The sequence below is a fragment of the Pongo abelii genome, chromosome 20 (genome assembly GCF_028885655.2).
Source record: "Pongo abelii isolate AG06213 chromosome 20, NHGRI_mPonAbe1-v2.0_pri, whole genome shotgun sequence".
Lineage (NCBI taxonomy): Eukaryota > Metazoa > Chordata > Mammalia > Primates > Hominidae > Pongo > Pongo abelii.
Window position 1 is genome coordinate 40869118 of NC_072005.2, and position 137586 is coordinate 41006703.

The 137586-nt window shown below is 50.8% G+C and overlaps 7 protein-coding genes, 2 long non-coding RNA genes, 1 other non-coding gene and 1 pseudogene across 20 annotated transcripts in view; 5 read left to right on the forward strand and 6 right to left on the reverse strand.

The window, feature by feature from the left end:
- FFAR2 (free fatty acid receptor 2) overlaps positions 1 to 1382 on the forward strand; it is a 3862-nt gene extending 2480 nt beyond the window's left edge. For both annotated transcript variants that reach the window (XM_054540137.2, XM_054540138.1), the window contains exon 2: positions 1 to 1382. This exon is cut by the window's left edge and continues 662 nt beyond it. In XM_054540137.2, the coding sequence (XP_054396112.1) occupies positions 1 to 332 (332 nt within the window). In that variant the 3' untranslated portion in view covers positions 333 to 1382.
- Positions 1383 to 37644: 36262 nt separating this feature from the next.
- Positions 37645 to 42211, reverse strand: KRTDAP (keratinocyte differentiation associated protein). 2 transcript variants are annotated; one of them, XM_002829065.3, is made up of 6 exons: positions 40690 to 42211; positions 39120 to 39158; positions 38980 to 39021; positions 38759 to 38803; positions 38033 to 38080; positions 37645 to 37787 (listed from the first exon to the last, which is right to left on the reverse strand). In XM_002829065.3, the coding sequence occupies exons 1-6, from the start codon at positions 40774 to 40776 to the stop codon at positions 37749 to 37751; spliced, it is 300 nt and encodes a 99-aa protein (XP_002829111.1). In that variant the 5' UTR covers positions 40777 to 42211; the 3' UTR covers positions 37645 to 37748. The 2 variants fall into 2 exon arrangements, with proteins under 2 accessions (XP_002829111.1, XP_054396115.1); XM_054540140.2 differs by lacking the exon at positions 40690 to 42211 and adding an exon at positions 39287 to 39601.
- A 5214-nt stretch (positions 42212 to 47425) lies between these two features.
- Positions 47426 to 63723, reverse strand: DMKN (dermokine). Of its 9 annotated transcripts, XM_054540141.1 has the most exons (20): positions 63114 to 63723; positions 62654 to 62854; positions 62485 to 62541; positions 61828 to 61878; positions 61443 to 61658; positions 60214 to 60282; positions 59957 to 60007; positions 58241 to 58276; positions 57487 to 57540; positions 56158 to 56217; positions 55971 to 56018; positions 55750 to 55797; positions 52877 to 52933; positions 52161 to 52208; positions 50562 to 50609; positions 50407 to 50448; positions 49990 to 50061; positions 48908 to 48931; positions 48750 to 48797; positions 47426 to 47562 (listed from the first exon to the last, which is right to left on the reverse strand). In XM_054540141.1, exons 1-19 carry the CDS (start codon positions 63537 to 63539, stop codon positions 48750 to 48752), a joined length of 1656 nt encoding a protein of 551 aa, XP_054396116.1. In that variant the 5' UTR covers positions 63540 to 63723; the 3' UTR covers positions 47426 to 47562. The 9 variants fall into 9 exon arrangements, with proteins under 9 accessions (XP_054396116.1, XP_054396117.1, XP_054396118.1 ...); XM_054540142.1 differs by lacking the exon at positions 50407 to 50448; XM_054540143.1 differs by lacking the exons at positions 50407 to 50448; positions 56158 to 56217; positions 57487 to 57540; positions 58241 to 58276.
- Positions 63724 to 73360: 9637 nt separating this feature from the next.
- On the reverse strand, positions 73361 to 80916 carry SBSN (suprabasin). Its single transcript, XM_063719455.1, has 4 exons — positions 76639 to 80916; positions 74863 to 74928; positions 74714 to 74758; positions 73361 to 73537 (listed from the first exon to the last, which is right to left on the reverse strand). Exons 1-4 carry the CDS (start codon positions 78382 to 78384, stop codon positions 73514 to 73516), a joined length of 1881 nt encoding a protein of 626 aa, XP_063575525.1. The 5' UTR covers positions 78385 to 80916; the 3' UTR covers positions 73361 to 73513.
- A 1535-nt stretch (positions 80917 to 82451) lies between these two features.
- GAPDHS (glyceraldehyde-3-phosphate dehydrogenase, spermatogenic) lies at positions 82452 to 95515 on the forward strand. Its single transcript, XM_024237551.2, has 11 exons — positions 82452 to 83755; positions 86997 to 87174; positions 88503 to 88599; positions 88773 to 88879; positions 92517 to 92607; positions 92688 to 92806; positions 93143 to 93224; positions 93541 to 93692; positions 93866 to 94028; positions 95108 to 95205; positions 95297 to 95515. Exons 1-11 carry the CDS (start codon positions 83689 to 83691, stop codon positions 95367 to 95369), a joined length of 1227 nt encoding a protein of 408 aa, XP_024093319.1. The 5' UTR covers positions 82452 to 83688; the 3' UTR covers positions 95370 to 95515.
- Positions 90918 to 92704, reverse strand: LOC134759364 (uncharacterized). Its single transcript, XR_008516513.2, has 2 exons — positions 91949 to 92704; positions 90918 to 91772 (listed from the first exon to the last, which is right to left on the reverse strand). It is a non-coding gene; the product is annotated as an uncharacterized LOC134759364 (long non-coding RNA).
- A 245-nt stretch (positions 95516 to 95760) lies between the features above and the next one.
- Positions 95761 to 97725, forward strand: TMEM147 (transmembrane protein 147). Its single transcript, XM_009232450.4, has 7 exons — positions 95761 to 96014; positions 96086 to 96155; positions 96725 to 96784; positions 96871 to 97007; positions 97144 to 97228; positions 97318 to 97439; positions 97523 to 97725. The coding sequence occupies exons 1-7, from the start codon at positions 95938 to 95940 to the stop codon at positions 97644 to 97646; spliced, it is 675 nt and encodes a 224-aa protein (XP_009230725.1). The 5' UTR covers positions 95761 to 95937; the 3' UTR covers positions 97647 to 97725.
- Positions 97726 to 100240: 2515 nt separating this feature from the next.
- On the reverse strand, positions 100241 to 113857 carry ATP4A (ATPase H+/K+ transporting subunit alpha). The gene is made up of 22 exons (XM_024237552.3): positions 113821 to 113857; positions 113587 to 113730; positions 113412 to 113471; positions 112638 to 112841; positions 111037 to 111150; positions 110578 to 110830; positions 110036 to 110304; positions 109224 to 109422; positions 108809 to 108918; positions 108594 to 108728; positions 107914 to 108106; positions 107172 to 107347; positions 105930 to 106066; positions 105694 to 105844; positions 105433 to 105601; positions 105189 to 105343; positions 103969 to 104092; positions 103246 to 103391; positions 101655 to 101788; positions 101219 to 101320; positions 101043 to 101134; positions 100241 to 100853 (listed from the first exon to the last, which is right to left on the reverse strand). The coding sequence occupies exons 1-22, from the start codon at positions 113830 to 113832 to the stop codon at positions 100825 to 100827; spliced, it is 3108 nt and encodes a 1035-aa protein (XP_024093320.2). The 5' UTR covers positions 113833 to 113857; the 3' UTR covers positions 100241 to 100824.
- On the forward strand, positions 108205 to 124736 carry LOC129051939 (uncharacterized). Its single transcript, XR_008516516.1, has 3 exons — positions 108205 to 108258; positions 123069 to 123192; positions 124414 to 124736. It is a non-coding gene; the product is annotated as an uncharacterized LOC129051939 (long non-coding RNA).
- Positions 124737 to 127648: 2912 nt separating this feature from the next.
- Positions 127649 to 131117, reverse strand: LOC129051821 (endogenous retrovirus group K member 25 Env polyprotein-like; annotated as a pseudogene).
- Positions 131118 to 131214: 97 nt separating this feature from the next.
- On the forward strand, positions 131215 to 131287 carry TRNAK-CUU (transfer RNA lysine (anticodon CUU)). Its single transcript has one exon. It is a non-coding gene; the product is annotated as a tRNA-Lys (tRNA).
- The last annotated feature ends 6299 nt before the right edge of the window (positions 131288 to 137586 follow it).

Here is a 137586-nt window from a genome sequence, read left to right on the forward strand (position 1 = left end):
TGGGGCTGGCTGTGGTGACGCTGCTCAATTTCCTGGTGTGCTTCGGACCTTACAACGTGTCCCACCTGGTGGGGTATCACCAGAGAAAAAGCCCCTGGTGGCGGCCAATAGCCGTGGTGTTCAGTTCACTCAACGCCAGTGTGGACCCCCTGCTCTTCTATTTCTCTTCTTCGGTGGTGCGCAGGGCATTTGGGAGAGGGCTGCAGGTGCTGCGGAATCAGGGCTCCTCCCTGTTGGGACGCAGAGGCAAAGGCACAGCAGAGGGGACAAATGAGGACAGGAGTGTGGGTCAAGGAGAGGGGATGCCAAGTTCGGACTTCACTACGGAGTAGCAGTTTCCCTGGACCTTCAGAGGTGGCCTGGGTTTCACAGGAGCTGGGAAGCCTGGGAGAGGCGGAGCAGGAAGGCTCCCATTCAGATTCAGAAATCCTTAGACCCAGCCCAGGACTGGGACTTTGAAAAAATGCCTTTCACCAGCTTGGTATCCCTTCCTGACTGAATTGTTCTACTCAAAGGAGCATAACTCAGAGATACAGGAAGAAGTGGTTAGGTATAGAAGCACCTGCCGGGTGTGGTGGCTCATGCCTGTAATCCCAGAACTTTGGGAGGCTGAGGCAGATGGATCACTTGAGGTCGGGAGATTGAGACCATCCTGGCCAACATGGGAAAACCCCGTCTCTACTAAAAATACAAAAAAATTAGCTGGGCATGGTGGCACGTGCCTATAATCCCAGCTACTCAGGAGGCTGAGGCAGGAGAATCACTTGAATCCAGGAGTTGGAGGTTGCAGTGAGCTGAGATCACGCCACTGCACTCTAGCCTAGTGACAGAGCGAGACTCCAACTAAAAAAAAAAAAAAAAAATCACCTTCAGGCTGGAGAAGAAGCGTAGCTAACACAAGTCCAGTCCTTGTGATGTGGTTGGTAGTTGGGGATGGCCAGGCCGAAGCAGAGAGTCCTAGAGAAATCTCGATAGAAGCTTCAAAGCAACACCTAGACACTGCTCTAGCAGTTGATCCTGGAGATAAACCAACGAGAGAGATGGAAGAGAAATACTAAATGAGGTCAAAGAAGACTCAGAAAGGTTCTGAGCCCGGAGATGAGCAGGCAGGCCTCAGGGCTTAGACCTTTAATGATAGGGGTTTCCCTGCATCGGTTTGACCTGTTGCCTTTTTGATGTGCTCTGTTTGTTTTCATGTGTTATCTTGTCTCCCCTGCTAAACTGGGAGCTGCCAGAGGTCTGGGTCTTATCTCCTTCCTCCATGGTACCCCACATGGGCCAGGATGTGGTCTGGTACCCAACAATCAGAGATTGGCACTCCCTCATACAGGGGAAAGCAACCTGGTCTAGCAAATTGAAAATAAAGATGATAAAACTCTGAAGTGAATGTCCACAATTTCTGTAACACTGCTGCAAGCACAGGGAGGGCAAAAATAGGAGACAGAACCAGATTCAGCAGCAAAGGGGAAAAGTGATGCATCCGAAACCACAGAAACATCTTAAGATAAAGAGGTGGTATGGGCAAAGGAAGTGAGGGCACTGACAGAATTGTCTTTCGAGGGATGAATAGAGAGTCCGGACTTAGAAAGGATGCGGGGTGATTCCGACTCACAGTCATCTGTCTGCCACAGGGCCTTAAAACATGTTACCCTCCTGCTCAGAAACCTGCAGAGCTTTCCTATCATCAAAATGTTTCCTTGGCCAGGTGCAGGGGCTCATGCCTGTAATCCCAGCACTTTGGGAGGCTGAGGTGGGAGGATAGCTTGAGCCCGGAAGTTGGAGACCCACCTGGGCAACACAGTGAGACCCTGTCTCTCAATTTTAAAAATTTAATTTAAAAAGATGCTTCTGGCTGGGCACAGTGGCTCACGCCTGTAATCCCAGCACTTTGGGAGGCCAAGGCGGGCGGATCACCTGAGGTCAGGAGTTCGAGACCAGCCTGGCTAACATGGTAAAACCCCATCTCTACTAAAAAGGCAAAAAAAATTAGCCAGGCATGGTGGTGCGTGCCTGTAATCCCAGCTACTCAGGAGGCTGAGGCAGGAGAATCGCTTGAACCCGGGAGGCAGAGGTTGCAGTGAGCCGAGATCACGCCACTGCACTCCAGCCTAGGCGACAGAGCGAGACTCTGTCTCCAAAAAAAACAAAAAAACAAAAAAAAGTGCTTCCCCCAAGGAACTCATACTGTACCATTCTTTTCCTTGCTTTGTCCTCTCGCTCCCCTTCCAGTTCTACCTGCCTAGCTCATTTTTCCACAATAAGGACTCCTAGACCATTCTCTCTAGTTAAATGACCTCCGGCCCCTAACCTAGTAGTTTGCAACTCAGGCTGTACATCAGAATTACATGTGGAGGTGTGAAAATAATACAGAAGGCCACCTCCAACCTACCAACAGAATCTCTGCAGGTGGGGCCCCAGCAAGTGAGCTTTTCAAAAAAGCACCCCAGGTGGCCAGCTGGGGTCAAGAATCACTGTCTTATCTCAGAAGCCGAATCTGTCCAAGAACTTGTTCTTCAAAAACCTTGCCTGCTTATTCATCCCCCCTCACCTCAATCCCACATTCTTCTACCTTTTTTTTTGTTGGTTTGTTTGTTTGTTTTTAGAGTTGGGGTCTCACTCTGTTGCCCAAGCTGGAGTGCAGTGGCACAATCATGGCTCACTGCAACCTCAAACTCCTGGGCTCAAGTCACCCTCCCGCCTCAGCCTCCTGAGTAGATGGGACTACAGGTGCACACCACCACACTCAGCTAATTATTTTATTTTATTTTGTGTAGAGATAGGGTGTTGCCCAGGCTGGTCTTGAACTCCTGGCCTCAAGTGATTCTCCTGCCTTGGCCTCCCAAAGTGTTGGGATTACAGATGTCAGCCACCATGCCTGGCCCTCCCCCATCTTCTGGTGCTTGCTTCTTCCTCACTTACAATCCACTCAATATTCACTTTCTCCAGAAAACCTTTCCTTATTAGTCCCACTGAACTGAAAGCTCATTTTCTATTTTCCTCCTTCAAAAGAAGACTGGACAGGTGCCATAAGAATCCTGAATTCAGTGTCCATTCCACTTACTAAATGGATGCCCTGAAGCAAGCCACCTCCTCCAGCCTCTATTTCTAAATCATAGTGATTAGGATATTAGATACCTCCCAAGATTATTCTGTGGATTAAAATAAGACTCTATGAATAAAATTGCTGAGAAATCATAAAACATTAAGTAGTTCTAAGATATAAATCCATGTACATAGATGTACCCTCACTTATTAGAAATATAATAAGTAAACATTAAAAATAATGGAAATAATGCTGGGCATGGTGGCTCATGCCTGTAATCCCAGCACTTTGGGAGGCCGAGATGGGCAGATCACTCGAGATCAGGAGTTCGAGATCAGCCTGGCCAACATGGTGAAATCTCGTCTCTACTAAAAATACAAAAAATTAGCCAGGCACGGTAGCAGGCACCTGTAATCCCAGCTACTCGAGAGGCTGAGGCACGGGAATTGCTTGAACCTGGAAGGCAGAGGTTGCAGTGAGCTGAGAACGTGCCACTGCACTCCAGCCTAGGCAACAGAGAGAGACTGTCTCAAAAAAAAAAAAAAAAAAAAATAGAAATAACACAGTAGGTAGTCAACTACGGATAGCATGGCAGTAATACGTTAAAAAAAATCTGGGATTCTCAGCTGACTGTACATGCACTATGAGTCTGTGATGTATTACAGCTGCCACAAAAGCTAATTTGATTGGATTACATGAAAAGAAATCATGTTGGCCAGGCACAGTCGTTCACGCCTGTAATCACAGCACTTTGGGGGGCCGAGATGGGCAGATCATGAGGTCAGGAGTTCGAGACCAGCCTGGCCAGCACGGTGAAACCCCATCTCTACTAAAAATACAAAAAATTAGCTGAGCATGGTTGTGGGTGCCTGTAATCCCAGCTATTTGGGAGGCTGAGGCAGGAGAATTGCTTGAACCCGGGAGGCGGAGGTTGCAGTGAGCCGAGATCGCGCCATTGCACTCCAGCCTGGGAGACAAGAGCAAAACTCTGTCTCAAAAATAAAAAGAAAAGAAATAATGTCTAGACAAGTTGATGATATTGAGGCAGAGCAGGTGTGCTAAGTGGGGCTTGGCCCATGAGGGTTCTTGGTTTTGCCCAGGAAAGAATTCAAGAACTAGCTGGTGGTGAAAGAAAACAGCTTTGTTGAAGCAGCCCTGTTACAGCTCCAGCCCTGTTGCAGCTCCGTGACTGCTCCTGCAGAGCAGGGCTACCCCACAGGCAGAGAGTAGCAGCTCAGGGCAGTTTTGCAGTCATATTTTTGCCTCCTTTTAATTGCACACAAATTAAGGGGCAGTTAACACAGAAATTTCTAAGGAAAGGGTAGTAACTTTTGGGTTGTCAGGTCATTGCCATGGAAAGGGGTGGTAACGCCCAGGTGTTGCCATGGCCACAGTAAACATGGCACTCTGGCGGGCATGCTTTATGAAAAGCTGCTTCACCATTTCCTTGTTTTAGCTAGTCCTCAATTTGGCCCAATGTCTGAACACCACCCCTGGGGTCAAGTCCCCTCCTCCTACCTCCATAACCCCTATTCCACTTAGGTCTAATCAGCAGCAGGTTCAGAACTGAGCAACACATTCTCTTGTATTTTTTTTTGAGCTGGAGTTTCACTCTGTCACCCAGGCTGGAGTGCAGTGGCACGATCTCAGCTCACTGCAACCTCCACTTCCCAGGTTCAAGCGATTCTCCTGCCTCAGCCTCCCAAGTAGCTGGGATTACAGGTGCACGCCACCACACCTGGCTAATTTTTGTATTTTTAATAGAGACGGGGTTTCGCTATGTTGTCCAGGCTGGTCTTGAACTCCTGACTTCAAGTGATCCACCTGCCTCGGCCTCCTAAAGTGCTGGGATTACAGGCGTGAGTCACCACATCCAGCCTGAGCAACACATTTTTAAGAAGGACACTAACTCAGCCAGGCGTGGTGGCTCACACCTGTAATCCCAGCACTTTGGGAGGCCGAGGCGGGTGGATCACCTGAGGTCAGGAGTTCGAGATCAGCTTGCCCAACATGGTGAAACCCCGTCTCTACTAAAAATACAAAAAATTAGCCGGGCGTGGTGGCAGGCGCCTGTAATCCCAGCTACTTGGGAGGCTGAGGCAGGAGAATCGCTTGAACCCGGGAGGCGGTTCAAGCCAAGATCGTGCCACTGCACTCCAGCCTGGGCGGCAACAAGAGCAAAACTCTGTTTCAAAAAAAAAAAGGACACTAACTCAATGAATCAAGCCCAGAAAAATTAACCAAAATGTTTTGGAGATTTAAGACTGTATAACAGTAGTAATAGCCATAATAATAGAGCAAATTAAATACCAGGCACTGTGCCAAGAAGGGGCCTGAGAGGGTTAAGGTCACTTTTCAAGGCCAATAGGTGGCAGTTTGAATCCAGGTCTTTCTGAGCCTAAAGTGCATGCTGTTTTCACTGACACATGAGAAGGAAGTAAGAGAACACTGGCTGGGACAAGATAAGATTTTTTTTTTTTTTTTTTTTGAGGCAGAGTCTCGCTCTGTTGCCCAGGCTGGAGTGCAGTGGTGCAATCTTGCCTCACTGCAACCTCCACTTCCCAGGTTCAAGCAATTCTCATGCCTCAGCCTCCCGAGTAGCTGGGATTACAGGCATCCACCACCATGCCTGGCTAGAAAATACATTCTATGAGCCACACAGGACAGAACAAAGACCACAGGTGGAAGAGACACAGAGATACCTTTCAAATAGTTATGGCCATTTCAATGGAACTGACTATCTCAGCAAAGAAGTCACTCCCCAATTTCCAGGAATATTCAAGAAGGTAGCAAACATCTATCCTAGGACACTGAGGAAACTCACACATATGAGGGCTGAACCAGTTTAATGACAACTTCCAACTCTACGATCCTAAGGTTCTTTTTTCTTTTCTTTTCTTTTTTTTTTTTTTTTTTCTGAGATGGAGTCTTGCTCTATCACTCAGGCTGGAGTGCAATGGCGGGAGTGCAATGGCGTGATCTCGGCTCACTGCAACCTCCACCTCCGAGGTTCAAGTGATTCTCCTGCCTCGGCCTCCTGAGTAGCTGGGACTACAGGTGTGCACCACCAAGCCCAGCTAATTTTTGTATTTTCAGTAGAGATGTGGCTCATGCCTGTAATCCCAGCACTTTGGGAGGCCGAGGCGGGCAGATTGTCTGAGGTCAGGAGTTTGAGACAAGCCTGGCCAACATGGTGATTCTCAGGTTCTTTAGGGGCACGACTTCTCTTACTAACCAGGAAAGTACAAAATGAAGTCATTTTCCTGGGCACAGTGGCTCATACCTGTAATCCCAGCACTTTGGGAGTCCAAGGCAGGCAGATCATGAGGTCAGGAGTTCAAGACCAGCCTGACCAACATAGTGAAACCCCATCTCTACTAAAAATACAAAAATTAGCCAGTTGTGGTGGCATGTGCCTGTAATCCCAGCTACTCAGGAGGCTGAGGCAGGAGAATCACTTGAACCCGGGAGTCAGAGGTTGCAGTGAGCCGAGATTGCACCACTGCACTCCAGCCTGAGTGACAGAGAGAGACTCCATCTAAAAAAAAAAAAAAAAAAAGTCAAAAAAAGTCATTTTGTTGTCATGGGGTTATAAGATCGATCACTGGACCTGGTCTAAGACTTTCAAAGTGAAGCTGTAGCTGCTCACTTAGAAGCATTTGACCTTCATCAAGTTACCTGACGTAGCAGCCCATTTCTTCATTGGGAAATAGGTCGATCATCTGTTCAACAAATATGTATTGATTACCAACTCCAGGCCAGATACTTTTCTAGGGTCTAGGGATACAGAGCGCACAAAAGACAAGTATCTTCCCTGTTGGGACTTCCATTCTGATAGGGGAAAATAGTTTAAAAACAGGTAAACAAATAGACGAGCAAGGTGATTTCAGAGTAGGGCAAATGGAAAGTAGTTACAAAGGAACTGAAACAAGCTCATGGGAGAAACTATAAGGGGAGGTTGAGGAGGTTTAGAAGATCATTCTACTCTATTGCTTCAAACCTTCACCTGGCTTCCAGAAGCTCTTAGAAGCTCATTCAAACTCCTTTTTGAGACCTAAAATACTTTGCATGGTCTTTTCAGGCAGCTGCTAGCCCGATGAAAACCCTGCGTGTTTGCATAGAAGTCTATGGTTTCTTAATTCTCATGCACATGGTCTCCTTGATCCTAACAAACATTCCCCTTCAGGCCCCTTCAGGTAGGCACAGCTGCCAGAATGCTCTTCTTAAAATGGAAATCAGATCATTCCACTCTCTTGCTTCAAATCCTCGAATGACTTCTAGAAGCTCTTAGAATACAAATTCCTTTCTGTGACCTAGAAGCCCCTGCTCAGCTCCTCAACCTCATCTTCTTTCACTCTGTCCCCATTCATAGTATTCCAGCCCAGAGGTTCTCAATGTGTGGCCTCTGAGCCAGCAGCTGCTGCATCACCTGGGAACAAGCCACTTGACACATCGGCCTGTTTCTTCATTCGGAAGCTGAATCTCCTCAGTTAGTGATGTTCAGCTGAGCCCTGAACAATGAAAGGGAGTTGACATACAAAGTCCCGCAGGAACATTCTGGAAACAGAAATTGCTGATGCAAAGGCTCTGAGGAGAGAGAAAACCTTAGCATCCCTCAAGGCCAGAGAGAAGGCCAGTGAAGGGCTCGAACAGGGGTTTTGAATGTAAGCAAATATTGGAACTACCTGAAGCGTTTGCTGAACCACAGATGACTGTCCTCACTCCCCCAGGACTTCAGAATCATTAGGGATATTGGTCAGGGTCCTCCAGAAAACAGAACTGACAGGACAGACAGATTAGATAGACAGATAAGTAGGTAGGTAGACAGATAATAGATTAGAGAGATAGAGAGAGAGAGAGAGAGACAGAGAGAGATAAAGATACACAGGTAGGTAGTAGGTAGACAGATAATAGATTAGATAGATAGATAGATAGATAGATAGATAGATAGATAGATAGATATGCACAGGTAGGTAGTAGGTAGACAGATAATAGACTAGATAGATAGATAGATAGATAGATAGATAGATAGATAGATAGATAGATAGCTATACACAGGTAGGTAGTAGGTAGACAGATAATAGATTAGATAGATAGATAGGTAGATAGATATACACAGGTAGGTAGTAGGTAGACAAATAATAGATTAGATAGATAGATAGATAGATAGATAGATAGATAGATAGATAGATAGATGAAGGATAGGAAGCCCTGATCTATTGCATTTGTAAATTTCTGTGGCACATACACTCCCATCAGGGATCATTGCTACCAATATGAAGATCTTGAACGTGGGTTTGGTAAGAGATGCTAATAATGGGCTCTTATTATGCTGTAATGAGCTCAGACATATCCCTGCATGCAACTCACAGTACGTATGCTCAAATGGCAGCCAGATCACATCCTCCTTGAGAAAACTTTCTCTTTCCCCACCAACGCTTCATGCAAGCCTCTTGCACAGTGCTTCCGATACAGTAAACACTAGTTAAATGTGGCTGGCTGGGCCTGCTCCAAAGCATCCGGGTGGCTGTATGATTGCACAGCTCCTCTGAACCCCCTGCCCCAAAGCAGGATGACAGATGGGTAAACAGACATATTAGTGCCTGGTTAATGAATAACACAGACGGCAGCCTAGTGCCGCTACCAGGAAACAGGGGTGGAGGGATCTGGCCTGGCCCAACCTGGGGGCCTGAGCAGCAGGAAAAGGGAACCTGGCATTATTTCACTTCCCCTTTCTGGAAAAGATGCTCCTGGGCCCCTTCCTCAGAACTTCTCATCAGCCCACACAACCAGAGCTCAGGTGCAGTGTGGCTTGGTGGTGAATACTATGGTTGGAAAAGGAGGGGTGGGGGCAGTGGGCATGGAGAGGGTCTGGAGGAAAAACACAGCCATGATTCCAGCCTCACTCCCTTAAATGTCCTGCCTCTCAGCGCTGGGTCTGTGCTAGTTCTTCTTTTCACCTTGCCCTGCCTCCTGTGGGTAAGTGCTTTTGCCCCACTTTTTTTTTTCCTTTTCATTATTTATCTCTAATCACAGGAAATGAGGACATTTCTCATCTACAAATTGCACAACCAATCAGGAAATTGGGCCAAAGATCTCTAAGCCTTCAGAAGCGGTCATCCAGTAACCCACTTGGCAAAATTTCAAAGGTCTGGGAAAGTAGATGCGAGGTCAAGCAGTGCGGGAGGGGAGCCGACTCTGCAAACGCTGGCCACAGCCAGCTGGCCACCAGCAGCTTACCCAAGGAGGGGTTGTCCAAGCTACATACTAACCCCGGTTCCCTCTCCCCAAACATTGTCCTCTGCCATCTGTCAGTCCGAGCTACGACCAGCCTCGAGAAAACAGAGTTAGGTAAGTAAACACACTGCTTCCAAATCTAGCTATTTTAAATAAAAAGCTCACCCATGTGGGCTGCAGTCGAGAATTTGTAAAGTGCCATGGCAAACATTACACCATTTGAGTTTCCACAGCGTAGCCTTCATTCATCCACCAACATTTATGGAGGCCTACCATGTGTCAGGCCCTGTTCTAGGTGCTAAGGATGCAGCAGTGAACAAAAAGGGTAAGATTCCTGCCCTCAAGCAGCTCCCATTCCTGGGCAGACAGGGAGAGCAAGACCCATAAGCAGGATCCTTTGCACTGGTGCTACGTGCTGTGAAGACGATAGAACCGAGTTGGGGTAGAACATGACTCCCAGGAAGGGAGTAGGTGGTTACTTTTGAACACACAGCTTGAGCTTGAGAAGGCCATGCAAAGGTGATATTTGAGCTGGGACTAGAATGGCAAGGAGGAATCTTGTATGCCAAGAACTGGGAGAATAATGTCCCAAGCAAAGGGCTCCAGCCTGTGCAAGGCCTGAACAGGCTGAATTTGTACCAGGAAAAGAAACGCCAGGGTGGCTGCAGCTTAGTGACAGCTGAAGAGCCAGCAAGTGTCAGATCCCAGGGAGTCTCAAAGGCTTTTAAGAAGCACAACAGGCCGAGCGCGGTGGCTCAGGCCTGTAATCCCAGCACTTTGGGAGGCTGAGGCGGGCGGATCACGAGGTCAGGAGTTCGAGACCAGCCTGACCAACAGGGTAAAACCCCGTTTCCACTAAAAATACAAAAAAATTAGCCAGGCATGGTGGCACACACCTATAATCCCAGCTACTCAGGGGCAGGAGAATCACTTGAACCTGGGAGGCGGAGATTGCAGTAAGACGAGATCGCACCACTGCACTCCAGTCTTGCAACAGAGAGAGACTCCATCTCAAAAAAAAAAAAAAAAAAAAAAAAAAGAAGCGCAACAGATATCCTCTCCCTACTTAACAAGAAAAGCTGAGGCTCAGCGATGCAAAGTGACACACACAAGTCCTCAGTGAGATGGTGTTCTGGCCCCTCCTCCACGATTCCCAACTCCCTCTCAAAACCACAGGCACACTTTCTCTCAATCTTTACTTCACTGAGGAAGAGAAAAGAGGGCAGGAATCGTGACTCATGCAGTGTGCAGTTGTTTGGTATAGAAAGTTGGGGAGAGCGATGGAGACTGACCTCCATCAAGGTTCTGAAAAAGGAAAGGCACTGCGGGTGGGGTAAGATGCCTGGTGCTGAGAGCAGAGTAGAGACCAGCAAGAAACCTGCCTTCTAGGAGGAGTCATGGCTGGGGAGAAGAAGGGGCCCGGGCTCCAAGAAAGTGAAGGGAGGCCAAGGAGTCACCAAGAGCCGTCCCATGCTGTCCCGGGTCCACTGGCCTGCAACAGAAATGAAGGTGTGAGGACAGAAGCATAGAGCTCAGGGGATGTGAGCAGGCCTCCAGCCTGGGTCCACTTCTCAACCCTGGCTGCACTCCAGAGCCACTGGAGGAGTTTCCAAAACTGCTGGTGCGTTTGGGCATTGTATTTTCTAAACCTCTCCAGTTGCTTGTGAAGTAGAGTGAGGGTTGAGAAACAGTGAATTTAGTCTTGGTCCTCTAGGGGACAAGCTGAGGGCTCTCCAGGAAGGGGCAGCAGGGTGTACTGAGTTTGAATCCTGTCCTAGCGCTGTGCAACTCAACTTTGCTGTGCTTTCGTTTTCTCACAAGATTTTTTTTTTTTTTTTTGAGACGGAGTCTCACTCTGTTGCCCAGGCTGGAGTAGAGTGGCATCATCTCTGCTCACTGCAACCTCCGCCTCCCCGGTTCAAGCAATTCTTGTGCCTAGCCCTCCCGAGTAGCTGGGATTACAGGCATGCGCCACCACTCCCAGCTAATTTTTATATTTTTAGTAGAGACGGGCTTTCACTATGTTGGCCAGGTTGGTATTGAACTCCTGACCTCAAGTGATCCACCCGCCTCAGCCTCCCAAAGTGCTGGGATTACAGGCGTGAGCCACTGAGCCTGGCCTCTCACAAGATTAAAAAAAAAAAAAAAAAAAAAAAAAAGGCCAGGTGCAGTGGCTCACGCCTGTAATCCTAACACCTTGGGAGGCCAAGATAGGAGGATCACTTGAGACCAGGTGTTTGAGACCAGCCTGGGCAACAGAGTAAGACCCCATCTCTAAATAAATAAATAAATAAATAAATAAATAAATAAATAAATTAGTTGATTTTTAAAAAGAAAAAGAAAAAAATGAAATTATTAAATAAAATAAATTAGCTGAGCATGGTGGCACACACCTGTGGTCCCAGCTACTTGGGAGGCTGAGGAGGGAGGACTGCTCGAACCCAGGAGGTGGAGGCTGCGGTGAGCCACTGTACTCCAGCCCGAATGACAGAGTGAGACCCTGACTCAAAAAATATATAAGTAAGAAATAAAAGAAGAAAAAAAATTGGGCTAACAGCACCTACATCATCATGTCATTACGAAGATGAAACGAATTTCATATTGTACCTCCAAAGCACTTATAAAAGTGTCTAGCACTGGAGATGCCAAATACATGTTTAACCATTGAAATGTTTTAAAAATGTAATTCCATTCTTCTGCTCGAAGGCCTCCAGATACTCCTCATGATCCTCAGAGTAAAATCCCATGCCTTCCCCAAGGCCAGCAAGGCCCCTGAAGCATCTGGCACTTGGCTCTCACCCAACCCAGCTCATCTCTACTCCCTTCCTCCAAGCCCTCCTCCAGCTCCCTTCACTCTTCCTTTTTTGTTACCGACAGCTCACTAAGCTCCTTCTCCTTGTAGTTCCCTTTTCATGGAACCCTCGTTCCCCAGGTACTCATCCAGCTGAATTTCCCCTCTTTGAGGCCGCCTGTGACTCAAATTTTATTTCCTCAAAGGACTTCCCCCTCCACCACTCCTAAGTGGCCTCCCTCTTGACACATTCACATAATCCCGAGTTGCTGACTTCGCTGGGTGTATCATTAGCTGATAGCATCTATTTTTGTCTACTTGTTATTTTTATCTGTTAGACTTGCACATCCCTTAATGCATCAAATGGTTGGCTGTGAAAAACAGCTTCCTTCCCCTTTCTCTCCACCACGGTCACTTACTGCTTCCTGGAGGCAGCTGCTGCTACCTCTTGTCAGCAAAATATTTATCCCTCCATGCCTTTAAGGGGCTTGCTTATTTTACTGTATTTCTTCATTTCTCAATATCAGGTTTCATCTGTTAAATTATTCTGTGGCAGATGAAGATTATGCTCTTATTCTTTTCCCAATGTGTACAACACCCTTCCCACCCTGTCTTCCCGATCTGCTCCCATTGTCACTATGTTAGAAAATATTCAGTGTTTGTATGATCGTGACTACATCAATGTTATTGACATTGGAGCTCTGTAGTAAATAACAGCTCCTTTTTTTTTTTTTTTTTTTTTCTTGAGACAGAATCTCACTCTGTCGCCCAGGCTGGAGTGCAGTGGCACGATCTCAGCTCACTGCAACTTCCGCCTCTCAGGTTCAAGCAATTCTCCCTGCCTAAGCCTCCCGAGTAGCTGGGATTACAGGTGTCCGCCACCTAGCCTGGCTAATTTTTTTTATTTTTAGTAGAGACGGAGTTTCACCATGTTAGTCTGGATGGTCTCGATCTCCTGACCTGGTGATCCGCCTGCCTCGGCCTCCCAAAGTGCTGGGATTACAGATGTGAGCCACCGCGCCCAGCCAGTTCCTTTTTCTATCCTGCACAACTTTCCTCCCAAATCCCCTGGAATTAATAATCACCTTATTTTTTCATGTGTTTAGTCTACATGTTTACCACGAATTCAACCCCAAACTCTTTGTCAATGTTCTTGTCTCCTCTCAAGAACTTCAGGGGTTTTAGGAGGATACAGATTTCATCTCCCTGAAGAAATGTGTCTTGGAACTTTCTGACCTGTTCCAGTCTGCCTGGGTGGTGGTTTATGCCAGATGTATAGCTCACTCTTGAAGCTCTTTTTGTTTTTTTCTTTTAGATGGAGTCTCGCTCTGTTGCCCAGGCTGGAGTGCAGTGGTGTGATCTTGGCTCACTGCAACCTCTGCCTCCTGGGTTCAAGCGATTCTCCTGCCTCAGCTTCCCGAGTAGCTGGGATTACAGGTGCGTGCGTGCCTTCATGCCCAGCTAATTTTTCTTGTATTTTTAGTAGAGACAGGGTTTCACCATGTTGGTCTTGAACTCCTGGCCCCATGTGATCCACCCACCTCGGGCTCCCAAAGTGCTGGGATTACAGGCATGAGCCACTGTGCCCAGCCAGCTCACACCTGAAGCTCTTAAGTGGCAAGCCTCTTTACTTCTCTGCTCTTGTCTTCCTCTTCCTTGGTTTACATCCTTAAGCAGCTTCTTTATTTACTGTTGGGAATAATGCTCCAAATCCTAAGGAAGTTGAACACTCAAACAAAGGATTCTTAGCCAAGCAATTTTACTTGTGCAGAGGGGTGCTTCTCCTTGGCCAGTTGCCATGAGAGCACACCTGAACAAAGGGGCACAAGAGCCTTTATTCCTAATGCAAGTCCTGCTCCTGTACCCTTTCCCCATTGGCCAGAGTCGGGCTGTACAATCTAAACTAGTCCCAGTTGGCTAAACATTTGAACTTTCTTTAGATAAGGTGGGCACGTAAGAGAGAGAAGGGAAAGGGGAAGGGGTGTCTGCAATGAGCTAGAGAGCTAGTCTTCTTTCCAAATAAGGAAAGGAATATGAGCCGGTACTAATAACGCCTGGTACTGTGGCGTGTCTGGGCATGGAACAAAGACAGAAAGGAAAAAAAAGGAGAAAAAGGAAAAAGGGGTGGGGGGATACTATGAATTAAAGAATAAAGGATTGATCAGGCTATTTGAAGAGAAACCTCATCATATCCCACATTTACTTATTTTATTATTTATTAATTTTTTTAGAGACAGAATCTCGCTCTGTTGCCCAGGCTGGAGTGTGGTGGTACAATCATGGCTCACTGCAGCCTCTATCTCCTGGGCCCAAACAATCCTCCTGCCCAATCCCCTCAAAGCACTGGGATTACAGGCGCCACCACACCTGGCTATTTTGTTTGTTTATAGAAAGGGGAGGGTATCACTATCCTGCCCAGGGCTGGTCTCAAACTCCGGGGCTCAAGTCATCCTTCTGCCTCAGCCTCCCAAACTGCTGGGATTACAGACGTGAGCCACCATGCCCAACCCTGACGCAGCTTCTTTAGAAAGTAAATGCTTTGAAATCCTGCATGTCAGAAATGTCTTTATCCCACTCTCATGTGTAGTTGGTATTGGGTTATGTATGGAATATTCTGGGTTGGCAATCATTCTTCTTCAGAACTTGAAAGGCATTGCCGCATTGCCTTCTAGCGTCCAGTCTGGCTGAAAATTCTCAAGACATCCTGACTCCTATCCTTTGTCCATGGCCTGTCTTTTTCTCTCTGGAAGCCTGCAGGATCCTTACCTTTCTCACAAGGTATCTAAAATTCCATCCATTGGGCATTCAATGGACTCTTTCAGTCTACAAAATAATTTCCTTCCACTTGGGAAGATTCTCTTGAAATACTTTGTGATGGTTTCTTTGCCTTCATTTTCTCTCTTCTCTCCTTCTGGAATCCCCGTTATCTGGGGGACACTGCGCCTCTTACACAGGCCCTCTAATTTTCCCTTTTTTCCCATTTTTTCTCTCCCCATTGCTTTGCTTTACTTTCTGTGAGATTTTCTTATCTTCCAGCCTTTCTATTTTTCATTTTTGCTATCACTTTTCATTTCCGAGCACTTTTTTATTCCTTCTTAGCATGCTGACCTTGTTTCATGATTGCAATGTCCACTCTCATTTCTCTGAGGAATCTTCATCTCCCTGCTCTAAGTTGCCTTTTTTGGTATCAGTTGCTATATTTTATGTTAGAAGTTGTCATCATATATGTGGTAATTCTTGGTTATCTGCTCACATTGAAGAGAAGGGAAGGGACTACTTTTTTTTAGATACATAAAAAGTATATAAAGGCACTATGACCTGATGTCTAAACCAGAAAAGAATGGTTGAGTGCCATGGCTCACACCTGTAATCTCAGCACTTTGGGAGGCCAAAGCTGGAGGATTGCTTGAGCCCAGGAGAGCCATACTAGTCTAGGCAACATAGTGAGACCCTGTATCTAAAAAAAAAAAAAAAATTTTTTTTTTTTTTTGAGAGGGAGTTTTGCTCTTGTTGCCCAGGCTGGAGTGCAATGGCACGATCTTGGCTCACCGCAACCTCCGCCTCCCGGGTTCAAGCGATCTCCTGCCTTAGCCTCCCAAGTAGCTGGGATTACAGGCATGCACCACCACGCTCAGCTAATTTTGTATTTTTACTAGAGATGGAGTTTCTCCATGTTGGTCAGGCTGGTCTCCAACTCCCAACCTCAGGTGACCTGCCTGCCTCGGCCTCCCAAAGTGCTGGGATTACAGGCGTGAGCCACTGTGCCTGGCCAAAAAAAAAATTTTAAATAGCCTGGCATGGTGGCATGGTGGTGCCTGCCTACTCGGCAGTCCCAGCTACTCAGGAGACTGAGGCAAGAGAATCACTTAGTCCAGGAGGTCAAGGCTGCAGTGAGGTATGATCACACCACTGCACTCCAGCTTGGGCAACAAAGCAAGATGCTGTCTCTAAGAATAATAAGACTTTCAGCCTATTTTCCTTATGTTAGCTTGTCCTTTGTCCCATTTCCGGAGGAATCTGTTGCCACCAGTTCATGAGCTTTATGTGGATTCTACAGTAGAAACTTCATTGAATCTTGGTTTTTCCCACTGTTGGCTTATGATCCAACTTTCACAGGTCTGCTAAGTCAGTCACCAGCTACCACTCATTCATCTGCTGTCCAGCTGGCAAAATTTTGGTGGTATTGTATCCTTTTATGTTCTCCCTGTACTTACGGGGACTCCTTTCTAAAAGATCTCTTTACTGTCATTACAGTGTGATTTCAGGAGGCAGCAAAGGGAGATTCATGGATTTCACCCACCGTTATTAGCCCCAAGTATTTCCTCTTTATTGTTATTGTTTGTTTGCCTGCTAATTGTCTGTCTTCTCTCTTGAATATAAGTTCCATGATAACTCATCTACTTTGGTTATTTTGCTTAGGTTTTTGTTTCTTTTTTTTTTTTTTTTTTTTTTGAGACATAGTTTCACTCTTGTCACCTAGGCTGCAGTGCAATGGCACGATCTCGGCTCACTGCAACCTCCGCCTCCTGGGTTCCAGCAATTCTCCTGCCTCGGCCTCCTGAGTAGCTGGGATTGCAGGGGCCCGCCACCACATCTGGGTAATTTTTGTATTTTTAGTAGAGACGGGGTTCGCCATGTTGGTCAGGCTGCTCTCAAACTCCTGACCTCAGGTGATTCGCTTGCTTTGGCTCCTAAAGTGCTGGGATTGCAGGCGTGAGCCACCACGCCCGGCATGTTTTTGTTTCTCTTTTGGAGATGAGGTCTTACTCTTTTGCCCAGGCAGGAGTGCAATGTCGCAATCACAGCTCACTGCAGCCGTGAACTCCTGGGCTTAAGTGATCCTCCTGCCTGCCTCAACCTCCCAAGTAGCTGGGTCTATCGGTGCATGCCATCGAGCCTGGGTTTTGTTTTGTTTTTTTTTTGGTAGAGACAGGGTCATGCTGTGTTGCTCAGGCTAGTCTCGAATCCCTGCCTGGCCTCAAGTAATCCTTCCATCTCAGCCTTGCAAAGTGCTGGGATTGTAGACCTGAGCCACTACGCCCAGCCCCATTTTGTACACCTATGCATCCCCAGCAGTCAGAACCGTGTTTGACACAGAGTCAGTGTTAAACAAATGAATGAACCAATTTGCTAGCAAAAGAAACGTACTACTCACCATCAGGGAGGTGGAAGCAGACTCAGGTCTCCTAACTTTCCAGGCAGTGTCCTTCCTACCACAGCATGGTGGGGGTATGGGTAATTTTGCTAATTAATCATATCAGACAGGTTTTAAAGTGCTTCACCTGGTACAAAATGGTTTCAGAAATCTTATCTCATTTGATCCTGACAACAGCCCATGGGCCAGATGGTAAAAGAATTATTATTGGCCCTAATACAGCAATGATCCCTAACAGGAACTATCCTGTACCAAAGAAATCACTGTCGCTGCTCCTGACCTCTCACCCATGTCCACTGTCATTTATCTGGGCCCTTCCATCACCTCCTCTGCAGATGGGACTGTTAAGGCTTGTCACCTCTCAAGGACTTGGTCCCCAAGAATCCAGGACTAGCTCCTTCATAAAGAGGGAAACGGGTACAGACAAGGGTAAGTCATATAAGGTCCTTGGAGCAAAGAAGACATCTGAGTTTTGTGATGTTACAGGAGCAGGAAAAAAGAAGAAAAGTGGAACTGTCAAATCAGTAGCATCTTAGAGAGGAGCTGGATGGAGAAGGAAGGAGAAGGGGCTTAGATCCTGGAAGGAGAGAGAATAAGTCCCAGAACTCAGAGCAGTATGTATACGGTGGGGAGAGAGGTGGGATGAAAATAACCATTTACCATAACCATAGACTCCCTTTTTTAAAAATGAAATGAAAAATGTCCTAGAATATAATCACAAAGCCAGTTAAAAAATATTCTAGACAGGCTGGGCGGGAGAGCTCATGCCTGTAATCCCAGCACTTTGGGAGGCGGAGCTGGGAGAACCGCCTGAGCTCAGAAGCTTGACATGGCAAAACCCCATCTCTACCAAAAAATACAAAATATTAGCCAGGTGTGGTGGCAAGCCTGTGGTCCCAGCTACTCCGGAGGCTAAGGTGAGAGGATCACTTGAGCCTGGGAGGCAGAGGTTGCAGTGAGCCAAGATTGTGCCACTGCACTCCAACCTGGGTGACAGAGTGACACCCCATCTCACCAAAAATAAAAATAAAAAATTCTGGACAGCAGGTTCTGTAAAGCCATAACATCAGTTCTTGGGATCTGCTAACTTAGTTTCTGGATAGCCAGAACTCTGCCCTAAGACCCCAGGGAAAAGTGAAAGTAGGATGCATGGCCCCTTCCAGGGAAGCAAGATGTGACTCAAAAGTCACACCAGGTCCCAAGGGTATAGGTCACAGAGATAAAGGCTGTAAAGCACCCCACACTTTCTCACTGTGCTACCTGCCATCCTCCTCAGATTCTGCCTGCCACCTCCTGGGCAGATAAGGCTACTACCTGCCTGCAAACCCTAGCAGGTCCAAGCTCCACTCAGGCTGCTGTACCTCTGTGATCCACAACCAGACACTGGGAATCGCCCAGAAGCAGAAACTTGGGGATGAGGAAGTTGGCAAGGGGGGGTCTTTTAACCCTGCACCAAATCAAGATGAGTCTTTGTTTTTTGTTTTTTGTTTTTTTGAGACAGAATCTTGCTCTGTCGCCCAGGCTGGAGTACAGTGGCACAATCTTGGCTCACTGCAACCTCTGCCTCCCAGGTTCAAGAGATTCTCCTGCCTCAGCCTACCAAGTAGCTAGGATTAGAGGTGCATGCCACCACACCCAGCTCATTTTTGTATTTTTAGTAGAGACAGGGTTTCACCAAGTTGGCCAGGCTGGTCTCAAACTCCTGAGCTCAAGTGATCCACCCTCCTCTGCCTCCCAAAGTGCTGGAATTACAGGTGTGAGCCACTGTGCCTGGCCTTCAATATGAGTCTTGGTACGGAAAGAGGTCTGAGACATCTTATGAAGCTACAATAGCAGTTGCAGAAGAGAATAAATAAAACAGTAATGTCTATAATCTTAAAATCAGTATAGTTACGTGTCACTTAACAATGGGGATATGTTCTGAGAAATACAGGCAATTTTGTCGTTATGCAAACATCATAGAGTGTACTTACACGCACCTAGATGGGATGGCCTACTGCACACCTAGGCTATAATGGTATGGCCTATTGCTCCTACGCTACAAACCATGGTACTGTACTGAATATTGCAGGCAACTGGAGCACAACAGTATTTCTGTATCTCAACATAGGAAAGGTAATGCATTGTGCTATGATGTTACAGCAGCTACAATGTCACTAGGTGATAGGAATTTTTCAGCTCCATTCTAATCATATGGGACAACCATTGTATGTACACGCAGTCTGTCAATGACCAGAATGTTGTTATGTGGTGCATGACTATATATATATAATAATAGCAGCTGAGTGTTTTTGAGACCTTCGTACATGTGAGCACAGAACTAACCTCTCTGCATGCACCGTTCAATGAATTCTTACCAAAGCACAGTGACATAGGTATTGCCATGACTTTTCTTTTTACAAAAAGGGAAATTGGCCAGGCACATGGCTCATGCCTGTAATCCCAACACTTGGGGAGGATCACTCGAGCCCAGGAGTTCAAGACCAGCTTGGGCAACATGGTGAAACCCCGTCTCTACAAAATATAAAAAAGATTAGCCAGGCATGGTGGCATGTACCTGTGGTCCCAGCTACTCAGAAGACTAAGGTGGGAGGATGGAGGTTACAGTGAGTTGAGATCGAGTCACCGCACTCCAGCCTGGGCAACAGAGTGAGACCTTGTCTCCAAAAAACAAAACAAACAAACAATAAAAGGAACGGAGACTTAGAGTGATTGTGGAATAACTTGTCCTATATCTCACAGCAAATAAGTGGCAGGGCAGGACTAGAACCTGGATCTGTATGACTCCGGAGTCTGAATTCTCAGCCTTTGCTGGGAAAGCATGGATGTGAACACATGCATGTGAGATTCTCAAAGGCTATTTGACAGTCAACAATGGTTACTTAGGAAATTGGGAGGAGGGAAGGTAGGTCAATTTTCTTTTTTTTTTTTTCATTAAAAAATTTGTTTTTTAGTGACAGAGTGAGACTGTCACTGAAAAACAGTCTGGAGTGCAGTGGCACAATCATACCTTACTGCAGCCTGGAACTCTTGACCTCAAGCAATTGTTTCGCCTCAGCCTCCCAAAAATGCTGGGATTACAGTCATGAGCCACTGCACCCAGCCTCATTTTCTGCTTTACATAATTCTGTACTGTTTACATTTTTCCCATGAGCATATATTATTTCATAATAAACACATAAAGCCTGGTTTTAAGTTGATTCTGCTGAGGACTAAGCTCTGATTTTTTATCCTGCCCAAATTCCTATCTATGGGTCCCAGAGAATCACGCCCTACTAACCATAAATTCTCATCAGATGGGTTTTATTTAACCCCATATATCGTGACTTACTTTCCAATCTTACTCTGGCATAACATTACTTGATAAAGAAGAAAGTCAAAATATTTTACTCCAAAATCATATTTTGAAATGGCCCTGCAAAGCTGTCCTTTGTGGGGAAAATTTATATCTGTAAAGAATCTCTATCAACATAGCTAGATCTTTTTCTTCCAGGCCCTCCCAATCCTGAAGAGATTAACTAAGAGTCTAGCACCTTTTAAAGATCTGAATAGGAAAACATTTGTCATCTATTGTCTTTAAGGGCAGCCACTGTAAGACTTCAAAAGAACCTTGGTCTCCACAATCTTTTAACCTGAACATATCCTTTCCATCAATCCCAGGTCTTTAGACAAACTCAACCAATTGTCAACCAGCAAATGTTTAAATTTACCTATAGCCTGGAAGCCTTGCCCCACTTTGAATTGTCCCAGCTTTCTGGACCAAACCAATTAATTTCTTAAACGTATTTGAGGCCAGGCACGGTGGCTCACGCCTGTAATCCCAGCACTTCGGGAGGCCCAGGCGGGCGGATCACGAGGTCAGGAGATTGAGACCATCCTGGCTAACATGGCAAAACCCCGTCTCTACTAAAAATACAAAAAAAAAAAAAAAATTAGCCAGGTATGGTGACGGGCGCCTGTAGTCCCAGCTATTCGGGAGGCTGGGGCAGGAGAATGGCGTGAACCTGGGAGGCGAGGCTTGCAGTGAGCCAAGATCGCGCCACTGCACTCCAGCCCGGGGAACAGAGCGAGACTCCGTCTCAAAAGAAAAAAAAATGTATTTGATTGATGTTTCATGCCTACCTAAAGTTATAAAACCAAGCTGCACCCTGACCACCTTGGGCAAATATTCTCACGACCTCCTGGGGGCTGTGTCACAGGCCATGGTCACTCATAATAAATCTCTTCAAAATACTTTACAGAGTTTGACTCTTTTCATCAACACTGCTCACCAAACATACACAGAGAAGAAAACTCATATTACTCTAGCATTTAGGCCCTGTTAACTGAGCAACTACTGTGAGCTGCACTGAGGGCTAAGCACTTCACATCCAAGACATCACTGAATCCTCACAACTGGGTCTGGAGGGAGGGTATTTTCATTAACTCCCTTCACAGAGGAGGACCCTGAGGCTCAGGAATGTGAGGTGACCTCCCTAAGGTCACATAACAACTTAGGAACTCACCTTAGGCCTGACTGGTTCCTGAGCCCACGCGTGTAGCTACATCAGTATGTTAGCGGCGCAGGAATGATGACAATGATAATAACAGCAGTTTACGTGCTTGCTATGTGGCAGCCCTGTGCATTTCATGTATAATCTCATCACATCTCCATGGCAATCCCCGTTTAACAGATGATGAAACTGAGCATCAGCAGAGAGAAGTCACTTGTTTGCCCAGGGTCATCCAGCAGAATTGAGACTAGAACCCAAACCACCGGCATCCATCCAGTGGCTCAGACCAAAATCTCAGTAGCCATCCTTGACTCCTCCTTCTTTTTCCTCCATATCTAATCCATTGGTTCTAGTTGGCTTCAGTTTTCAAAATACATGTTCACTTCTCACTATCTGACTACTGCAGGCCCCGTGGAAGCCACCGCCATCTCTCTTCCAGGCCAGTTTGAAGGACTTCCTACGGAACTACCTCCCTCCATTCCTGCCTCTTGCCCCCACCCCATCCACTCTCTACATTGCAGTCAGAGTGATCTTTTTCAGCTCTTTTGCTAAATATCTCTCCTGCAACCTTTCTTAGGGTTTTGGGAGACAATTAAGCCCTGCAGAAAATGGTTTGAGTGATTGTTTTCTTGATTTTCCCAAGGATGCTACTAGCTAATACCATTACTTACTACAGTAGGAGATAACTTAATTCATTACATGCAATGGATGCCTTAGAGTCTTAGGGCTTAAGTCTGCCGGGAACTGGGTGGAGACAGCTGCAAAAATTTCCTGTCACACTTCAAATACCAGTGACCATGGCCTACAAGGCCCCTGTGACCTGCCACCCACCACACCTTGACCTCTGCAGGTATATTTGCTACTACCCTTTCCCAATCACAAGACCTCTTCTCCCTACCTCAATCACAGAAGTCTCATTGCTGCCTTAGAGCTTTTGCAGGGGTTGTTCCCACGACCCTGAACCCTACCCAAGCCATCCAGAGCCTGCTCCTTTTGTCAATCATTCAGGGCTCAGTTCAAAGGCCACCAGCTCAGAGGGGCCCTCTCGGCCACCTTAATTAAATGCTGCCAATTCCTGCTGTTTTATTTCCTTTATGGCACTTATTTATCATGATCTGAAAGTACCTTTGCTTGTTCACTCAACTGTTGTGTGTCTCCCAAGTTAAGGCTGAGCTCCATGGGGCAGAAACCTTTTCACGGGGAAGCAATCTGTAAAAATATGTTTAGAGAATCCATCAGCTATCTATTATGAGCCAGTCACTGGCTTAGGAGCTTTGCAATGAATCCTTTTATCAACCCCAACATTGTCCAATAGATATACAATGTAAGCCAAGGCCAGGCACAGTGGCTCATGCCTGTAATCCCAGCAATTTGGGAGGCTGAGGCAAGAATGACCCTTGAGGTCACCAATTCGAGATCAGCCTGGACAACATAGCAAGACTCTGTCTCTACAAAAATTAAAAGGGGACGGGGGTGGTGGCTCACGCCTGTAATCCCAGCAATCTGGGAGGCCAAAGCAGGTGGATCACCTGAAGTCATGAGTTCGAGACCAGCCTGACCAACATGGTGAAGCCCCCATCTTTACTAAAAATACAAACATTAGCTGGGCGTGGTGGCTGGCACTTGTAATCCCAGCTACTCAGGAGGCTGAGACAGGAGAATCACTTGAACCCAGGAGGCAGAGGTTGCAGTGAGCAGAGATTGTACCATTGCACTCCAGCCTGGGTGACAAGAGCGAAACTCAGTCTCAAAAAAATTAAAAAAATTAAAATAACTTTAAAAAATTAAAAGAAAGAAATATAATGTAAGCTATTTTTTAAAAAATCCAAGCCTCTTGGATTCAAGCGATTCTCCTGCCTCAGCCTCCCAAGTAGCTCCAGGCGCCATTTGAAAATCTTTAATTGTCTAATAATCAAATTAAAAGAAGTAAAAAGAAACAGATGAAATTAATATATTTTATTTAAACCAACATGTTCAGAGGATTATCATCCCAACATGTAATTTGTTAATAAAGATATGAATAGATGACAGATGGATGGATTGGGGTGTGTATGTGTGCATGTGAGCTCCTCCTCTATACCTTTTCTGGGTTCTGAGAAGCTCAGTGGCTGCGTCGCTATTCGGGGACTCAAGGGCTTGCACTTCAAGACCCAGCCTCAACGCCCCAGACACTGCATCTCGGCTTTCCTGCCTTTTCTGTACCTGTCTGCATGTGATGCGCCCTTCAGGGCCTGCACACAGAGAAGGGAGGGCCATCCTCCCGCGAGGCCTCAAGGTGCCTATCAGTGCAGTGGCTCAAACAAAACAGGTGTGACAAAAGGCCAGGAATGCCTCCCAGGGGCTGAGGCACCTCAAGGAGCGTGTTAGAAGAAGTGGACGGTAAAAAGAGAGCGTCCGGGCCAGGAGCGGTGGCTCATGCCTGTAATCCCAACACTTTGGGAGGCCGAGGCGAGTGGATCACTTGAGGTCAGGAGTTCAAGACCAGCCTGACCAACATGGAAAAACCCTGTCTCTACTAAAAATACAAAATTAGCCGGGCGTGGTGGCGCATGCCTGTAATCCCAGCTACTCAGGAGGCTGAGGCAGGAGAATCACTTGAACCCGGGAGCTGAAATTGCACCATTGCGCTCCAGCCTGGGCAACAAGAGTGAAACTCCGTCTCAAAAAAAAAAAAAAAAAAAGAGCGTCCAGAATCAGGACGCATGTGCATATTAGTCCCGACTGGAAGTGCATGAGGACAGAAGGGAAGCAGAAGTTGGGGCTGAGGTGTTCCTGCTGAGAAGAGTGATGGACGCAAATTTTGAAGCTCGGGATCCTGCCCACACCGTGGAGCCAAGAGGACCAGAGGAGTCAGCATTGAACTGGAAATCAAGTTGGAACTGAAAATTGGCTTATCCACAAATAGTAAGAACTGTGAATTTGGGCCTCAAGGAGAGGAATTTTTATTCCTAGGCAGGGTCTTCTTGGGAAGGCAGCTGGACAAGGCTTCTCTGAAGTCTAGTAAGGTCTTGGGAGGTTTCATTGAGAAACTGAATACTGAGAATGAAATACTGAGAAATGAACAGATGCCAAAGCAAAATTTGTTCCAAAAATTGTGCTGTGTTGTAAATGTTTACATTGAATGAATAATACAAAAATACACTCAGGGCAGTACAGTTGTGCAGATGATCGGATTTATAAGAAATAACGAGGTGACCTGTTAATGAGAGACAATTTTTTCTTTTTTTGAGATGGCGTCTTGCTCTGTCGCCCACACTGGAGTGTAGTGGCACGATCTCGGCTCACTGCAACCTCCACCTCTTGGATTCAAGCGATTCTCCTATCTCAGCCTCTCGAGTAGCTCCAGGCACGTGCCACCGTGCCGAGCTAATTTTTGTGTTTTTAGTAGAGACAGGGTTTCCTCGTGTTGGCCAGGCTGGTCTCGAACTCCTGACCTCAGGTGATCCGCCCACCTCGGCCTCCCAAAGTGCTGGGATTACAGGTGTGAGCCACTGCACCCGGCCAATGAGACACAGTTTTTAAGTTGTACAGTGAATGACACTTCATGGTCCCAATCCAGTTAGCCTACCTCTGTGACTCTCTGAAAAATCTCGTTTCGAGATAACTTAAGGAGTGAAAATTGAAAGTCTTCCTAGTTTCTGCTCCTATTGGAGAGGGGTCCCGGATGTTCTGTTAGGAAGTAGTAAGCGGGATGACCCTGAGAATAAGCCACAAGAGGAATCTGTGATAATTGAACATCCTGAGAGATGTTCTCATCAGATCACCAGTGCTGGAGGGACATCCAGGCTCCATCCCTGATGCTACATTGGGAATGAGTCATGAGGGGTGCTCTGTATGGGGAGTGAGGTTTTTCATAATGTGGAAGGGTTTCTGGCTAGAACCACAAATAAAGCAAGATTAGGTTGAATAATCAGACTGGCAAGGCCTCTTGGAGGAGGTGTCATTGCCACAGAGACCTGGATGAAGTGTGGGAGCAAGGGAAGAAGGGAATGAGTCATGCAGGCAGAGGGAGCGTGGCCTTTTGAAGAGCCCTTGAGGAGGCTGGAATGGGGTGCGGAGAGCTGGAGCAAAGTGATCAAGATGGGAGGGGGAGGTAGGAGATGAGGCCCATAGTAAAATCTATGGGGTTTTATTATGAAGTAATGGGAAATCATGGGAGGGTAGAGAGTAGAGAGTAGAGAGAGAGCATGAACTGATTTAACATAAAAAGGGCTTTCGGGGAGGGGTGATAGAGGCTCAGTAGGAGGGTAAATACAAAAGCGGTCACTTGTTGTAGGGGGCGCTAAGGAGCATTACCTCAGGTCACCAGCCTGGGAAGGAGACTTAGGTGCAGGTGAGGGAAATGAGGCATCTTTCCATGGGAGAAGCCTGGGGATTTTTGTTTGTTTGGGTTGTCATTGATTTAGGGGAGGAGAACCCAGGAATGTTGTGGTCGGTTGGTCTGTTGGGTGTCAGAAAATGTAGTGGGAGGTCTTAATGGGATGATAGTCATCAAGGGCGGGGTGCTGTGTTCATTTCTCAGGAGCATCTGAGGCCATTTCACCCTGTGGAAGTTCTCGGGCCGCCTCCACAGTGCCACCATTGTTGGGGTTTGTAATGAAGTAAATCAGGCTCTCAAGAGGGACTGTGTTTAGGAGGTAACATGAACAGCACCCCGTCAGCCACCAGAATTCTCAACCTTGTCCCTCACAGCTGAATGGCTTTGGACAGATTGAAGTTAAGGTGTCTTTATTGTGGTTGCCTTAAAATATTATGTTAGGCTGGGCATGGTGGCTCACTAATATAATCCCAACATTTTGGAAGGCTGAGGCAGGAGGATGAGTTGAGCCCAGGAGTTCAGGACCAGCCTGGACAACATAGTGAGACCCCATCTCTACAAAAAATTTTAAAAATTAGCCAGGCGTGGTGGCATGCACTTGAAGTCCCAGCTACACAGAAGGCTGAGGCAGGAGGATTGCTTGAGCCCAGGAGGTCAAAGCTACAGTGAGCTATGTTTGTGTCACTGCACTGTGGCCTGAGTGACAGTGTGAGACTCAGTGTCAAAAATAAATAAAATAAAATAAAATATTATGCTATGAAGTATTTCAAACACACATAAAGGTATGAGAAACCATACTAACAAACTCCTGTGTACACATCCCTCAGTTGTTGTTTTTTTTTTTATTATTTGAGACGGAGTCTTGCTCTGTTGCCCAGGCTGGAGTGCAGTGGTGTAATCTCAGCTCACTGAAACCTCCGCCTCCCAGGTTCACGCCATTCTCCTGCATTAGCCTCCTGAGTAGCTGAGATTACAGGCACGTGCCACCACGCCCGGCTAATTTTTGTATTTTTAGTAGAGATAGGGTTTTACCATGTTGGTCAGGCTGGTCTTGAACTCCTGACCTCTTGATCTGCCCACCTCAGCCTCCCAAAGTGCTGGGATTTCAGGCGTGAGCCACCATGCTCGGCCTGCACTCTTATTTTATTGCTGGACAGCTACCATTCCACCATGTGGTCCACCCTATTTTACACATCCATTGTTTTTTGTCTGAGACAGTCTCGCTCTATCGCCCAGGCTGGAGTTCAGTAGCATGATCTCGGCTCTCAGCTCACTGCAACCTCCACCGGGTTCAAGCAATTCTCCTGCCTCAGCCTCCCAAGTAGCTGAGATTACAGGCAACTGCTACCATGCCCAGCTAATCTTTGTATTTTTAGTAGAGATAGTGTTTCACCATGTTGCCCAGGCTGGTCTTGAACTCCTGGCCTCAAGTGATCCACCCACCTTGGCCTCCCAAAGTGCTGGGATTACAGACGTGAGCTACCGCACCCAGCCTAGACATCCACTCTTTTATTCGTGGTTTCCAGCTTGGAGCTATTCCAAGCATTGCTTCTGTGAAAATCCTTACACCTGCCTCTTTGCATATATATGCAAGAATTTCTCTCTAGTGTATCCCTAGGATGGTCGTTGCTGGGGTGCACCATCCACAACTCTACTGCTATCTTGATTTTGGCATTCAGGAATCTGATGAGAAACTTCAGTGACAGAAAGTTAAACCCAACTATGGTTTGCCCCTTTGCATTTTATTTTCCTTTCTGTAAAGTGCACATGATAACAATGGCTCCTTCATGAAGTCATAAGAGTTAAATGAGACCATGAGTGTAAAGTGCTTAACGTGATATCATACACACTGTAGATGCTCAATACCTGGGAGCTTTTTTTTTTTTTTTTAGATGGAGTCTTGCTCTGTCGCCCAGGCAAGAGTGCAGTGGCATGATCTTGGCTCACTGCAAGCTCCACTTCCTGAGTTCAAGCGATTCTCCTGCCTCAGCCTCCTGAGTAGCTGGGATTACAGGCGCCTGCCACCATGCCTGGCTAATTTTTTGTATTTTTAGTAGACACAGGGTTTCACTATGTTGGCCAGGCTGCTCTCGGACACCTGACCTCGTGATCCACCTGCCTCAGCCTCCCAAAGTGCTGGGATTACAGGCGTGAGCCACCAGGCCCACCCCCGCCCCTCTCCCCTGGCATTTTTTTTTTTTTTTTTTTTTTTGTACCGGGGTCTGGTTCATGCTGGAGTGTAGTGTTGCCATCATAGCTCACTGTAGCCTTGAACTCCTTGGGCTAAGTGATCCTCTCACCTCAGCCTCCCAAGTAGCTGGGGCTACAAGCATGCACCACCAAGCCTGGCTAATTTTTTAATGATATTTTGGAGAAACAGGGGTCTCACTATCTTGCAGAGGCTGGTCTTGAACTCTTGGCCTCAAATGATCCACCTGCCTTGGCCTCCCAAAGCACTAGGATTATAGATGTGAACCACTGCACCCAGCCGACACAAGAAACTAAAATAGTTAAAAATTCTAGGGCTCTGAAGTCTAAGAGAACCTGAGTTGAAAGCCTGGCTCTGCTATTTCTTCTCTGGGTGCTCTTGGGAAAGTCACTTCATCTTTATGGGCCTCAGTTTCCTCATCTGTCAGAAGAGAGCAAGTGAATACAGTTGCAAATATTATTTCTCTAAGTATGACTCTATCTGAGTCATTATCTAAGTGGAGTTTTATAGCATAATAATAACAGCTACCTTTTATTAACATGAAAAAAACTAGGCTAACATTTACTGAGGTTTTCTTAACCCTTGTGAAGTATTGCTATTATTCCCACTTTACAAATGATGAAACTTTGGCCCTGACAGAGTAGCCACCCAGAGGTCACGTAGCTAGTAAAGTGGTAGGGACAGAATTTGAAATCAGGTCTGACTGATTTTATAACTCATATTCTAACCGCTAAGTTGTACCACCTTAAATGCCTCCAGCGGATGCTTAGCAGTGGTTTCCAAACATTTTTTAAGGAATGGAAGCCTTTTTTTTTTTTCAAGCAGTCTTAAATGAAACAGTAAGTTATAAAGCAAGTGAAGGCCAAATTACACCAGTTAAAGCAGGGATAATGTAGGTACGGATTCAGTCCTGGCTCTGCCGGGTCCTGGCTGTATGAGCTTGAACAGATTACAATCTCCATCATCACTTAATGATGGAGATACGTTTTGAGAAATGAAGAACAGTAGAGAGCACTTACACAAACCTTTATAGTATCGCCTACTCCGCACCTAGGCTGTGTGGTATAGCTTATGGCTCCTAGGCTACAAACCTGCCCAGCATGTCACTGGACTGAATGCTGCAGGCAACTGTAACACAATAAGCATTTGTGTTTCTAAACATAGAAAAGGTACAGTACAAATATGATATAATCTTTTGGGACCACTGTTGTTTATGCCGTCTGTTGTTGACTGAAACGTCATTATACAGAGCATGACTGTACTTATCTCTCTGAGATTCAATTTCTTTGTTTGTAAGATGGGGATAATGATGCCAACCTAATAGGTTTGTTTTGCGGATCAACTGAGATAATATATGCAAAGCACTTGGCATAAAGCCTGGCGCATGATAAGAACCAAATTAAGAATGGCTGCTATTGAATTGTGGCTGTGGTTGTTACCACCTTCGGGACTGTCTTTACTGACGATGGGATTGAGTGGAAATTTTTCAGCCCCCCATCATCTGACCTAACCTGCATTTCCAGGCCTCCACGCCTACAGGATAGCCAGGCTGAATGACAGCGTTCCCAGTCCAGAATCCCGCACGACCAGTTCTTCATGCTCTGCCCACTGGAGGGCCCTCTTCCCCCCTCCCTCCTCTAAAAGCACACTCTTGAAAATTTTTGAATATTTTAAGAAATTGTTATTGTAGAATATTTCAAAATATGCAAAAATAAAAAGCTAGTATAATGAACTTCGTTTTTTATTAGGTAATTACCGACCTTATTTCCTGTGTACCCCAACCTGTTCCCCCCACTGGATTATTTTGAAGCAAATCCTAAAGAGGTTATTACTTCAAACATAGATTCATCATTATGTATCTGCAAGGTAAAGACTCTTTTTTAACATAAACACAATACTATTTTCACATCTAAAAATATAATTTCTTTTTATTTATTTTTTGATTGTTTCTTTTTTTTAATTTTTTTTTAGAGACGGAGTCTCACTGTGTTGCCCAGGCTGGTCTTGAACTCTTGGACTCAAGCAATCCGCCCATCTCGGCCTCCCAAATCAAAGAGCTGAGATTACAGGCGTGAGCCGCCATGCCCAGACCAAAGATGATAATTTCTTATTATCAATATGTCCGTGTTCAGGTTTCCTTCATCGTCTCCTAACTCTTTTTCTCTCCCAGTTGGTTTGTTCAAATTAGGATATAGACAAGATTCATATGTTGCATTTAAGTGATGTGTCCCTTCAATCAACTTTTTTTTTTTTTTTTTTTTGAGTCTGAGTCTCATTCTGTCACCCAGGCTGGCATGCAGTGGCACAATCTTGGCTCACTGCAACCTCTGCCTCCCAGGTTCAAGACATTCTCCTGCCTCATCCTCCCGAATAGCTGGGAATAACAGGCGAGCACCCCCACGCCCGACTAATTTTTGTATTTTTAGTAGAGACAGGGCTTCACCATGTAGGCCAAGCTGGTCTTGAACTCTTGACCTCAGGAGATCCACCCTCCCCTCGGCCTCCCGAAGTGGTGGGAATACAGGCATGAGCCACCATGCACGGCCCCATCAATTTTTATCTTTTGTCCCCCTTTCTCTTTTTTTCTACAGTGGTTTTTTTTTTTTTTTTTTTTTTTTTTTTGGACGGAGTTTCGCTCTTGTTGCCCAGGCTGGAGTGCAATGGCGCAATCTCGGCTCACTGCAACCTCCGCCTCCTCCTGGGTTCAAGCAATTCTCCTGCCTCAGCCTCCAAAGTAGCTGGGATTACAAGCATGTGCCACCACACCTGGCTAATTTTGTATTTTTAGTAGAGACAGGGTTTCTCCATGTTGGTCAGGCTGGTCTCAAACTCCCTACCTCAGGTGATCTGCCTACCTCAGCCTCCCAAAGTGCTGGGATTACAGGCATGAGCCACGGTGCCCGACTTCTCTACAGTGTTTTTGTTGAAGAAACTGGATTATCAGTTTTCTAGAATTTCTCACGGGAAATGCCAAGGTTGCGGGGAGTTATTAACATTTTTCCTGTAGAATCCTTTACTGTGTTCCTCTGTGCCTTTTCATCCCCCTGCAAACTGGTAGTTAGATCTAGAGTCTAGAGTTTTAATCAGGTTTGGAGTTGATTTTTGGCAAGAATGCTTCCTATGTGGGGCCCTGTGCTTTCTGTTGCATCAGGTCTGCAGAAGCTTGTCTCTTCTCTCTCTGGGTGTTGGATAGATCCATGGGTTCATGGGTTCATGGGTTGTGAGCCTGCTCCACCACCATAAAGTTCCCCATCAGCATTTCACCTGCCAGGTTTGGCAGTCATTAATGTGAAGGGATTAGCATGTGCCACTCCAAAGTATGCTGCTTTAGCATAAGGATTATTTTGAGTGGAAGGCAATTAAGAAGCAGCAGACGGAAGAGGAACTCTCTGTCCTCTCCCTTTCTGCCTAAAGCAGGGTGTACATTTCCCACCAGGTAGAGGAGATAACTCAACGCTGGAGACTTGAATCTGCATAAGCAAATCTTGCTAAATAACCTTTATCTTCCATTAATTTCCCCTGTATATTTTACTTACCTTCCCACAATTTAGCTCACCTGGATGTCCAAATCCCATTTTCATCGTTTTGTCACTTTTCCACAATTTTTTTTTTTTTTATTTTAGACAGAGTCTCACTCTGTCGCCCATGCTGGAGTACAGTGGTGCAATCTGGGCTCACTGCAACCTCTACCTCCCGGGTTCAAGGGATTTTCATGCCTCAGCTCCTGGGTAGTTGGGATTACAGGTGTGAACCACCATGCCTGGCTAATGTTTCTGTATTTTTAGTAGAGATGGGGTTTCACCATGTTGGCCAGGCTGGTCTCGAACTCCTGACCTCAAGTGATCCACTTTCCTCAGCCTCCCAAAGTGCTGGGATTACAGACATGAGCCACCATGCCCAGTTTACTTTTCCACGATTTATCACCCTTTGTTAAAACGGTATATGAGCCTCAAGCCTGGCCACTTCTTTAGGTTTTCACTTCTTTTCTGTGAAGCTCCTGGATGCATACATAATAAGCCTTTTCTCCTGCTAATCTATCTTTTGTTAACTTTTTTTTTTTAAGATGGAGTCTCACTCTGTCGCCTAGGCTGGAGTACAGTTGTGTGATCTCAGCTTACTGCTACCTCTGCCTCCCAGGTTCAAGCAATTCTCCTGTCTCAGCCTCCTGAGTAGCTGGGACTACAGGCATGCACCACCATGCCCAGCTAATTTTTGTATTTTCAGTAGAGATGGGGTTTCACCATGTTGGTCTGGCTGGTCTCGAACTCTTGACCTCAGGTGATCCACCTGCCTCGGCCTCCCAAAGTGCTAGGATTACAGGTGTGATTAGCATGCCACAGCCACTGAACCTGAGACAGTAGAAAAAAATGTTTTTTTCCTTCCCTACAGATGCTAGCCTATATTCATTATTTTATTAAATTTTGAAAAACGAAAATATTCTATTATTTCTTTTGCACTTATTAGCTTCAAATTCTTGTATAAAGAAAAATTGTGCCAGCTGGGCATGGTGGTGCATGCCTGTAATTTCAACACTTTGGGAGGCCAAGGCCAGAGGATCACTTGAGGTCAGGAGTTGAAGACCACCCTGGGCAACATAGCAAGACACCCATCCTACAAAAAATTTTAAAATGTACCAGGTGTGGTGACTTGTGCCTGTAGTTCCAACTACTCAGGAGGCTGAGGCAGGAGGATTGCCTGAGCCAGGGAGGTGAAGGCTGCCTCCAGCCAAGATCATGCCACTGCACTCCAGCCTGGGTGAAAGATCAAGACGCTGTCTCAAAAAAAAAAAAAAAAAAGAGAGAGAGAGAGAGAAACTCTTTACCCTGAAGTATATAGAAAGTAAGGATGAATCCTTGATTCATTTCCTTTATTTACCAGTTTTTTAAATGAGTTGATTCCCAGAAGCCTCCCAAAGTAATCACTTAGTTTGGCTTTGGTTTTTAGTCCCTTTATGTCCTGGCTGAGTATGACAGGGACTTTTTTTTTTTAAGTTCATTTATGAATGCCAAACTCAAAGTTACTTTCCCTAGTTTTCTTACCCTGGTGCAAAACTATCTCCTCCCTTCCGTCAGATTTAAACATATCGTTCTAAGGTATCTAGTGCCTTCTCCCTGTGTGCTTCCTTTATCGTATCAACTGGATCATAACTCCTCGAAGGCCTTCTGCATAGCACTCAACATCATGCCTAAGGCCGTGCTTCTCAAACGTTATTCCACATGTGAATCATCCAGGGGCAGGGGTCTTGTTAAAATTCTGATGCATTAGCTCTGGGTGAGCAGAGCTTCTGTATTTCTAGCAAGCAAGCACCAAGTGATGCTGATGCCGCTGGCTCAAGGACCACACTCTGAGTAGCAAAAGGGTGTGGTAAATGTGAGAAATCAGTTTCATTCACTCAGTTAAGAGGCACCTACTCTGGGTCAGTGCATGGACTAGGCCCTACCCCTTTACAATGCAAAGCATTTTTTTGGTGTTTGTTTGCTTTACTAGAAAGTTTTTATTTTAATTTATTCTTTTGAATATGTAATTTGCACATGGTAAAACATTTTTGTTCATAAAATCCAAAAGGGTACACAGTGAAAGTATCTTACTTTCCAAAAGTGATCACTGTTACTTCTCAAGTTTTATTCCAGATAATAGCAGATAATATGCAGATAATAGCATATATATTTGTACCATATCTTTATTTTAACCATATCTTTATTAAAGCATAATGATCTGCCACTTTCTTTTTTTCATTTTACTCTATCTTGGAGATTGTTTCATAGCTCAGTGTATATCTCTACATCCTGTTGAACAGATGGTATGGTATCCATACAAGATGCGTTTGTCGGCCAGGCATGGTGGTTCACACCTGTAATCCCTGCGCTTTGGGAGGCCAATGCAGGCGGATCACCTGAGGTCAGGAGTTCAAGACCAGCCTGGCCGACGTGGCAAAACCCCATCTCTACTAAAAATACAAAAATTAGCCGGACATGGTGGAGGGTGCCCATGTAGAAGATGTAATCCCATCTTCTCAGGAGGCTGAGGCAGGAGAATCGTTTGAACCTGGGAGGCAGAGGTTCCAGTGAGCCGAGATTGCACCACTGCACTCCAGCCTGAGCAACAGAGTGAAACTCCATCTAAAAAAAAAAAAATGCATCTGTTGATGTTTTTATAAAGTATAAAATGAAGAATGACTACTTCTTGCCTTTTATTAAATAAAGGTTATTTAATAAGATTTGCTTATGCAGATTCAAGTCTCCAGTGCTATTTCCTCTACCTAATGGGAAATGTACAGGTCATCCCCAGGGAGAACAGGTGCTGTGTCTTCCATTCTTTGAATCCTCTGAATGGCCTGACCCATGTTTGTGCATTTTGTCAATTTCACATGATCTAGCATACATCTATCACTCTTGTGCACAGCTTGTCTACACTTCACTTTGTCTTTTTCTTTTTGGTTCAGATTGCAGTCTCTCTAGACTCCAGTTGTTTCTTGACTGTGTATTCTGTCAGCACTTGCAAATTGATCTGGTGTTCTCTGGCTTTAATAATATGTTATTGTGAAATACAACATGCACAGGTGTGTATAAAATGTATGTATTTAAAGAAGAAATGAAACATTATATAGAAGTGGCTTCTGTCACCCCCCCCACCTTTATCTCCTATGTGCCACTCTCCTATCACATGGGATCTCTCCATCTAAGGGGCAACTACTATCCTGATTCTGGGTTAATCTTAAGTTCTCTGACGTTCCTTTTTGAAGTGGTTCTCAGGCTTTAGTGAATCAGACTTGCTTAGAGGGCTTGTTAAAACACAGATTGCTGGGCCCCACCCCTGGTTTCACATTTAGTAGATCTGAAGTGGGGCCCAAGAATTTGCATTTCTTTTCAGTTCCCAGGGGATCCTGGTGCTGCCAGCCTGGGGACCACACTTTGAGAACTACCGCCTTATCTCAGAGATACTCTTAACTTGTGTATTGTGACTCCTAGTCCCCTGGGGATGCTTTACTCCTCCCCTAAAACCTAGTCACTCGATGGGTGTCCCTTAAACACCTCCCCTCTTCTTCCCGTACTCCATTTCCTATCACCTAGTTTGTGAGTGCACGATCTTCACTAAGTATTTGAACTGATTGTGACATTTCACCAGTGTCCATAGTTTTCTTCTCTGTTGGTCCTCCCATTTATAGCTTTCCTTTCCTTTGTGTGTATTGGAAGGAAGAGCATAAGCAACATTTTTTTTTTTTTTGACAGAGTCTTGCTCTCTCACCGAGGCTGGAGTGTAGTGGTGCAATTTTGGCTCACTGCAACCTCCGCCTCCCGAATTCAAGCGATTCTCGTGCCTCAGCCTCCTGAGTAGCTGGGATTACAGACATGCACCACCACACCCGGCTCATTTTTGTATTTTTAGTAGAGATGGGGTTTCACCATGTTGGCTAGGCTGGTCTCGAACTCCTGACCTCATGTGATCCGCCCACCTAATTTTGTGTTTTTAGTAGAGATGGGGTTTTTCCATGTTGCCCAGGCTGGTCTCGAACTCCTGACCTCAAGTGATACACCCACCTCAGCCTCCCAAAGTGCTGGAATTACAGGTGTGAGCCACAGTGCCCGACCAGGAACATTTACATGTCTTATTCACCTGGTCTGTAAGCACCTTGAAAGTAGGAACCAAGTTTAATTTCCCTTGTAGTCCACTTCCTCAATTAAACTGCAGTTGATGGTGTACAAACGCAGTTGCTTATAAAGGCCAAAGGCAATGTAAACAAGTGAAGCTTGCCAAGTAGAAACTTCCCTGGAAGCCATGTCCTGTGTAAAGAGGGCAGCTGCGACTTGGCTTTAAGCCAGTTGCAGGTCCGCTGTTCTCTAATCTTCCCAGTTTTCAAGAGAAACCAGAAATAATTCCAATTAGTTTAGTATTTTAAGTACACAAATTGGATCAGAGAAAATACATCTACAGGAAGCAAAACTAAATCCATTTCACATTTCAAGATCTTTGCAGTGGATGGATGGAGGGATGGGTGGGTGGATGGATGGATGAGTGGGTGGGTGGGTGGGAGGGTGGATGGAGGGATGGGTGGATGGGTGGGTGGGTTGGTGGGTGTATGGGTGGATGGATGGATGGATGCGTGAGTGAATGAGTGAATCTGTATCATTGTGGCAGCTCTCTGGTTGAAACTGGGGGAGTAGAGATACACTATCTACCATATGCCTGGCCGTGTGCAAGGGGCTTTACATACTTATCTCATTTGACCTTCATAACAACACAACAGAGTGGTTATCATTCTTATTTATTTCCATACTCATTTCATGGATAAAAAAACAGAGGCTTAGGAAGACTCAAGGTCACAGTGCTAGTTTTCTTTATTTAGAGCCTACCTAATTCAAAAAAAAAAAAAGGATTTCAGATGGGCTCATGTAATTTAAGCTGGGTCCTGAATTTTGGATTTCAGATAGCTGTTACACAAAATCGCCACTACAAAGGGAATCAAGTTTTCAGAAGGTAGGTAGGGGGAGAATGCCAACAGGTCAGGGAGTAGGTTTGATTTGTGAAAGGAAAATAAAAACTTGGGACCCCAATTCACGCTGTCGAAAAGAAAAAAATAAGCTGAAAGCTGAGACATGCCAGAAGCTGCCTTTCCTTTTGTTCCTAAACAGATAGCTACAGGTAAAAGGTTAACTATCTCAACAGATAGCTATTCTATGTTCACCATATCTTATGTAAAGTGCTGGATTTACTGAGCATGAGACAAATATATAATGGACTATTCCCCTACCTGCCCCTTTTCTCTTATAACATGTGGATTCAGTAATGTGACCATGGACTCCCTCTTTCCCCGCTTTTCCCCTTTAAATACTGAAGCTCTCAAAATCATCTTTGGAGAAAGGCACAGACCACAGACTGTTCCTCTGATTCTGTATTTTTTCTCCTGGGCATTGTCCTTAACCTTGGCAAAATAAACTTCTAAATTGATTGAGACCTGTCTCAGATACTTTTTGGGTTACAAATTGGCAACCCATGAATGGCCTCTGAGTGGAGGTGGCCCTGACCTCTGACAAATCTATCGGTGCTTGGTACTGGTTTGAGCTGTCTTTATTGCTCAAACCAACAGGACAGTTTTCTGGGTCCAGGAGCTCCCCCTTAAGAGAATGAGACCTGTCTCAGATACTTTTTGGTTTAGAGATTTCTTGAGCATCTTACTAAGCAAGTCATAGCTTCATGCTCCTCAAGGATCCCAGCCAACACTAAGGAGCTAAGACACAAGGGGGTCTCTTGCCATCTTGGTGTGTCCTTTCTATTTCCTCCTGTCTCCCTACTTGATCTCCTCTTGGAAGTCAAGATTTCTACCTATCCGCCTTGGGGCTCATTCCATCTTAATTCCTTTGTAAAGCCCAGTAGGAGGACAGAGACACAGATACAGGAGCTGTTGGATGGAAAATGTTTTATTGGAGTTCCTGAGCCAGGAAAGAGTTATGGTAGGTTGAAAATCAGCGCTCATGCTAGCCCCCTCTTCCAGTGGAGGTCGTGGTCACTGGGCATCAGGAGTTGCGCTCCTCAGTCCTTTCAGCTAGAGGGAGAGGGGTCAGGGTTAGATGGGGAACCCCTGGGTGCCCAGTATAAGATGGCACTGATGGAAAGGAATTTTTGCCTCGGTGTGAGTTCCCATTCTCCTCTATATGTAGTAGCTAAGATCTCCCTTCAGTTTGGTGAGAAGGCTGATCCTCCTTTCCCTGACCCCACTCTCTCTCCCATATCCTCTGCTTCTTCCCTTACCCCCAAGCTCCATATCCTCCTAATGCCCACACCTCTTACCTTAGGAAAGGCATCCCAGTTGAGGAAAGGAAGTTTCCTTTTGATAGACTAAAAGAAAGAAAGAAAGAGAGTGATGTGTTGCAGGTCAGCCGGGCATGGATCGGTAAGCATTCCTTAATGAACTCCCACAGTAACCATAGTAACAATAATGTCATTGTTTTGTCATTACTTTATCAAGAGCTAATACTTCCTGAGGACTTAGTCTGTGTCTGCCTTGCACGGGCTGCTCTACAAGCATGATTTCAGTGGGTTTTTACAGCAACCTTTTGTGGTGGGAATTGTCATCATCCTCACATCACAGAGGACGCAGAGGCCCAGGGAGCTAAAGGCGTTCGCATGAGGCCATGTGAGAAGTCAGTGCAGAGTCAGGAGACACGGACCCCAGCTCTGTCGCTGACTTTGCCATCTAAGTGCGGGTGGGCCTCAGTTTTTCCATAGAGGATGAGGGGATTCAAATAAAATCTTGACCGATTAGGCTCTTCCTCTTCTGCAATCGTCCTTGGGGCCCTGCTCCTCCGCCGCCACCTTAGGAAAACACGGATAGCCGGGCCTGGCGCCGGGGAAAGCTTTCTTCCGTTGACAGCCCATTGGGCAGCATCCAGGCAGGGCAGTCACTCCCTCCCAGACATCAGGAACCAACCCATACATTTAAAGCCAAAATGTGTGGCCACTACCCTGGGATGACTGCAGACAACCGAGGAGGGCAAGGGGCGCCCGAGCACTCACCTCAAAGAGGGCGTGCCAGTTCAGGAACTCATCAGCCTTAAAAGCCTGAGGAGGAAGACAGACAGCAGAAGCAGGTCAGCTCCAGGGGAGGCCAGAGCTTAGCTCCCAGCCCTCTGGAGAAGGTGAAGGAACCGTGGCAGCTTTGCAAGCTCTCTACCGAGGCGTTTATCCCCTCTGTAATGAGGGTATTCGTGGGGGTAGCACCAGAGAAGCGTACTCACAGATCGCAATTTGTCGATGTTCAGGAACGGGGTGTTAAAGGCCTAGGCAGAAACGCAAGGTGTTAGGAAAGTTGCTAAGAAGCAAAAAGAGAGAGAGGACAGACTCATGGCCGGAGGGCCGGGGAAAACAGACGGCTTACCTCGGGTCGTGAGGCATAATTCTCAATGGTGCTTTCTTCCTGGAAAAGGAGAGGGAGAAAAGGAGGCAGGTGGTCACGTGATGCCAGGGCCCTTGCCCACATCCCTGTCTGCCAGCTCTGCCTTCATCCACAGCCCAGTCCCCGAAAGAACGCAACCCGTTCCCCACCATGGTCTCCGTTCCAGTCGCGCACATGGTTGGCGGATGTGCAGGGTGAGGAGGGGGAATTGGAGAATGGTACATGTAAGCAGTGTCACCATGGGCGGCAGGCAGAAAGCCTGGAGCCGAGCATTCCTCTCCGGAAAAGCTAGCTAGTGCTGTCCTGCAGTTGACTTAAGTCTAAGAGGTGGGGTGTTCTGGAGACACCCACGCTCAGTCCATATAGCTGGATGGGAAAGATTTGCGTGCAGGTGGGAGCCCAGCTGCTGAGGTGACCCGCCTGCCTCTCACTGATCGAGGTTGCTTTGCTTTGTGGCTTTATTGCCACCACTGTTGGAGGCTCCATTATCCCCCTCCATGGGGACCCCACCCCAGGCCTCAGTGGGTCCCATCGTGTCCTGCCCATGACAGAGCCCAACACAGAGCCCGCAGGCTGGATCCAGATGCTTAGATCTCATAAAAAATTTGGCTCTTTTGTTTTTTGGTTTGAATTAGACATTTTGAATTAGTAAGAATTCATAAATTCATCCAGATTTCTAGTTTCCCCTGAAAAATTTAAAACTCTAGACACATCTTCCCACTCCATGTTGTCAGGTGAGGTGAAAGCTGCCCTTTCAGACTGGGAAAGTTGACCCCACTTCACCTGAGGCCCCTACAGCCCCCCAGCTCAGTGACACCACTGGCTCGGTCCTCAGTGGCTGAGCCTGTGCCCCTGTCTTAGACTTTTAAATCCGGAGTAGGCATCAGGATTCCTCTCTGGCTGAGGACTGGATGGTAAAGATTCTCACTGTGGCCTGTGCTCCAGAGACAGCAGGGAGCCACCCGTCACCTGGGCACCGCTCCCAGGGGCACAAATGAAGCAAAGAGGAGCTAAGCAGGGGTGTCTCCAGAACACCCCAGCCCCACTCCTCTTCGAGTGAAGTCAGAACTAGCTGCAGGTTGAACTAGCTAGTTTTTTGCTTTGCTCCACCCTCTCCGACTGCTGCCCATGTGGACGCAGGCCTGGGTTTGGAGCTGCTCTGCCTCACATTGCCTCTCTCCAGTTCCCCCTCTTCCCCTGCACGTCCCCAGGCATGTGTGCAGCTGGAACGGAATGGGTGAACACTCTGAGAGCCCATGGTGGAGATCGTCTGAACCCAGACCACCCACTCAGTCCTGTCTCCTCCCAGGGTTCAGTACATGAGCCTCCCCAATACACTTCACCATCTCTTCCAGAAAGAGGAGCATCTCCGTCCCAAATGTCTCGCCAGGCATGCTCTGTTCCCTCCTCCCTTCCTCAGAGCCCCAGTTTCTTCAGCCCCCATCAGAATCCAAAACTAAGAGCCACTTATCCAGGAATGGACAGGAGGCAGAGAGATGGAGGGGTAGGTGGGTAACATGTATAAGAATAAAAATGCAGGTGACGTGCTCACCTCAGGACCACCCAGGGTGGCTCCCTGGGCAGAGTGGAGCACCAGGAGGGAGAGGAGCACCACGGCAGGAAGGACCGGGATCTTCATGGTGTCAAGTTTGGGGTGCTCTGAGGCAGGGCCTCAGTGCTTGCTCTTTATATTGCCAAGGAGGCAGATGAGCACAGAAATGGGGTCCCCACCCCACTGACTCACCCCCAGATCCTGTCGCCCACCCCTGGGGCTCTGGGAGGGGGAAGCATGGACTATTCCTCATTTGCCTCAGATTTCTCAATTCGCATTCTGCCCCAGGCACGTGGAAGGTAAGACTGCAATGGGTCTCTTCATGCAGATGGGGCTGGGACAGAGACAGGTTAGACCTGTCCCTCCGAGGGATTGGCAGTGGTACCCAAGCAACCTCTCCTATTGTCTTTATCTCTTTTCGTTATATCCCTCATTCCTCTCTTAGAATTCAGGCTTTTTTTTTCTTTGTATTTTTTTTGACAGGCTCTCACTCATTGCCCAGACTGGAGTGCAGTGGTGTGATCACGGCTCACTGCAGCCTTGACCTCCCAGGCTCAAGCAATCCTCCCACCTCAGTCTCCCTAGTAGCTGGGACTAGAAGCGCGCATCACCTCACCTAGCTAATTTTTTTATTTTCTTGTAGAGATGTTGGAGCTTTTTTTTTTATTATTTTCTTGTAGCGATGAAGATGTCTCGCCATGTTGCCCAAGCTGGCCTCAAACTCCTGGACTCAAGTGGTCCGCCTGCCTTGACCTCCCAAAGTGCTGGGATTATAGGTGTGAGCCTGCGCTCCACGCTAATTCAGGCCTTTTTTTCCACCCTACCAAAATCTATGTAAACTCTTTAGCTTGGCGTTGAAGGCGGTCCATGCTCTGAACTCAACCCACCTTTATAACTTCTTCCTTTACTAGCTTTGTACATACCTCACATTCTGGTCAAATTGGACTCTTTACCATCTATATCCTTCTTTTTCCCTCTTCAAAGCATCCGGCCGTGCTGTTCCTTATTCCTAACATGGCCTTCTCTCATCGCCAGTTCTCAGAACCCAACACTCATCTTGGATGAAGCTTCCCAGATTTTTCCTGCAATGCCCAGTCCCTCTCTCCACACCTTTCCTTTCACAGAATTCCCATATTCATTCGTTTGTATGTCTCTGGCATTGTATCTAAGTAAGTCATGTTCTCGCCTTGTTTCCCTTTTGGAATATCAAGTTCCTTGAGGTCAGGAGCTGTATCTTGATCAGCTTTACATCCCCCTAGAACCATGGCTCACACAGAACCCAGGTGGAGTCGGCACTGGTCAGATATGATATGTTAGACTTAGTATTCAGGCATCTTTCTGCCACAGTGTACATTTTCCTTCCATCGGGCTGAACCCTTCCATTTTCCAACTGCCCATCTTTTACTCTTGGGTCTTCAGAGAAATGACTGTCTTGAGCTAAGACGACAAGGAACAGGGAAACAAAAAACAGGTCTTAGGGTGCCCAGTTGGAGATGCGATCCAGGTACCCTGAACTTGGAGTGCCCACTCCATGTCATTGCCCTAACCCACCTCACCCCACCCCCAGTTTGGAAGTTGGATCACCTCACTGTGACACAATGTCCTAGTCAAGCAGCCTTCTCCACAGTGAGGTTCAGGTGGCCAAACCGGCTCCTGCAGTAACAGGGAGGGGCTGGGACATGGACCGGAGCTGTCAGGGCAAAGCAAGACCTTATCAACACAACCTGATGCAATGCACGGTGGCGGTGGCCCTGGGTGGGAGGGCTGGACGGCATCCATGGACAACCTTTATGAACCCCAGAAGCTGCGCACCTCGGCTCCATCCTCACGCTGCCCCCACACCCCAATCCCAGACATCCTCTTCAGCCTCCTCTGACTTTATAATGGCAGCTTCCCCTTTGCAGAGCTACCTGAGGAAACACTGCTTAGAGAGCACTCCCTTAGCCCAGATGGCCACACAGTAGTGGATGTCACAGAGTTGGTGCTCCTGGAGGGGACGAGTTAGAGAATGACTGAGGTGGGTGGAGCACCTCCCAAAAGGTTTTCTGGAGGACACAAGTTCTGTGTAATGAATCCTTGCTAATTAACGAACAGTGACTGAAAAAGCTCATTAGCCACCATTCCATCCACATAGGGTCAACTCCAGGGAGTGAAGAATCAGACAAAAGAGAACTGATGTTGTATAATCAGCTACGATTTGACAGGCGGGTGAGGGGACCCAGCACCAGTTTTGGCCTGGGTGATCTAGAGCATCGGTCAATCCAACGCCGTCTTCTGTTTGGCTGTAGAGTCTAATCTGTGATTTTCCTTTGACAATAAATTGCCCTCCCTATGTTTTCCTCTCCACCTAATTGTATTGATAACAATGTTAGCTGAGTTACTGAGGCTTACTATATGGCAGACCTTGTACTAAGTGCTCCAAATACGTGATCTCATTGAAATGTCCCAGTGATTCTGACACAGGTGGGTACTATAATTACTCACATTCTATAGGCGGGGGAACCACAGCATATAGAGGTTAAATAACTCACCCCAGGTCCTGTCACAGTCAGAATGTGACAGGACCAGCATTAGAACGCTGGGCTTCCAGAGCCTGAACCTATATTGCTCCTCTCTGTGCTGGACAGGCTATGTTACAGCACATGTAACACCCTGTGTGAATTAGACCCATGTCCTGAGAGTGGGGGGCAGACTGCATCGAACCCCCACAGGTCCCCTTTACAGTGTCCTTTGTGTTGCATAGCCTGCACCATCAGAGGTGGCAGCCCCAAGCATAGGTGCATTCATTTAAATGAATCAAACTACACACTCTTGACAAAATGAAAACAAAGAACTGTTAGTGGCATCAGCCCCCGAATGAACCTGTGATTGCCTCAGTTTCCAGATGCCTCCAGTAGTATAATCATCTTGCCACACCAACTATGTGTTTACAGATAGGGTTCCAGTTCTGGCTCTAGTGTTCAACATTCTGGTGTTTAAAAATAGGTACTTTTTGTATCATGCCTCTAAACACAGGCCAACTACTTTGTGTGCTCAACCAAAGAAATTCTGTTCCTATGCTGAAAAGAAAGCTGTCTGTGTTGGACTCGTGATTTGTTTCCACTTGGCACCTTCCTGGCCCCTTCTGAGGGTAGTTTTTTGGGGTTTTGTTTGTGTGTTTGTTGTTTTTTGTTTTTGAGACGGAGTCTTGCTCTGTTGCCCAGGCTGGAGTGCAGTGGTATGATCTCGGCTCACTGCAACCTCCGCCTCCCAGGAGGAGTGATTCTCCTGTCTCAGTCTCCCGAGTAGCTGGGATTACAGGCGTGCGCCACCACACCCAGCTAATTTTTGTATTTTTAGCAGAGACGGGGTTTCACCATGTTGGCCAGGATGGTCTCAAATTCCTGACCTCAAGTGATCCTCCCACCTCGGCCTCCCAAAGTGCTGGGATCACAGGAGTGAGCCACGGCGCCCAGCTAGTTCCATCTTGACGTGATTTTTGCTGTAAGTGCCAGCTTTAGAAGCCAGTGTCTCTCTCCAAACTCCTCCCTCTTCCTCCATCTACGCTGCCTCAGTAGTTTGTGTTCCCTGAGTTGGGTTGGGCAGATGGGGAAAGAGAGGGACAGGGGGTTCTCCCTGGGAGAGGGTCCCAGCAGTTCAGGTGATGGGCGGCAGGAAAATCTGCCCGATATGCAGCTCAGCTTTGGATGAATCACAGAGGGTTAATGGAGTCAGGCAGCCGCAGAGACTGGCTCTGCAACATCACATCTCCAGGTCGGCTTGACTTCCTAGCTCCCTCACTGAGAATACCAGTAAACCTCTGTTTTCCCACAGGCCTGCCCCCACCCTACCCCAAATCTGCCAGAACTTGAGTGTGGGTAGGAGGTGAGGCCCAGCCTGGATTGCCCCATTGTGAGACACACCTAGGGCCTGGCAGCCAGCCTCCTGGGTCTAGAGAGGGAGTGGGGATTCCAAGAGATAGACACTGGGTTTTCGGGGCCTTGGCGAACACTAGGTGGGAAGCCGGGAATCCTGGGAGAGAGAGGCGACTGGGATGTGGAGTATTAGGGGGCAGAACTCAGGGCATCCCTGTCCCATCCCTTCCTCCCTCCGTCGGTGTTGTCACACCCAAGAAAACAGCCTCATCCACCAGCAGGTCTGGTTTCTTCCTTTGCTGCCCACCCTATGTGCCCTGTGCTTAAACCTCTCCCGAGAAGTCTTCCTGGATTGGTCCCACTTAATTCCAATCCCTCTCTCCATTGGCTAATTTGTAAATATTTATTTGGCTCTTGGTGCTGGGGGCTGTAGATGGACAAAAGACCTGCCCTATGGATCCCATGTCCTAGCGAAGGAGACATAATAATGTAACAAAAAATAGATACGCAAATAAGATGACTTCAGAGAAGGACAGGTGCTGCGAAGAAAACGGGGCCATATGATGCTGACAGGGTTTCCTTGGTCGATGGCCTGAGGGCTGAGTGCGGTGGCTCGCACCTGTAGTCCCAGCACTTTAGGAGGCTGAGGCAGGAGGATCACTCGAGCCCAGGAGTTCCAGACCAGCCTGGGCAACATGGCAAGACCCCGTCTCTATTAAAATACAAATTTTAAAAGGTGGCCCAGGGAGGGACATTTGAAATTAGTCCTAAAAGCAGATGAAGCTCTGGCTTTCTGAAGACCTTGGTAACAGCCGCCCATGTTCCCTGATGGCCTGTGCCAGTAGGCCCAGAGGCATGTTAGAGAGGGAGGCCAGACCCATCGCATAGAGCCGTGGTGAGGAATGGGGATTTTATTCCAGGGCTAATGAGAAGCTGGTGGTAGGTTCCGAGCAGGGGCTCCTTCTTCGGCGTTGTGGAAGAATGGGATCTAAAGAATAAGATAGAAGTTGGGGCTTCAGGAGGTCACTGGAGGAGCCCTGAAAGGAGAAAGGGGTACCCACCCTTCATTGGAGGGCCCCTTATGCCAGGGGACCTTAGCCTGCCTCGGGTGTCTCTCTAAGCTTTCAAGAGCCGCTTTCAGCTCTTTGGGCCAAGAACATCTCACGAGCCAAGAACCGTGTTGCTCATCTCCGCGTCTCCCCCAGTGCCTCAGTGACTGGGCTGAGGAGACCTCAGCTCCCCGCGGGTTTCCACCCCCACCCACGCTCCGGGAAGCTCCCTGTGCAGCGAGGACGGAGCGTCCTCCCTGGGAGGGCCCCGCACTCTCCCCCCTGTGGCCTCTAGGAGGTACTGCAAGGCCCTCCTACGGCGTTGAACTCCGGAGGACAAGTACAAACCAGCATCAGGATTTCAGGACCCAGGAGAGAAGGGAGGCCGAGCAGAGGAGCGGCCCTCCCGGGCAGGCCGACTGGGTCAGCTCAGTCTCCTCAAGTCAGTTTTGGGCCGGGTTTCTTTCACGTATACGTCCACTGTTTGAGACCCTGTGCCTGTCCTGTGGGTGGAGAGTGACCTAGGCAGATGGGGGCCATTGCCCTCAGGGAACTCAAACCTGAAGGGAGTCACTTAGGCTGGCAGGGCGCCTCCTGTCCACCTTTTACTTCCTGTCCCCTGCAGGGATGCCAGGGGGACAAAGGGGTGGGGGATCCTTAATCCGGGCATGTTGGACCAGCTTGGTGGGACTTAGGGGCTCCTACTGCAGACTCCCAGCCCAGTCCCAAGGGCTCTTCAGCGTGGGATAAGCCTGGCTCAGCCTGCACCGCAGCCTCTCCTGTTTCATTGGTACAGTGGTGAGGTGGAAGTGTTCTGCCTCCCTCCCTCTGTATCCTGGAAACACAGGGCAGTCAGTGCCTGTGATAAGGCCCTGGGTTAGATCCAGTGCCCCCAACTTCCTAAGCACGTCTCCCCAACCACGCCCCCATCCCCACGGCAGCCTGTCTGTGTGGAGAAGCACAGTCTCTACCAGCACCTCGCTCCTGTTTCCTGCCCCTCTCCCCGACCGTCTGGGACTGACCTCCCGTTTTGAACAACCTCTTTCCCCCTGCTCCTGACTTGAATATTTCCACTGCCACTTTTTCAGGCCAACAAAACACCTGTGGCTGCTTCAAGTGCAAAAAGAACAGTATTCAAGCCAGACGTGGTGGCTTACGCCTGTAATCCCAGCAACTTTGGGAGGCCGAGGCGGGTGGATCACCTGAGGTCAGGAGTTCGAGAACACCCTGGCCAACATGGTGAAACCCCATCTGTACTAAAGACACAAAAATTAGCCAGGTGTGGTGGCGCATGCATGGAATCCTAGCTACTCAGGAGGCGGAAGCAGGAGAATTGCATGAACCCAGGAGGCGGAGGTTGCAGTGAGCCAAGATCGTGCCACTGCACTCCAGCCTGGGCCACAGAGTGAGATTCAGTCTCAAAAAAAAAAAGAATGGTATTCAGATATAGGTTGGGCAATGATTATTTTTTTATAGATGAGGAAACTGAGGCACAATGCAGACTTCTTGTCAGAAATAAAACCCAGGTCTCATCTCTCTCAGCCTCTGTGCTTTATACCAGTTTCAGGCAGAAGGCAGATTAGCTGCCCCTGAATCACTCTTCCATCCAGGCCATCAACATAGCATTAAAGAATAAAATTTGAGAAAGTCGTAGGGAAACAAGACTCATGTTTTATTTCCACAGAGAAACTCAAAAGTAGGAAGCTCCTCCTTCCTAGAGAACTGTCACAGTGACTTCAGGTCACAAAAGGGAGGAGGTACAGAAAGATGCTGGTGTATCCGATGAGGCTGGTGGTCACCGAAGCACCCCAGTGCAGTGGGAAGAAACAAGGAGAGACAAGCTGGGTCCCCAGCCTAGGAAACAGAGGTATGGCAGCCGGGCCAGGGCTGGCACAGGCTGGGGGCCAAGGGGAGGAGCTCCCTGATGACCAGTGCTTTTCGGGGCCTTGGTGGTGGTTGGAAGAAATTGCCTAGAAGAAAGAAAATCAAATGGTAGCACATGGCCACTCCTAAGCCTGCAGACACGGGGCATCTTTTCACCCAGCGTCTGGGCGCCCACCATTCTTTTGCTGTCTTACTTGTTCCCTTGTGGTGCCCCTCACTTTTGCTCCGCCTAAAACAGAGTTTGTGGTTCTGCCGAGCTAAGCTCGCTTAGCTTAGCTATCACCTCTCGCCCATGCAGCCTCGCTGCGTCCCACCTCTGAACCCTTTCACCAGGAGGCTCTTTTCTCCACAGTTCCCCTGTAACATCTCTATCCTGGTCCCTGTGCTCCATCTAGAATACCATCTTCTCTTCGCAGAGCTGTGCCTATGTGGTCCCACCTTAAGGTGCTTTCCGAGGGTCCTAGGTTATTTTCTTTCTTCTTTCTCTCTTGCTTGTTTTCTCTCTCTCTCTTTCTCTCTTTCTTTCTTTCTTTCGAGACAGGGTCTCCCTCTGTTGCCCAGACTGGAGTGCAGTGGTGTGATCATAGCTCATTGCAGTTTTGAACTCCTGGGCTCAAGCGATCTTCCTGCCTCTGCCTTCCAAGTAGCTAGAACTACAGGCATGTGTCACCATGCCTGGCTAATGTTTTCCATTTGTTTGTTTGTTTCGAGACAAGGTCTCACTGTGATTGCCCAGGCTGGAGTGCAGTGGTGCGATCGCAGTTCACTGCAGCCTCAACCTCCCAAGCTCAGGTGATTCTCCCACCTCAGCCTCCAGAGTAGCTGGGATTACAGTCATGCACCACCTCACCTGGCTAATTTTTTGTATTTTTAGTAGAGACAGGGTTTTGCCATGTTTCCCAGGATGGAATGGTTTGTTTTGTTTTGGTTTGTTTTGGTTTGTTTTTTTAGAGATGGGGTCTTGCTATATTGCCCAGTCTGGTCTCAAACTCCCAACCTCAAGTGATCCTCCCACCCCAGCCTCCCAAAGCACAGAGATTACAGGCATGAGCCACCATACCCAGCCCTAGATCACTTTATTATGGGTCTTTCTCCACACCCCACCATGAGGTCCCCTCTTCCTTAACACCTTTAGAGCATCCACCCAGAGCATACCTGACTTCGTGCCGCTGCCCACTGAGATCTGAGGATATACCAAGATCCTGGCCCTGCCCCTGGTGACTGTGCCTCCACTCCCAGGATGTGGCCTGGGTCAGCTCACTCTGACACTCACCTACCAAAACTTCACCCACTGCAGCAGGCTAGGTTGCACCCGGGAAGCCTGCCAGAAAAAGAGAAAGCCTGAGTGGCCACCACAGGGTCCCTTCCACACCCTCTGGCCTCAGGCCCCTTCTCTCTCCAGCCAGATGAAGATCAGGCCCCCATACTCACCGAGGAAGAAGGCGAGACTCCCCCCTGCAAAAAGATCAAAGGAAAGTGATGTGGGGCTCATGGCCTCCCTGTACTCTGCCATGGCCTCCGCACTCATGCAGGGCCCAGCAGCAAGGGCAGGCTCACACCAGAGCTATCACCAAGGTTTTCCAGTCTGACTGTGGACATTCAGGCTGTGGAGGTGGTTTCACAGCACATTTATCATCCTGAGTGCACTTGATCCAAGATGATATTGAACATGGTTCCTGGGCACGTACTGACCAAGGGGGTCAAAAGAGGATAGGCCTCGCCCTGCCAGGTAGGTAGACATTGGCCACAGATAACCCGGCAGAGTGGAAGCCACAGATAACTCAGCAGAGCTTCCACGAAGCCACAGGCAGTAGAAGCTGCATGTCCCTCCTCTCACCGGCCTGGAGTTTCTCGTCTCTCAGTGGAAGGTCCTCTCCCCAAGGGCGGGGACTTTATTGTCATGAGAGATGGAAATACACAGCCTGCTGTTGCTTTGTCAGCCAAATTTGTACTTAGCATATTCATTTACTGATGTTATGAGATTGCCTTCTTTGCAACGGAATGAAACCAAATTCTTACGTATTTTTTCTTTTCATTTCCTTTGTGGAATAAAGCATTCATTTCACCGCCAACCAGGCATCCCCAGGCCGGCCTCCCCTAAGTGCTAGTCTGCTTTCCTTGTCCTCCATTCCATCTTCCCCCCAAAAAAAAGGTCCACAGAGAGGGAACCTGTGAGGAAGAGCTGCTTGTGTGTTTTGCAGGTGTCATGATTTTTTAAAGCCTATATTCTTCTTGGAGAGGGTGTTGGTTCTCAGTTTTCTCTGTTGCTGCTGCTCCTTTTTAACCTTTTCTGACTGGGTGGGTGTGAGGCGCATTGAACCCTCCTGCCCTCCACTTCCAAACTGTCTCAGGGAACCCGAGTCTCCCTTACAAAGGGGTGGGGAGGCCTGGACTCAAAGAGAGCGGGATCCGGCCTCAGGCAACCAACCGAGAGGACCCGGGCAGTGAAAGCCTCTCTCCCCATCCCTCATGCAGAGCCCCCAGCGGGAAGACAGGGCGGTTGCAGGTCTCACCTTTGCAGGGGTCTTGACTGAATACTGCCCACCATAGGCAGTGGGATACGCATGCTGGTTATAATTGTAGTTCTGTGGAAGAAGTGGGTATGGGGGTTAGAACAGATGGACGAAGGCCATTTTGCTCTGGAATAAACATCCCACCTTCCTGCCTGGACCAGACCTTTCCTAAAACGCCTGCCTTTTCTCCTCCTTGTGTCACGTGTTTTCTTTTATACAATCTCCTCCAGCCAGCCAGGGCCCCCACCCTCACCTGCCTTTACTGTCCTAGCCCAAATGGCCACCGCCTCCTCCTCCTCCTCCTTCTGCCCTCAAGACCTCTCCCAACTCTTCAAGTGTTACTTGGGAGGTGAGGGTAGGAGACCAAGAAAAGAAGTGCCAGGACCTAACCCAGCGGGTCCGTGGTAGATGTCTCACCTTGGAAGTTACAGCTGCCACCTCCTGCCATCCTGCACCCGGCTGAGAGAGCCATTGAATGGAAGGGTGAAAGAGAATTTCAGATTGCCCAGACCCGGGAGCAAGGCCAAGGGGGACCAAGGGCCCTGCAGGGGAACCTGAGGACAGAGACTCACCTGATCGGCTCTGCCTGCACGTTTCTGCAGTGATGATGCGTCTGCACCCTGAAAGGAAGAAGGGGCCACAGTTCGTGCCTCCGCAGTCGTGCGGGCATTGCCGGGCTTCCAGAGCCCCAGTTTCTCCCTCACCCCACCCCTTTCCACGTGCTACCTATAGAGAAGACAGTGAGCCTGGAGGAGCTGATGGCCCAGATAGATAGAAGACAGATATCCACACTCAGCATTGGGAGCCAGGGAGAGAACCAGGTTTGGCAACACCTTCCCCACCCATGCCCTGGGAGAGTTGGCAGCTCCAGCCTAAGACTGAGCTAGAACAAGTGAGCTGCAGCCATGCAGGCTCCTCTGGGGCAGACCCAGGCACCGCAGCCCAGCCCGCCTTCTGCCTGCACCAAGTCCTGCTGCTATGCCTGTAGGCCCTTAGTCCCTGCACACCGACGCCATGCCCCACCAGGTGCTTGAAGGAGGGGTTGTTATCTGCAGAAGCTGTGTGCTTAGGTTAGCGCTGGACTACAGGAAGCAAAAAAAGAGAAATACAAGAAAACAGATAAAGTAACTTAAGACACTGCAGATGTGCCAGACACCCCCCAGCCCCAGCGCAGGAGGAGAAACTCTAAGCGTTGAAAAGAAGTTGAGTTCCTGCCATCACGGCTTCTCCACTTGGACCGTCTGCCCTGCCACACACACACACACAGAGTGACAGTGAAGTCCTGACTCCAGCATTAACTCTGCCTTATCCATACCTGACCTTGAGCCTAAACCCCACTGCAAGCGCTAACCCTGAGGTCACAAACTGGTTGACCATAGGCCTCCAGATATTTTTTGCTTGGTCTACTTAAAAATTAAATTAGTTACAATTAGAGATCAGCATCCTGGTTCTTCGTGAAACATCAGATAACACGCCACCCTGTTCACACACGCATGCATGACCGCACTTAGCTGGAGCGCCTCGACTTCCCCCTTCGCAGGGCCCCACCTGTCTGGCCTCATATACTTGACACATGTAGACGCGGGAGCAGGCAGCCCTTGTCTCAGTGCCCACAGGTCTTGTTTCTCAAAGGCTACTGGCCATGCAGAATTGGAGTGTGGTCTTTGGCACTGCCCAGAGGTCCTCCCCATCCTCCCTGACCCAGGTCTTCAGACCCTCAGCAGCTGCCTCCACAAGACAGGGACCTGACCCCTGCATACCACCCTCCCGTTCCGCCTCAGCTGTCCTCCCCATGCCCCAGCCTAGGCCCCTTCTTCCCCACAACGTGGTCTCCCCGCACCTGCGCACCCTGCGGTACCCACCCAGCCGTGGGTCCCCTGGGTCCAGGCCAGGCCCAGCAGGAGCAGGAGCAGAGCAGAGGCAGTGGCCAGCTTCATGTTCATGTGCTTGTGGAGGCCCCAGCCCTCAGCCTTGGCTTTTATCCTAGGGAGGTCCTCCCTGCTCCTCAGTGACTCACGGCTTCTCCCTCTCACCCCGCCCCCACTCGGGATTGCACAAAGCCTGGGAAAGTGGGAAGGGAGGGGAAGAAACTGGGACAGACACCTGGGTCAGCGGCTTGCCCAGGGCCCTGAACCCTGTGTCCCAGAGCTGAGAAGTCCTGCCCCCCTTACCTCAATAATTGCTTTCCAGTTGAGGAAAGGAGTGTTCTGTTTGAAATCCTGCAGGCAGAAGGAGGGCAGAGTGGGCCAGGGAGGCAGAACCCACGGGGTGGTCTATGCAGCAAATTGGGGGGGTTTCCAGATCTCGGGTAGGAAGGAGCTTTTGGGTGTGGTTTGGGGTTGGAGGAAGGTAAGCACATGGGAGATTGAGGGTGTCAGCACTTGAGATGGTATTGGTGATAAGATTTGGGTGATAAGATTTGGGTGACAGCTCATTTGGATGAGCCGTCTCAAAAATGAAGAGGGGGAGTTGGCCGGGCGCGGTGGCTCATGCCTGTAATCCCAGCATTTTGGGAGGCCGAGGCAGGTGGATCATGAGGTCAGGAGATCGAGACTATCCTGGCTAACATGGTATAAACTCCATCTCTACTAAAAATACAAAAAAAATTTAGCCGGGCGCGGTGGCGGGCGCCTGTAGTCCCAGCTACTCGGGAGGCTGAGCCAGGAGAATGGCGTGAACCTGGGAGGCAGGAGTTTGCAGTGAGCCGAGATAGCGCCACTGTACTCCAGCCTGGGTGATAGAGCGAGACTCTGTCTCAAAAAAAAAAAAAGAAAAGGGGGAGTTTTGAGACAGGTGTTTGGAGCAGAGGGTGGCTGCCTTGAGGGAGGCTTGGGGAGAGTTGGGAGGGCCAGGCCCCCAGTTCTTCAAACAGCAAGAATTCTCCTACCTCCCAGAGTCGGCTGAAGTAGAGGAGGGCTCGGGTGCTGGGGGGCGGGACCTGGTTCTGTGGATGAAAGGCGGGGAGCAGGTTAACAGAGAGCCTGGGCCCACTCACCCACCCCTCCTCCTGCTACTGCCCTTTCTCAACCTTCAGAATGTCATTGTGACTAAGGTTGGGGACGCGAGGAGCTGGGAGTCTTTAGGGACACGAGGAAACCATTTTGGGAAACACAGGGAGAGACAGAGGCACTAACCAACTCTCCCTGTCCCAGAGCATACAATGTTTTCTATCCCAAGTTCCCCAGCCTCCAGCAGAACCTAATTCTAGCAAAACCTCAAGACTAGGACCTGCCTCACAGCATCCCCTTTCCACCTGCCGGGCCTCCTCCAGCCCATTTCCTAAAGCTGTGGGGCTGCAGCCACCCCTTCCACACCACCCCGGACAACAGCGGAGACATAAGAAAGGAGCAGACACCGGGAGTGTGGGGCAGCTAAGGTTTATTTCGAGGGCAAGGGCTGAGATTAGTGATGAGAGGGTGGTGTTTTAAGGAGGGGGCGTGGGGGCTCCCATCCAATCTGGTGGCTCCTTGTCTGGAGGTCACGGGATGCGAGAGCTTCTCTGGTCCTGGGCAAAGAAACAGGTTCTTTTTTGTTTTGTTTTGAGATGGAGTCTCGCTCTGTCGCCCAGGCTGGAGTGCAGTGGCACGATATCAGCTCACCACAACCTCCGCCTCCCAGGTTCAAGCGATTCTCCTGCCTCAGCCTCCCAAGTAGCTGGGACTACAGGCGCACACCACCATGCCTGGCTAATTTTTGTATTTTTAGTAGAGATGGGGTTTTGCCACATTGGCCAGACTGGTTTCTTGACTCCTGACCTCAAGTGATCTGCCAGCCTCGGCCTCCCAAAGTGCTAGGATTACAGGCGTGAGCCACCGCGCCCGGCCAGAAATAGGTTCTAAGAGAGAGCTTAAGGAACAGGAATTCTGGGGCATCGTGAGCCAACGCAAGGGTATAAGAGACCCCTGCTCCAGAAATCTACAGGGACCTTTTTGCCCACCACTGCTATCCAAACAAACCCAGATATCCTGGCTTGGGCTTAAGAACCCCCTGCCTCGTCAGGAACATTACACTGCGTTCCCCTCTGCTCCCTCCTCACTCTGGCTGAAGTCCTCAGCTCCCTCACCCCACTGTGAAGAATGGGGCTCCATTCTCTCCCTTGCCCAACTCTGCCCTGCCCTGCTTTCTAGGAGATCTGCCCCTTGAGGAGCTGGCCCAGATGGATCCTGCCTCACTGCGATCACTCCCTCGACTGCTGCCCTAGATGGGCAAAACTGGCAGGCTGTCTGTCCTGGCTCTCTGGGAAGTGTCTGTACATGCCCCGGCTCTCCCATCAGACCCTAAGTTCCCTGTGACCCAGGAAAGAGTCTTGCTCCTACCAGAAACCGTTCTCTATGAAACAGAGAGGCCGGATGCAGTGACTCACGCCTGTAATCCCAACATTTTGGGAGGCCAAGGCGGGCAGATCACTGAAGGTCAGGAGTTCGAGACAAGCCTGGCCAACGTAGTGAAACCCCACCTCTACCAAAAATACAAAAATTACCCGGACGTGGTGGCGGGCACCTGTAAACTCAGCTACTGGAGCGGCTGAGGCAGGAGAATCATTTTGAACCCAGGAGGCAGAGGTTGCATTGAGCCGAGATCGAACCACTGCACTCCAACCTGGGTGACAGAGCGAGACTCCGTCTCACAAAAAAAAAAAAAAAAAAGAAAGAAAGAAAAAGAAAAGAGAAAAGAAAAGAACAGAGAACATGAATCCACTGTAGCTGAGTGGGAACATCTGTACTCTCCTGTCTCCTCAACCTCCTTCCTAAAAGGTCAGACTTAGATTTTCCTGAGCCCAGTCTTCTTTCTTTTACATTAAAGGCCAGAAACTCCACTGCTCACAGGGGCCAGTCGGGTGGCTAAAATGACTGTGACAGGTAGGGACAGTCTGGCCACTAGGGAGTGACCCCCCCACCCATTCCCAACACCCCCTACCTGGGCCAAGCAGCAGCTGTTTCTCAGCTCTAGCCTAACCCCACCCCATGGAAATGGAACTCAGTGTTGCCAGTTTTTGAAAGAAACCAGAAATCCAAATCATTATGTGAAGTCTCTCCATGTTTAAACTTTGACAATTAATTCATATTCTTAAAAAAAAAAAAATAGAGTGTCTCAAAAACCCATCCTCCAATCACCAATCGCAGCTTCTGCCAGGGGTGTGTCTGCATGGGTTGTCCACCTGTCCTTCCTCCCCTCCCTTCCAGTCCAGCCCCCTCTACTCTAGAGGTGCCTGTGCTACTCAGGTATCAAAGCAGCCTGGCCAGGGGTTCCCCTGCAAGAGGGAAGGGTAGGCAGGGAGGAAGGAGGGGGGGGTTCTGCACCCCAGCTGTGTTTTTGTTTGTGTAGGAGAGACTAATGCCTGTCACCCCTGAGGCTCTCGGCCAGTGCTGGTTCCTTTCTCTGGGTGCCCTTCCTCTCGGGGCCTCTTAGCTTCACCTCACTCCTCATTCCATGTGCCCTCTAGGAGTCAATCTACCCTCCCCTTAACCTTCCCCATCTCAAAGGGGAAAGTGAGGTTCGGGACCTGCTCAGGTCTGTATGTTGAAGCAGCAAAGAAGCCCATCCCCTCTGCTCATCCTCAATCTCAGCTGCTCCAGATTCTCCCCCTCTTTTCAGGTCTCCTCTGTCCTCCTTCCTCCACCCCCAGTGTGTTTAGTTTTTGTTTTTAGCACTGGCCTAAATGCTTCCTTAGTGGCCAGCATCACTGTTTCCCCAGCTCACCGAGCGGAGGTTTAGCTTTCTTCCCTATACCCATCTCCGATGAAGAGTTCCAGCCCTTACCTTGTTTATGGCATCCCAGTTAATGAAACCCAGCTTGGATTTAAAATTCTGTGGAGGAAACAAAAAGAAGAATGGCCAAATTGAGTCATAAGGTAATTGGCCGAGAGAGGTCAAGGGCCACTGCTGACTGTTGGCTTAGAAAGAGGACCCCAGCCTGTGGGGCCAAGGGCAGGGGTTGGTTTTCCAAATGCGAGTGAACAGAGCCATCTCGCAGAACTCACCTTCCAGAAAGTGTCAAAGTTAAACATCCCAGGAGACGTCTCAGAGTTCTACGGAACCAAGGAGATATCGGATGAGAGAAGAACCCACTTTGTGAGCCAGAGTCGGGAGATCTGAGTGGCAGGAGGGGAGGCGAGGATTGCGTAACACCATGGTCCCAGCCCAAGGTGGAGTGTTGCCTCCACTCACCACAGTATTGACTCCACCAACAGCGTCACCTCCTCCACTGCCCCAGCTGGACCCTTGCCCCTGGGTGGGGAAAAGGGGGACCGATGTCCAAGGCTTATGCGTCCTATCATGCCTGCCACCTGTCAACCTGCCCCAGATTGCTTCATCCCCACCTCGGTCCAGGCTTCCTGTCCTCGTCTCTGTAAAGCCGCCTTCTCTTCCTTACACAGCACCAAAAAGTTCACCTGGGAAAGCCTTCTTAGAATGGCTTGCTCCCATGGAACCCCACCCAGTCCCCTGAATCTCAGTATTCAGACTCTTGCCTCTGTCCTGGTCTGTCCCCAAAACACCTCAAGTAAATGAGATTAGCTAACGTGTAGTCCCATGGCACACCAAGCACCATGCCTTATGCAGCATCTGTCTCCAGAGTCTGGACTCCACAACACCTTGGTCTGGTGGTGATATGGAAACTGTACAGTAACTGAAGGCTGCGTGAGTCAGGCTTCACTGTCCTCATTTTACTGGAGGAAGCTCAGGCTCGGAGAGGTTAGCTGACTTGCCTGAAGATACACAGATGACATGATAGAGCTGGGTGTTTTTAACATATATCTTAAATTTTTTTGAGGCTGGGCATGGTGGGTCACGCCTGTAATCCCAGCACTTTGAGAGGCCGAGGCGGGTGGATCACCTGAGGTCAGGAGTTCGAAAACAGCCTGGCCAACATAGTGAAACCCCATCTCTACTAAAAATACAAAATTAGTCAGGCATGGCGGCACATGCCTGTAATCCCAGCTACTTGGAAGGCTGAGGCATGTAATCCCAGCTACCTGGGATTACAGGTGTGAGCCACTGCACCTGACCTATTATTTTCTTTTTAAAAAGTAGAGACAGGGTCTTGCTATGTTGCTCAGGCTGGTCTCAAACTTCTGGGCTGAAATGATCCCCACACCTCAGCCTCCCAAAGTGCTGGGATTACAGTTAGGCTGGTGCCTGGCCAGAGCTGGCTTTTGAAACCTCATCTTCTACCTCAAAGCTCAGTGACTTTCTCCTTCTCAACACTGCCTCCCTACGTATGGAAATCCCCTTGACCATTCTTCTGTTACTTTTATCTGTTTTTTCCCCTTACAAAAGTAACATGGCTCTGATCCAAATCAAAAGGAAGGAAGGAATGAATGAACCGAAGATGGAGATGGGGATCCCACACCCCTGTTTTGGTCTCTTGATGGTCACTGGACACAGATTCAGAGCAGCTTGCAAGAAGAAACTGATATTTTTGTTTCTTTTCCCAGGATCTTAGCATGCTTCACCATCCCTTCTCCTAAAGCCAACCCTGCCTGCTCCTAGGCTCACCCGGTAATTGTCTCCAGAGCCTCCAAGGAGGCGATTGCCCTCTTTGCTTATTTCCTAGGGAGACAGAAAATGGAGAGGAGTTGATGGGGAGGCAGGTGGGCGGGGGGACAAGAGGGCAGGGAAGCAGGGTGTCGGCAAGGGATTCCTGAATTGGGGGACTGAGACATGAGCATGACAGAGGACTTCCCAGAGCCCCGAGAAAGAGGTCCTTCTCTCAGGGAAGCTCCATCTGCCCTGCAATCTCGTTTCGAGCTCCTGTGGGTCGGATGGCTGCTCACTTACGATGTCCATAGATAACATCGCCATCTCTGTTCATGTTCATTTCTGCAAGCTGCCCAAAATCCATCAGGGAGGGCTTTGCCAGCAAAGCATCTGAATTCTCCCCTGGCTTTGGAGCTGGAGTGAGCCAGGTTGTTACACTAAATTGATTCTAACTGAAGGACCCTGTCTGGGCTGATTGGCATTAGTAAGAAAAGGGGATGCTAGCTGGAGAGCCAGTGGGGGCTAAGGCGGCATAGAGTAGACTGGCTGGTCCCCTCTTAAGGGAGAAGTGGGCTCCTCTGGAGTCCTGCTTTATCTGCTGTGAAACATGGCAAATTCCCAGACCCATCAGTACTTCCTCATTCCCAGAGCTCTCATGTAGACCTGGCAGGGATGTGGGACCACCTGTCTGCCAGTATTGCTCCTGGAGAACAGACCTCTATCCCACTTACTACCGGCACAGTCTCTGCCCCCACATCTACCATCCTCTTACCCTCATGTTGTTGGAAACTCCCTGTCCTCTGAAGCCCTGCAGGATGAGACAAAGAAACACAGACCCCTGCTGAAGATCCTGAGGCCACCCCCGAAAATTAATGTATCGATTTAATATGATTCCTCTAACAATCCTAATGGCACTCTCTTTTGGAACTGGTCCGAACACTGACTTTTTTTTGGAAGGATAAAAGTCTAAGAATAGGTAAGAAAACACTGGAAAAGATAAATAGTAAGTGAAGATAAGAGGTAGATAGTAACATACTCTACAGCTACCATAAATAAAGCAGTGTGGTCCCTGTCCGACAGAATTCCCAGAAACTCCCCAAAATACTTTTACAAGAGGCATTTTAAATCAGTAGTTGAAGTGATTGAATACATGGGACTGGGAATATCAGTGAAGTATTTTGGGGGAAAATTTTAGTTCTAGCTCATCAATTTCCTCCTCTCTGTTTTTAACCAGTTTTCCCCTCATAAAGGAGCACACAGCTCGGATACAAAGCGTAGGGTAAGTCTGGTTAGATGGAGGGGTGGGACTAGACAGCATACAGGAAAACAAAGTCCAGATGCATCCCAGTTAAACTGAAAAAGTGAAATTGCAGGAGTATGCATAGTGCTAGAAGAAAATAAAAACCTTAAAGCGGTACACCAAGAGCAAAAACCATAGAAGAAAAGATGGCTGCTTTTTGACTACTTACATACTTCAAACTGTGGTATATTAAAAAACTAGAAAAGTCCGGGTGCAGTCACTTACGCCTGTAATCCCAGCACTTTGAGAGGCCGAGGCGGACAGATCACCTGAGGTCAGGAGTTTGAGACCAGCCTTGCCAACATGGTGAAACCCTGTCTCTACTAAAAATACAACAAAAAAAAATTAGCCAGAGGTGGTGGCAGGCATCTGTAATCCCAGCTACTCGGGAGGCTGAGGTAAGAGAATCGCTTGAACCCAGGAGGTGGAGGTTCCAGTGAGCCGAGATCGCACCACTGCCCTCCAGCCTGGGCGACAGAGCGGGACTCCATCTCAAAAAGGAAAAAAACAAAAACAAACTAGAAAGAGGGTTACAAACGGGGAGAAATTTTTTTAAAAAAAAAACAGTTTGTTCCCATAAAAGGTTAGTATCCCTCATAGATTACCTAAAAAGAGATGTCTCTACTCAGCCCCAGCACCTCCGGTCTGGCCTTGCTCCTGGCCAAGTGGGTCCCTTCCCACCAACGCCTCACCCAGGAGCTTGTTAGCAACGCAGCCAACTGGCTCAGCCCCACCCAGCCCTGTTAGAGCAACCTGCACTTTCACAAGATCTCAGTGACACTAACTCTCAGCACCACAGGTGCTGACATAAAGCCCACATTTCCAGCATAACTGGGGGGAATGTTTTTCCAAAGCACTCTGAATCCCCCAGAGTTCACCACAGTCTGTTCCCCGGCTGGATAGAGGACATTTAAGACAATTGTGCTTCTAAAAGGACCGGTTTACGTGGAATTTCTCCCAGCCCCATCTGTGGTATAAGGTGAGGTATAACACAGCAAGATTTGCAATTAATTAGTACTTTGGAAATTGTTAGCATTTTTAGGAGTGCATTTGGTTTCTTCTGCCGAAATAGTCAGTTCCCCGCAGACAAGGCAGGAGGGGGTTGAGCAGAGCTGAGTTAGGAGGAGCGGGCACAGTCCTGGGCAGGAACTGCAGTCCCCAGGAGACTGAAGAGACTTTGGCTCTCACCTGAATCCCAGATTCGCCGGTCCCGCGGGCTTCATTCCCTGGCTTTTCACACTGCCGGGGAGAGAAAGGGGAGACTTTCCCTCAGTCCCCTCCCAGACCAGTCCCAGCCCCAAAATGGCAGCATTTTAACCCTGGGGCGAGCCGCTTCCGCTCCACCTCCGCGGCCATCCAGCCCCATCTCCGCGATCCTGCGAGTGAAACCAGCTGCTCTCCTTTTTCTTCCCGCGGTTGGTGGGAGATTCACGCCAGCCACTCACCCCGGGTTTATGTCCATTTCCTCCGCCGCTCCCACCGTGGTTGCCGGAGGAGGAGCCGGTGCTGGATCCCTGCAGGGGAAAGCAGGATTTCAAACGCTGTCCTAAAAGACCTAAAGGGGACCCAGTCGTTCCCAGCGGTGTTACAGATTTGTTGGAACCCCAATCAGATTCCAGTCCTCTTTCCAACCTCCAGAACTTCCCCCTCTTTAGCCTGTTGGTCGCTGCAGGAAGTTATTCTGAGCATGGAGAAGGCCAGGTGTGGCCGAGGGTATTCGGAACTATGCAATGATTTGGAGAACCTGAGCGGCTGCCCACCGCAGACCGGGGGTGGGAACCCCTGGAGCCCGGCCGCGCAGTAGCCGCGATCCTGCCACCAGGGGGCAGCAAGTGGAAGGGACCCTAGAGCCCTCACCTAGGAGCGGCCGTAGCTGCCTTGGTCACTATTCCCAAAACTGCCCTAGGTGGGGGAGAGGAGGCTCATACGGGGAGCGGCGTATGAGAGCAGCTCAGGTTATTCGGCTTATTGTGTCCACGCACCTCCTCCTGTCTGACACCTTTCCCAGACCCCTGAGGAAGCCAGATGTGGCTCCCTCTCCAGCTCGACTCCAAGACACGGGATGGGAGAGGCCATCAGCCAAGGGGTTGGACAGGCCATTGACCAGGAGGCTGGAGGGACTGCCGGCTCTGGAGTCAGTGAGGCCCGGGGCCCAGGGGTGGCAGCTGCGGGGTCACAGCGCCCCTTCCTGCCCTCACACCCATCGCGCAGGGGCCCCATGTGTGAATGTCGTCTGCACCGTCGCTCTGTCAGCGTCCGTAGGTCTCCCGGATCACAGTCCTGCCCCCATTCTCCTGGGAGCTTCCCAGACAAGTGTCATATTCTCCCATGTCCCCCTGTCTTCTCCGCCACCCCACGGTCTCCTGAGACTTGCCAAGTGGAGTTGACTGCAAGAGCTTAGACAGGCGGGATAACGTCCCCACCATCACAGAGTGGAAAATAGGGATACAGAGTCAGAAGCAGTGGGGTGGCTCTGGCAGAAACGATAGTGTGCGCATCAGGGGCACAGCATGGGTGGGGAACAGGAGGCTGAGGGAGCCTCAGGGTGACGACTGTCAGGGAGGCCGCCCATCCTGGGGCAGTGGCAGCTTTCAGAGAAACTTGGAGCCCTCTCCCGGCAGGGACCACTAGGGCCTCACCCCATCTCAGCCTTCCACAGAGGTGCCAAACTCACCCAGGAGGACTCACTGCCACTGTCACCTCTGCTGCCACCATTGTTGCTGCTGCTGCTGCCACCACTGTTGCCACTGCTGCTGCCACCGCTGTTGCCACTACTGCCACCACTGCTGCTGCCACTGCTGTTGCCACTGCTGCTGCCACCACTGCTGCTGCCATTGTTGTCACCATTGCTGCCACTGCCACTGCTGCCCGACTGTGAGCCGCTGCCTCCCTGAGGGACAGGAAGGGAGCAGGGCTGGGATTAAAGACAGAGCGCCAAGACGGGCCCCTCCTCCCTCCCTCTCCACCCAGGCCATATTCCATGATGCCCAGTCTAAGGGGAGCAGGACTTCTCCATTTTCTCCTGGTGCACAACTCCTGGGTTGCCCCTCTCCACTCACCCCAGAGTTGCTGGAGCCTCCGCCTGAGCCAGATGGTGGGGGGTTAGTGCACTGTGGAGGGAAGGGGATGGTGAGTTTGGGGACGGTGAGTTTGGAGACGTTGGCCTCAGCCATGGACACAGGCCAGGCCTCTCCCATTCTTTAGGGCTTGGCTTCCTTTCTCCTAATGTGTTTCTCCTGCCTCCCCTTCCCATCTGCCTCCTCCCCGGGCCCAGGCCCGTCTCTTCCTCCTTTTTTTTTTTTTTTTTTTTTGAGACAGGGTCTTACTCTGTTGCTCAAGCTGGAGCGCAGTGATGCGATCTCGGCTCACTGCAACCTCCATCTCCCAGGTTCAAGTGATTCTCCTGCCTCTGCCTCCCAAGTGGCTGTGATTACAGGCGCATGCCACCATGACCGGCTGATTTTTATATTTTTAGTGAAGACAGGGTTTCACCATGTTGGCCAGGCTGGTCTTGAACTCCTGACCTCAGGTGATCCACGTGCCTTGGCCTCCCAAAGTGCTGAGATTACAGGCGTGAGCCACCTCGCCCAGCCCCATCTCTTCCTCTCACCCCAATCCCTCCACTCCCCCATCTTGCTTTCCTCTTTGTCTTTCCCCAGCTCTCCGTAGCCTGCACCCAGTGGCTTCTTCATTCATTCCCAGCCCCTTCCTCTTACCCCTTCATTCTGGTTGCTGCCTCTCACTGAACCATAGCCAGGCTGGGCCACAGCTCCCTGCAGAGAGGGTGAGACTGAGAGTAGGATCCAGAGGGACCAGGGAGGCATGCGGAGCATGTGGGCTTGGAGGGAGGGAGGTGGCAGGTAGCAGGTCTGGGGATGACTTTACCTGAGTGTTGGTCCTAAAGTTTGGTGGCCCTCCATTGCCTCCTTGACCCCAGGGAGCTCCCTGAGGGTTGGTTCCAAAGCTGCCTGCCGAGTTTCCGGGGTATCCATGGACCCACGGAGTCACCAGACCTCCAGGATTGCCCTGGCCCTGGCCTCCAAGGCCACCTTGAGAGCCAAAGATGCCATGGCCTCCAGAAGTTTCCTGCAAGAACAACATACCTGCACTTAGTGGGGCCATCTCTGAGCCTGGTAGAGAAGAGCCAGGGCAAATCATACAGAGACCGGGAGAAAGACAGGCAGAGGGACTCCAGGGTGGCATAGGAGGGGGGCGGAGCATAGAAGGAAACTGCCTCAGAAGGCTGCAAGTAAGAGATCCATCCATCCTTTCAACCGTTTCCCAAGAATCTCAGCCCAGCAGCCCACAGCCTCCCATTTCCACACCCGGCCCCACAGTCACTCACCCAAGCACCACTGTGGCCAGGCACCCCCTGCCAGGAGCCTTGGACAGCATCTGCTCTGTGTCGAATGACATCCTCCGCCTGTCTGCCAATCTCATGCCCAGTGTTTCCCAGAGCATGGGCTGCTTCCCCGACCCTGTTGCCCAAAGCATCTGCTGGGCCAAAGCCCGGAACCTGCCTGACTCCAGTGCTGACTGCTTCTCTGGTCCCTTGGCCAAGGGCCTCATTGACTTTAGAGCCGGCTTTCCCTCCGGCCTCTTTGCCAACGGCCTGTCCCACCCCTTGGCTGAGGGCGTCTCCCATGCCATGCCCAATGGCCTCCCCAGTATTTGTCCCAGTGCTTTCCCCTTCGCTCTGCAGGGGGCCAGCCTCCCCACTGCCCAGGCAGAGGGCCAGCAGGAGGCAGGCCAGCGACCCCTGGAACTTCATCTCTGCCCAGCCCCCTCTCTCTCCAGAGCGTTTTCCTCCCACCAGGGTCTCCTCCTTGCCGCCCTTGCTCTGCGTCTGTGTGCCCTCCTCTGTCTTCCTCCTTCCGACTCCCTGTCCTCCCTCCCTCTGGGTCTGCAGCCTTCTCTCTCCTGTCCTCAACTGCCCGGCCTTCTCAGAGTCCACCTCCCTGTCACCACTCCTTATACTCTAGGTTGGGAGAAGGCGACAGGGCTGGGCAACCTGAGGTCCCTCCCCACAGTGACTCAGGGCCCAGCCACCGATAGGGTAATCAGCTGTTATTGTGAGTCTGAGAGTCTCTGTCGAAACAGAGAGTGAGCCGCATCAGGGAGGGAGGGAGAAAAGGATGAGGTGATGCAAAAGCGCTCCCATTTCCCAACCCCAGGCATTCGGGGCGCTGGGTGGGGGCAGGGGCATCCAAGGAGACAGGTTGTTGTTGGCTCCTGGAGGTGGTGGGATGGGGGCAGACTTACAAGAGAGGAGTTACTGGCAGGACCACACCAAGGGAGTAAGGACAGGGAAGCCCCAGGGGACAGGACCCACCCAGGCTCAGCCAGCCTGGCTCAGGGGCTCCAGAGTGACAGTCATTGCCCGTCCTCGGCCTTTCTCGGTTTCAGCACCTCAGCCTCTCCTCTCCCTCTCCCCTCCCGCATTGCCACCTACAGGTGGCTGCCCTCTTGTTCCTCCACACCTTCCAGCCTGCAGAGAGAGACTGGCAGCCACAGGGCTGTGTGTCAGCTTCTGAGGTTCTGCGGAGAGCCCCCGGGGGGACCCTTGGTGTCGGGGAAGGAGATGGCTGTAGCCCTTTGAGTGGTCAGCAGGGTGTCTCAGAGTTCAGGCTGCTCCCGGCTGAGAAAGCTGGGTGCGGAGCAGGGCAGCCGGGCGCGCCAGCCACCCCTGGGAACGAGTGGGAGGGAAGTCCAAGGGAGGGAGCCGCTGAGCCAGGTGCCCATCCTGTTTACGCAGCCCTAGAGGGGCACGTGTGAGTATGAGCGCCTATGAGGGGCGGGACTGGGCCAGCTCACCCCACCCATCCCCCAGGCCAGGGGCCAGGGCAGCAATGGCAAGTGAGGAGAGGGTAGCACAAGGTCAGGAGCCATCAGTGAGTGCCATGGCCCTCTCCCCAGTCCCAGCTCGGGATACAGAACCTGGGAGCCTCCCCCCGCCTCACCCCTGCCCAGCAAGTGTGGCTGCTTCTCTATTCCCAGGGGCCACAGGGCCTCCCACTGTTTCGTATCACTGGGGTTCATCGCCCAGTTAGGAGGGGCCAGTTTCCATCAGCCTTTCTCAATGTCTCTCAGTCAGTCTCTCTCTCCACTCTCCACCCCAATATCCACACCCCAGCTTATAACATCCAACACTTCTTACCTTGTAAACACAATCCCCATCTGTCCTCCTCAGCTCCTACTTCCCTGTTATTCCATCTCTGACTCGTTAATGATGATAATAGTAATGGTGGTAATAATAATAATAATAATTACAGCTCCAGCTTATCAGCGGTTCTCTATGTACCCAGCATTGGAGTAAGCACAAGCAGTTTAAGAATTATACAACTCTGGGAGATAGTTCTTTTTTTTTAGAGACAGGGTCTTGCCCAGGCTGGAGTACAGTGGCACAATTGTAGCTCACTGCAGCATCGACCTCCTGGGCTCAAGCGAACCTCCCGTCTCAGCCTCCCAAGTAACTGGGACTATAGATGCACACCACCACACCCAGCTAATTTTTTTTTTCTTTTTGAGACAGAGTCTTACTCTATTGCCCAGGCTGGAGTGCAATGGCGCGATCTTGGCTCACTGCAACCTCCGCCTCCCAGGTTCAAGTGATTATCCTGCCTCAGCCTCCCAAGTAGCTGGGATGACAGGCACATGCTGGGCCTGCAATCCCATGCTGGGCTAATTTTTGTGTTTTTAGCAGAGACAGGGTTTCACCATGTTGGCCAGGCTGGTCTCGAACTCCTGACTTCGTGATCTGCCTGCCTTGGCCTCCCAAAGTGCTGGGATTACAGGCGTGAGCCACCGCACCTAGCCTCCAGCTAATTTTTTAATTTTTATTTTTGTGGAGATGAGATCTTGTTGTGTTGCCCAGGCTGATCTCAAACCCCTGGGCTCGTACGATCCTCCTGCCTTAGACTCCCAAAGTGCTGGGATGACAGGCATGAGCAAACAGTGGTATTACATTATACTTGCTGCAGCTCCTGCACTCTCTTTGTTTTTTGTTTATTTGTTTTGTTTTGAGATGGAGTCTCCCTCTGTCGCCCAGGCTGGAGTGCAATGGTGTGATCTCGGCTCACTGCAACCTCCACCTCCCGGGTTCAAGCAATTCTCCTTCCCCAGCCTCCCAAATAGCTGGGATTGCAGGTGCACACCACCATACCCAGTTAATTTTTGTATTTTTAGTAGAGACGGGGTTTGACCATGTTGGACAAGCTGGTCTCAAACTCCTGACCTCAAGTGATCTGCCCACCTCGGCCTCCCAAAGTGCTGGGATTACAGGAATGAGCCACTGTGCCCAGCCATGTGCCCTTTTTGTTAAGAAGGAAGATTAGCAAGTATGAAAGAGGTGTTCTGGCTCACCAGCACAGCCGGACATGGGGTCTTTCTCAAAGGTAGGTCCAGGCCTCAAGAAAATAACACTAATAATAAATTTTTTCAAAAACTAAAATGAAGTCTTTCTCTTTAACATAGTCAGAGAGCTTAAAAGAAAATTGAGAAGAAAGTAAGTTTCTCCCTGTGTGATTCAGTTATTCAAAGCCGTGTCCATGGATCACCTCAGTTCTCCCATGCCACCAACAGGCCCGTGTTCTACCTGCTAGGAAAAAATTGCCCCTCAGACATCGCTGGGCCTGAGGAGCCACCTCAGGTCTGCCCTAGGGCATCCTTATTAAATACCTAGTGTGAGCCAAATAAAATATTAGGTGCTTTCACATACATGATCTCATTGAATCCTCAATATGACCACAAGAGGTTAATATTATTCCCATTACACAGATGAGGTAACTGAGGCCCAAGTGGCTCAGCATCACACACAAAATCATATGTGAAAAGACTGTGGTAAAATAGAGTTGTCAAAACTTGAGCCAGGCACTTTGGGAGGCTAAGGCAGGTGGATCATCTGAGGTCAGGAGTTCAAGACCAGCCTGGCCAACATGGTGAAAACCCCGTCTCTACTAAAAATACAAAAATTAGCCGAGTGTGGTGAGAGGCACCTATAATCCCAGCTACTCAGGAGGCTGAAGCAAGAAAATTGCTTGAACCTCGGAAGTGGAGGTTGCAGTGAGCTGAGATTGCACCACTGCACTCCAGCCTGGACAACAAAGCAAAACTCTGTCTCAAAAAAACAACAACAAAAAAAAACTTGAGCCAGGTCAGTCTGACTCCAAACAACTTTCTCTCCTCCATCACCGTGCCACCCGTGTTCTTATGTGTGATGGCACCCACAAATCTGACATGCCTATGTCATGTCCAAGGCCCTCTGGTCTCAGCTCTTCTCTCTAATTCACCACATCATTCATTCAGCAAATATTTATGACTACCTGCTCCGTGACACGCCTATTCCAGACACTGGGGATACAGCCTAGAAACCATTCTCCAGCTGAGTGATACCTCATAATCCCAGCTCATGCCTGCAAGCCCAGCACTTTGGGAGGCCGAGGCAAGTGGATCATTTGAGGCCAAAACTTCGAGACCAGCCTGGGCAACACAGAGAGACCCCATCTCTAAAAAATGTTTTTGAAAAAGTAGTCAGGTGTGGTGGTGCACACCTGTAGTTCTAGCTACTCCAGAGGCTGAGGTGAGAGGATCGCTTGAGCTCTGGAGGTTGAGGCTGCTATGATCGCACCACTGCACTCCAGCCTGGGTGACAGAGTGAGACCTTGTCTCAGAAAAAGCATTCTCCTTGCAGAACTTACATTCATGGTGGGGGAAGTTGGGCAATAGGTGACAGATAAGTGTTTTAAATAGGGTACTCGGGAAAGGCTCTTTGAGATGTGGCCTGTGAGCTGACCCCTGCAGGGAGTGGAAGAGTGAGCCATGGGGATTAGCTGGGGCTAGTGGATTCCAAGCAGCAGGAACAGCCATGCAAAGGCCTGGAGGCAGGAGCCTGCTTACTGTATTTGAGGACCATTGTGGCTGGAGCAGTGTTGGGATGGGAGAAGCTAAAGTCAAAGAGGGAAATATCCTGGGGTCTTGGGGACTATTATGAAGACTGGCTTTTTTTTCTTTTTTTTTTTTTTTTTGTTTGAGACTGGGTCTCGCTCTGTTGCTCAGGCTGAAGGTCAATGGCACAATCTCGGCTCACCACAACCTCTGCTTCCAGGGTACAAGTGATTCTCCTGCCTTAGCCTCCCGAGTAGCTGGGATTATAGGCACCTGCCACCACACCCGGCTAATTTTTGTATTTCTAGTATAAACGGGGTTTCGCCATGTTGTCTAGGCTGGTCTCGAACTCCTGACCTCAAGTGATCCACCTGCCTAGACCTCCCAAAGTGCTGGGATTACAGGCGTGAGCCACCACACCTGGCCAACTTTGACTTTTATTTTTATTCTGAATGAGGTGGAACCAGCCAAGGGTTCTGGGCTTCCATGGGTGCTAACAGGGTTCCCCCGGGGAACTGATTGTTGGGGGTTGTGGAGTACAGAGACCAGGGAGGAGGGAGATTGGAGGCTGGACTCAGTCTAGTGGGAAGACGAGGCTTTGGGGGTGGGTGATGTCTCTGCTCCCTTCTGTGGGGTCCCAGATCTCAAACTGGCACCTACAGTCTTACCTGTTCCACGGTGCCTATCCCAGAGCCTACATTCAAACCCTAGCTCCACCGCTTACTAACCATGATCTTAACCCATCTGTGCAACAGTGTTCTCATCTGTAAAGAGGGGTGAATGTGAGGGTTAAGTGAAGTAATACATGTAAATTGCTTAGAGAAGTGTCTGCCACTCAGAAGCACTCAATATATGTTCTGGGCAGTGCTGGTCACATTGCTGTGGCTGGAATGCTTTCTTGGCAGTTGTTTAATCTTGTGACACACACATGCACACATCCTGAAAATGCCAGGTGCATGGCTCACGCCTGTAATCCCAAAACCTTGGGAGGCCAAGGAGGGAAGATTGCTTGAGCCCAAGAGTTCCCGACCAAGCTGGGCAACATGGTGAGACCTTGTTTCTACAAAAAATACAAAAATTGCCAGGGTGTAGTGATGTGTGCCCATAATCCCAGCCACCTGGGAAGCTGAGGCACATGGATCACTTGAATCCGGGAGGCTGAGGTTGCAGTGAGCCATGATCATGCCACTGCACTCCAGCCTGGACAACAGGGCGAGACCCTGCCTCAATTAAAAAAAAAAAAATGCCAGATGCAGAAACTTACTTCTAAAGAACACTCATTTGGAGCCAGGAGAAGGTGGCTCTCACCTGTAATCCCAGCACTTTGGGAGGCCAAGGCGGGCAGATCACCTAAGGTCAGGAGTTCGAGACCAGCCTGGCCAACACGGTGAAACCCCATGGCTACTAAAAATACAAAAATTAGCCAGGTGTGGTGTGCGCCTGTAATCCTAGCTACTTGGGAGGCTGAGGCAGGAGAATCTCCTGAACCCGGGATTCGGAGGTTGCAGTGAGCCAAGATCGCACCACTGCACTCCAGCCTGGGTAACAGAACAAGACTCTGTCAAAACAAAAAAAAACCACTCATTTGGATGTAGCCCCCTCCCCCTTCCTGGGGGTCGCAAGGACAGCATGCCATCTCACTGCTAGAGATGTTCAGCAGGGAAGTGCCCTTGAACTGGAGCCTGGCCATCACCACTTACTAGCAGGGTGGCCTCAGGCAACACGCTCCCTTCCATGCACCTCTTCTTCAACATCTGTGAGGGCGATGATCATGGTACTTGCCTCCTGGGTGGTTGTGGGGATGAAATGAATCATGCCTGTAAATGCTTAGCACAGACCCTGTAAAAGATGCCCGGTGAGAGCCACACCCAAACTCCTCTCCGTGTTCTTCAACATCCTCAGAAACCGGCCCTTCCTCTCTGTGTTTCTCCCTAGCCTGGCTCCACCCATCTCAGGCAAAGCAGCCTGTGTCTTGCTCACACTCGTTCCATGGCCCTTCCCAACCTGCTCAAGCCACTGGGTTCCCTTCTGCTCCTTGCCAGACATTCATGCCTGGCCTTGACATCACTGCTTGAACCTCTTTGTCTGGGGGGAGATGGATACGATATTTGTAATATGATTACAGATTGTCATAACCAACAGGAAAAACAAGATCAGGGCTATGAGAGAGAGTGACAGGGTGGCCATAGCTCAGGTTGAGTGGTCAAGGTAACTGAGATGCAAAGGGTAGGGAAGAGCCAGTATGAGGGGCCGAGGGGCATGGAGAGTGTTCCTAATAGAGGGAACAGCACACAAGACCTCCAGGCAGGAGAGAGCCAGTCCTCTTTTACCCTCAAAACCGACTCAAAGCTCTCCTTTTTCAGAAGCCTCCCAGGACTGACTCAGTGCCTATCGATTATCTTGTATCTCTTTGGTATTTTCAGGACCCCCATCCAAGCAAACCCAGCAAGAAAATGTGCCTAAAAAATAGTCAATCAGCCGGGTGATGGCCAGGCATGGTGGTTCACGCCTGTAATCCCAATACTTTGGGAGGCCGAGGCGGGCGAATCAACTGAAGTCAGGAGTTCGAGACCAGCCTGGCCAACATGGTGAAACCCCGTCTCTACTGAAAATACAAAAATTAGCTGGGTGTGGTGGTGCACACTTGTAAGGTAGGCTGAGGCAGGAGAATTGCTTGAGCCCGGGAGGCAGAGGTTGCAGTGAGCCGATATCACCCCACTGCAATCCAGCCTGGATGACAAAGCAAGACTCTGTCTCAAAAAAAAATATATATACATATATATACATATATATGTATATATTTTTTAAATAAAAATAAATAAAGTCAATGAAAGCTTTTACTTCACAAAAGAAAGAGTCCCTTGCATGGTGCCTTTCAAAAGCCGCCACTATAGGATTCTTTTAAGTAGGGCCTCCCCCAATACCTGTGAAATGATGTGCAGCACAGAGCAGACCCTCAATCAGTATCTGACATGAATGGAAGGTTCTATTTATATCAGTGCAGCAAGCAGCTGGGTGCTGTGGCTCACACCTGTATTCCCAGCACTTTGGGAGGCTGAGCCAGGAGGATTGCTTGAGCTCAGGAGTTCAAGACCAGCCTGGGCGACATAATGAGACCCCCATCTCTACAAAAAAAAAAAATTACAAAGTTAGCCAGGCAGGGTGGTGCGTGCTTGTAGTCCCAGCTACTTGGGAGGCTAAGGTGGGAGGATTGCTTGAGCCCAGGAGATTGAGGCTGCAGTTAGCCATTACCCTGCCACTGCACTCCAGCCTGAACGATAGACCAAGACTCTGTCTCAAAAAATAAATAAGACAAAATGCAGCAAATATAATGTTTACAGTTTACTTTGAAATGCATCAAAAATGTTTGATATGGGGCTAAATGGACAGATGGGTGATCAAGCAAGTATGGTAAAATCTAAATGGTGAGAATGCTGGCGTTCACTATAAAATTCTTTCATCTTTTCATGATGCTTGAAATGTTTTCAAAGTAAAATATTGCAGCAGGAGGGAAGGAGCATATGCAATGAAATGATGGTATTCCACAAAATAAGGGAAAATGCAGTGACTATAAAGTGAGGAACGTTACATTTTTTGCACAAATGCAGGCCCCTCCCCTTGCCGGTCATTGAGCTCTTATTGATGTGTGGCTTTGTGTGTTTGCATTCACATTCTGTTTATAGGCCTTGCCTCCCAGGAAGGCTGTGAATTCCCCAAAGGCAAGAACACTGTCTATTATTTTCAGTCCCCCATTGATGGAATTTTGTAGCTGGAAGCAACAGTTGTCGAATCCCTGCCTCCCTTTATACAGGAGGAAATCGTGGCCCCTAGAGGGGAAGTAGGCGGCCTTTAGGCATCTTGCTTCTGATTGGAACGCAAGTCTCCCAGCACCCAGGCTAGTGCCTGAGAGTGTTACAGAGACTTCACCGGGAACCATGAGAAGTCAGGTGCTGGCGACAGACGGAGCCAGACCCAGGTCTGCTGCTTTCTCCGTGGGCGCCCTTGTCCCACTGACCCACAGCATCCTCATCAATACAATGGTGACGATAAGAGGGCTTCTGCCTTTGGGTTGTGGGAGACTTAAAGAGTTAAAGAACATGAACAGGTCAGATGAAGTGGCTCATGCCTGTAATTCCACCACTTTGGGAGGCCGAGGCGGGAGAATCCCTTGAGCCCAGGAGTTTGAGAACAGCATGGGCAATATAGTGAGGCCCTGTCTCTACTAAAAAAAGAAAAAAAAATTTTTTTTTGAGACGGAGTCTCACCCTGTCACCCAGGCTGGAGTGCAGAGGTGCAATCTCGGCTCACTGCAACCTCCACTTCCCAGGTTCAAGTGATTCTCGTGCCTCAACCTCCTGAGTAGCTGGGATTACAGGCACGTGCCACCATGCCCGGCTAATTTTTTTTTTTTGTATTTTTAGTAGAGACATGGTTTCACCATGTTAGTCAGGCTAGTCTCGAGCTTCTGACCTCATGATCTGCCAGCCTCTGCCTCCCAAAGTACTGGGATTACAGGCGTGAGCCACTGTGCTCGGCCAAAAAAATAATTTTTAATTAGCCAAGTGTGGTGGTGTGTGCCTGTAGTTCCAGCTACTCAAGAGGCTGAGGTGGGAGAATCCCTTGAGCCCAGGAGTTTGAGAACAGCCTGGGCAATATAGTGAGACCCCATCTCTTAAAAAAAAAAGAAAAAGAAAATTTGATTAGCCAAGTGTGGTGGCGTGTACCTGTAGTAATTCCAGCTACTCAAGAGGCTGAGGTGGGAGGATTGCTTCAGCCCAGGAGGTCGAGGCAGCAGTGAGCCATGATCGCATCTCTGCACTCTGGCCTGGGCAAAAGAGCAAGATTCTGTCTCAAAAAAAAAAAAAAAATGAACAACTCTGTACACGGTACCTTGAGTCTAGCAAGTGCTCTATACTCAGTAATTGTAATCGTTGTTCCTCTGGGCTTTGAATGGTCCACAGATCTGAAAATGGGGCCTTCTGTGCCCCTACTCAGGTGGCTCCTGTCACCAGCATGTCTTCCACCTGAGCCTTCCATCCTTCCCCCTCCTTCCCCTGAGAGGATCCCCAGCCCCATCCCGTGTCTCACTTTTCTTATTCACCAATTTCCCCTCTCTGCTGACGTCAAAGGGTAAAGACCTCTGTTTTTCCAGAATATCCTTTGTAGCTCTTCACTGTTTCTCTCCTTCCACTTACTGACTGTGTAAACTTGGTCATGTTTCTTAATGTGTGCAAGCCCCCACGTGCTTCTCTATAAAATGGGGCAATAACAGTCCCTTTCACCTAATTGGGTGGTTGGGAGGAGTCAATGATGTCATGCAGGTAACGCACCTGGCAGGCAGCCTGGCATGTCTTAACTGCACAATAAATACAAGTTATTGTTGTTATTCTTTTGGCGCCCCACCCCCTTGACTGAGGATGCTACCTCCTGAGCCCAGACCATTCTCTCCCAGTGTGTCTGTCCCCACGAGTGGCCTGCAGTGCTTTTCCCTGCACGAGTCCTCCTGCCAGTAGCCAGCATGAACTTTGTACCCCAGCAAAGCATAGTTTGTCCCCATTACCTGCCCTCTTACGGCTGATCAGCCTGAAATCTCCAGCTTAACCCACCCTGTGCATCAGAGACTCCGACTCCTTCAGCAAAGTAACAAGAAAAGACAAGCCCCTCCCGCCTCCCTGTCCATCCCTCCTTAGGGAGCCCAGGGGACCACAATGAGACAGCATAGCGTATCGAGTTTATTCACAAATCCCAGTACAACCGCCCTCAGGGACTCCAGAAACCTGTCCCCCATCCCCAACCCCTCCAGGTCATGTCAGCTGATGTGACAACGGCGACATTAGTCTCCCAGCAAGGCCGGGTGCCAGTTTAGGGCATGATGTTGGCGACGCTCTGGAAGAGAGAAGGAGAGCAGGGGTGAATACAGGGTCCACAGTCATGACGGGACCCGAGACCTCAGCCCCGCCCCTCGGGAGAAGCACAAGGGGCACTGGCTGCTCTGGCCCCAGAATTATGTTCTGGGGAAGTTTCAGGAAGGTAGCATCTAAACTTAAGAACACGAGGAAGCCAGTCCCCGCAGGCAGAGGGGCTGGGGCCTCTGCAGGAACCAACAAGTCTCGTGTGTTTAGCCTCAGAGGATGCTCTGCCGCCCCCATAGCCCGGGATACACAAGAGCGGGCCTTCCACCTCCGTGACACACCCTCACCCTGGCCTGCACCAGGTTTCAGGCAGCAGATATAATAAATACAAAAAGAGGGTGGGTGCAGTGGCTTACACCTGTAATCCCAACACTTTGGGAGGCCGAGGAAGGGGGGATCACTTGAGATCAGTAGTTTGAGACCAGCCTGGCCAACATGGTGAAACCCCTGCCTCTACTAAAAATACAAAAATTAGCTGGGCATGTTGGCGCACACCTGTAATCCCAGCTACTCAGGAGGCTGAGATAGGAGAATCACTTGAACCCAGGAGACGGAGGTTGCAGCGAGCTGAGATTGCACCACTGCACTCCAGCCTGGGAGATAGAGTGAGACTCCGTCTCAATAAATTAAAATAAAGAAAGAGAGTCAGGAGGTTACTTTGAGCCCCAACTGGGAACCAGGATTCCATAGGAGCCTCTGCACTGGGATGACCTTGCACCAGGGAGAGGACAAAGACACAGGCTCCCCCTCCCAGCATGAAGCAAAGGCATTTGCAGCAGGGTGGGGACAGGAGGGAAGCCAGTCAGCAAATGGGAATCGAGGAATGAGGACAAGGAGAGAGAGGGAATGAGAACAGTCAGCAGCCCCTCCTTCCTGGCTCCCAGGGGCACCAGCGCCCGGGAGGTCTTTTCTGCCAGCTTGTGTTTGCCTTGGTGGAAATGAAAGGCACCCAAAAGATGAGGGCAGGGTGCAAAGGGGAGGGAGCGGGTGGAGAGAGGGAAGCCCAGGACTGGGTATCAGGTTGGAGGGTCTCTGCAGAGGCTGCAGGTCTGCCCGCCCGGGGAGCTGTCCAAACAGACACTGGGAAGGGGTCGGGGTGAGCGTATCTATCAGGACGCAGAGCAGAAAAGAGACACCGTGGGGTACTCACCCTCCACAGGGCGGGAAGGTTGATGAAAGGCGTGTTGACCGAGGCCTGCAATTCAAGGACAAGAAGGTCAGTCTCCAGCGTCCAACCCACAGCCATGCTAGAGAACTCCCAGGGGCCTCCTCCACCCCTACCCCGGAGTCCACACTTACCCCAGAGGCTAACGGCGTGGTTGTGGCCCCTCCTTGATGGCCGGAAGATCCGCCTTGATGGTTGCCCTGTGGACAAAGCCCAGACTCTTGTTACAACCCCTCAACCGCAGGGGGTCTCCCAGTTCCTTTTCCCCAGGGACATGGTCCCCTCCAGGGTGACTGGGGGTGGGGTGGGAGGCACAGCTTAATCCACTGCCTTCTCACTGTACAGAAGAAAACCCAAAGCCCATGCTCCCGTGGGCATTCTGCCTCCTGCTGCCTTTTCCTCCCCAAAACCCCTTTTAATTTACTTAATGAAGTGCCCTCAGTCATGGAGGAGGGGCTGGTGGAAAGGGAAGGTAGAGGACCCATGACAAACAATATCAGGACCTAGTTTAACTTCAGCCCTGACCTCAAATCTACCCTTCTATGCCCTGTCTAGCTGCATCCCTAACTCCGCTGATCCTTGTCCTTAACCCAGCCCCAGACATTCAGCCATGCACCCCAGCAGTGCCCCCAACCCTGGCTATTGCCAGCCCCAAATCCCACAGTGCACCGTCTTCTGCTCGCGGCACCCTGCAGCCTGCCGTGCCCACTCCTCTGCTGCACATTCCTCCCCACCCACCCATCCCTGGCTTTGTCTGGCGGCAGATGTGGCTCTGGACTTCGACGTCTGAGCCAGTCACATCTTGCAGATCCAAGACCTCTCATGGAGCCTGGAGAGTGAGGGAGCACAGGAGTCCACCCTCTCCTGCTCCCCACGCTCCCTCCTTGGTGCCTGTTCTGTTGTGAGTGGTGCTATTTGCCTGCCTCCAGTCTCTGTTCCCTCTACATATTTTATTTTATTTTTATTTTTTTTTGAGACAGAGTCTCACTCTGTTGCCCAGGCTGGAGTGCAATGGCGCAATCTCAGCTCACTGCAAACTCCGCTTCCCGGGTTCAAGGGATTCTCCTGCCTCAGCCTTCTGAGTAGCTGGGATTAGAGGCGCCCGCCACCACATCCGGCTAATTTTTATATTTTTAGTAGAGATAGGGTTTCACCATGTTGGCCAGGCTGCTCTTGAACTCCTGAGCTCAAGTGATCTGCCTGCCTCGGCCTCCCAAAGTGCTGGGGTTAACAGGCATGAGCCACTGAACCCGGCCTCAGTTCCCTCTACATAAATGGGTAAGAGAAACCTTCCAGAAAACCTCTCCTGGCTGGGCAGTGTAGGGGAAGAGAACCCTGGCCTGCCCTCTGCCAAAGCTGGGCACTAGCCACAGGACCTTGGCACGTCCCCTAACCTCTCTGAGCCTTTGTTTCCTTATCTGAGAATCAGGGCGTCAGCAGCCTCATCTTGACCACATCAGAGGGTAGTCACGAAGATTACACAGGCCAAGGCTCATCTCCAAAAGCTATTCCTCATGCTCACTCTCCTAACCAGGTTTTCTCAACACTCAATCCCTTTGCCCTATACTAGATCTTGATCTCAGGAACTGTTTCCCGTTCCCCAGGAAGGGCTTCACAGGCCCCACTTGAGGCCCCCTTAACCAGGAGGGCAGCTCCCTGAAGGCGGGACAGGGTGCCCACCACCCTGTCTGATATGTGCTTTGCAGATAAAGTGGCTCACCCCATCTGACCAGCTGCCACCATCTCCTTTGCAAGGGAGATGGGGAAGGGGGAGGAACACAGTGAAGTAGCTGCCCAAGCTTCTTTCACCAAACGAAGGCTACATGGACCCCCCCGCAAATGTCCCAGGGGTTTAACCTTTCCCTCCCCCAACCCCCCTGTCCCCCATCTCCCCATCCCTGTTCACCTACATTCAGCAGCTGGTTGGCCTCCTTGCTGGCTTGGTTGACCCCATTATGAGCATTCTGCAGCTCCTTCCCGGCCTGGCCAGCAGCATGGTGGGCACCTTGGCCAAGCTTCTCCACTTCCTTTCCAGCCTGGTCAGCAGCATGGTTGACCCCTTGGCCAAGTTTCTCTGCTTCCTTCCCAGCCTGGTGGACCCCAGTGTGGAACCCTTGGACCGCTTTGTCTGCTTCCTTCCCGGCCTGTTCAAGGGTATGGTGAACTCCCTGGCCAAACTGCCCTGCCTCCTTCCCGGCCTCGTGGACCCCAGGTTGGACACCATGAACTGCTATGTCTCCCTCTTTCCCAGCCTGCCCTGCTGTGTAGTGAATGTCGTGGCCAAACTGCCCCGCCTCCCTTCCAGCCTGACTAACGCCATGATGGAGGCCTTGGACCACTCTGTCTTCCTCCTTCCCCACCTGCGAGGCAGCATGGTGGACTCCCTGGCCAAACTTCTCTGCTTCCTTCCAGGCCTCATTAACCCCATGGTGGACCCCATGGCCGAGCTTCTCTGTTTCCTTCCCAAACTGACTGGCAGCATGGTGGACCCCCTGGCCAAACTTCTCTGCCTCCTTCCCAACCTGACCGGCAGCGTGGTGGACCCCCTGGCCAAACTTCTCTGTCTCCTTCCCAACCTGACCGGCAGCGTGGTGGACCCCCTGGCCAAACCTCCCAGCCTCATTTCCAGCCTGCCCCGCAGCATGGTGGATGCCCTGGCCAAATCTCCCTGCCTCATTTCCGGCCTGCCCCACAGCATGGTGGGCCCCCTGGCCAAACTTCTCTGCCTCCTTCCCAACCTGACTGGCAGCGTGGTGGACCCCCTGGCCAAACTTCTCTGCCTCCTTCCCAACCTGACCGGCAGCGTGGTGGACCCCCTGGCCAAACTTCTCTGTCTCCTTCCCAACCTGACCGGCAGCGTGGTGGACCCCCTGGCCAAACCTCCCAGCCTCATTTCCGGCCTGCCCCGCAGCATGGTGGGCCCCCTGGCCAAACTTCTCTGCCTCCTTCCCAACCTGACCGGCAGCATGATGGACCCCCTGGCCAAACTTCTCTGCCTCCTTCCCAACCTGACCAGCAGCATGGTGGGCCCCCTGGCCAAACTTCTCTGTCTCCTTCCAGCCCTCACTGAGACCGTGGTGGGCCCCCTGGCCAAATCTCCCAGCCTCATTTCCGGCCTGCTCTGCAGCGTGGTGGGCCCCCTGGCCAAACCTCCCAGCCTCATTTCCGGCCTGCCCTGCAGCATGGTGGACTCCCTGGCCAAATCTCCCTGCTTCACTTCCCGCCTGGTTGGCCCCATGATGGACCCCATGATGGATCAGTTTGTCTGCCTCCTTCCCAACCTGTCCAGCAGCGTTGTTGACCCCATGGCCAAACTTCTCTGCTTCCTTTCCTGCTTGTCCAGTACCATGGTTGATCTCATGGGCAACCTTGTCCATGCCGTGGTTGAGCCCCTGGACACCTTTGTCCAACTCCTTGCCGGTGTGGCTCCCCATGTTGCTAAGTCCGTTGAAAACCTTCTCCACTTCCCTTCCGGCATGCGTGATTCCACTGTTGATGCCATCCAGGGCCTTGCCCACCTCTCTCTCTGCATTGCTCAGCCCTCGGTTGATCCCTTCAATGACCTTCTCAACGGGGTCATCGTTGGCCGCCCATCCAGGCAGGGCCCCCAGTAGCAGAAGGAGGGAGCAGGAGCTGACCAGACGTGCAAGATGCATATTGCTGGAAAGGTCGGGGAGGATGCAGAGAGGAGCCGGGGAAGCCACGCTGCTATTTATCCTCTCTCCCTCTCACCCTCTTCTCCACCCCTCATGACTCAATTACCCCTGTGAGGCACTGAGTTGGTCTTCAGTCAAGGAGGTGTTTCCCAGGGAGATTTGGAGTTGAGCAATGGAGAGGAGGAGGAAGAGAGGGTGAGTCATAGATGGAGAAGAACTCTGGCATCTTTGCTCCTTGCCCTTCACCCCAGAGATGGGTGTCTGCACTTCCAACCACCACCTCTTTCATTCCTCACCCACTGTCCAGGCCTCCTCTCTCTCAAACCCACCTTCCACCACTCTCCATCCCTGGGATGCAGGCAATTCTTCAACCCCTCACTCCTCTCAGGCATCTAAGCCTCCAGCTCCCCAGGCAGTGAGGGGCTAGAATGATGGGAGGCACCATCTGGAGAGGGGAGAACCCTAGGGGGGTTGAGGGAGTCATCAGACCTCGTTCTTGTGGGCTGGCCCCTGCCCTCACTCATTCCATTCCAGCCACACAGGCCTTCTCCCTGTTCCACAAACACACCAAGCTCATTCCTGCTGCAGGGCCTTTGCACATGCTCCTCTCTCTGCCTGGAATGCAGAACCCAGATCTTCACGTGGCTGGCTCCTCCTCATCCGTACTTGACTTAAATGCCAATTTCGCAAGAAAACCTCTCCTGACCATAACATGGCATTAATTATACTCTGTAGTATTACCCTTTTGTTTTCACAGAAAAAAAAATCTGAAATTACCTTTATTTTTTATTGCCTGTCTCATTTACTAGCAATGTAAATTGGTCGTGTTGGTCACTGCTGTATTCCTAGCTTCTTGAACACTGCCTGGGGTTCAGTAAATATTTATTGACTGGATAAATGGATGGATTCGAAGAGGCCGAGCAAAGAGACTCCGAGCCTGAGTCTGGGTCTCACAGGGTGCTGAAGGGAAGGGCGCCTGGGTCGCCAGGGCAGCATAGGGTCCCTTGGGGAGTGTCGGAGATTTTGGAGGCAGGATCCCATTCCTGTCACAGAACCCAGACCTCCTGCCTCCCAGCCCTTGGGCAAGGGCAGGGGGCTGATTGCCATGAGCTGGAACAGGACGCAGTGTCTCCTGAAAAGCCGGTTGAGGCAGCCACGGGGAGGGGCCGAAGACCCAGGGCAGCAGGAGCCTGTGAGCCAGAACCTGGGCTGGGGCCAGGCACTCACCCTTCCTGCCCTCCCCACATGGGGCCTCCTGAGCCCCAACCTGAAGCCCCAAGTGTTGACATATTGGCTCGGGCTGGAGGGGAAATAGCTGAGAGTCTGGCCTCAGGCATGAAAAGGGCATCGGAAGGAAGGGCAGGTGGTGGTGGGCAGGCTTGGGGCAGCAGATGGATCTAGAAGCCAGTTTGGAGGGAGGCTAAGACCAGAACGAGAGCCAGTGAGTGGGTACAGTGGGTGCAGGGTTGAAAGATATTTGGGTTTTGGTGCCAAGGGGAGAGACTGAGAGAGGGGTGGAGGTGGGATTGCTGGTGGGAAGGCCAGGCAGGAAGGAATGTGCAGGGTGTGAGCAGCTGGAGGTGGCAGAGCTATGTGTGTGGGTGCCCAGGTGTGGCGAGAATCTGCATGTGTTTTCAGGCTTTGCTCAAACAAGGGCGCCAAGGCCCACTCCCCTCAGAGGACCCGGGTTTCCTCTCCAGCTCCTGGACACTTGACTCCACCCAAAGACAGGCATCCCAGGACAGATATCCAGAAGCTTCTGCCTTCTCTGGGCTCTGCCTATAGAGGGTGACTAAGTGTGCCACCTCTCCAAGCTTGAGCTCATCAAATCTGTTTCCCGGTTTCACACTCCAGGGACAAAGCCAAATTCCTGGGCAAACTCAGGTGTGGTTTTTCTGCCCTGGTCCAGGGCCGAAATGATGGAGTTTCCCATACCAGGAGGTGGCTGGGCAGAGAAGAGTGGGTGATGAGTGTCAGAATCCTAACCCACCCAGAGATCAAGAGGTGGGGTTTCTCCCACTTTGAACTGTGTTCCATCTTCTTTTTGTGTTTTTGGAGGGAGAGTCTCACTCTATCCCCCAGGCTGGCGTGCAGTGGCATGATGTTGCCTCACTGCAACCTCCGCCTCCCGGGTTCAAGTGATTCTCCTGCCTCAGCCTCCCGAATAGCTGGGATTAGCCGGGCACCTGCCATGATGCCAAGCTAATTTTTGTACTTTCAGTAGAGATGGGGTTTCACCATGTTGGCCAGGCTGGTCTCGAACCCCTGACCTCAGGTGATCCGCCCGCCTCGGCCTCCCCAAGTGCAGGGATTACAGGCGTGAGCCACCATTCCCGGCCTGAACTGTGTTCCATCTTCTCTATCCCTCTCCACCCCATACTTTCATCTTCTGCCAGCCTCAGTCCCTCTCCTCTGTCTCTCTATTCCCATGTGGCACAATTCGATTCAGGACTTCAGCATCTGGCTCCATAACTGAGAATGGCCTGGAGTTGTCCTTTCTTTATTTTACTTATTTATTTTTTATGAAGTCTCACTCTGTTGCCCAGGCTGGAGTGCAGTGATGCGATCTCGGCTCACTGCAACCTCCGCCTCCCAGGTTCAAGTGATTCTCCTGCCTCAGCCTCCCGAGTAGCTAGGATTACAGATGCACGCCACCACACCCGGCTAATTTTTGTATTTTTAGTAGAGATGGAGTTTCACCATGTTGGCCAGGCTGGTCTCAAACTCCTGACCTCAGGTGGTCTACCTGCCTCGGCCTCCCAAAGTGCTGGGATTACAAGTGTGAGCCACTGCACCCAGCCAAAATCAGCCCCTTTTTAATCCTGGTTTTGTTAAGGTTATATTTTTCACCTCCTTGATTGTACACCAAAATGTAGCTCCCTTTGTTTAATTAATCATCTCTGTTTTGGTCTCAGTTCATTAAAACCTCCTCACCTGTACACCCAGTTTACTTTCTTCTCCCAGGCCATCAAAGCAGGAGAGCCTCACCCTGCCCTGGTCCCATGGCAGGTGCTTGGCAAATGAATTTCTCATGGATGTTGGCGGAAGGAAGAGGTTATGTCATTCTGCCCCTTCTCGCATCCATCCCTCTCTGGGATGGTGGCTCCTTCCTGGCACAAACCCCCACTCCCCCTGAACCTTGGTCACAGCTGCGTGTCAACCTGCTGTGCAGGTGAGGGTGCCTGCCTGTGAGTCACTGAGGTGCAAGCAAACCCCTACCCCGGGGCTGCAGGGGAGGGAGCTGTTTGTCCACTTGTTCTTTGTCAGAGGCTTACTGAAAACCTGCTTTGTATTGTTCTAAGTGCTGGAGGCAGAGTTGTGAACAAACAAATAAGAACAGGAGCCCTGTGAGGGGCTTAGAGCCCAAGGGGGAGAAATCGAACAAATAAACCAATCAATAGATCATGACAAACTACATGAAAAGCTACAAGGAAAAGAATGGGTGCTGCGAGAAGATATAACGTGGAGAGTGCAATAAGACTGGCGAAAGAATGGGTGCTGCAAGAAGATATAACGTGGAGAGTTTGATAAGATTGGTGATCAGGGCCGAGTGAGGTGGCTCACGCCTGTAATCCTACGCCGAGGCAGATGGATCACCTGAGGTCAGGAGTTTGAGATCAGCCTGGCCAACATGGTGAAACCGCGTCTCTACTAAAAATACAAAAAAAAAAAAAAAAAAAAAATTAGCCAGGTGTAGTGGTGCATGCCTGTAATCCCAGCTACTCAGGAGTCTGAGGCGGGAGAATCGCTTGAACCCAGGAGGCAGAGGTTGCAGTGAGCTGAGATCGCACCATTGCACTCCAGCCTAGGCAACAAGAGCGAAACCCTGTCTCAAAAAAGAAAAGAAAAGAAAAGAAAAGATTAGCGATCAGATGAAACCTGAGGAATTGACATTTATTCATTCAAGTATAGTTTATTGGGCTAACACCTTTTTCAGACAGGGTCTTGCTCTATTGCCCAGCTGGAGTGCAGTGGCACAATCATAGCTCACTGCAGCCTTGACCTCCTAGGCTCAAGTGATCCTCCCACCTCAGCCTCCCTAATAATTGGGACAACAGGCGTGCACCACCACACCTGACTACTTTTTTTATTTTTTGTAGATACAGGGTTTTGCCACATTGCCCATGTTGGTCTCAAACTCCTGGACTCAAATGATCCTCCCACCTCAGCCTCCCAAAGTGTTGGGATTACAGGCATGAGCCACTGCGTCCAGCCCACAAACACCTTTTAAGTGCCAAACACTTTTATCAATGGGATACAGAAGTGACATAGATGACGTCCCTGTCCTCTTAGACTTACAGTCTGGTAGGCAGAGACAGTTGGCAAGAAAACAATTTTTAGAGAGACATGTGCTCTAAGGAAAATAAAAACATAGACAGTGTAGCCCTAGAGAAATTTTGCACACTGAAACATAACTCAGAATGGAGAAGTCAGACAAGGCTTCCTGGAAGATGGGCAGAAACTGGGGGGAAGGGGGTGACGGCTGACAGTGACAGAGAAAGGAGGGAACTTAGATGCAGAGTGTAGAAAGCCTCTCTTAAAGGGTGGGAAACCAAGAGGCAGCCAAGGGAAGCCGTGGGTGGGCCTTCCAGGCATACGGAGGCAGCAAGAGTCACTCCGCTGGAGAAGCCAAGGGACAGCACGGAACCTGTGTGCTTCAAGAGACAGAGAAGAGGAAAGGGCTTTCAGGAACAGTGTAAAAGGTGGGATTCCAGGCCAGGTGTGGTGGCTCGCTCCTGTAATCCCAGCATTTTGGAAGGCCGAGGTGGGAGGATCGCTTGAGCCCAAGGGTTCTAGACCAGCCTGAGCAAAAGAGTGAGACCCTCTCTCTACAAAAAAATAAAAAGTAAAAATAGCCTGCCGTGGTGGCTACACATGTAGTCCCAGCTACTCAGGAGGCCGAGGTGGGAGGATCGCTTGAACCCAGTTCAAGGCTGCAGTGAGCCATGATTGCACCACTGCACTCCAGCCTAGGAGAAAGAGTGACACCCTGTCTCAAAATAAATAAACAAATGATAATTTTAAAAAGTGGGATTCCATTCCAGACGGCAGTGCGTGGCCATGGAACGGTGGTGCACAGCGTGCTGATGTCCCATGCCTCTACGGGGATGGGATGCGGTGGTCTCAGGCCTCTGGCTTGGGCGCCGCCCCTCGGCGACGTCACTGGGTACTGTGACGTCACTGGGTACTGTGACATCACGGCAATTAGCCCAGTACCCACCAGCCCTGGCGCTCCGCACGCACCTCAGTAACATCACAGCAGGTCCCGAGGCAGCCAGGCCAATGATAACCTTATAAGAGGCCATGTCGAAGCGCGACATCGTCCTCACCAATGTCACCGTTGTCCAGTTGCTGCGACAGCCGTGCCCGGGTGAGGGAGGCAGCGGAGGGTGCGGGGGAGGGCTGGAAAGGGCAGTGGGGAGCGTCTGCACCCTCACACCTGTGCCGTATCCCGACCGCCCTTCCTGGCGTGTGCACCATCTAGGGACCAGGGCATCATCCGCTCTCCCTCCCTCCACACCCGCCAGTGTGCTGGCAGAGTGGGGTTTACTGCGATGGCGGGGAGACCGGGCCTCCGCCCCCAGGGCTGGGTGGGCTTCGCGCCGCTATCACACAGTAGAAAGAGCAGAAACGAGGGCCATCGGAGGCTGCAGCCTCAAAGTGGCGGGAAGCGGGCGGGCTTAGGAGAGGCTTATGGAGAACCCAGGGGTGCTGGGCTTCCATGTAAAAGTGATGTTCATGGCGCTTCGCGTGAGGTGGGCTTTGCCCTCCCTGTGAGGCACAAAACAAGGACACTTGCAACCTTGCCGGGGACGTGCTGACCACTTCGCAGGCGAGAGCTCAGGGAAGCCTCACCACCACCTGAGAAGGCCAGTGTGTGCCCGCAGTTTACAGAGCGGCCAGCAGAGGTTAAGAGAGGGCAAACTACTTCCTTAGTCTCTCAACGAGGGCGGCGTGCGCGCGCGCGCACACACACACACACACACACACTCACTCTAGCCGGAGGAACCAGGTCTTCCGGTGGGCTGCCTCCATTCATTCCCACGCTGTTCCCTCACTTCCCACGGGCGGGGGCTGCAGGGGTAGGTGGGGCTAGGGCTTGGGTCCAGGAGACCCTGGAAGACACAAGAGCAGACAGGCTTACCAACCTCATGAGACTTGAACCCCTGCCCTGCACGTCACTGCTCCGTGGCCTCGGGCTTCATTTTCCCCTCTGTAAAGTGGGTTTATAGCACATGCCTCTCGGGATTCAGTGGGAGGACACAGTGAGGAGCTCGGGGCAGCACCCAGCTAGCCCCCAGGCTTTTCTCCAACCCGGGGACCCCAACCCTACAGTGGAGGGGAAGAGAGTGCAAGTCTGGGAGCGCTGGGAGAGGAGGACCATCTGAGTTTTCTTCGGAAGGGTCACCCATTGGGCTCAGATTCCCATCCTGAACCAGGTGGACAAATCCCCTTTCTCCCATAGCAGAAACAACCCCCAAGGATGCAAACATCTTCAAGTTCACCAATAAACACTAACACCTTCATGAACTTGGACAGCCACTGGAAACACCTATAGTCCAGCCTCAGGCCACAAGGTCTGTGGCAACAGGGAGAGGTCAGGGAGTCAGACAGGCCAGCTGTCCCCCAGCTCCCAGCCCCACCACCTCCCAGGTACCTTTGATTTGGTGCCAAAAACTTGGACTACCACTATCCCTTTCCAGCCCTTCTCCACCCCCCGTTATCTCCCTTTCCTCAGGAATCTGTGTAGGATCAGACTTCCCTCCTCTATTAAAATCAGCTCCTATGTGTGGGCCTCGAGATCTCACTGAGCCCTCACAGCAGCCCCTAGGTGGGGGATCAGCCCCGAGAGGTTCATTAACTTGCTCAAGTCCACAGAGCAGCAGGTCTGTGTGGATTGAGCGAGGCTTGACTTTCCAGCTTGAAACTCTCTGCCACCAGGTCCCCTAAGTCTCCACTTCTCCCCTCTTCTCAAGCCCTCCTCTGTAGCTCAGGCGGCTGCTACCTCCAGGCACAGGTGTTTTTAAGGGCAGTCCGGGAGCAGGAGTGTGTGTGGAGAGGTGGGAGCCAGTGTGAGCTTCCGTGTTTCACAGAGTATGATACGTGGTACTCTCTAAGCTTCCCTGAGGATAAGAAATCTTATCCTGAGGATAAGAAATGCTTGGAGTGCTTATTTTATTTTTTAATTTTTTTTGTGAGATGGAGTTTCGCTCTTGTTGCCCAGGCTGGAGTGCAATGGTACAATCGGCTCACCGCAACCTCCGCCTCCCGGGTTCAAGCGAATTCTCCTGCTTCAGCCTCCTGAGTAGCTGGGATTACAGGCACGCACCAGCAAGCCTGGCTAATTTTTTTATATTTTTAGTAGAGACGGGGTTTCTGCATGTTGGTCAGGCTGGTCTCAAACTCCCGACTTCAGGTGATCCGCCTGCCTCAGCCTCCCAAAGTGCTGGGATTACAGGCGTGAGCCACCACTCCTGGCCTGGAGTGCTTATTAAAAACAGGATTTCTGGGCCTCCATACAGACCTACTGAGTCCGATTTTTCTAGGAAGAGCCCTCCTCAGGTGATTTTTTTTTTTTAGACAGAGTCTCGCTCTGTCGCCCAGGCTGGAATGCAGTGGCGCAATCTCGGCTCACTGCAACCTCCGCCTCCCAGGTTCAAGAGATTCTCTTGCCTCAGCCCCCCGAGGAGCTGGGATTACAGTATTTTTAGTAGAGAACAGGTTTCTCCATGTTGGCCAGGCTGGTCTTGAACTCCTGACCTCAAGTGATCCACCCACCTTAGCCTCCCGAAGTGCCAGGATTACAGGCGTGAACCACCACACCTGGCCACTCCGATGACTCCTAACATGGAACAGTTTGGGGACCATTGGGCTAAATCAATTATCGGACAAATTCGGGGAACAATCTACAAAATACTAATGCATATCAAACGTTTCCTCAGCTTGGTCATAAGCAATCCATGTATTACCTCATTTAATCCTCACAACAACCCTCTAAGAAAAGTACTATTATCTCCCCTTACAGAGGAGGAAACTGAGGCACAGAGAACGTCACCCCAAGCGATCTATGTTGAAAGTACATACCCCGGCCAGGCGCGGTGGCTCACGCCTGTAATCCTAGCACTTTGGGAGGCTGAGGCGGGTGGATCACCTAAAGTCAGGAGTTCGAGACCAGCCTGGCCAACATGGTGAAACCCTGTCTCTACTAAAAATACAAAAATTAGCCAGGCGCCGTGGTGGGTGCCTATAATCCCAGCTACTCAGGAGGCTGAGGCAGGAGAATCGCTTGAACCCAGGAGACAGAGGTTGCAGTGAGCCAAGATCAGGCCACTGCACTCCAGCCTGGGTGACAGAGCAATACTCTGTCTCGGCGGCGGGGGTGGGGGGGAACGAAAGTACATACCCAGTGAATTAGAATCTCCAGGAAAGAGCCCTTGGGACTGATATTTTAAACAAGTTCATTCTGTAGAGAAAGTGGGTTTGGGAAACACTGGGCTAAATGGTTGCTCACGAGGGGCCAGGAGCCAGCAACAGATTCTGGGCAGCAAAGACAGTTTGTTCTCTTTCACTTTGGTGGTCGTGCAACCCATTCCCTCCCTTCCCCCGCATAGTGACCAGAGCACCGCCCCCACCTGAGCCTAAGGCTGAAGTAGAGCCCCAGCCACAACCAGAACCCACACCAGTCTGGGAGGAAATAAAGCCACCACCGCCACCACCGCCTCCTCGCCCTGCTACTCCTCCTCCTAAGGTGGTGTCTGTGGCCCGGGAGCTGACTGTGGGCATCAATGGGTGAGTCTACTCCAGCCCCTGATCAGTCTGAAGCTTAAGAGCCCAGCCCCTCCTCTGGCTGCTAACTGGGGGCACCTCCACATTTCCCCCCATCAATGCTTTCATTCCGACGACCTTGGAGAAATAGCCCGGAGTAAGGCAGACAGGGCCCCATGCTCAGCAGCATTCTGGTGGGGAAGACAGTAATCAAATAAAGAAATGAGATTGTTCAGTAGAGTGTGCTGGGAACAGTGTAGAACCCAGTGGAAAAGTCAGGCTGGAGAGGGCAGCCTTTGCCAGTGATCAGGGGAGGCCTTGGGGAGAAGGTGTCATTGGAGTGGGACCAGAGTGATGAGATGCAGCCAGCTCCCAGGGCACCTTGCTGGGGAAGGAGTCTTCCAGGCAGCGGGACAAGCAATGATTCCGGGGCAGAGGCAAGCTCAGTGTGTTCAGGGACAGCCAGGAAGTCAGAGTGGCTGGTGTCCACCAAGCAAAGGGAAAAGGAGGGAGGCCGGTGGGAAGCCCGGAGGGGGCTGCTACACCACGGTAAAGAGTGTGGATCTTGTTTTACTGATGGACAGTCGTGGATGTTTTCATGCCAAGAGACGTAATCTGTCTTGAAGTTTTAAAAGATCCATCCTGGCTCACACCTGTAAACCCAGCAGTTTGGGAGGCCGAGGCAGGAGAATCCTTTGAGACCAGGAGTTTGAGACCAGCGTGGGCAACATAGTGAGACTCTGCCTCTACAAAGAAAAAATTTTTTAATTGTTTAATGAAAAAATAAAAGATCCATCCAGCTACAAGGTTAAGAATAGGGGTTAGGAGCCAGGTGCAGTGGCTCACGCCTGTAATCCCAGCACTTTGGGAGGCCAAGGCGGGTCTATCAACTTGAGGTCAGGAGTTCAAGACCAGCCTGGCCAACATGGCAAAACCCTGTCTCTATTAAAAATACAAAAATTAGCCAGGTGTGGTGGTATGCGCCTGTAGTCCCAGCTACTTGGGAGACTGAGGCAGGAGAATCACTTGAACCCAGGAGGCAGAGGTTGCAATGAGCCCAGATAGCGCCACTGCACTCCAGCTTGGGCGAAAGAGCTAGACTCCATCTCAAAAAAAAAAAAAAAAAAATATATATATATATATATATATATGGGTTAGGGAACGGATTGGGAGAGGGAGCCGAAAAAGCAGTTAAAGGGGCTGGTGAGGTCATCTTGGCAAGAGATGACCATGGCCGGCACAGAGGTTGTTGCCTTGTCCCCTGGATTAAGGATTCCCAACCAGGCTCCTTGAGGGAGCCTCCTCTCCATTACCCCCTTCTCTCCCATCCCTTCCTGTCTGTCCCTGGCCAGATTTGGACGCATCGGTCGCCTGGTCCTGCGCGCCTGCATGGAGAAGGGTGTTAAGGTGGTGGCTGTGAATGATCCATTCATTGACCCGGAATACATGGTCAGTAGCTGGCAGAGGGCAGGAACAGCAGGGTGGGACTAGGGTGGGAAAGGGACTCAGGGAAGCTGTATGGAAGGCTCTCAGCTGCAATGTGAGACCTTCACCAAAGAGGGGACTCCCTAGGGATCCTCGCCCTGCCACCCCAAGACTAGGAGCCATTCCATCCCCCACAGGTGTACATGTTTAAGTATGACTCCACCCACGGCCGATACAAGGGAAGTGTGGAATTCAGGAACGGACAGCTGGTCGTGGACAACCATGAGATCTCTGTCTACCAGTGGTAAGGAGAGCATCTGTCTGATGCACGGCTGTGACATATTGAGGCAGGGGATGTGGAGGTGGCTAAAATGGGATTCCAGCCTCTCACATGGGGTTCTGAAACCACCTCCAAAATTGGGTGTGCATGCCTCTAGGTACTAATTTGAAGAGGGGAGTCTCAGGTCCTTCACCCCTAAAATGATTAAGAAGCACTGATCTAAAAAGATGCCTCACTGTACTCAAGAATGCTTTTTCTTTTTATTTTTTTAGGGACGGGGTATCACTCTCTTGCCCAGTCTGGAGTGCAGTGGTGTAATCATAACTCACTGCAGCCTTGACCTCCCGGGCTCAAGTGATCCTCCCACCTCGGCCTCCCGAGTAGTTGGCACAAGCCACAATACCTGGCAAATTTTTTGTAGAGACGAGGTCTTGCCATCTGGCCCAGGCTGGTTTCAAACTCCTGGCCCCAAGCAATCCTCCCACCTTGGCCTCCCAGAGTGCTGGGATTACAGGCAGGAGCCATCGCATTTTGCTTTAATGCACATTTGTATGTTTTCTCGTGGGCATATCAACATGTCCAGAACTCAACTCTTGATTCCTCTTCAACCCCACACCTATTCAGCGCCCATTGACCACTGCTGGCCAACTGTGCCTGAATTCCAAAGGGAGGAAGGTATAATGAGGCTTGTGCGAACATCCGATCATCCGTTCCCATCATGGCCTGAACCAGTGTTTCAGGTTTACTTTAGAATGCCCTGGGCTGAGAGAAGGGCTACATTCAGTTAGTTGGGGGAGCTTAGAATTTTATTTTGGCTGACATTCACCTTTCTAATGTAAACTATTAGCCACTCCTGGCTCTGTGGCTGCCTGGGGCTTACACACACACACACCCCCACAGGCCCACACACATGCACACTAGTGAACCCTGTCCAGGCCCAGGCAGGGTCTGCAGCCTCCCCAGCGCCCCTCCCCACAGATCTAATCTCAGCCTTTCTCCTTGTACTTACTGGGGGTAGGGTGAGTGATAAAGGGGCAGGGATGGGTGCAGTAGATTTGTGGGCAGGGGGCAGAGACTGGAGAGTCAGTGAAAATGGAAGAAAGCTGCTTAACCCAAGTTTGAAATCATGACACCGGAAACAACTCCAGCACCATAGTTATCACGCAGACTTTAACGTGGCCACCACCATTCCTGCCACTTGGAGTCATCCCTCTTCCCCACCTAGCTGCCCCCTCTGTCCACGGCCCCGACTCAGGTGTTGCCTTCTCTAGTTACTTGTGCAATGCAGTTCCCCGCCCCTCCAGCCCCGTCTCCATCCCCGCACTGTTGGGCTGCACAAGCCAGGCTGTGTGCCTGCACTCTGCCCTGCACCGCCGCTAGCTAGCTGGGTGACCTTGGGCAAGGAACCAAACTTGCCTGAGCCTCAGTTCCCCGCTGTATCTGAAGGGCATGATGAGCAAACCTACCACAGCGGTAGCTGGGAGCACGAATGGAGTGAACACGTGTTTGTGGACACTTAAACGGGCACTTCCCACAATGCCATGGCTTTGCAGGGAGGGCTCTGTCAACTGGCACCACCACTGTTGCTCTGGCATTAGCAGGTACAGGCCCTGGTAGACATTCAGAACTTCCTTTGAATGAATGAATGGAATCCTCAAAACAGCCCGGTGGGCAGGAGGCTGGGGCCCATGACAGCCTTGGCGAGGGCCTGGGGTCTTCTGGGGCACAGTCTTTGCCTCAGGCCAACTCAGCAATTGCTGCAGAGGAATCGCAAGTGTCCCTAATTTGGAAGGCAGGAAATGGAGGGTATCTGAGAAGAGCTAGTTGGGCCAGATGATGGAAAGTGGACTGACAGAGCAGGAGACAGGAAGAGGATAACCATGTGCTATGGCCTTGCGGGGCAGCCCATTCATTCACTCATTCAGGCAGTGGAAACAGGAGTGCAGACCCGAGGTGGGGCCAGCCACCTGCACTCCAGCAGGCTCTCCCTCTCACTCCCCTCCCCTCTGCCCTGACAGCAGTAAAAAAATGCAAAAATTGACAGCGGTAGCACTTCCTCATTGGGTTGTGAAGGTTACGTGAGTTTAATACAGGTAAGGCACTTAGAACATGGGCACAGGACAGGTGTTCAGTAAACATGTATAAAATGACTCACTAAAAAAAAAAAAAAAACACAAGGCCAGGTGCAGCGGCTCATGCCTGTCATCCCAGCACTTTGGGAGGCTGAGGTGGGTGGATCACCTGAGGTCAGGAGTTTGAGACCAGCCTGGCCAACAGAGCAAAACTCCGTCACCACCAAAAACACAAAAAACAACAACAATAAAAAACTAGCCAGGTGTGGTAATGCATGCCTGTAACCCCAGCTACTCGGGAGGCAGAGGCAGGAGAATCGCTTGAACCCAGAAGGTGGAGGTTGCAGTGAGCAGAAATCGTGCCACTGCACTCCAGCCTGAGTGACAGAGTGAGACTCTGTCTCAAAAACAAAACAAAACAAAACAAAACAAAGAAAACCCATGAGGACAGGCACGGTGGCTCACACCTGTAATCCCAGCACTGTGGGAGGCCAAGGATCACTTGAGCCCAGGGGTTCTAAAGCACCCTGGGCAACAAAAGTGAGATCCCATCTCTACAAAAAAATTTAAAAATTAGCTGGGCATGGTGGTGTGCGCCTGTAGTCCCAGCTACTCAGGAGGCCAAGGCAGGAGGATGGCTGGAGCCAGGAAGATCAAGGCTGCAGTGAGCTCTGATTGCACCACTGCACTCCAGCCTGGGCGACAGAGGAAGACCCTGTCTCAAAACAAACCCTACAAACATTGATTGAACCCCCCATTGAGGGGAGCAGGCTCAATGGCGATGGAAACAGACCGATGCTGGCCGAGAATCGCAGAAGCAAAGCACCCAGTTACTCATGATAAACCTGGGAAGAAAGTGGAATACAGTTTATTCACTTAATGCTTGTTTGCTAAAGCCAAGTAGGAAACGGCAATACTAGATGTTTAATGTGTTTCAAATACATTTGTGCTGACAAATGTTTGTCAAAATACCAAGTAAAAACATAAATTTATAAAACAGGAAACCAAAAACCTCCCTTACCTTTGTAATGTAAACCATGAGCCACCGCTGCCCCAAGGCTGCCTCAGGCTTCAGGAGTCCTCCAGGAGCTTTTTCTTTAATGCACTGTCTGTTTTCAGGGACTCTCCTGGCCCTTGGCAGCCAGCTTCCTATTGCAGGAGCTGAGGGTCTAGGAGGGTTCGTGGTGAGGTTGTCAGGGCTGGGAAGTAGAAAGCAGCCGGGCAGGCCTCACAGTCACAGAGTCCACGTCCCGGGCAGCATATGGAGAAAGGATCCGGGCTAGCTGACAGCAGTCAGCGTTGGCGCCTCCGAGCAGGTTGAGGGCTGAGTTGGGGAGGTCACCACCTGTACCCAGGGATAGCAGGGGTGGTGCAATCAGCAAAGGGAAAGTGGTCTGAAGTGGGGCAGTGGTGAAAAGCTAGGCCAGCGGGGTGGAGCCCATCTGGAGCAAGTAGGTATGTGGGGTAGTGGACGCAGGTGGTTGCAGGTGGGCTGGCACCTGCTCAGCCTGTCAAATGGTGAAAGCCATGGACTGTGAAGGTGGGGCTCAAGCAGGGGAGACTGACTCAGCCCTGCCACTTCCCCACAGTAAGGAGCCCAAACAGATCCCCTGGAGGGCTGTCGGGAGCCCCTACGTGGTGGAGTCCACAGGCGTGTACCTCTCCATAGAGGCAGCTTCGGTAAGCCAGGGAGAGGTGTCCAGGGCTAGCTGGGGAGATGATGGCGCCAGAAGCCCCTGACACCTGCGCTTCCTCCCCAGGACCACATCTCAGCAGGTGCTCAACGTGTGGTCATCTCCGCGCCCTCACCGGACGCACCAACGTTCGTCATGGGTGTGAATGAAAATGACTATAACCCTGGCTCCATGAACATTGTGAGGTAATGTGGGCAGTGACATCCTGCAATGTGTGGAAGGGAGGGTAGACTCGTCCTCCCCACCCTCAGCCCCACTGGATTCCTGGTCACTTGGCTTCTGCTTCTCCTTCCCGAAACTATCTGCTAAAAATGCATGACTTCCAGAGGACAAGCTTGGGGAGACTTCCCAGCTGCACCTCAGTGCCTCCTTCACTCTGACAGTGTCCCCACAGATCCCTCTCACCCTCATCCTGACGTTTCATAAAACCAAGTCTGCGTGCATACCCCAAGACGGGTAGGGGTGGAGGGGTGGCTCTGCGACTCACCTCACAGTGCCCGTGCACACCTTGGCTATTTCAGCAACGCATCCTGCACCACCAACTGTTTGGCTCCCCTCGCCAAAGTCATCCATGAGCGATTTGGGATCGTGGAAGGCTTGATGGTGAGTTGAGGATGAGGGGCTGGGGCAGGAAGGATGGCAGGGAAACCCAACCTCTTCTTCCCTGGCCTTGCTTACTGTATGGAGTTAAGAGGGAGAGACTGGTTTCGGGAGGAGAGGCCCACTAGTGCAGAAGTCATTTAAAACACTGTGCAACCCTCAGGCAAGGCTGGACCCTGGCCTGCACACGTCCCCTCCTGTGGTCTGTGGTGGTGGCCCCACCAGCCTTCACACCTAGGCCACCACCTTAGTCCTGGAAAAAAGAGGCATGGGAGCTCAGGAGCACGAAGGCCTCATCTTGGTCCTTCTCTTCCCCAAGACCACAGTCCATTCCTACACGGCTACCCAGAAGACGGTGGACGGGCCATCAAGGAAGGCCTGGCGAGATGGGCGGGGTGCCCACCAGAACATCATCCCAGCCTCCACTGGGGCTGCGAAAGCCGTGACCAAAGTCATCCCAGAGCTCAAAGGGTATGAGGACAAGAAGCTGCGACCAGGGTGGGGGCATACCCCGGGAGGACTGGACTGGCCCGGCCCTCAGTCCTTAAGAGGAAAGCAGGGGCCTGGCCCAGCCACAGGGCAAGGGGGAATGGAGGGCAACGTCCCTAAGTTCTGACTCCTGTTCCTCATGGGGGATTCTCCAGGAAGCTGACAGGGATGGCGTTCCGGGTACCAACCCCAGATGTGTCTGTCGTGGACCTGACCTGCCGCCTCGCCCAGCCTGCCCCCTACTCAGCCATCAAGGAGGCTGTAAAAGCAGCAGCCAAGGGGCCCATGGCTGGCATCCTTGCCTACACCGAGGATGAGGTAGGGGCTGAGGAGAGGAGCCCTGGGAGGAGCCCTCTGGGGAGGGACATGATTTCCACTTGCCAGGGAGCTGCTCTCAATGTGCCAAGACAGAAACTGCAAGGGAGTTTCTTGGAGGTGGCAAGGGAGATCTCCCTGCCTCAGGGCCTTTGCACTTGCTGTTCCTTTGGTCTGAAATGCTTCCCTTGCCAGGTGACCATACAGTCTGTCCTTACTTCCTCCAAGTCTCTACTTCAACCTCCCTCTTCAGCAAGGCACCCCCTCAAAAGATGTTCTTTTTGTGGCCCTATTCCTCACCTGAAATTTCATTCCATAGTCACTGTTGGCCCCAGTGGTGTGTGCATTCCAAGAAAACAGGGATTTAGGGGCTGCATTTTCACTTTTGTGGCTCCAGCCTGGCATACAGCAGGTGACTAATACATGCTTAGTGAACAAAAGACAACAGTTCCCATTTTTTTCAATACTCGCTCAGGGCCAGGCCATGGCCAGGTGCCTTCTCTGTGAGGAGTGGATGCCATGGTCATGGTGGACACCCCTGTACGTCCACCTTGGTGCTGTCTCCCTGCATTAACTCCTGCAGGTCCACTTTCCCACAGTCACCGGGATCTTTTGTTTTAATGGAATCACATTGCATCACCCGTTTTCAGGATTGAAAACACTCCTGTGGCCTTTCATGACACTACGGCTAAAACCCTCAGCTCCTGCGTTCCTGCAGCTCCTTCCACCTCAGACACTGTGCTGAGGGCCACAGCCGGTCAGATCTTTCTAGTCATCTAGACCCAGGCTCATGGCCACCCCTCAGAGAGGCTCTCCATGCTGGCCCATTCCAAATGCTTGCATTATTCCTAGGAAAAGGATGTACTGGTACAGCATGAGGGTGTTTGTGACCTGCGCCCTTTCGCCAGACCCCGACACAGTGCCTTGGTCATACCCTCCAGTCCAGAGACTGGACACAGTAGGGCTACATCAAATATTATAGATGAATGCATGGATGGTCGATAGAGCTAAGAGTCAGGGTCTCAGCTCCTGGAGGTCCTTGCTCTGCCGGACACACTTATCTTTGAAATTCTGACTCCCAGGTCGTCTCTACGGACCTTCTCGGTGATACCCACTCGTCCATCTTCGATGCTAAGGCCGGCATTGCGCTCAATGACAATTTCGTGAAGCTCATTTCATGGTAAGGGGGAAGGAGCTGGAGACTTAGAGGGAGGGGAACTAAGGGGTGGTCGGAAAGAACTCCCTTGAAGCTCCCGACCCCTCCTCCACAGGTACGACAACGAATATGGCTACAGTCACCGGGTGGTCGACCTCCTCCGATACATGTTCAGCCGAGACAAGTGAAACGGGAAGGTCCTTTCTTTCCTTCCCAGGGGCCGGGGCCGGAACATGTGCCTCCCGTTCCAGCATCTGGCTGCCCGGGGGAGGAAGGGCACCCGGGCGGGCGCCCCACGCCGATGGGTTCATGGTGAAATAAAAAACAGTGCTCATGGCTGCGTCCCGTATCTCTGCGCCGGTCAGGGCGGGTTCTGATCCGGGTTTGAGGCCCGCCCCACCCTTACTCGATCGCCTGCGCCCACGGGCGAGGGGTCGCGCTCGACTCCAAGCCGGGTTCCACTTCAGGAGACGGGGACTGCGATGGCAGCGGGAGAGGCCCCACATGGCCGGAAGTTACTCGCCAAAGCCCTGGGCCGGCAGCGGTGGGAACCAGGGCCGGCCACGGGCGCTCTGACGTCACTGGGCGCGACGCCCCGCGCCGGGACTACTGCTCCCAGAAGGTCGCGCGCGGGCCCCTGCCAGTCAGGTGGGCGCCAGGCCCCGGCCGTGGCGAAAGTGCCGACGGAGCCGGAGACCCGCTCCCAGAGACGCCGCCTCGCGATCCCCGCGCGGGCGGGACCGGGCGGCCGGCGTCATGACCCTGTTTCACTTCGGGAACTGCTTCGCTCTTGCCTACTTCCCCTACTTCATCACCTACAAGTGCAGCGGCCTGTGAGTGCGGGAAGGGCGCGGGGCGGAGAGGGCGCGGAGCCCGGGCCGACCCTCACCTCCTGCTTCTCCAGGTCCGAGTACAACGCCTTCTGGAAATGCGTCCAGGCTGGAGTCACCTACCTCTTTGTCCAACTCTGCAAGGTGAGGGCCACCGGGACCCCACGTGTTCTGGCCCCCAGGCTCTACAGACCCAGGGACCCGCCCCCGTTGCGTATCCCACACGCCCCCGCCCCACGGTGGGACCGCACTCGGGACTCCGTATTGGGAGGCGTCAGGATACCTAGAGAGGATGGACTTTGAAGAGGGCACGACCTGAGAAGAGACCTAGAAGCAACTTTTGCGTAGCACTTAGTAAAACTGAGAAAACCTCAGTAGTGTGGTTGTCTAAGAGGGTTTTTTTTGGTGCGGTTAAGAGTGATCTCCGATTCTCTACGTGCTGCTAACACTGCCCAAGGAGCAGCACCTTCAGACCTGACTCAGGTGCCCTGTGATCACCCAGAACTCAAACTTCCAGCCCCGTCGGGGACCCGGGGACCTATCCTCTATCTCCCCGATTCCTGTAATTTTGCCACCATCTGGTGGTTCCTCTTCCAGATGGGTCCCCAGAACCTGTCCTGCCCTCCTCATACCCACGAACTTCCCACAAATCCCACGTGGTTTATTTTGATCCCCTCACCTTGAAGTGACCTGTTTCTGCTTTCTGTTCTCAGATGCTGTTCTTGGCCACTTTCTTTCCCACCTGGGAAGGCGGCATCTATGACTTCATTGGGGTGAGAGGGGCCAGGGAAGGGCAGGGAGTTCAGGAGTGGGGCTCCCTGTCCCTCTGTGCTTACTTAAGCCTCAACCTGACCCGCAGGAGTTCATGAAGGCCAGCGTGGATGTGGCAGACCTGATAGGTCTAAACCTTGTCATGTCCCGGAATGCCGGCAAGGGGGAGTACAAGATCATGGTTGCTGCCCTGGGCTGGGCCACCGCCGAGCTTATTATGTCCCGGTGCGTGCAACAGCCTGGAGCCCAGACCCCTGAGAAGGGACACCTGGGTTCCACGGGGGTGCTGGAGGGCAGGGGCTCAAAGCCTGGTGCTGAAGGTGTCTAGGTACTGGAGAATCCCATCCTTTGCCTTCCTCAGCTGCATTCCCCTATGGGTCGGAGCCCGGGGCATTGAGTTTGACTGGAAGTACATCCAGATGAGCATCGACTCCAACATCAGTCTGGTAGGCAGTCCTGCTCTCCCGCATACACGTTTCTGCTGGCGGCCATATTCCTCCCCGAGGCCTGGCCCCGACTTTCTGCCTCCCTCCAGGTCCATTACATCGTCGCGTCTGCTCAGGTCTGGATGATAACACGCTATGATCTGTACCACACCTTCCGGCCAGCTGTCCTCCTGCTGATGTTCCTCAGTGTCTACAAGGCCTTCGTTATGGAGTGAGTTGGGTGGGGTTTAGGGCTGGGTGCAAAGTGGAGTGGGTTATCTAGTCTCCCTCCCTCATTGTGACATTTTCCTGCAGGACCTTCGTCCACCTCTGCTCCCTAGGCAGTTGGACAGCCCTACTGGCCCGAGCAGTGGTAACGGGGCTGCTGGCCCTCAGCACTTTGGCCCTGTATGTCGCCGTTGTCAATGTGCACTCCTAGGCTTGGTGTCTCAGACATTGATGTACCTTTTCCCTGCCTCGCTCCAGGTTTTAGTGAAGTAAACAGTATTTGGAAAGTTGTTGCTGCCTCCATTTCTCTCTCTTGGGAACTGTTTCCCAATACCGTGTCCACCCGGATCCCAGAGGCCCTGGTTCTGTCTCCGGAGCCAGGTAGACAAGCTGGAAGCTAGCCAGTCACTGACTTGTCCCATGTCTTTTTCCTCAGGCTCCTTGTTTGCCAGGAGTAGACAGAAGGTTTGGATGATCTTTGAGCAGTGGCAGAGGCCAGGGCCCTCAGGAAACAGGTGATAGAGGGGAGCTAGAATCCCCTCTATAGAGACAGAGAAGGCCCTTGGGGGGCTCTTCCTCTCCTCACAGCCCCAACCTGGGCCTCCTCACATGGGCCCTTCCCGGGCTGGTTGCCTCCAAGGCTCCTGGCCCCAGTGTCCCCCTCCAATCCATCCTCTGTATGGCAGCCAGGGGATCTATCTGAAACCCGTCTAACCAGGTCATCCTCCCACTTGCAGCCGCTTGCGGCCCCTTGTTACACAGCGGATAGTCCAATTGCTTGGCCTTTGGTTTTACCCAACCAGCAAAACCAGCTTTTCTGAAACTGCTCCCTAGAATAATTTGTCCAGCCAGATTCTTAACATCGTTCAAGCCGTGGGGTCAGCATGGGGCTGGGGGGAGAGTTGTGACTGTGAGCTCCTCAGTTCAATGGCCCTCAGATCAGGTCCCAGCCTAAGCCTTCTCAGGGTGGAGTGGAGAGACAGCTGCAGCCAAGGAGCAGAGCAGTGGGGCTCCCAGCTTGGACATTGTCCTGGATGCCCCCCTCCACCCTCAGCCTTCCTTGGTCCACTGAAGCCGGCTCCCCGCCTCTCTCTGAGGGGGATGTGTCAGAAGTTTTGAATGTCATGTTTAAGCTCCACTTTGATGCACACCCTCCCCACTCAGGAAGATGCTCCCCATCCTTGGTGTTCCCAGTGGGGTACCCCAGGGAGTAGGATAGGGCAGTTGCTCCTCCTCCTCCACCAGGCTGTTGAGGTTCCACATGATTTTTTTTTAAGCTTAGGCCTAGGAAAGCTCACTATGACCGTCTCGGTGTTTCCAGAGGGAGCATTTGCCCTCAGATGCAGCCGCCATCTAGGCCCATTCTTCCTCATTGTTTGGAGTAAAGACAGGGTCCGTGGGTCTCTTGGGAGCTGGAAGTGATTGATCGCCTTGACTTTGATGTAGAAAGGAAGTAGATGGGGCAGTCTATCTGGGTAGACTTGTGACAAGGTCACTTTCTCCCACACTTCCATGCCCCACATAGCTCTTCACATATATTGAGACAAGTGTAGCTTGCAAAATTACCAACTGGAATAATCCCAGCTTACATGGGGTTCAGGGAGAGAGACTGGAGTGGCTGGGGCTGAGTTGGCAGAGGATGGTGAAGCCTGGGCTGTTGGACTGTGGGGAGCCAGGCTTCAGGTGATCAGGGTTATGATTGGAAAACCCCGGGTTATGGGGACCCAGAGGAGCTGCCTGGCCTGCCGTGGAAGCAGTGCGGGCTCCCCTGAGCAGAGGACATGTGAGCTGAGACCTAAAGAATGAGTGATTGGGGCAAGGCAGAGGTAATGGTCTTGAGGTCAGAGAGGGGCCTGTTTTTCCGAAGGGAACATAACTGGTTGGAATGAGTTCAAGGGGGCTTATAAGACTACAGAAGCTGGCGGGGGTCAGATCACAGAAGGCTTTGGGAACCAAGGAGAGCTCTAGGCAGAGGAAGGACAGGGTCCGATTTGGCTTTAGGAAGCTCTGCATGGCTGTTGTCTGAAATGGGAAAGCTGAGGCCACGAGGCCAGGGCTGGACCAGGGCAGGGCTTGGTGGGGTTAGGGGAGTGACTAGAAGCCAAGCCCAGGTGTTGGTGATCAGTGGGCTGTGTGTATTTATTTACCGGCAGGGGGCGCTAACAGGTAAGAGAAGCAAAGAGTTCCAGGATAACTGGAGCTTGGGGCTTGTAAGCCCGAGGGCTCACCACGTTTCCAAGGGAGAAGGGACCACACTGATGGGACAGTGGAACTATCAGATTGGGTCAGTGCATGGGTACAGGTATGGGGGATGATGAAGAGGCCAGTGTAGGTCACCTCCAACACTGGGGGAAGCTGGGGACAGAGGTGAGTCTCACTGCAGAAACAACGGAAGCCATGGGGGACTGGGGTGCTGTCACAAGGAAGGAGAAGCCCAGGCCCTAGCCAGAGAAAGCCACATAAGAAAGAGGAAGAGAGGTGAACAGGGGCTGGGAAAGGAGAGGCTGAGGTGGGAGGTAGGGGGATGGGGTTAACCTTTCAGGTGAGGGGTGTGAGGAGGGGACCTCCAGGAGTTGTTCAGGAACTGGCCATTGCCGGGACAGAGGAGTAAGCAGGTAGGCTCGGAGAGGAGACACCAGTGGGGGGTGGGGGATGCTTGATGTGGAAATGACTTGGGCCCCCTTGTGTCTGGGAGCCTCCAGGAGGGAGAAGGGTGCTGAGAACAGAGAAAGCCCAGAGGTGGTGGGGGGTGCCTATGGTCACGGCCCAGCTTGCCTTTAGATGCCATGACCCTGGGCAAAGGAATAGGAATCATATCCCCAAGGCAGGTTTATTGAGGACTTACTATGTGCCAGGCTGTGTCCTAGGCACTGGAGGTACAGCCCTGAATAAACAGCCCCCATGCATAGGACTGTGGGAGATCACAAGCACTAATGAGAGACGCTGAGGACAGTGCCTGGCACCGGATACAGCACAGTCAGCATGAGCTGGTTTTATTACCATCGCCCAGGACACAAGCGTGTCTTTAACGAAGGGCCCTCAGGCAGCCCTCCTGCCTGGACTGGAGTCCTCAGGACAGAAACACCCTCCAGAAGCGGCCAGCTGTACTCCCTGTCAGAGCCCCACCGCCACCGCAGGTGGGGGCTTTCCCGAGGCCAGCTCAGAGGACTGCCCAGGTGCTGCTGCTCCAGGAGGTGTGAACCTTGGGAATGGGGGAGGGGAGTGGGCAGGTCCCTCCAAGTTTGGGGTGCCGTGGGCTGCAGAAGCAGATACTGGTGGGGCTGGGACTCTTGGTTGCTCAGATATCTTGGTGGCTGTCCAGAGGGTCCCACGAGCCCTGCCCCCACCTGCTATGGCAGTTGCAGGGATGCTTGAAGGCAGTCGTCCCTCTAATAGTAGAGTTCCTGGTCCCACCAGCCTGGGAGAGAGAGGGAGAAAGGAGACTCAGTGCTGGGGGTGCCACTTAGGCAGGGCCAGGGCTCAGAGGTCAGTGCTGGTTGCTATGGAGGGTCAAGGGCTTAGAGGCCAAGTGTTGAGGATCAAAGGTGGGTGCAGCTGCTCAAACGTTTCAGTCCCCTGCCCCCAAGCCCCCAGTCTCCACACTCACTCCCTGGGCAACAGCGAACTCCAAGCTTCCGGATCTCATCATAGACGAAGATGAGGATGCCGTAGGGCAGGGGGACCAGCCACCACTGGAACCTGAAGGCACATGGCAAGGTGAAGGCCATCCCAGGCCTGTGCCCTACAGCCCCCTCCCTGTCATTGCCCCTCACAGCCTCTCACCGAATGGGCATGAAGTTGAAGATGTTGGGCATGCCGGGGCAGTAGCACAGGAAGCAGCCGATGCAGACCTGGAACACGATGGCGATCACCAGGATCTTATTCCTGGGGGTGGGGAGGATGGGACAGGCCATTAGGAATTGGAGACATGATGGAAATCAGGATACTGTGGGTCAAAGTAGGTCAGATGTCAGCAGCAGCAGGGAGGTGTTCTACACACTGAACACTGGAGTGGCCCGGGCATCTCAGCACCACCCCTTTAGTGAAATGTGGAGGGGGCCATGGGGGGAGTTAATGGTCAATTAGAAAAGTTTTTTGGCATGTCAGCATCTGGCACCGGCACCCGCTGGCATTTGCCGGCTGTTCTAAACCACAGTCAGGATCTGATGGGAGTTGGGACCAGGGGTTGGAGGGCAGGAACAGGGCCAGCCAGGGACACCTGAAGAAGCCTTGCTGGAAGGCAGAGAGGCGGCGCGTCTTGCGGATGAGGACGTCGGCGATCTGGCACACCTCGATGCTGATGAAGAACACGGTGTAGCAGGTGTACTGCTGGTACAGGCGCTGCCCGAATGTCTGCAGGCCAGGGGCAAACGGAAACAGCCTGAGTCCAGCCTGAGTCCTGGCGGAGAGCCTCTGCAGCCCACCAGGCATAGGGTCCCAGGGCCGTGAACCCCTAAATGCTCTCTCTGCCTTGCATCAGAGCTTGGGGGTGGTAGGAAGGAGAGAGGCAGGGTCTATCAGGTGTGCAGGACCCCAGACTGTGGGGCCCAGAAACCTCAGCCTAGCAGAGCTTGGATGACAGTGGCCGGGAAAACTGTAGGCTGGGCCGACTGCTTTCATAGTGAAAGTGGGGAAGCACCCAAAAGAAAGGGCCTGGGAAAGGGGAATTGAAATCCTCAGATGGGATTTGCAAAGTCCAGTGACTCCAGGGGCCAGGCGGATGGCAAAAATAGGTGAGGCAGGCACTGCGGGCCTTTGGGAACAGAGGGCACATGCCCCATTTAAAGGGGGCAGCCACTATGCAGCCCATTTCTTCAACACAGCTACTTCTTTTTTTTTGAGATGGAATCTCGCTCCGTCACCCAGGCTGGAGTGCAGTGGTGCGATCTCAGCTCACTGCAACTTCTGAATCCTGGGTTCAGGAGATTCTCCTGCCTTAGTCTCCCAAGTAGCTGGAATTACAAGCATGCGCCACCATGCCTGGCAACACAACTCCTAATACCAGCTAACTGTGGGGATTGCTGACTGCTCCAGTTGCTGAGTGTTGCACGTGCATTAGCTCATTTAATCCTCTGGGTAACCCTAGGAGGTAGATCAGTGGTGCTGGAACTTGAACATGCATGAGAAGCCCAGCAAGGGCTCCCAGAGGGCTGGGATAGAGCCTGAGAATTTGCATTTCAAACATGTTCCCAGGAGATGCTGATGCTGCTGGTCTGGGAGCAAACTGAAAACCACTGAGGTAGACTTTGATATTCTCCCCACTTTGCAGGTGAGAAAACAGGCACAGAGAGGCAAAGCAACCTGCCCAGGGTTACACAGCTTGTGAGAAGCAGTACCAGACCATAAGTCCAGGCGGTCTGGCTTCAATGTCTACCTTAACCATGACAGTAAATGTTTAAGGGAAATATCCTCGTCTGTATGTAACTCTACAGGTGAACTAAACACATCTGCTGGCCAGATCTAGCCTCACTGTGCTCCAAACCTTCATTAAAATAGGCCACATGTGCAAATACCCTGTGGGAGTGATGCTGTAGGGAAAATAGCAGAATAGGGGCCTGGTTCCACATCTGAGATGATGCATTAGTGTCAGGGCAGAGACACCCATCTGCAGTTGTGATCATCAGAAGCAGGAGTTTGGAGCTGGAGATGATGGGAAAGGCCCTTGCCCCCAGAACTGGCAGGGAGTCTGGAGGTCCGGGATGCTCTGGCTGAACTCAGTCACACGTGGAGGAACAAGTGGGCCGCACACAAGGCAAGTGGCCCAGGGAAGGAGGGAGCCCAGGGATGGGATGGGGCGGGGTGGGGCTCACCCACTCCTGGCCGTAGCTGTCCTGCAGATCTTGTAGATGGTGGTCCTCCCACTGCGCCCGCAGCCCCACGCACAGCAGTGGGAACCAGCCCTCCTGGGCCATGGCCGTGAAGTAGTCAGTGAAGCCAGCAAAGGACTGAATGGCACCTGGAGAGAGGCAAGGGGACACAGGGAGACAGATGGACACAGAGACAGGGACAAAGGAAGAGAGGGACATGGAGAGACAGGGGCACAGATACACAAAGGTCAAGGACACACAGACAGGGACATGGAAAGACAGGGACACAGATACACAAAGAAGGTCAAGGACACACAGACAGGGACATGGAAAGACAGGGACACAGATACACAAAGAAGGTCAAGGACACACAGAGCCAGGGATGCAGAAACAGTGACAGAGACACAGAGGCAGAGAGAGAAGCAGGGACAGAGAGACAGAGACAGGGACAGAGAGAAAAAGACGCATCCAGGACCCAAAAAGACAGAAATAGGCAACGACTCAGAGACAGGGTCATGGAGAGCAAGGTCAGAGAGAGAGCAGGGACACAGCAGAACCAGAGAGACTGTCACAAACAGAGAGGGACACGGAGGACAACGGAGACCCAGGACCAAATGCAGACACTGAGGTTCAGAACCAGCCAGAGCCCAAGGCAGGGCCTGAGGCAGGCGAGCAGCCCAGCGCAGAGCCCCCCACCTCCAGGCTCCCCGGCCCATGGGCACCTACCAATCTGGAAGTAGGAGTAGGCAGCCAGGGGCTCGTTGACCAATCTGTCACGCTTTGGGTTGCGTGGACGCAGGTGCATGATGTCGCTCTCGGCCTTTTCATACGCCAGGGACACAGATGGGAACTGGCCAGGAGTGGAAGGAACTGGGACTGAGGGTTTGGCTGGGCCCCTGTCCCCTCCACTCTGGGTCCCCCTTCCCCCCCTTGTGGGCAGGAACAGGACAGAGGTTAGCAGGCAGGACCTGCAGGGACAGCACAGCCACACCAGCCTGGACAGCCTGGGCCCCACTGGCCCCTGGGTGTTGGCATCCTGGTGCCCATCTTCATAAGAACATCTGCTTTTATCTGCTCCCTCTGTCTCCCTCCCTCCCTTTCTCTGTTCCTCACTCTGTTTCTCTGTCCCTGTCTCCGCTGTAATCCTCTGTGACTATATCTGCTTTTGTGCATTTCTGCATCACTCCCTATCTCTGTGTATCTTCAGTCTCTCGGTGTCGCCGTACCCCTTCATCTCCTTGTGCCTAGAGTGGCAGCAGAGCATACTGACCACGACCACAGGCTGTGGGACCTGTGACTGCCCGAGCTCAAGTCACAGCTGGGCCACTTATTTGCCCAGTGACCTGAGACAAGCCACTCTACCTGTCTATGCCTCGATGAGCTCATCAGTAAAGTAGGGGTGATAGTAACAAAACTCATCTCATAGCATGGTTATAAGTACAAAATTAAGGAAATGATCGTGTGTCTGGCCCAGAGAAAGCACTATGTAAATGTTACCAAATAAATACCCGTCAACACAGCCGTGCCTCTGGCTGCATTCGTGACTGTATCTGTGGTTCTTTTCCGTCTGTCTGCCATGGGGTCTATCTGAGGGCGTTTATTTGTCTGTGTCTGTTTAGGGCACGTGTCTGTGATTCAAGTTTGGCCAGATACCTGTTCTGTTTCCATCTCTGTCTGAGTATCTGTATCTGAGTCCCTGTGTGTGCATGGGTCGGCCTGGGCCTACCTGAGTGTCCGCCTGTGTGTGCATGGCTATAGGTCTGTCCATTTAGGTCTGTCCACCTGCCTGCTACCCGTGTGTCCTGCACTGGCTGTCATTGCACACACAAGTCTTGTCTGTCACTCTGTGCCCAAGAGTGTCTGTGGTGGTCTCTGTCCCTCCTGTCCATTTGCAGGCAAGTGTCTCTGGGCACCCTGTGGATGGGTACCCTGGGCTGTGGACTCACAATGTCAGTGCAGAGTTCGATGAAGAGGATGGTGATGCACCCGAGGGGCAGGGGCACGCTGACAGTGATGTAGATGAGGTAGGGTGTCAGCTCCGGGATGTTCTTGGTCAATGTGTAGGCAATAGACTTCTTCAGGTTGTCGAAGATCAGTCGACCTGTGGGGTAGGGCGGGCACCTCAGCCTCTTCACAGCCCTCTCCCTCCTGTGCCCACACCGCCTGCCCTCTCCCTGGCCTGGCTCGGACCCTGCTCCACGCCTGTCACAATGGAGGCAAAGTTGTCATCCAGCAGGATCATGTCAGCTGCATTTTTGGCAGCATCCGAGCCAGCGATGCCCATGGCTACTCCGATGTCTGCCTTCTTCAGAGCTGGGGAGTCATTCACACCATCCCCCGTGACGGCCACAATCGCACCCTGCAGGCAGTGGGTGGGTGGTCAGAGAGAGGCCAGTCCAAGACCAGCCCCCCCTGTCTGTCCGCCTGCCCGCCCTCATCAGCAGAGCTCACCAGCCGCTGGCAGCTCTCCACGATCACCAGCTTCTGCTGGGGGCTGGTGCGCGCAAACACCATCTCAGGGTGGGTGCGCAGGGCCTCGACCAGCTCTGATGGGTCCATGTCCTTCAGCTGCATGCCATTGATCACACAGGCACGGGCGTCCCTGGGGAGGAGATGGGAGGACCTCGCTGGGACCTCAGTCTGTGCCAGATGTGGGGAGAACCCCGGGGAGGTCTGGCGGGGCTTACTTGCGATTAACCTGGTCTACAGGCACACGGAGGCGGGCAGCGATGTCCTCCACTGTCTCGCTGCCTTCTGAGATGATGCCCACACTGGCTGCAATGGCCTTGGCGGTGATGGGGTGGTCACCCGTTACCATGATCACCTGTAGGGGGAACCAGTGGATCACTGACCCCTTCAGATCAGCCCAATCTCCCTGTCCTCCCTGGGAGACATCTGCTGATACACATGTTCATTTACTTGACCAAGCATGACCACCTGCTACATGCCTGGGATATAGCAGAGACAAAAGAGACAAAAATCCCTGTCCTTGAGGAGCTGACATTCTAGTGAGGGTGACAGAAAATAAAGAAACGAATTATATAGTATGTTAGAAAGTGGAAAAAAACATATTAAGCTTGGTGAAGGAAATGGTGACTCGATTTTAAGTGTACCCAGGGAAGGGCTTATTGAGAAGGTGATATCTGAGCAGAGACCTGTAAGAGGCGACAGAGTCAGCCATGTGGAAAGCTGGGAGAAGTGCTCCTGGCAGAGGGAACAGCAGGTACAAAGGCCCTGAGATGAGGACAGGCCCGAACTGTCGGAGGAACAGCAGGGAGGACAGCATAACTGCAGAGGAGTGAACAAGGAAAGAGGGCTAAGGAACAAGCTTAGAAAGGTAACAAGGCCCTGATCTAACAGGGCGGTAGAGACACAGGAAGGGCTTGGGCACTGCCTGCCTGGCCTTGGCTTTCCCACCCTTGTTTTGTGTTTGGGGAACCACTCTTCTCCCTTAGACCATCGGTTGCAGTGAGGTCCCTGGCTAAGATTGGGAAAGTAAGCCCAGACCTGGCCAATCAAGGTCTTCCATCCCCCAGCCACAGTGACTGGCTCAGGGATAAATGAGTGACCCAATCTGGTGCTACTGCAAAAGAGGCACTCTCTTTTTGTGGGGTGGCTAAGCAGGTGGGAGTTAAGTTTGAGCTGCTGGAGCAGGGGTGTGTGTGTCCCCAAGTGAAGGGAGTGCCTGCAGATAAAGCCAGCAGAGAGAAGAGCAGAGCTGAGACATGGAGAAAGGAAAATTCCTAATGACACTGAGCCCCTGGATCTGGCTAGACCTGAAGCTTAATTCCCCAGAATTTTTCAGTATCATAAACCAATGCATTTTGGTTCAAGCCAGTTTCAGGTGGGTTTGTCATGGGGTTCTTCAACCCAAATCCTGCTGCCATCCTCTATCCTCACCCCACTTGTTCCTCCCCACAGTGGCATACCCGGATGCCTGCGGTGCGACACTTGAGCACAGCATCAGGGACGGTGGCCCGGGGTGGGTCAATCATGGATACAAGTCCCGCAAAGCAGAGGCCGCTAGATGGAAAGTTCATGGCCTCTACGTCGAAGGCATAGCCAGGCGGGTAGTCCTTCTCACTCAGGTAGAGCTGGCAGAAGCCTGACCGGAAATGGGGAAGTCAGGGAGGAGCCCTGGGCAGACCCTTTCTTAGCAGGGCCAGGAAATGGGTAAAATAACCAGGCCCCTTGCACCAAACACCTATGGATGCCTGACCTTGTGCTGACCCCTTCACTCATATTATCTGAATCTACCCTCACAACCACCCTGTGAGGCCCATTCTCATCTTACAGATGAGGAAACTAAGGCTCAGAGAGGGGACATTTCTTGCCAGAGGTCACACAGCAAGTAAAAGGCCCATAATTGACCACAGATCTGCTTTCTAGGGTACAGGCAGCGAAGTTTAAGGCATCAGGACAAAAATTGGGAGAGGTCAGAGGTCAGGATACGGATGAAAAGTCCAGGTGAGGACTGGGGTCAAGGTAGAAAGTGAGGACAGACAGGGGTCAGGACTGGTATAGGGAAAGTCAAGGGTGAGGCTGTGGACTGGGACAGATCAGCCAGCAGCCAGGGATGAAGACGGTCAGGGCTGGGCCGGGAGTGGTGGGCAGGGTCTGTGCTAGCTCCTCCTCGCACCTGGAGTCTCCTCCCCTGCCCAGGGGTCTCACCGAGCACACGTTCGCCCAGGCCTCCCAGGCTGAGGTAGGCGGTCTGGAAGGCCTCGCGCCACTGCTCGTCCAGCGGCAGCTCCTGGCCCTTGATAAGGATGGAGCTGCAGCGCTCCAGCACGCGCTCGGGGGCGCCCTTCATCACCAGCAAGTGTCGCGGGTCCCGCGGGTCCTCCAGTGTATGGATGGACAGCTGTGGGCGGGGAGGGGCGGGGCTGTGGACGGGGGAACGGGGCGGGGCTGAGGAGAGGGGCGGGGCCGAGAGCTCGGTGCGGGGTCTGAGAGCTGCGGGGAAGGGTGAAAGTGGAAGATGGAGGCCTTGTGTGGAGGGGTCCTTGGTAGAAGGTAAGCGTTAAGGCGGGGCTAGGTGCGGATTTGGGGCCCTGGACGCAGGGAATGAACAGAATTAGGGTGCGGAGTTGGGCTGGGGGCGGGATTTGGAGAGCGAGGTGCTCCCCATGGACAGTCCCGCCGAGTAGAAGCTGTGGGCGGGGCTGGGTGGTGGGCGGGGCCTTGCCTCTGGTGGACCGGGCCATAGGCGGAGCGGGAGATGGGGTGGGGTTTGGCTGCGGAGAGAAGGGGCAGGGAGCGAAGTCCCTAGTGGCCCGCTCATGTGGGTGTGGCCTGGGGCGGGGCCCGAGGTGGGCGGGCCCAGGCCGTGGGCGGGGCCGGCTGCGCACCTGGAACTTGTTGGTGGAGTTGAAGGGGATCTCGCAGACTTTTGGGAAGCGGTCGCGGTAGCCCATGGCGTTGCCCAGCGTCAGCTCCGAGAACTTGAGCAGCGCTGTCTCCGACGCGTCTCCAATCACGATGCGCTGGGAGCGGGGACCGGTGTCAGGGGCGAAGCCGGCTACACCAGGCTCCCGGGATTCCCTGGAGGCCCCCTTGCTCTCACCTTGGGCACAGGCACTGCATCCTGGCCGGACTTGAAGGCGGCGCGGTTGCACAGGGTGAGCACCCGGCACAGCGCCCGCCACGTCTCCGAGGACTGGTCAAACGTCTGCCCTGCAGACCAGGCGTCCAGGCTGGGTCCCGCACGGCGGCTCTCCCGGACCAGAACCGAGCCCCCTCCTCCTAGGCTCATATCGCGGGTCCCCTCCCCAGACCTGGGTGGGATTGGGTTCCACCCAACCCTGAGAGAGCCAACCCCCGATGACCCTTCCCTCTAGACCCAGTAGCGAGTCTTCTTTGAGACCTGGAGCCGAGCCGCCCCGCCTTCGTACAAAGCCCTCCCTACCTCCCTAGCCCGCTTCAGGTCTCCACCATCCACCAGATCCTGCCCTGGCGCCTGTGCCCTCCCTCCCCCACACCTGACTGGTCTTCCGTGGTGTCAGCTGTGTGGATGTGGTTGTCAAACCACAGATGGGACACAGTCATGCGGTTCTGAGTGAGAGTCCCTGTCTTGTCGGAGCAGATCACTGAAGTGGAGCCCAATGTCTCCACCGCCTCCAGGTTCTTGACCACGCAGTTCTTACTGGCCAGGCGCTTGGCTGTCAGGGACAGGCAGACCTGGGGAAGGGGTGAGCACCGCAGGCTGGGGACCCACACTTGCTTCCAGTCCTCTTCCCCGCCTCAAAGAACCGGGAAGGCTTTACCCCAGCCGCGGGGCTGCGTGTGCAACGTGCTTCTGCAAAAACCAGGTGTTTTCTCGGCCCCAGCTTTTTGTTCAGCCAGTGCTTTGTTTGGGACTCCTTCCCCAGTCTGCCCAGATACAGTAGCGAGGCCCCTCTCTGAGCTGTCCCAGCCGAGGTTCTGAAAATTCTCTTCACACAATCAAAATGAGAAGAGGAACCTTCCCCGCACCTCCCTTGGGACTGGTCTGGAGCTGGGTGCTGATTGTGGAAGGCCTGGTGACGTGCTGGCTGCCACACAGGACCTCAGCCTCTTCCGGCCAAGGACCTGGCCTCATCATCTCAGCGCCCTCAATGTGTGGCACAGGATGTGGCCCAGGGCTGCCTCGGGAAGGACTTGCTGAATGAGTGGATGATGGGAAGGTGGGAGAGTGGATGGGAGCTGAGTGGACAGATAGACAGGCAGGGAGGTGATGGGGGAAATGTGGAGGAAAGAACAGATGGTTGAGCAGGCCCCTTAGCTCCCTGCATCCCCGCCTGCCCCCACTCACTGTGACAGTGGCCAGCAGCCCCTCAGGCACATAGGCCACCACGATGGCCATGAAGAAGACCATGGCCCGCAGGAAGGTGTAGCCAATGCACATGGCCACGATAAAAAATGTGGCACCGAAGAGAATGGCCAGGCCCGCGATGATGTCCACAAAATGCTCAATCTCGATAGCGATGGGTGTCTTCTCGTTTTCCACCCCTGACGCCAGCGATGCGATGCGCCCAATGATGGTGCGGTCACCCGTGTTCACCACCAGGCCCTGCGCGGTGCCTGCAGGGGGGCCAAGGCGTGACTCAGGGATAGGGGGAGGCAGTGGGGTGTGCACTGCCATTTGAGCTGAAGGACAGCCAGTCACCACCAGTGGAGGATGTGACCTGGGGAGAGGGTAGTGACAGTGGGAGACAGAGAAGCAGTGTGCCCCAGGGAGGTGGTAGTCATGTGGGGGAGAGGCAGGGAGGCAGAAGCCCCCCGTCCTAGAAGGTAGCAGGAGAGGGGCCAGTGGAGGCAGCAGTTACTGGGCAGGTAGGCGGGGGCTTCACAGACCCTCAAGGCACATGGTGGAGAAGAAGGCGATGTTGCGGGTCTCCAGAGGGCTCTCGTGCGTGCACTCGGGTGAGCGGGTCTGTGGCTCGGACTCCCCCGTCAGCGAGGAGTTGTCCACCTTGCAGCCCTGGGCCACCAGGATGCGGATGTCAGCGGGCACTCTGTCCCCACCTTTCATCTCCACCAGGTCGCCCACCACCAGCTGGTCGGCGTTGATCTGGAATTTGTCTCCATCACGGATGACAGTGGCTTGCTGCGGGGCAGGAGCGCCAAAGTTGAAGTGGACGGGGTTGGGGGGGGGAGCTGCTGCATGTGGGGAGGTAAAGGATGGGGAGAACTGGGACCCATGGGGAGAGATGGAGGCCACGGATGAGGGACAGGTTGGGCCTGATGGAAGGAGGGTACAGGAGCAGTTTGGAGTCTCTGGGATCTGGAGTGGCTGGGTGCTGGGGAACCCACCTGTGGCACAAGGTTCTTAAAGCTGGCGATGATGTTGGTGCTCTTGAATTCCTGGTAGTAGCCAAAGCAGCCGGTGACAACAACCACAGCAATGAGAGCAATTGCCAGGTACAGCTGGCGACAGGGACAGGGCTGGGGTTATTCAGAGAGGCTGGAAGCTGCCTGCCTCAGGCCACCCACCTGCTCCTTGGTGCCCTGGTGTTCTTGGTTTTCCCCATGCTTTTCCCCACCTACTAGGAAGCTCCATGCACCATTCCCTGTAGACTTTAGCCTCCTCCCATGTCCCTCATACCCCACACTCGCCTGTCCTGTCTTCTCAGTGTCTTGTGTTTCTGTGTATATTTCATATCCTCTGGCCCTGAATCCTCAATCTTCCATGTCCCATATCTGTGACTTGTGCCCCAAATCACTGTGTGCCTTGGTCTGACGCGTTCCCTTCTCCTGTGTCCCTAAGCCTTGCATTCCCCACGTCCACTGTCCCATGTCTCCTCCTGTCCCCATGGCCTGTATTCCCTGTGTCTCCAGTTTCACATCCTGGGTTTTCCATAATCTGCTGCCACCCTCTGTGTGTCCCCTGGGCTCCCTCGTCCCTGCATTCTCACATCCCCATCCCTGCGTGTGCTGCGGACCTTGTGCGTCGTGGTCTGTGTCCTCCGTGGCCATGGCCCCTATGTTCCAGCTCCCCAGTCACTGTGTCCTGTGTCTCCCATGTCTACGTATCTCCGAGTTCCCATCCTGTGTCCTGTGGCCATGACTTTTCGAGCCTCTGTCCGATGTCACATGTCCCTGAGTCCCCATGTCCCTTGCCCTCATCTCTGCCATATGTCCAATGTCCCTTGCCCTGCACCTCCATTTCTTCTCTGTCTCTGTGCTTCTATGTCTCATGTTTTATGTCTATGTGCTGTGTCCTGAGGCTTGTGTCCCTGCCCTGGTGTCCCATGTCTGAGTCCCAAGGTCTCCTGTTCCCCATGCCCCAGTCTGTCTTGTGTCTGCACTGCATGTCCTCTGCTTCCAAGTCCCATCTCTCTTTTTTTTTTTTTTAGACACATTCTTGCTCTGTCGCCCAGGCTGGAGTGCAGTGGCACGGACTTGGCTCACTGCAACCTCCACCTCCTGGGCTCAAATGATTCTCCTGCCTCAGCCTCCCGAGTAACTGGGATTACAGGTGCCCGCCACCACGCCCAGCTAATTTTTGTAATTTTAGTAGAGACGGGGTTTTGCCATGTTGGCCAGGCTTGTCTCGAACTCCTGACCTCAGGTGATCTGCCCGCCTCGGCCTCCCAAAGTGCTGGGATTATAGGCATGGGATTACGCGCCCGGCCTCCAAGTCCCATCTCTTATGTATCGCATTGCCATACTCTTTATGCCCCCACCTATGTCCCCATACCCGAGACTCACCCCCGTGTCCCTGTGTCCTGTGTCCTTGGGTCTGCCCCATCCATATCCCAATGTCCTCCACCCCCCATGACCCCTGTCTTGAGACTGCCTTTCGTGTTCCTCTATCCCCATCCTCCTCTGCCTGTCTTGTCCCAAGTCCCATGCTCAGTGTCTTCCATCCCCAGGTCCCCATGTCCCAAGCCTGTCCCCACAATATGGCTCACATTGTCGTCGGTGGTGAGGTCCCCCTCACTGGCCTGGATGGCAAAGGCAATGAGGCAGATGGCGGCGGCCACCCACATGAGGCACTGCAGGCCCCCAGCCAGCTGCCTCGCGAACTTGACGTACTCTGGAGTGCCCCGTGGTGGCCGCAGTGCGTTGGGCCCGTCCCGCAGCAGCAGCTCAGCAGCCAGGCTCGCAGACAGGCCCTGAGACAGAGGGGCAGGGCGAGGCAGTGCTGGGGGCTTTCCTCCACATGCACACCCCGCGGGAAGCCACCTGCCTCAGTTTCCCTTCACCAGCTCCGTCCGTCCTGCTCCTTCTCATCTCTTTGTCTCTTGGTTCCTGCCCCCACCCCGTCTCTCCCTCCCTCCTTCATCTCTGCCTTTGTCTCTCTCTCCTCACTCTCCTTTCTGTGTTTCTCTCTCCTGCTGCTCTCTCCGTATTTGTCTCTGCCTTCTCTGTCTTGCTGTCTCTTTTCATCTACTCCTCTCTCCATCTCTGTGTCTAGCCCTTTCTTTCTAATGCTTTCTCCCTTCTCTCCCTCTCCTTCTCCCTCTCTCTCCCTCTCTCCATCTCCCTCCCTGTCTCTTTGCCTCTCTCCCTCTCTCTCTCCCTCTTTCCTCCCTCCCTCTCTCCCTTTCTCCCCTCTCCATCTCCCTCCCTCCCTCCTTCCATCTCCCTGTCTCTCTTTCCCTCTCTCAATCTCCCTCCTTCCATCTCCCTCTCCCTCCCTCTCTCCCCCTCCCCTCTCTGTACCCTTCCAGTCTTCAGCTCACCTTGGTGGCACTGGTCTGGTATTTCTGTTCCAGCTCCGCCACTGACAGCTGGTGGTCGTTCTGTGTGGTGGGGTGGGGCAGGGTGCTTGCTCTGGGCTCTCCTGGCCCCCTCACCGCCCACGGCCTGGCTCCCAGCCCACCCTCCATCTCCCGCCCCTCCCCAGCTGGAGCTCACAATCTCCATCTCCTTCTTCATGTTCTCCAACTTCTCCTTCCTCTTGCCACCCCCACCACCCGCCTTCTTCTTCTTGCTCATCTTGGCAGCCATGTCCCCGCCAGGGCCAGGACCCAGCTCCACCGAGTAGAGCTCGTAGTTCTCCTGGGAATGGATGGGATGGAGGGAGGGGGAACTCAGATTCCACTGCAACCCCTGTCCCCACCGCACCCCAGACCCCTGGGCCCCACTCACGGCCTTCCCCATGGTGCCCGGTGCCTGTGCTCCCACCTGACAAAGCCTGGGCCTGGACAAGTCCTGATATACCCGGGGAGGGCGGGGGGTGGAGCAGAACCGCCCAATCACAGCTGATTACAGGGCTCCTTGGGGTGACCTCTAGGCCTGGGCACCTCAGGCATTCCCTCCTGAGCTGGCCCCCCCTGCCCAGATCCCCCCATGTCAACCTGCCCTGAGATCAGGGAGCCCCTGGGAACAGCCCCAGCAACAAGAAGAGCAAACATAAGGTGCTCATTATGTGCTGGGCATTGTGCTGACGGCTTCCTTGTGCTAACTTATTTAACCTTCCAATAACACTTTGAGGGGACAAGACCCCTTACAGATGGGGAAACTGAGGCATGGAGGGGTTGAGTCATTCTCCTATGGCTCCATCACAGGCTAGGACGTAATGGAGTGAGAACCAGATCGGCTGGCTGCAGAGTGTCCTCTTTCAGTCTAAATAGCACGTGCCTGATCAACTGGAAGAGGAGGGTGCTCCCACACTCTTTTTTTTTTTTTTTTTTTTTTTTGAGATGGAGTCTCACTCTGTCACTCAGGCTGGAGTGCAGTGGTGCAATCTCAGCTCACTGCAACCTCCACCTCCCGGGTTCAAGCGATTCTCCTGCCTCAGCCTCCTTAGTAGCTGGGATTACAGGCACACACCACCACACCCGGCTAATTTTTGTACTTTTAGTAGAGACAGGGTTTCACCATGTTGGCCAGGCTGGTCTCGAACTCCTGACCTCAGGTGATCCACCCGCCTTGGCCTCCCAAAGTGCTGGGATTACAGGCATGAGCCACCGCGCCCTACCATGCTTACAACACTCTCTATGGTGGCTAAATGTTTACTGAACTCTGACTATTCACTATGGGCTGGGTGTGCTCTGTGTGTCATTTGAATGGTTTCCTTAGCAGCTAACAGCAGCCCTGTAAAGCGATGTTCTCTTCTTAGCCCCCATCAGGGACTTTGCAGAAGATTTCAACATCTAAGAATTAGGGACAGGGTTCCAGCCCGGGCTTGACCCCAGAGCCTGGCTCTTCTATGGCACCACCAATGGAAAAACCCAAACTTCCCTGCAGCAGCACCACACACGTGCCAGGCTCTGCACGTGTGACCTCATGGGTCTTTGCAAAAAAAACCCTGTGCAGGCAGCGCTATCATTCCTGTTGTGCAGAGGGAGAAACTGAGGCTCACAGGGACTCACATATCCAGCTAGAGCCTTTACAGCTCTCAACCATTCCCCGTCCCTACCCTAGATGGGGAAACCAAGGTGCAACATGGGGAAAAGATGTGTCCAAGGGTCTTGGCTTGATCTTGGTGTTTGGTGACAGATGCCAGGAGGCCTGGGGACTCCCTCCTCATCTCTCAGGTAGGGACCTCCATGGGCAGCAGCAGCGAGGGGCTGGGCCAGTGGAATGGTGGGGACCTTGGTATGTTATGGGGTGAGCGTGTCTCCAGGAGCAGGTGAGCGTGCACCTGATAAGATAACTGCCCTGGCAATGTCCTTCTCTGCTGGGGCAGGTCACCTGGGAAACTCAAAGCTGTTGGGCAGCCAGAGCTCCTCCCTGCACCCACACAGCTGGTCATTCCCAGCCTGCTAGAAGAAACCTCTAAAGAAAGGTGGCGTGGGGCCGCATGCTGTCCTTGCAGTGAATTTACCCACTCACTGGGCGCCTGTCAGCTCTGAGCCATGTGTGTCAAATAGCTTGTGTCACCCCTTTGCTTACAACCCTCCAAAGCCTTCCCTTCCCACTCAGAATAAACTCCACTCCTTCCTGCAACATCTGGCCCTGGTCACCTGTCCTGCCTCCGTCACTGCTAGGTTTCCAGGGGCACTGGCCTCTCTGCTGCACTTTGCACAGACCAAGGTCATTCCTGCTTCAGGACCTTGGCACTTACAGCTCCTTCTGCCTGGGCCCCCTTCCTTAGATGTCTGCACTGGCTTTCTCACCTCCTTCAGGTCTCAGCTCAAATGTCACCTCTTCAGAGAGTCCACTCTGTAATACTGCACACTGTGTTCTGTTCCTTTACCCCACTGTATTTACACCTCTTACTCCAACCTGACACTGTGTTTTCTTTTTATTTGTTTGGTGTTCATTAGAAGGAGGACTGGGCTGGGCACTGTGACTCACATCTGTAATCCCAGCACTCTGGAAGGCTGAAGTGGACAGATCATGAGGTCAGGAGTTCGAGACCAGCCTGGTCAACATGGCGAAACCCTGTCTCTACTAAAAATACAAAAATTAACTGGATGTGGTAGTGTGTGCCTGTAATCCCAGCTACCTGGGAGGCCGAGGCAGGAGAATCACTTGAGCCTGGGAGGTGGAAGTTGCAGTGAGCCGAGATTGTGCCACTGCACTCCAGCCTGGGTGACAGAGTAAGACTCTGTCTCAAAAAAAGAGAAAAATAGATAGATAATACATGTTAGACAGATAGATGGATACATAAATGATAGATGATTTATAGATTTTTTTTTTTTTTTTGAGACAGAGTCTTTCTCTATCGCCCAGGCTGTAGTGCAGTGGCAAGATCTCGGCTCACTGCAACCTCTGTCTCCTGGATTCAAGCGATTCTTGTGCCTCAGCCTCCCAAGCAGCTGGGATTACAGGCACCCGCCACCATGTCCAACTAATTTCTGTATTTTTAGTAGAGACGGAGTTTCACCATGTTGGCCAGGATGGTTTCGAACTCCTGGTCTCAAGTGATCCACCCGCCTCGGCCTCCCAAAGTGCTGGGATTACAGGCGTGAGCCACCGCGCCTGGCCAGAATTTTTTAAATTTTTGGCTGAATCATTTGAGAGCAAGTTGGAGACAGGATCCCCTTTATCCATACTTAGGCATGTGTCTTCTATGAACAAGGACATTTTCTTACCTAATCACAGTCTAATGATCAAATTCAGGAAATTAACATTAATAAAACACTAGTAAATAATCTAGAGCAAGCTTGTCCAACCCATGGCCTGCAGGCCACACGTGGCTCAGGACTGCTTTGAATGCTGCCCAATACAAATTCATAAACTTTCTTAAAACATTATGAGATTTGTTTGCAATTTTTTTTTTTTTTTTTTTTTTTAGCTCATCAGCTATTGATAGTGTTAATGTATTTTATGTGTGACCCAGGACAATTCTTCTTCCAATGTGGCCCAGGGAAGCCAAAAGATTGGACAGCCATGATTTAGAGGATTTATTTGAATTTCCCCAGTTTTCCCACTAATGTCCTTTTCCTAGTCTGGGATCCAGTCCGGGACCACACCTCACATTTTGGCTTCCTCCATTGCGTAACAATTCCTCTGTCTTTCCTTGTCTTTCATGACCTTGGAGTTTTGGAAGAGTACGATTCAATGATTTTGTAGACTTCGCTCAGTGTGGCTTTGCTGCTGGTTCTTCGTGATTAGGTTCGGGTTGTGTGCTTTTGGCAGGATCACAGAAGGGATGTGTCCCCGCCGTCCCCTGCCCCAGAGCATCATCGTGTCAGGCCATGCTCCATTTTTGAGTCTGTAACTTGTCTAGAGCAGGGTGGACATGATGGGGAGGGGTCTCAAGAGCCTTAGGGAGTGATCAGGAAACCATTCGATGCCCTCTTTACTTTTTACTCAAAACAGTGCCACAGCCAGGGCTGGCACCCAGCTGCCCTGGTGGTTAAAGTAATTGAAAGAAATACAGCCACTGCCTGAGCCCCCAGCACTTCCCCTAAGACTCCAGACCTCCCACACCCAACCCCTTAAAGTGGATGCCTGTGCCATTCCCAAGTCCTTGTCCTTTTTTTTTTTTTTTTTGAGACGGAATCTGGCTCTGTCACCCAGGCTGAAGTGCAGTGGCACGATCTTGGCTCACTGCAACCTCCACCTCCTGGGTTCAAGCGATTCTCCTGCCTCAGCCTCCCAAGTAGCTGGGACTACAGGCGCGTACCACCATGCCCAGCTAATTTTTGTATTTTTAGTAGAGACGGGGTTTTGCCATGTTGGCCAGGCTGGTCTCCAACTCCTTGCCTCAAGTAATCCGCCCACTTCAGCCTCCCAAAATGCTGGCATAACAGGTGTGAGCCACCACGCCCAGCCACCCTTGTCCATTCTGACCGTCCCCTGCTCAGCTAGGTTCATGGGTAAATACTTTTACCTACTCCCCTAATTTTGCAGTCTTCAGATGGTACGCAAGTTGTGTGTTTTTGTGGGGAAGGTCTTTGCTTGGGCCATTTATTATTTCACTGTGTGTCTAAGCAATACTAACCCCTGTCTCTGGGAGGTGAACACAGAGGCCTTAGTCCACAGGCAAGATCTGGATAAGTTGGGAAGTGCTCCAAGTCTTTGGCACCCTGGAATGCAGCCTGGGTGGACCGCACGATGCCATTTCAGGCGGATGGACAACCCCTAGCACAACTCAGGGGCAAAGAAACTTCTCACAAGAATGTTGCAAGTGTGACACGGTCCACAGTAGTGCAAGTTTCTCTGAGCCTGGGACACACAGAACATTGGAAACTTTTTTGAGAACAATTAGTGGTCAGAATTGAAAAAAATTTTCTTTTCTTGAGAAAGAGGGGGCAGAGGACAGACTATTAAATGGATGATGGTCCAGGAGCGGTGGCTCATGCCTGTAATCCCAGCACTGGGAGGCTGAGGCGGGCATATCACTGGAGGTCAGGAGCTTGAGACTAGCCTGGCCAGCATGGTGAAACCCTGTCTCTACTAAAAATACAAAAATCTGGCCGGGCGCAGTGGCTCACGCCTGTAATCCCAGCACTTTGGGAGGCCAAGGTGGGTGGATCATGAGGTCAGGAGTTCAAGACCAGCCTGACCAACAGGGTGAAACCCCATCTCTACTAAAAATACAAAAATCAGCTGGGCATGGTGGCGCATGCCTGTAATCCCAGCTACTCAGGAGACTGAGGCAGGAGAATCGCCTGAACCTGGGAGATGGAGGTTGCAGTGAGCCAAGACTGCGCCATTGCATTCCAGCCTGGGCGACAGAGCGAGACTGAGTCTCAAAAAAAAAAAATTTGCCTAGTGCAGTGGCGGGTGCCTGTAGTCCCAGCAACTCGGGAGGCTGAGGCAGGACAATCTCTTGAATCTGGGAGGCGCGGGTTGCAGTGAGCCGAGATTGCACCACTGCACTCCAGTCTGGGCGACAGAATAAAACTCCGTCTCAAAAAAAAAAAAAAAAAAAGGTGGATGGTGAACATTACTTGGGTTTGAAGGGGAATTTGAACAATAATGTCCTAGAATTGTGGCCGTACACACTCTTAGGAACCCAGCGCCCTGTAAACCTTGATGGGATCAGACCCCTGGCTATTCCTCCTCCTTCCCATGTTCTACTTTTCCCTTTCATGCTTTGGGATCCTGCCCGCCCAGGCCTTCTGCTTTTCCAAATGATCATTTCAAAACCTCGGCACATGCAATTTCCTCTACCTGAAGTGTGCACCCTACCTCCTCCCCATGTTTAACCACTCCTCACCTTTCCTGTTAAGCACAGACAATCCTTCCTCCAGGAAGCCTTGGACTACCCACCAGGCTGGGTCAGGCACCTCCCTGGGCTCCCCATCACAGCCCCCACCTCCCTGCCTGTGCTTCCCCCATCCCAGTCCTGACGACTCTGACCCTATAATTCCTCCATCACAGCCCTGACCACTCTGGGCTGTCATGCTTTGGTGACATTTCATCTCCCCCTCCAGATCCATGAGGGCAGGACCCAGGATGTCTCAGTCACCACTGTGTGCCCTGCATTACCCGGCCCGGGCTGGCCTGGGAAGTGTTTGCCAAGTGACAGGAGTCATTGTGACTGTGACTTTGGGTACAGTGTTTGCGTCTCCCTGATAAGATAATGGGCCCAGCAATGCCCTTCACCTCCTGAGCAGGCCACCCCGCCCCCCTCGACCCTGGGAGGATGAAAGCAAGGGGCTGGCCATGAAGGGACCTTGCTTCTCCCTCCTCTCCAGGCCAGGTGCAGGGGCAGGTGGTCAGAATTGAAAAAATTGTCAAGGAGTCAAGGAGTTGGCCCCCAGCCCAGCTAAGCTGGCAGCCAGGCCCCTGCGTTCTGTCCCTCTCCCATCTTTGTGCAGATTGGAAAGGTTGGCCATCCTGGACTGGGTGCAGAGCCCTTCACTTCTTCAGGAAATTTCCAGGCTGTCCTTGCTCTGGGATCTTAAAAAATCATATTCAGGGCCGGGCGCGGTGGCTCACACCTGTAATCCCAGCACTTTGGGAGGCCAAGGTGGGCGGATCACCTGAGGTCAGGAGTTTGAGACTAGCCTGGCCAACACGGTGAAACCTCGTCTCTACTAAAAATACAAAAATTAGCCAAGCATGGTGGTGGGTGCCTGTAATCCCAGCTACTCAGGAGGCTGAGGCAGGAGAATCGCTTGAACCCAGGAGGTGGAGGTTGCAGTGAGCCGAGATCGCGCCGTGGCACTCCATCCTGGGCGACAAGGGTGAGAGTCTGTCTCAAAAAAAAAAAAAAAAAAAAAAATCATATCCGGAATCCAACCATCTCTCCCTTCTCCTCTGCCCCCACCCTGGTCCAGCCTCCATGCATTCCTGCCTGGGCTCTCCTGGCTCCTGCCTGCCCCCTGTCCCTGCCCCCACACTCAGCCACAGGAGCCTGTGAACACCTGAGTCAGGGCAGGGCCCTCCCTCAGCTCCACCTTCCTCCAGATAAAGCAGAGTCCTCACTTTGGCCCTAATGATCAGGGCCCTGCTGCCCCTGAGCTCCCCTCCTCCCCGGTCCATTTCACTCCAGGCACACCGACCTCCCTGCTGCTTCTCAGATGCCTCAAGCCCTGTGCATTTCTTGTTTCCTCTTCCTGGAATGTTCTTCCTCCAGGTAACTGCATGGCCTCCAGTGTCCCGTCATCAGCTCTTTACTCACATGTTGCCTTCCCCATGAGCCTCCTTGACTAGCCTAATTAAAATCTTAACCCGCAGTCACCCTCCAACCCTCTGCATCTCCATGACCTTCTCCGTTTCCCCCCATAGCACCTGTGACCTTCGAATAAGGCTTTCTTATTTATTGAGTTTTCTTACTGATTTTCTTATGTGTTTCCTGAAGCCCCCTGATAGAATGTGAGCTCCACGAGGGCACAGACCAGCCTGTTTTACCTGGTTTTTTGTTTGGTTGGTTGGTTGGTTGTTTTTTTTTAAACTGACATATCCCTAGTGCCTAGAGCAGCATACGGTAGGTGCTCAGTAAACTTGTATGTATGTATGTATGTATGTATGTATTTATTTATTAAAGATAAGGTCTCACCAGGCTGGAGTTCACTGGTACAGTCGTGGCTCACTGCAGCCTCAAATTCCTGGGCTCAAGCAGTCCTCCCACTTCAGTCTCCAGAGTAGCTGGGACCACTACACTCTGCTAATTTTTTTTTTTTTTTGTAAGAGACAGAGTCTTGCTATGTTGCCCAGGCTGGTCTCAGCTGGTCTCAAACTCCTGGCCTCAAGAAATCCTCCCACCTCGGGCTCCCAAAGCACTGGGATTGCAGATGTGAGCCACTGTGCCCAGCCTTCAATAAACGTTTGCTGAATGAATAAATCTCAGTGTCCCTGGGATACTCACTCAACAGCAGCAGCTGTCATAGCCACAAATACGGACACAGACACATGGTCCTGCCTTGGGATGACATTCATTGCCCTAAAAAGGTTGAACCCCAACATAAAACACAGGGATAGGCTGGGTGCAGTGGCTCATGCCTGTAATCCCAGCACTTTGGGAGGCCGAGGCAGGTGGACCACCTAAGGTCAGGAGTTCGAGACCAGCCTGGCCAACATGGTGAAACCCCGTCTCTACTAAAAATACAAAGATGAGCTGGGTGTGGTGGTGGGCACCTGTAATTCTAGCTACTCGGGAGGCTGAGGCAGGAGAATTGCTTGAACCTGGGAGGCGGAGATTGCAGTGAGCTGAGATTGCACCACTGCACTCCAGCCTGGGCGACAGAGCGAGACTCCATCTCAAAAAAAGAAAAAGCCACAGAGGGACAGAGACAGACACACACAGAAACCCTCATGATAACAGGTGACAATCTCCGAGAGCTTGCTGTGCTCATCTCTGTCCCGAGGATTTCTATGTGTGAGACCACGCATCCTCACAGTAACTTTATGGGAAAGGTACTGTCTTCATTCCTATTTTACTATGAGGAAAGTGAGGCACAAAGGGGTGAAATGACTTGCCTGGCTATCACACAGCGAGTATGTGGCAGAACCAGGATTTGACCCTAGGCAGCCTGGGTGGAGAGTTCCTCACGGATCTGTGGCTACCCAGAACCATGGTAGACACCACGTGACCAAGAGGATGCCCATGAAAACCATCCTCCATTTAATCAGTTACCAGATATTTATTGAGCATCTACTATTGCCAAGCTTTTTGTTGAGTGCTGAGATCTGAAGTGAATCACGGTCCCCACCCATGGTGCTTGCACTCTAGGAGGAGAGGCAGGTGGTGCTAAGACAAACAAATATTTGACTGCAAATTATGAGAAGTACAGGAAGGAAAAGTATGGGGGGACTTGAGGAGAGAGGCAGAGAGGAGGAACTAGAATTAGATTGGGGTATCGGAGAAGGATGTCTGAGGAAGTGACATTTGAGATGAGGCTTAAAAGATGAGGAGGCAGCCAGGAATGACATAGGTGGAGGAACAGCAGGAGGAAAGGCACTGAGGTGAGAATGGGGGTGGCGTGCCTGAAGCTGGGCAGGGAGGCTGGCCTCGAAGCTGAAATGAGGTTCGTGAGGGTGGCAGAAGCTGAGCGCAGGGGTCCATCTACATGGGGTCTTGTAGGCCAGGGTGAGCAGTGAGCATTTCATTTAAACATTTTTTTTTTTTTTTTTTTTTGAGACAGAGTTCTGCTCTGACGCCCAGGCTGTAGTGCAGTAGCGCGATCTTGGCTCACTGCAAACTCCGCCTACCAGGTTCAAGTGATTCTCCTTCTTCAGCCTCCTGAGTAGCTGGGATTACAGGCGCCCACCACCTCACCCAGCTAATTTTTGTATTTTTAGTAGAGAGAGGGTTTCCCCATGTTGAATAACCACCGCACCTGGCTAAAAAAAAAAAAAAAAAAAAAAAAAAAAAAAAAAAAAAATTTGAGACAGGGTGTCACTCTGTTGCCCAGGCTAGATTGCAATGGCACAGTCACAGCTCACTGAAGCCTCCCTAAGCTCAGGCAATCCTCCCACCTCAGCCTCCTGAGTAGCTAGGACTACAGGCACGCACCACCACACCAAGCTAATTTTTCTATTTTTTGTAGAGATGGGGTTTCACTCTGTCACCCAGGCTGGTCTTGAACTACCGGACTCAAGCAATCCTCCATCTCTCAGCTTCCCAAAGTGCTGGGATTTCAGGTGTGAGCCACCATACCTGGCCTCTCACAGGTAATTCTATGGCTCTCTATTTCTCTGCTTTAAAGCCACAGCCCAGATGTCACCTTCTAAGAGAGGCTTTTCCTGAACACATTATTATATGCATCTCCTCCCACCTCCCAACCTCTCCATTTCATTTTCTTTGTGCTGTTTATGATGGTCTGAAGTAACTTTGTTAATGTACATTTTCTTTTCTTTTTTTCTTGCTCTGTCAACCAGGCTGGAGTGCAGTGGTGCGATCTCAGCTCACTGCAACCTCCACCTCTCAGGTTCAAGCCATTCTCCTGCCTCAGCCTCCCAAGTAGCGGGACTACAGGCATACACCACCATGCCCAGCTAATTTTTGTATTTTTAGTAGAGATGGAGTTTCACCATGTTGGCCAAGCTGGTCTCGAACTCCTGACCTCAAGTGATCTGCCCACCTTGGCCTCCCAAAGTGCTGGGATTACAGGTGTGAGCCACCGTGCCTGGCCAATGTACGTTTTCTTATTTATGTTCTGGCTCCTCTCATAATAACATAATATTCTGTGAGTCAGTGGTTTTATCGGCCCTGTTCAGACTGAATCCTTAGGCCCTGACCAATGCCCAGCGCACAGAAAGTGTGCAATAATGGCTGTGGAATGAACGAATGCATGAAGCCTCCAGGATATTTATCAAGCAGCACGCAGGGAATGTAAGTGCACAGCCCACTGCTATGGCTTCAATGTATGTGTTTCTTCAAAATTCATATGGTGGGACTACCACCCCAAGGTGATGATATTAAGAGGTGAGGCTCTGGGGAGGTGATTAGGTCATGAGGGTTCTGCCTTCATGGATGGGATTAGTGCCCTTATAAAGGGCTTGAGGAGGCTGGGCGCGGTGGCTCACACCTGTAATTCCAGCACTATGGGAGGCCAAGGCGGGCAGATCATGAGGTCAGGAGTTCAAGACCAGCCTGGCCAACATGGTGAAACCCTGTCTCTACTAAAAATACAAAAAAAATAGCTGGGCATAGTGGTGCATGCCTGTAATCCCAGCTACTCGGGAGGCTAAGGCAGGAGAATTGCTTGAACAGGGACCCGGGAGGCGGATGTTGCAGTGAGCCAAGATCATGCCATTGCACTCCAGCCTGGGCAACAAGAACAAAACTCCGTCTCAAAAAATACATATAATAATAATAATAATAATAAAGAGCTTGAGGGAGTGAACTCATCCCTCTTTTTGTCTTTCCATCTCATCCCTCCACCATATAAGGAACAGCACTGGTCCCTTCCCCCTTCCTCCATGTAAGGACACAGCCACAGTGCACCATCTTTGTGAAGATGAGAACAAGCCTGCGCCAGATATTGAATTTGTTGGTGCCTTGATCTTGGACTTCCCAGTCTCTAGAACCGTGAGAAATAAATTTCTGTTGTTTATCAATTACCCAGTCTCAGGGATTTTATCATAGCAGCCCAAATGAAGACATCCACCCACACAAACACAAATACACAATCATGCAGAAGGCATTGTGTGTATTGCTCTCACAAATGCTGGTAGGACAGCCTGGCAACATAATGAGACCCCCGTCTCTACAAAAAGACCACAAAAACTAGCTGGGTATGGTGGCTGGTGCCTGTAATCCTAGCTACTTGGGAGGCTGAGACAGAAGGACTGGTTGAGCCAAGAGGTGGAGACTGCAGTGAGCTATGATGGCACCATGGTACGGCAGCCTAGGTAACAGGGCGAGACCCTGTCTCAAAAAAAAAAAAGTCCCGGTGGGCCGGGCTCGGTGGCTCACACCTGTAATCCCAGCACTTTGTGAGGCCGAGGTGGGCAGATCACCTGAGGTCAGGAGTTTGAGACCAGCCTAGCCAATATGGTGAAACCCCATCTCTACTAAAAATACAAAAATTAGCTGGGCATGGTGGCGGGCACCTGTAATCACAGCTACTCAGGAGGCTGAGGCAGGAGAATCACTGGAACCTGGGAGATGGAGGTGTCAGTGAACCGAGATTGTGCCACTGCACTCCAGCCTGGGTGACAGAGTGAGACTCCAGCTCAAAAAAAAAAAAAGTACTGGTGGAGAGACTTCCTCCATGGGATGGGGCAAGGGCAGGGCGCTGATGTCCAAATCCAAGCTCAAAGTTTCCCAGGGGAGCAAGGAGGCCTTGTGGTGCCTGGAACTATGAAGGGTACAGGGCGATTGCAAGAGGGCTTCTGGCTCATGGGTCTCCTGCTTCTGGGCTGTCTGCTGTCACAAGAACCTGCAGGATCATTAACAAGCTCAGGACGGGCCGGGCGCAGGGGCTCATGCCTGTAATCCCAGCACTTTGGGAGGCCGAGGCAGGCGGATCACGATGTCAGGAGATCGAGACCATCCTGGCTAACACAGTGAAACCCCATCTCTACTAAAAATACAAAAAAATTAGCTGGTGCGGTGGTGAGTGACTGTAGTCCCAGCTACTCCGGAGGCTGAGGCAGGAGAATGGCGTGAACCTGGGAGGCGGAGCTTGCAGTGAGCCGAGATTGCACCACTGCACTCCAGCCTGGGCAACAGAGCAAGACTCCATCTCAAAAAAAAAAACAAAAAACAAGTTCAGGACGATGGCCCTGATGCTGAAGCCCAAAGCTAGCTTGGAATTTCTCTTTGTGCTGACCTCGTTTTCCAAACGGCTCACTCTACGTGCCTATGGAGGTGAAGACAGGCTGATGGGGGTGTTTTTCTAAGAAGAGGTGAAATTGCAGAAGGGCCATCTGGAGTGAAACTGAAGGCCATGATCAGGGTTGGGGGAGGGAGGATTCGGCAGAGGAGAGGAGGAGGCAATGCAGGAAGACAGTGTGGGGCTCCTGGGCACGCCCAGGTAGGAGGGCATGCTGGGAGACCTTGGGAAGAAGTGGGGTTGGCAGGACTGTGAACAAACTGGGGACAAGTCCCAGGGCAGCAGGAAGGGTGGGTTGGAGAAGGGGTTGGGGTTGGTAACTAGAGAAGAGGGGAAGCTTCCGAGGCACCCGTGGAAAGGGGTATAAGGTGGGGCAGGGCATGTTTCACCATGGGGGATGGAGGGTCACTCCCCACCCACCAAGCAGGATGGCACAATGGCAAGTATTCCCAGCAGGAAGAAACAAAAGACGAATAAGATGCAGAGAGGCAGGCAGTCATTCACAGGAACACTTAAGGGCATTTTGTAGATGGTCATCTCCATGACTTTGACCTCTGGGCTCTGGAGGTCAGTCACACAGGCATGAACCCCAGTGAAGGGAGGGGCAGGGTCTGCAGAAGGACTGAGAAGGATCAGCAGATGCCAAGGAATGGGGACCAACAGAATCAACCCCATCAACAGGAATGTGCTGGGAACACTCAACCCACAGTGAACTTGGCCTTTGTAGTGGGAAAAGAACCCTGCAATGCCCCCACTGACCTCTATAATACGCTTGCTGACCCTATAACACCCTCAAAGTATCCCGTTGGCTGCTTTTTTTTTTTTTTTTTTTTGAGATGGAGTCTCGCTCTGTCACCCAGGCTGGAGTGCAGTGGTGTGATCTCAGCTCACAGCAACCTCCAACCTCCACCTCCCAGGTTTGGATCCTCCCACCTCAGCCTCTTGAGTAGCTGGGATTACAGGCATGCACCACCGTGCCCAGTTAATTTTTGTATTTTTAATAGAGACAGGGTTTCACCATGTTGGCTAGGCTGGTCTCAAACTCCTGACCTCAAGTAAATCACCCACCTTGGTCTCCCAAAGTGCTGGGATTACAGGCATGAGCCACCGTGCCCAACCCCTGTTGTTTTCTTCTGTCTCCCTAAACCCATCCCTGTTCTCCAGGAAGCACCACCTCTTGGTTTGCCAGTGCTTCCAGTTAGGTCTGGTCCTAGCAAGTTATTCTGAACTCCCCTTTCAGTCTAAAAAATGCTCAGTTTGGATTTTAAATCCAGTCACTCATTGCTTTAATCCAGTCACTCAATGGTGATAAGTTCTGAGAAATCCAGTCACTCAATGGCGATAAGTTCTGAGAAATGCATTGTTAGGTGATGTCATCATTGTTTGAACATCATCGCATGTACTCACACAAACCTAAATGGAGAGCCTACTGCACACCTAGGCTATATGGGATAGCCTGTTGCTCCTAGGCTACAAACCTGCACAGCACCTTACTGTACTGAATACTGTAGGCAATTTGTAACACAATGGTAAGTATTTGTGTGTCTAAACATATCTGAACATAGAAAAGGTACAGTAAAAGTACAGTATAAAAGATAAAAGTGGTATACATCTGATATGATTTGGCTGTGTCCCCACCCAAATCTCATCTTGAATTGTACCTCATCTGCCTGCATCAGTGCTGAACCACTAAGGCTTAAAACAGTGCCTGGCACTGTTACCCAATAAATGTTCATTGAATATATGAGAGTCCCATGCTACCTGGCAACGTGGACACACAGGAGATGTGAACATGTGGGCACACATACGTGCATGCAACAGATGAATCAGAAAGTGGAAAGCTCCTCATAAACTTTAATGCTCTTAAAAATGCTGATGGATGAAGGGATGGGTTACAGATTAACAGCATCTCAAGGCAGAAGAATTTTTCTTAGTACAGAACAAAATGGAGTCTCTTATGTCTACTTCTTTCTACACAGACACAGTAACAATCTGATCTCTCTTTCTTTTCCCCACATTTCCCCCTTTTCAACAAAACCGCCATCGTCATCATGGCTGTTTCTCGATGGTCGCTGTCTCTTCGGAGCTGTTGGGTACACCTGCAGAATAACAACAGACCAAACAGGCACACAAGGATTAATATGAAATTTATAATTGTAGTACTTCCGATGGTCTTAACCCAAGTGACAGGGTTAAGATTACGAGGCCATCAGCAACTCCTGCAATTGCCTCAGTTCCTGGCACCAAATTTAAATCGGCTTTTGATGTTTTGAAAATTTGTTCTTTTAATTTGGAAATGTCTAAAGTGAGATTATCTTCTCTTCCCTGTAGATGGCATCTAACCATGTCCCAGTGATGCTCAGACTCATTATAAACTTGGGGTGTAATACAAAAATCTGACGTATTCCAATCACACTGTAACTGGAAACGATGTTGTAAGCTCATGAGCCTGTCTCCCATCCAAATGACAGTTTGTCTAAGATCATTAATTTGGTTTGCCAATTTTTGATCAATATCAGATTGTGAATTCCACAATCTTGTAGAATTCTTTTGCCAATCATTAACAAAGTTTACTGACTGAACAGAAGAGTGCAATGCAACTCCTGCCACAGCAGCCGTAGCTGTGACTGCAATTAATCCCATAATCACTGTAATTAAAGTAAAAATGAATCTTTTGGATCTATTTAAAACGCCTTTTAATACTTCAGTCAAAATATGGACTGATGGTGAGGCCTCCCACGGTCGGTCCATGGACACGGATCCACACGCCTTCTCTTGCTCTCACCAGCAGAATATGGTGTTGCCAATTAAAAGTTGAATCAATGCAAGTAAACAATCTGCAGTTTTCACAGGTTATAGTTTGAGAGTCTGGTTTAATAACTATATTTCCTACAACTAGCATATAAAGGGACTTTACACAGCTTTGTAAAGGAACTGTTAGACTGGAATTTAGGTCGATAGTATAAAATGGCTTACGATCTCGTTTCTAAAGTTTGATTTCCAGACCAAATTCTAATGCGGTATGAGGCCACAGTAAGCCTCCATAATTCTGGATGTTCAGGACCAGAAACAGGACTTATTATTTTTGGTCATGGGGTAGAGATTCCTTTTTCTCCCCATTCCCAAGGGTAGAAAGACTGTAATTTTTTATGCTTATGTTCGTCTAAACTTTCTGTTAACACTATCAACAGTTGGACTCACTTGTGCACTGGGACACGACTGAGTTTGTCCTATGCAATTGTGGTAGAATTGACCTCGAGGTGCCCAATCTATAATAGTTCCAAATTCATCATTTTGTAATATCACCGCACTATTGGCCACACATTCTTCCCAAACTAAAACTTCTATATTTTTTGATCCTTTGGGAATTTCCTTGGGGCAAGGTTTCCCTTTAGATCTAAATTTTAATGATCTTTGATAAGAAAAGTCTTGTAAATAATTTACCTGTGGCCTGAGCGACATCCCGCTTACCATGTGATAAGCAAATCTACTGATGGGACTGACAGTAGGTACTTCTACCAACCAATTTTGGATTGCAGGCATTAAACATCCTGGTGCTCTCCCTGGGCAAATAGGAGGATAACGATACCCAGCGAAAATATTTATCATCATCCCTTCTTCATCAGGTTTGGCAGGGCAGTGATCATCTGTGGGGCCAGGTATCCATACACTATCATTAACATATGCTTCTATAGGATTATCCATCCATGTGACTGCCCGAATTAAGGGCAGGAAAGGCACATAGGCCCAGTAGGTATAATTAGCTGCAGCTGCTCCTGCAGGCATAGGGAGACTTACCACCATTGATACAATCATCAAAGCTGCAGGCAGCATACTCTCTGGAGTTTGTGTCACCTTTGTGTTCTCTAGACATTTTGTAGCTAACTGTGTCAGCTTCTTCAATTGTGCCCAAGTTGGCGGCTCTGCCTTCTTGGTGGATGGCAACTTCATCTGTTCTTCTGACATCACCATTCTGTTCATCTTCTGAGTCTACAGTGCTCGATTGTGGTGTCTCCGTCTCCACGGAGGTGCTTTTCTTTGCATCTCCGATGGGTTCACTGTAGAACTTCAAATGTCTAGTTGGTATCCAAACAGGAAGCTGATTTTCTCCTGGTGAAACGCAAGCAAAACCTCTCCCCCACGTTACCACCTTCCCTATTTCCCATGTCTTATTTTTATTATCTTTCCACCAAATCAGTTTTCCTTCATGTAGGCTGTTCTTTTTACCAGTAAGATGTTCTGCAGAAGTAGATTTCTATAAATGTTTAAAAAATTTAAAGTGTAGAGTGCTAGATTAAGTTGCATCTGAGGAGTGGTACATTCCTTACGGTCTCCCCCTTCTTTTTGTTTAACTAATTGAGTTTTGAGTGTTCTATTAGTTCTTTCAACTATGGCCTGTCCTTGGGAATTATAGGGAATTCCTGTTGTATGTGAAATTTTCCACTGATTTAAGAATTTTTGGAAAGCTTTACTACAATATCCTGGTCCACTGTTAGTTTTGATTTTTTCTGGAACTCCCGTTACAGCAAAACAAGATAATAAATGTTTTTTAACATGGGAAGTACTTTCTCCTGTCTGGCAAGTTGCCCATATGAAATGTGAATAAGTATCAACTGTTAAATGAACATATGATAATCTTCCAGATGAAGGTACATGCATGACATCCATTTGCCATAATGCATTAGGACACAGACCTCTGGGATTAACTCCTGCCTCTTGAGTGGGCAGGTGTAGGACTTGACACTGGGTGCAATGTTGTACAATATCTTTTGCCTGTTTCCATGTGACGTCAAATTTGTTTTTTAATCCTGCTGCGTTTACATGAGTCAAAGCATGAAGTTCATGTGCTTTTATGAATGTAGATGATACCAGTAAGTCAGCTTGTTCATTTGCTTTAGTCAAAGGCCCTGGTAAATTAGTGTGTGCTCGAATATGAGTAATATAAAATGGGAAATTTCTTTTTCTTACAGTTTGTTGTAATAAATTGAATAGCGGTTTAACTGATCATCCATGCTATATTTGATTAGAGCTGTCTCAACATCCCTTGTAGCCTGTACTACATATGCAGAATCTGATACAATATTGATAGGTTGATCAAAATCTTGTAACACTGTAATGACTGCAACCAACTCTGCTCTTTGAGTCGATTGATATTGAGTTTTGATTACTCGCTCATCAGATCCCAGAAAAGGTGTTGGTTGATATAGACAGCAGGACGGTGGCCATGGAAGTCAGAATCCGCTAAGGAGTGTGTAACAACTCACCTGCCGAATCAACTAGCCCTGAAAATGGATGGCACTGGAGCGTCAGGCCCATACCCAGCCATCACCGGCAGTCGATGGAATGCGAGTGCCTTAGAGGTCTTGGGGCCAAAACGATCTCAACATATTCTCAAACTTTAAATGGGTAAGAAGCCCGGCTAGCTCAGTCGGTAGAGCATGGGACTCTTAATCTCAGGGTTGTGGGTTCGTGCCTCATGCTGGGCACCAGATGAAGAGGTGGGTTGCCCCTAAAAAGGATACCCTATTCCTTCTCTTTCTTGATTTCTTTTAGTCTCAATTGGGACTTTAATGCCATTTTCATGTTTTCCTAGTCCCTTTCCTGGTATATATCCCATCTTAGTCATGATTTTTTGACTTGTGGGGCTATATAATGGAGCAGGCATAGTGATTTCCGCACCCCATTGTTGTAATAAATCTCGACCCCACAGATTAAGAGGAATCGAAGTAATCATTGGCTGAACAGTACTTTCTTGATTATCTGGCCCTAAAGAATGTAAAATCTTAGTACTTTGATACACTTCTGAGGCTGTGCCTACGCCAACAAGTCCTGTAACAGCCTTTTGTTTAGGCCAATTTTTTGGTCACTGATTTAAAGCAATGATAGAAACATCTGCTCCAGTGTCTACTAACCCTTCAAACTGTTTTCCTTGAATAATGGCCTTACACACAGGTCTGTTTTCTGAGAACTGACTTGCCCAATATGCAGACTTTCCTATCGGATCAGTGCTTCCAAACCCTCCTATTCTTTTTATCTTACTATTTTCAACCTTAATATAAGGCAGGAGTAATAATTGAGCAATCCTGTCTCCTGGACAGGAGGGGGGACTTCCTCCAGCGCAGGCAGTTACTGATATCCTAGTTCAAATGCTCCAGGGGGAACAGTCCATTACTCACTGAGGGAGGCAGGCTTTCATATTTTCTGTTTCAAGCTTTTGATCACAATGGAGCAAATGATCACAATGCAGCCCACCAGGATGCTGGTGATGCAGAAGCCCAAAAGTAGTCTGGAATTGATCTGTGCTTTTCTCTGATTCCCAAGGAAGTTGGCTTCCTGGGTCTGTGGGGGTAAAGGCAAGCTGGTGTGAATGTTTCCAAGATGCGGAGGGGGAAGAAAATCCCTGGGGAGAGGTGAAGAGGACAAGATCAGGATGGTGGCATGACGGAGGTCAGGGCAGGGCTCAGTCTCCCAGGGGAAAAAGGAAGAAACCAGGGAGCCAGGATGAGGGAGTAGATCTAGGCAGAATACAGAGGGAGGAGCAGAGAGGTGGCCCTGGAGAGGTGCAAGGGCAAGCAGATGGTGAAGAGGGAGGAGGCAAACCCCCGAGAAACACGAAGAGGTCCCTGGGGAGAAGCAGGGCATCGGCGGGAAAGAGAAAAAAGATCTGGGGACAAAGAGAGTTTGTGGTAGCTGGGTGGTGCCCACCCTGAGGAAGAACACCAGAGCGGGGATTGCCAGCAGGATGCAGAAGAAGGATACGATGGCGAGCAGTAAATAATCTCTTTCTGGAGGACGCAAGGGCATCAGGGTGACTGGTTGCATTGGGGCAAGCAGCTGCACCGGGATGAAGGGCTGCATGGGGATGAGCGGCTGCATTGGGGTGACCAGGGACTTCAAGTCCCTGGGGCTCATTGCAGTAGCCATGGGCCTTGGCCTGAGGAGGAGATGCTGGGTGAGTGGAATCTGCAGACAGGGGTCGTGGGGTCTGGGAAGGGGACATCTGAGGCCCCAAGCAATTGAGACCACCCAAACCAATCCCTCTGGCTAGAAAGGTACTGAAAGTTGACACTGCCCCAAGCCAGGAGACAGCGCCCCAAGCCAGAACCCACCACAGCCCTGTGCTCCTGTAGAGTAGCCTTGCTGGCTCTGGAACACCCAAGCCACCCTCCTCTAGCCTCTCACAACCCCCTCCTTGCTCCCCTCTGGCTGTTGCACTTTCCTCCTCTAAACTCTCCCTACTCCTCCTTGCCCCCCAAACTCACACACCCCCACTGTTTTCTCGACCTCCCAAAGTGCTGGAATTACAGGCGTGAGCCACCATGCCCAGCCTATTTATTTATTTTTTGTAGAGGTCTCACTATGTTGCCCAGTCTGGTCTTGAACTCCTGGCCTCAAGCAATCCTCCTGCGTCGGCCTCCCAAAATGTTGGGATTACAGGCTTGAATCACTGTGCCCAGCCACTCCTCCTTTTTGTTGTTGTTGCCAGTTTGAACGCCTGATGGGTTCAATATATAGTGTGTGGATCTCACATCCAGATTGAATATAAGTGTAATGGGCAGATTTATCACTATTAGGAGGCTACTGTACATTAGGCCCAGGCTGGCCCCTGAGGGCCACATGGTAACTAAGGCAGACAAGACCATAACTCAGATAGAATAATAGTCTCCAATCCCATCCAGGTTGCTGTGAATGCCATTAATTCATTCCTTTTTATGGCTGAGTAGTATTCCATCATATATATATAATATATATATTATATATATATCACAGTTTCTTTATCCACTCATTGATTGATGGGCATCTGGCTTGGCTCCACATTTTTGCAATTGCAAATTGTGCTGCTATAAACATGTGTGTACATTTGTGCTGCTATAAACATGTGTGTACAAGTATCTTTTTCATATAATGACTTCTTTTCCTTTGAGTAGATACCCAGCAGTGGGATTGCTGGATCAAATGGTAGTTCTACTTTTAGTTCTTTAAGGAATCTCTACACTGTTTTCCATAGTTGTACTAGTTTACATTCCCACCAGCAATCAGGGAAATGCAAATCAAAACCACAATGCGATACCACCTTATTCCTGCAAGAATGGCCATAATCAAAAAATCAAAAAATAATAGATATTGGCATGGATGGAGTGAACAGGGAACATTGTCCTTGAATTTTAACTCCAGTCTGGCTCCTTCGCTGTTTTTCTGGCGGGGCTCTTACCACATTTCCCACGGCCATTGGCTGTGTGCTCCTGCATACTTGGATGCTCCTCTCCTGCCTGGGCTCCACCAGGACCCCTGAGATCCAGGAGCCATGGCTTTTGGGGGCTGGTAGAGAAGAAACAGGGAGCTATAAGAAGGCCAATGGCAGAAACCAAAAGAGTTTCAAGAAAGCAAGAAAGAGAAACCAGCTCTGAACGCAGCAAAAGGAACAATGGGAAAAACTAAAATAGTTTCATGTAACCTAAAAACAGACATTGAGTCTTCGAATCAAATTGAAAGCACTTGCTAGCGTCAGAGGCATGTGAACCAGAGCAACTCCATCTTGAATGGGGCTGAGTAAAATGAGGCTGACATCTACTGGGCTGCGTTCCCAGACGGTTAAGGCATTCTAAGTCACACGATGAGATAGGAGGTTGGCACAAAATACAGATCATAAAGACCTTGCTGATAAAACAGTTTACATTAAAGAAGCCAGCTAAAACCCACCAAAAACAAAGTAGCGATGAGAGTATCCTCTGGTCATCCCCACTGCTCATTATACACTAATTAGAATGCATTAGCATGCTAAGAGACACTCCCACCAGCGCCGTGACAGCTTACAAATGCCATGGCAACATCAGGAAGTTACCCTATATGGTCTAAAAAGAGAAGACATGAGGCCGGGCACGGTGGCTCACGCCTGTAATCCCAGCACTTTGAGAGGCCAAGGCGGGCAGATCACGAGGTCAGGAGATTGAGACCATCCTGGCTAACACAGTGAAACCCTGTCTCTACTAAAAATACAAAAAAAAGTAGCTGGGCATGGTGGCAGGCCCCTGTAGTCCCAGCTACTCGGGAGGCTGAGGCAGGAGAATGGTGTGAACCCGGGAGGCAGAGCTTGCAGTGAGCCGAGATCGCGCCACTGCACTCCAGCCTGGGTGACAAAGCGAGACTCTGTCTCAAAAAAAAAAAATGAGAAGACATGAATAACCCACCCCTTGTTTAGCATACCATCAAGAAATAACCATAAAAATGGGCAACCAACAGCCCTCAGGACTGCTCTATGGAGCAGCCATTCTTTTGTTCCTTTACTTTCCTAAAAAACTTGCTTTTGCTTTGCACTGTGGACTCGTCCTAAATTCTTTCTTGCACAAGATCCAAGAACCCTCTCTTGGGGTCTGGATCAAGACCCCTTTCCTGTAACACTAGGAATTATTTATAGGTATGCACAATAAATCTACACATATTATTATCAAAATTGTTAATTCCAAGGATAAGGACAAAATTTCATAAGCTTGTGAACTGAACAAACAAGGTTATTTATATGGAGAGAGAATTAAACTATAGACGATTAAGAGAAATGCAAGGAATTTAATAACACAGTAGACATTTTAAATGATTAAAGAAGGGGGAAAATGAATACAGCCTGAGCACGAGTGTCTATAGTACTATCAGGAAAATTAGACTCTAAGACAAAAACTGTTACTTGAGATAATCAGAATATTTTATAATGCTAAACAGTCAATTCATTGGGAAGATATAACAACTAGAAACAAATACGCACCCGGCCCCAAAATACACGAAGCAAAAACTGACAGAATTAAAGACAGGACCAGCCAAACAACAATAATAGTTGGAGACTTCCATATTCCTCTCTCATTAATGGATAAAACAACTAGACAGAAAATCTACAAGCAGACAGAAGACTTAACACTATAAACCAGTTAAAGCTAATTGACCTCTATAGAATGCCCCACCCAACAGCAATACAATATACATTGTTCATGAACACACATGGAACATTCTCCAAGATAGACAGTGTGCCTGGCCATAAAACTAGTATCAGGCCAGGCGTGGTGGCTCACTCCTGTAATCCCAGCACTTCGAGAGGCCGAGGTGGGCAGATCACCTGAGGTTGGGAGTTCAAGACCAGCCTGACCAACATGGTGAACCCCGTCTCTACTAAAAATACAAAATTAGCTGGGCGTGGTGGCGCATGCCTGTAATCCCAGCTACTCGGGAGGCTGAGGCAGGAGAATCTCTTAAACCCGGGAGGCGGAGGTTGCAGTGAGCCAAGATTGTGCCACTGCACTCCAGCCTAGGCAACAGAGCGAGACTCCATCTCGAAAATTTAAAAATAAATAAATCAATAAAGGGGAATATCACGAGCAACGTATGGCAACAAATTAGACAGCTTAGATGACAGGTAAAAATTCTTAGAAAGACGAATTACCAGAACCAACTCAAGAAGAAATAGAAAATCTGAATAGATGTATAACAAATAAAAAGAGATTTGTAATTTAAAATACTCCCGCAAAGAAAAGCTCAGGCCTAGATGGTTTCATTGGTGAATTTCACAAAACATTAAAGCATAAATAATATTAATTCTTCACAATCTGCTCCAAAATATGGAGAAAGGGAGCGCACTTTCCCAGCTTATTATATGAGGTCAGTATTACCCTAATATCAAAGCCAGACAGTGGCATCTCAAGACAACTAGAGACCAATCTCTTTCATAAATATGATATAAAAGTCATTAGTAAAATATCAGTAAGCCCAATACAGCAATATATAAAAAGGATTATACACCATCATCAAGTGGGATTTACCCCAGAAATGCAAGATTGGTTTAACTTCTGAAAATAAATTAATGTAACACACCATAGTAAAAGAATAAATTTTATTCATTTATTTTAAAGATGGGGTCTCACTCTGTCACCCAGGTGAGATCGCAGCTCACTGCAGCCTCAAACTCCTGGGCTCAAGCAATCCTCCTGCCTTGGCCTCCCAGAGTGTTGGGATTACAGATGTGAGCCGTTGCACCCGCCCCTGTAAAAGAAGACACTTTTTTTTTTTTTTTTTTTTTGAGCTGGAGTCTCACTCTGTCACCCAGGCTGGAGTGAAAGACTAATTTCCGGGCGGGCGCGGTGGCTCACGCCTGTAATCCCAGCACTTTGGGAGGCCGAGGCAGGCAGATCACGAGGTCAGGAGATCAAGACCATCCTGGCTAACACGGTGAAACCCCGTCTCTACTAAAAAATACAAAAAAATCAGCCAGGCATGGTGGCAGGTGCCTGTAGTCCCAGCTACTCGGGAGGCTGAGGCAGGAGAATGGCGTGAACCCAGGAGGCGGAGCTTGCAGTGAGCCGAGATCACGCCACTGCACTCCAGCCTGGGCGACAGAGCAAGACTCTGTCTCAAAAAAAGAAAAAGAAAAGAAAAGAAAGACTAAATTCTTTCTGGCTAAGATAGGGAACCAAACAAGAATGTTCATTCTCAACACTTCTATTCAACAGTATAGTGGAGGTCCTAGCCAGTACAATTAGTCAATAAAAAGAAATAAAAGGCATCCGGGTTGGAAAGGAAGAAGAAAAAACTGTTTTGATCCACCGTTGACTTAAATTTGCCTGTAGAAAATTCTAATGAATCCACAAATAACTACTAGAAGAAATGAGTCCAGCAATGTTGCACAAGATCAATATCCAAAAATCAATTGTATGTCAATAAGCTAGCAATGAACAATCAAAAAATGAAATTAATAAAATGAATTCACTCCCAATAGGATCAAAAAGAATAATAAATTCGGGCTAGG

What these genes read in the sequence shown, in the direction of transcription:
- TMEM147 (XM_009232450.4), top strand. Translation starts at nt 95,938, where the DNA reads ATGACCCTGTTTCACTTCGGGAACTGCTTCGCTCTTGCCTACTTCCCC. An exon ending in ACCTACAAGTGCAGCGGCCT is followed by an intron (nt 96,015 to 96,085) that starts GTGAGTGCGGGA and finishes CTGCTTCTCCAG; the next exon opens with GTCCGAGTACAACGCCTTCT. An exon ending in TACAAGGCCTTCGTTATGGA is followed by an intron (nt 97,440 to 97,522) that starts GTGAGTTGGGTG and finishes ATTTTCCTGCAG; the next exon opens with GACCTTCGTCCACCTCTGCT.
- KRTDAP (XM_002829065.3), bottom strand. Translation starts at nt 40,776, where the DNA reads ATGAAGATCCCGGTCCTTCCTGCCGTGGTGCTCCTCTCCCTCCTGGTG. An exon ending in ACTGGCACGCCCTCTTTGAG is followed by an intron (nt 38,081 to 38,758) that starts GTGAGTGCTCGG and finishes TCTTTCTTTTAG; the next exon opens with TCTATCAAAAGGAAACTTCC. An exon ending in ACTGGGATGCCTTTCCTAAG is followed by an intron (nt 37,788 to 38,032) that starts GTAAGAGGTGTG and finishes CTCTCCCTCTAG; the next exon opens with CTGAAAGGACTGAGGAGCGC.
- DMKN (XM_054540141.1), bottom strand. Translation starts at nt 63,539, where the DNA reads ATGAAGTTCCAGGGGTCGCTGGCCTGCCTCCTGCTGGCCCTCTGCCTG. An exon ending in GAGGCTCCAGCAACTCTGGG is followed by an intron (nt 61,659 to 61,827) that starts GTGAGTGGAGAG and finishes CCTGTCCCTCAG; the next exon opens with GGAGGCAGCGGCTCACAGTC. An exon ending in ACTTCAGCCGACTCTGGGAG is followed by an intron (nt 52,209 to 52,876) that starts GTAGGAGAATTC and finishes TTCTGCCTGCAG; the next exon opens with GATTTCAAACAGAACACTCC.
- GAPDHS (XM_024237551.2), top strand. Translation starts at nt 83,689, where the DNA reads ATGTCGAAGCGCGACATCGTCCTCACCAATGTCACCGTTGTCCAGTTG. An exon ending in CTGACTGTGGGCATCAATGG is followed by an intron (nt 87,175 to 88,502) that starts GTGAGTCTACTC and finishes GTCCCTGGCCAG; the next exon opens with ATTTGGACGCATCGGTCGCC. An exon ending in TTCGTGAAGCTCATTTCATG is followed by an intron (nt 95,206 to 95,296) that starts GTAAGGGGGAAG and finishes CCTCCTCCACAG; the next exon opens with GTACGACAACGAATATGGCT.
- ATP4A (XM_024237552.3), bottom strand. An exon ending in GTCGCACCGCAGGCATCCGG is followed by an intron (nt 106,067 to 107,171) that starts GTATGCCACTGT and finishes TTCCCCCTACAG; the next exon opens with GTGATCATGGTAACGGGTGA. An exon ending in TCGAACTCTGCACTGACATT is followed by an intron (nt 104,093 to 105,188) that starts GTGAGTCCACAG and finishes ACTCCTGGCCAG; the next exon opens with TTCCCATCTGTGTCCCTGGC.
- SBSN (XM_063719455.1), bottom strand. Translation starts at nt 78,384, where the DNA reads ATGCATCTTGCACGTCTGGTCAGCTCCTGCTCCCTCCTTCTGCTACTG. An exon ending in AGGCCAACCAGCTGCTGAAT is followed by an intron (nt 74,929 to 76,638) that starts GTAGGTGAACAG and finishes CTTTGTCCACAG; the next exon opens with GGCAACCATCAAGGCGGATC. An exon ending in ACCTTCCCGCCCTGTGGAGG is followed by an intron (nt 73,538 to 74,713) that starts GTGAGTACCCCA and finishes TCTCTCTTCCAG; the next exon opens with AGCGTCGCCAACATCATGCC.